Source organism: Phaethon aethereus, assembly GCF_964289735.1.
Source record: "Phaethon aethereus genome assembly, chromosome: 18".
In the NCBI taxonomy this organism is placed as follows: domain Eukaryota; kingdom Metazoa; phylum Chordata; class Aves; order Phaethontiformes; family Phaethontidae; genus Phaethon; species Phaethon aethereus.
In genome coordinates, this window is record NC_138594.1 from 4002425 (window position 1) to 4146603 (window position 144179).

A 144179-nucleotide genomic window follows, 5' to 3' on the forward strand; every position below is an offset into this window, starting at 1 on the left:
GTCACTGAATAGAACAAAGAAATTATCCTGGGTCAGATAAAGATGCCGAAATTATTAATAAATTAATATTTTCTCCTTCTTTGAAATAAAGAGCCAAGAGGATCCCTCCATCAGTCTGGTCAGAACAACCTTTCTGACAGAAACTAGCAATTGATTTAGTTAAAGTCTCCCGTCGGATGGTGGGTAGAGCTGATTAAAGCTGTGCATGCACTATTAATAGGAGCAGGATGCCTTTCTGTCATTATTATTAATTATGCTGCTGTGATTACTATCTGTTCACCCATCCACCCATCCTCCCTTCTATAATCCCAGCACCGGCCAAGTATGTATGAATACAAATTCTTATTCTTTTTGTTCCCAGTTTTCCAGGGGAGGGGCGGGAGGGGGGGAAGACAGAGCGAAAAACTTAATTTACAGGATTTCTTATTAGTATGTGTAAGAGTGCGAGTGTGTCTGTGTGAGAAAGTGAGCGAGTGGGTGGTGAGAGATGAGTGGGTGTGACGCATGTGGGAGCATTCGCCTGTGAAAAATGCACAAAGGGAAAGTTAAGCCAAAGAAAGAGACTTTGCGTTTCATGTCGAACCCACCGGATGCCCGCACCGTCCTCCCTTCCGCAGGAGCAGTCCCACGGATGGGGCCTGACCCCCTGGGAACCCCTCTCCCACGCTCACAAGCACGTCGCTACCTGGGAGCCAGGTTCTGAACTCTCAGCCACTGGCCCCAAGACAGTCAGAAATTTTCCTTCACCAAATAATTAGACTGTGATAAGAGGAAACAAATGGGCCCTCGGAGCAGTGAGGACTGCAATAAGAGATGAATTATTAGTCCAAGATGGAAATCTCTTTTGATAAATGACTGGCCCCAAGGAAGGATTCAGCAAAACACAACAACGTCCTTGTTGTGACACAAGGAAGAGGAAGGAACAACCTTATAAGGGGCAACAAAGCCTCCGTGCTACCACCTTGACCAATTGATTAATCAAGTGTATCCCACGACATCAGTATGTTTCCCTCTTTGCATTAGTTACAGCATCTAAATGTGGAGGACAGCGATGACGTGTTCAGTTCAGGACCCGTTTTGAAACCGCGGCTGAGGCTCCCCTGACAAATACCACCATCAGGAAAGAGGGCAGAGCAAAGCCTGCCGATACATCCCAAGGAGCAGTGTCAAAAGCCAGTCGATCCACACAGCACTTCAAAGCTAACACAAACCAGCACAGAGCCACAGCGGTCTGGGAACAAAAAAAGAAGAGAGAGAACCTGGTTTTCCCCTTTCTCCCCTTCTGCGAGGAGCCTGGCTCGGCCGGGTGGGGCGATGCCTCGTACTCCAAGTGAAAGAACTGCCATTTATTAATACTGGCCCAATTCCTGGTATTTTTAAAGCCTAGTTCAGAGGGGGAAAAAATATCCATTGGCGTCACTGAAAATAAACCTGACATGAGGCACTGGGCAAGGCATTGAAGTCAGCAGGCTTTAACGTCACAGCTTCTCCTGGGCTTTGATGGTGGGGGTTCAGTATGTCTAACTCCAAGCAAGGTAAGAGAAGGACCTCAAGACCTCTGTGGAGTAGTACCCAGCCACGAGCAATGACACTACTGGAGTTTCCAAGTCCCTATAGCCTGGAATGCAGTTATCTCTGGGGACTGGTAATTGGGGCCTCTGGTACCACTATTTTTAGTGGGAGTTTTAAGTAGAAACAGTTAGCAGAAACATACATTATATATAGATATATGTATGCAATGTATACATATATACTTTAAAAAAATCTGACACAAATGGCTTGAGCTGGAATTGCTAAACATATTTCTCTCTTTGTCCTCCCCCAGAAACTGCTACCAAAACATACCTCTCCATCTAATGAGATTAGGAAGGTACCATGCTAGATCTTTATTAGTTAAAGCTGACCATAGTGCAAAACTTGGCCTGAATTGTAAATGAGCTGACTGCTAGAATAAGGAGTGCAGCCAGCAAGCAGATTTATTCCAAATGGGTCTCTGCTGTTTGCCTTGGGGAATATGCTTCCTTCCCTTTAACTCCCTGAAAACTGGTAGCCGAAGTTCAGCTCTCCTTACGCTCCCCGAAGCCGGCGGTACCACCGCTTCTTGCTCACGCTGGCCTTATGCAGGCTTAATTCCACTGGCTGCGGTGATTTACATGGCTACAAGGTAAGGGAGAAACAAATTTAATTGCTCTGGAGGCTCACAGTGGCATTTAGCACCGAGGACATTTATATATGGCAGTTCCTGCCTTCTCTACTTCACTTGACTGGCAGCTTGAAGAGACCAAAATATCAAATATAGTGGAGCCCTGGAAGTTGATATCAGCAGTATTTATTTTTACAGTCATCTTCTGCCCTCACACAAGTCCGTTTGGCTCCCAACGTTTTTTCTTTTGTAAAAATGGGGGCAGGGAGGAACAAGTGAAAAAGATAACTTCTATTATAAAATGAATGATGCTGGCCTTACCCTCACATGTAGTGGTGGATAGGAAATCTTCCACAAGATCTGCACATTCCTTTCCTAGGTCACGCCCAGAACCTCCTTTTAAAGGTCTCAGGAGGACCAGCACATGCCTTGGGGGAAGGAACAGAGGCCAAACCATGGCCATGTATGAGCGTTTCACTGCAAACAAGTTTCTTGCTTTGGAGTAGAAATGGGAAGCATACGCAGAACAGATCTGGTTTCCATCAGCCCGTTATTTATAGCATTGGTTTCACACCATGGATTATACACACTCATGCTTGTTCTTTCAGGCTCTCAGTGCTCTGCCCCACTTCCTTCTCACCTGAGCAATGAATCTCTGCGTTTTACCCTGCTATGATCAGGCTGTTCATGTCTCATTTGGTTGTGCATTCACTAAATATGCTCCACAGAGCCTGGCTGCTCAGGAAATGAGAATTTGCAAGCAGAGTATCTCCAAAACATCCTTCTGAGCCTTGGGCTAAGGTGGTGAAGATAGGCTAGTTTATCAGCAGTGCACAAGTGAGAGATCTCCTGGAGTCTTTGCTTCACAGGCCCCAAAGGACTAACTAGCTCTCTACAGTTGGATCAATTGAAAACACCTTTGGCACAGAGGAAAGTATGGTCTCGTGAAACAGCAAGTTACTCTGCTCAGCTGCTGCACTCTAATGGCTGCATGGTGGCAAAGACTTGATATGACGTCCCACCTTGGCCAACTCACCAGAGACTGCACCAAAGACCTCCCACGCTACCATCTCATCTTAAACAGCAGAGCTCTCTAGCTGGGCCTGAAACAAGCTCCAACCCAGCACAGTTCACAAGGAAATCTGCAGCCCATCCGCTTGCTGATTACTCATAGAGAGAGGAGTGAGGGTGGTAGGTCCCATCTGGTACGCCTGGAGTCATCCAACGTTGTTCTAAGTAGTGAGGTTAAACAATGGCTGTTTGGTCTCTGCTGTCGATAGAATGAGATTTGTCGTCCATAATAAAACTCCTGGCACATGATCAGTCACTGTATGTAAACCCAAATTACGCTAAGGAAAGCCAGGATACTGTCAAACAGCTCTAAAACGTCATTAAAACAGAGGGCATCCACAGTCAACATATTCTGAAGAGCCATGAGAAAGCTGATGGCATTCTTCAGGTTTGCCTCAGGTAGACATGAGGGTGGAGAACATGGCTGATAGCTGTCCTTGGAAGTTCCCTGCCAACATCTGCATCACAACACAAAGACTGAGGCAATTTCCAAGATACCCAGGACCAAACAACAGAAAATGACACAACACTGTCCCCTGAGGCCACAATAATCAGCATCAACAACCTAACCCTGCTATATTTTACTGGCAAAGCAGGCCATGGTCTACATCACAAGCATGGCATCTTCCCCCAAACCCGCAGAAGTAAAATTAACAGTAGACTAGATAGTCTCCTTTGGAGACATGAGCTTGCCAAGCTGTCCTCCAGTAGGACCTCACAGCCATACCAGGAGCTCCACAGCTGCTGCAGAGGGAAGCAGAACAGGCATGTTATGCCAGAATCACCTCCTGGGCAATTACAGCTTAGTGAGTGTTGACTTAGTTGCCAGAAAAACACATAATCACCTTGACTAAGCAAGATGTACTCAGGAGACTAAATGATAGGTTTGGTCTACTACTAAAGTTAGGGAAGTTGGATCTTACACCCTTCTCCTGGAATCTGAGGGCTTGATTCAGGTGCCTAAACACAGATACCTGCATCTAGTGCCACTGCAGATGTGGCAGATCTGCCAGTTCCACACAGATGACTCAAATGGCATGATGTACTTATCGGGCAACTGAGTGGTATCTGCGTAGGAATTCAGGAGGAACTGCAACTACAGGTTGAGGGCTGTGGGGTGGAGGGGAGCTGCTCACACTGAGATACTTAAGGTACTTAATAATTTAGCTTATCAAAAAGAAGAGGAAGAAGTACCTTATTAACAATAAAGAGCACTTACTAAAGAGGAGATCTCTTATAGCAGAACTCTCTTTAATCTAACAGACAAAGCCATACCAACATCCAATGGCTGGAAGCCAAAATTAGACAAATTTGAACTGCAAGGAAGATGCCAGTTTGTAATTGAAAGAGTAATGAGCCATTGGAATTACTCACCCCGGGCTGTGATGGATTCTCCGCCATCTGAGTGGATGCTGTTCTAAAAAGTGCCACATTGCAGGCACATATTTCTGTGTTTGGGAATTATTGGTAAAGGCTTTCCAGCTTGCATGAGTTGTTTGTGCTCTAAAAAGCAAACAAAAGAAGTATTATGCTGCTCAGTTAAAGACAGAGAAGGGAGGTATAGTGAGTTTAAGCCGACAGAGTGTGACAGTACTAGGAACAGGATTCAGGTCACCCAAACAGTATCATTTCCCAGCCACTCTTCCACTCTCCAGAGCAGCTGACAGCCCCAAAGCAGCCTGCATTCTCCTGACAGCACCCTCAGCTAGGTGACATCAGGCTCAGCAAGTGAACTCAAGAGTCACAAGGCCAGGTCCAGATGAGAGACAGGGAACGGATGATATTAGCCAAGCACTCCTACTGGGAACACTTCCAAAGCGGTTCCTTACAAGAAGCCTGAGAAGAACAGGATATCCAGGTGAAGCACGGCTTTGCTGAGCTTTCTGCATTTCCAGTGAGAGCTGTCCCCAGCGCCAGTCTGCCAGGACTCAGCGCTCTCCATGCCTTTGTCCAACACAACTGTGCCCACAGAGCCCTTGAGCATCCACCCATGTACTGTGGGTGGGTGCTCTACACATGACCTGCTCTCTCTCCTTCTCTTCCCAAGGAGCATTCCCACCTCTTGCATACGATACAGGACAAAGTACACACGATAGGTATATATTCATCTTATTTCCAGCAGGCGGGAAAAAGAGAAAACCACAGGGGAAACGGTCACCTGCCAAGACACCTCCATGCTGGACCCATTGTATGGGAACGCCTGCTGCCAGTCATCATGGAAGAGCAATAAGCACTCAGGCTCAGATACTCCCTCACTGAGAAAGTCTATTTTGCTGACTTCAAGAGTATGTAATAAAAATTAGCAGGAAGGGTAAATAGAGGTCAAAGTGCTGAAGGCTAGACTGACTCACTGTTGGGCCCTGGGAAAGAGGTAAACCCCAGAACTGGGTGAATATAATGATTACTTTGCTTCTCCGGTAAATAATTCCAGGTCGCCCTCACAAAAACACACAGAGATCAATTCACCCCACTCGAAATAAAAACAAGTTTTAAAGATGCTTAGATATCAAATAAAATATTTCACCAACTTTGTCTAGTTTCATTTGGGGGTTGTAAAAAAGGCTTTAGAGAACTTAAATGTGGGTAAATTTCTAAGACACCTGTTTTGAAATAACCAAGAGAAGTATGCCAGCTTGCAAATGTCAAAATAAAACCTTTTGAGTTAGAACCATTACAGATAGTCTTTCTTGGCTGAAAAGATGTAATAAATTTGTGGACAGTTTTTATAAAACCCCTGTAGATGCATTGGTAAGATTTCACATAGACCATAACCAGGAAGGACTCTGCAACACACCGGCTTGGAACAGCCCAAACAGAGAAACTCTGTTCCTCCTCCTTTCCCCAGTCTTTGCCTGCAAACACATCACTACAGTTAACACACAAAACACCATTCATTATAGTCAGGATCCAGGAGCACAAAGTTAGCTCTTACACTGAGGCTGGGATCAAAAAGTAACAAAAATCTTAAAAAGCAAGGATGAAATATTGAGCCCTCTGAAAATTCAAACAGAAAGAAATGTTACTGTTTCTCAGGGAAATGTGAAAAATATTACAAAAGTATCTATAGCTTTATTCATTTGAATTTATTCATTCACATCCAGTGAGGGTGCTCCAGATTTACACATGGTATCACAGAATCATTAAGGTTCGAAAAGACCTTTAAGATCATCAAGTCCAACCATCAACCTGACACCACCATACCCCTTAAACCGTGTCCCAAAGTGCCACGTCTACACGTTTTTTGAACACTTGCAGTGATGATGACTCCACCACCTCCCTGGGCAGCCTGTTCCAACGCTTGACCACTCTCTCCGTAAAGAAATTTTTCCTAATATCACAGAATCACTAGGTTGGAAAGGACCTTCAAGATCATCAAGTCCAACCATTAATCCAGCGCCACCATATTCCCTAAACCATGTCCCGAAGCGCCACATCCACACGTTTTTTGAACACTTCCAGAGATGGCGACTCCACCACGTCCCTGGGCAGCCTGTTCCAATGCCTGACCACTCTCTCAGTGAAGAAATTTTTCCTAATATCCAATCTAAACCTCCCCTGGCGCAACTTGAGGCCATTTCCTCTCATCCTATCACTAGTTACTTGGGAGAAGAGATCAACACTCACTTCACCACAACCGTGGTAGGGTGACTTGGGGCAAAATTCAGCCCTTAGTGATGACATTTTGGGTTCACACCACAGTCTACCCAACTGCCTGGGCTCAAAGTAGCCAACACTGCTATATGAACAATGAACAACATTCAGCCTCTTTCTGCCTTGTGTTATGGGCAAGAGGTTTTTATGGGGCTCCTGAACATCTACAGGGCTCCTAGAAGTGCTCCATGATCTCAGTAAGGTTATCAGGAATAGTTACGATTACAAATAAACAGCTTCTTAATGACTCAGAAGCTACTGGAAATGTCCAGATCTTCAATGAGAAATTATATAGCTAAGAATTACCCAAGCTGTTGTGGACATGAGAGGGATTGTTATTACAGTAATACCATTTTTCAGGTGGGAACCTAACCACAGAGAGACTGAAACAACCCATGCAAAGGCACACAGGATGTCAATACATCCTGAGAAAGAGAAAAAATCAAAACAGATTTGGCCAAGGCCAGCCCAGTGGCTTGCTCTTCCTTGTGATGGTCGATGGAAAATTTCAGCAGGTGACACAGGGAAGAAAAATTGGGCTGGATAAGCCTGAGAAGTGGAACAGAGGCTGAACTTCAGGGAGAACCTCCAGCCTGCAAGTCTGGTTCAACAGACTCCTCAAGGAATCACCTCACTTAAGGCATTTTCCTTGGACTGGGTGAAACCCCACAACATACACCCTGTGCAACCCTTTGCATGGGGTGGCAGATGGGCCCCATCAGTTCATGGGCTGAGCAGGTATTTTCCATGTGTCACTACAATGCTTTGGTGTTTCTGCAGTGCAAATGCATCACCCTCAACCAAATTAACTAAGTTTATGCTGTAGCCTTTAGCTTTTTCAGCCCTGTGGGCCTGGCCCAGCTGGAGAAGCTATGGTCCTCCTTAGCAGAAGGACTGCCACAGGACCTTCTGTGGGCTTTTTTATGTCACTTTGCAAAAACAGTTGGTTTCATGAGTACTTGCAAGAAGCCAGAGGCCCTATGTCTTTTCTGGCAAGGCTTCTTTGCTAAAGAGAGCAGGGAGACTACTGGGAACTGCCTCCTGAACAGGAACAATCTGGGATTCAGACAGGAACAAAATTAATCGAGAGGTAATAATCACTGGTGTGTGCATCCTTCCTGCTTCTGAGCTTCCAGGCTTTCTGAAATGACTGCCCAGGTTTGGATCAGCTCAGGGACTTCAGGAGGCTGAACACACACAGCTACAGATATCCCTTCCCTGGGAGCAGCGAGTACAACACTTGCCTGAACCCCAGGAAAAGCAGGACGGATGAGAAATTCTTTCCTCAGAACGGGAAATACAGCAGTCAGGATACTGAGAGGGTGGTCTGCCTGTTAGTTCGGGAGACAGAATTCAAACTGAAAGCTCCATGTGGAGCAAATTAGCAGAAACTAATTCTAATCCGTCCCACACTGGCACAGAGGCACGCCAGCCCTGCTTAAAATTGCACCTCCCTTCAGATCTAGGCTGCCCCTTGTCCTACGTGGAGAGAAAAAAGGACGGGGAGAGGCTGCATCGAAATCTGCGTGCAGATGGTCCATATTATTGAACCTCTGTGGAGTATCAGCCACTTGCCCCTGTGCCCCATGATAAATCACGGTCTCCTTCGACGTTCTCGGGGAAGAGCAACGCTCTCCCAGACTCTGATTGGGTTGAAAGTCTGACTAGTTAAGGAGATGTAAATACTGAGCCCCTATCATCCTGTAATTGTCATCATCATCCTGTTTAGGAAACTACTCACATCTTTGAGCAGTTACTCCATGTCTCCTCCACCCCAGGAGAAGGTCTGGAGCCCATTTCCGGCAGCCGGCAGAGAGCTGCTTTTCTTTAGTTGACACAAACAGAGTTTGTCAGCTTGTGCATCCTTGGTTTCTGCTTGGTTTAAAGTTGCTGCAGAGTCCTTGGGAGCAGCTTAGCAGCTGGAAACAGAGAACTCGCAACCCTCACCACAAAGGTGCCCATTCAGCAGCCGCCGGTCCCCCGGGTCCTGCCCAACAAGAGCATCCTCTGTGCGGTGGCCTTCGGGACGGCGTCCTCGGTACCCGCCTGAGAGGGGGGAAGTGACACTTCCAGTGGCTCTCATGGAAGGCAGAGCCAAAACGTGCGCATTCACTTTCTTCTGCAGACAGAAAACTGAAGAAACACCCTGCCGGGCCAAAATAAATACATTTGGCATCTTTCCTGCGTCTGCACCGGCACGTTCATCGCACTGAAACTGAAAACAGGCCTGAACCTTATTTACACTAAAGCCTCTTTCCATCACTTTGGCAGTAGGAAGGGGTTTAGTCTTGGTACATATTATATTTTCTTTTCAACATGTGTAAATGAGGATCAAGCTTTTAGGTTGCTTAAAATAGATGTAAATGACCCTTTATGCTGTCAGAACGGTGTCGAGAGGCCTTCCTGCAATAAAAAAAATCAGCCCCATTATGCTTTCATATCATGCTCCATTCATTTAGTTTTAGTTTCCCAAACTTGGGCAATTCCCCTTGACCTTGGCAATACGTGCTGAGATTTTACGCAATTGGAACTAAAACCAGGGGCAGAAGAAGGTGTGTGAGCTCAGATAGAAACACATCAAAATCTTCAATCTAAACTGGACTTGAAGACCCACCTGAAGACTCCCCATCCTGAATGGGCTCTAGGCCATCTGTGATAGGTTTGTTCTTTCTATTAGTTGTTTCAGACCCTTTTTTTTTTTTAAACTTTGTATATTCCAGTTCTCTTTACAAAACCATGAAAAGGAGAAAAAGAGAGGCAGAGAGAAAATAATAAGACATGCTGGGCTGCCATCAGGGTTTTGCTGCCTCACAGATGGACTTGCCATGCCTCCTGCTCAGGCCCAGGGGAAGCCACCTCCACGTAGCCCTGCCCAAGCCGCTAGCTTTGCTCAGTTGCCAGTTTGCTCTGTGCACATCGGAGACCCTGATGAGAAGGGAACTCTACTATTAAATGCATTACTTTTCTGTGAAGAGAGACTCTCTGAGCACTGACCACACAGGCAGACAAACAAATGGCTGTAGGAGCTACCCAAGTTTTTGGTGGTTGAGGTCAGTGATGTGATCCCATCCCTTCTGTCTGTTTAATGTGGAACAGATCCATCAGCCAGCAAGAGCTGACCAAGGAGTGGGCTGAGTCCAGACAACCTGGCAGCCCAAGGGAAGGTCTCTCTGGCTAAGGCAGCCCATGTCCTTCGGCTCAGTCTTGAAGAAAGTGTCTCCAGGTACCTTGGATGCAGACAGCCTTGCTTTTCCACCTTCCTGTCACTCTGTATGGCAAGTAAATTACTAGAGCCCTTAAAAAAAAAAGGTGATATATTTCCACATCGGTGTCGTTCACCCATGAGTAAGCTCTAGAGCCAGGAAGGGGTTGGCTGTTACCCTGATTAATTACTGCCGGTGCTCCTTGCTACCCAAACTCCCCTTTCAGCTCCTACCCGTGGTGTGGACTACTGAAAGAGAAGGGCTTTCATTCCACCTTCTGGCCTATTAAATCCAGATCCCATCCACACTACTGCAGCCCCAACCTCTCTCGCTCTGCCAAATAAGGTGGGCTCATAAACTGCACCGTTCCTTTGGAGCCACCACCGTATGCAGAGACATCCTGACAGGTCATCCATACTATCCGCCCCTAAGAGCCGGAGCAAGTGATACTCAACCCAACTGCAAAATAAGTTACTGGAATATGCTGAAGCTGTGTCAGCACAGCCCATCCCCTGAGCCACTCTGCGGGCACTGCCTGGCCCAGCACGGCAGCAAGGCCTCAGGATAACCCAGCTGAAAGGCAGAACATTTACAGTAACTATCATTTTCTTTTCCTTTCAGAAGAATGCCCAAGGGATTGTCAACACTTTCCTTACCCCCACCTCCTCTTTTCCTCCGTAAAATAACCCTCTCTCCTGCTTCGCCAGCTGAATGCTACTTCACGGCTTTTTTCCAGGAGCAATTGCAATTGGAAACACCCAGACAAATCTTATCCAAGAGTTTATGAGGAACAGCTCAGGGGCACCCTGAAAACTGCAGTGTGCTACCTAGAGTGCTGCAGATTATTATTACTTCTCTAATCTCAGTATAGTTCTGGGTAAGGTTTTAATTGGGCATTGTATTTCAAAGCCAGGGAGTAGGATCTATGCAAAGCACTGGATAGTTTCTGCATTAATTGACCATCAAATCCTTCCCCTTTGCATCTGCATTCTATTATTAGAGAACGTAAAGCAGTTTATAGGGCTTTTAACCTCTTCATGCAAACACTCTGTGGAAGTTATGCTGCTGCAGGGATCATATTAGCTTTATAGACTTCATTTCTAATCCAAGGAGAAGGGAAAAATTGAGACGAGACAGAGCAAATGAATGACTTTTGATGGTATAATTTCAGCTGGTGTAAATCAGCACAACTCCATTAACTTTGGTAGAGTTATGCTGATTTATGCCAGCAAAAGATCAGACATTTGATCTGCAGTGAGGTCCTTGTTCCCAAAAGACCAAAATGGTACCAGACAAATCTTCACAGACAGCTTATCAGCTTTCTCAGCTACATTCCTCCCTGCTGGATGGAAAAGCCCTGATTAACCGCCCTGATTAGATCTGGCAAACCGGGTACCATGGCATGCATGCACACTGTGCGCTCAGTCACTTGGAGGAAAATCACCGTCCAGCAAGTCACTTTGGTGACCTCTGTGACCACCAGCGCCTGTCCCCAGGGCTCCCACAAGTGTCAGAGAAAAGGCAGAACCATGCTGTGGACTGGGAGCCTAAGCTGAGTCTTGCAGTCTCTAGCTAAATGCTGAGCTCTACTTTCTTCAGTGTCGTCAGACTCCTCAGGGACTAAGCATCATTCCCAGGTCAAGAGAACCAAGATGGAAGGAGGCCAAACTGTCATGGATTCCTATGTGCAAGGGAGACGTGGAAGTCAGGTGTTATCACCAAGGCAGGAAAACAAGCATCAAGAAGTATTGTGGTGGCCTGGGCTAACAGACCCTCCCTTGCATAGGGTGCTGGTTCTAAGCAGCACCAGACCAAGCCTGTGGATGTTGTGGGACCTGCAGCAACTTACCCCGATGGCTCAACTCTGCTGGGTAGCCACAGATTCCACTCAAAGTAACCTGTGTGCTCAGTATCTCAGCCTGTTTCACGATGAGAGCCAACATCCACCTTTTCCACTCAACCTAAGATCAGAAGGATGACCAAACTGTCACACCCACAGTCCACTTAGCTCATCATCCTGTCTCCAACCCAAAGAACAGCAGATGCCGAGGAAAAACAACATCAGCATCTACAGTACTTCACCTTCTTAAGAGCTGGATTCCCCTAAGAGAGCAGTTTGACACTTTCAGACCTCCATAATTTTGCAGGAAGAGCAGGAAGCAAGCCCTGGTCCCCTCCTAACCACGGCAGGACAGAATGGGCAGTAGTGTGCTGTCTCCTTCAGAAGAGTCATCTGAAGGGACAAGATGAAATCTCTCCTTACAAAACCAGACAAGACAAAGCACTGTCTTATCTCCTAGCTCTGTACGGCAGGATGAGAAGGAAAACTCACCACCTCTCTTGCCGCCTTTGCCTGTTTTCTTCACGCAATTGTTCCACTACCCCACAGCAGGTGGGATTCCAATTTTGCAAATCCCTACCCTATTTCTTGTTTCACAGTAACCCCAAATGTCACTAGACAGAGCCCAGGATGGTGATTATGAGTATGCAAACAACGGTGTAAGGGCCAGTATAATTATCTCGTTCCTAAGCACTCAACGATGCTTCCAAGTATCTTGTATTTAAGTTACTTGGTAAGGTCCTGAATGTCTGGCTCTCAGGCACTATGGTTTTATTGCTACAGAATGAGCCAGAAACCATTCAAAAGCTTTAAAAGGTCTTTTTAAATAGTCAGAATGAATTTACAGTGTTGGCTGCCTGGCAAATGCAATAGGCATTTCAAGTGGAAAGGAACAGTCCTTTATTGCATCTGCTGTTGGCATTTAAGGCACCCCGATCGCTAACAATTCCTCAGCTCTAATGCTCAGCATCCTGCAGGCTGCTGGCTGGGCAAAACCAAGGGGAGCGACAGACTGAGAAGAAAGGGTCTAGGTGAAAGCAAAGCCTGGGTTTTGAGTTAGTTGGAAATTTTCATTACAATTCATCAGAAAATGACCATTTTTCAAAACTTTAAAGTGCCATAGAAATGCCTTGGTTTCAATCACCTGCTAGTGAAACATAAGCTGGGCTTCACAAGCAAACTCCTCTCAGCTCTGCTGGCCTGGAGCGTGTCTCACCTGCCTGTGTGCCACCTCACCGCAGGTGTCCAGGACTTTCTAGAAACCAGGGCTTCTAACTACTGCTCTGGACTTGACTTGTGAATAGTGTTGGTGTCCTTGAGTAACACTGCCAAGGAGACGAGGCTGACACAGACCTTAAACCAAGTGCAACCCTCCCTCCACCCAAGTTCATGGCTTTTGACACCCCATCTCAGCCACTTCTTGACACCACCATCAGTAACCCAGCTGGTGGCAAGCCGCTTAGCCTCAAGCAGCATGGGAGAGCGGAGGAACAGCAGATGCCTTTCTAATGGTCTAAAATGCCCAGAATAATTTGCCATTTCTTGTGACTGGGACAGATTAGTGGAACACAAGAGAGGTTCCTAACACAGGAGCAAGATGTTCCTAAGGCCAGTTTACGTCTGGGGTTAAAAAGCCATTGGAGGAGCAGCTGTTGCATGTGTGGAGAAATGAACATACAGCTCTGGGGACTACAAAATTCTCCTGCTCCAAATTCTCCAAATTCTCCTGCTCCATCTCAGCCAAGAATGAAGCCCAACGGCACCCCTCGTTGTTCCCATGTTCCCACTCCCCTGCCCTGCATCCACCAGTGTTCCTTCACCCACACCTGTGGGGTCATCTGTCCCAAGCCTAAAACAGGTCTCTTCCTTCTCATGTGCCTGTGCAATACCCCAGCCTTCTCAGTTTGGGCTCCAAAATCCCTCTGCATGACGGAGGCACAGCAAAGTGCAATTACATGGGGAATCTTCCATCACTTTCTACTCCTCTTGGCCCTTTTCTCTATGAGCAAATGTGAGGCAGAGGCTGATGTACACCCCCTTTGCAGGACCTGGCTCCAACCTCCCATCTCAGGTTAGATACTTCCTGACTTCGTCGGTTACTGGTGTTCTGGGGCCTTTATATCCCCATTCTGGGCAAAAGAAGGGCCCACCAAAATTGTATCTCTTCACCACCAGCTGGTAAAGACTGCTTGGGAAAAATGTATAAATGTCAGAGCCAACTCCCCTGTCCTTCCTTGGCATAACTTCTAGAAAATGCAAGTTTCCTCAGGACACTGAAGGAAGGCAAAGATGATGATAATCAGGAAAACATTTTAGAAAGGCTAAATAGAATAAATTCAAGGTATTATTATTAATGATGGCAATTACAGTACTAGAAAGCTCAGTGGTTTTTCATACAGGACTGAAAAAGGAAAAGGAACAAAACCAAGCAGCCTCTACAAGAATGCAAGACAAGCAGTAACAAGCTGTGGACACCAAGCAAGATCAGTCTCAGATGAACCAAGCCAAATCCTCTGCTTGAGTAAACCAGCATGGGTCCCCTAGAGTTCAGGGGCTGGGGGAGAACCAAGACTACCTCCCTCTGGCCTGGTCAGAGGATATTAAAGCTGAGCTTTCCAAAGACCTTTCGGGAAGTCAGCTCAAAGTCACTGCAATTAAATGAGCCAAGGAATTCCCCCGAGGTTGTGCAAGAATTTCTGCTTGTTCTGCTGAGCTGCTGTCCCAAGAGTCACCAAACAAGTGTCACCCACCTATCACACCCCGACGTGCGTTTGCACTTTCCTAAGCACCGTCAGGCCATCAGCTTGGGACGTTTCCTGAGGATCGTGTAAAGGCCGTTAGGCTGACCAGTCATTAATTCTCAGGAAGCACCCAGCGCCTCACTGGTAATTACTTAAATAAACTTCCCTTTCATGGCGTCTGAGCCAAGGCCTTTCTTTCTGACACGTCCCAATAAAGTCTTATTTAAGGTAAGATAACATGAGGGTTATGCACACGAGCTGTGCTGCACCTGACTAAACACTGAGCCCATCGGCAATGGCCGGATGGCTCGAGCAGGATTTCAGCGCCTCGCTCTCCTCTCCTCCATGGCCAGCGCAGCCCCTTCCAGCTCGCAGCGAAACAGCCCGTGTACGATTTCCCCTTATATATGCAGCATATATCCTTCATGCAAATCTGTCTCATAAATCACTGCATCCCAGGTGCAGCACGGAGTAATTTGCTAGGAAAATAGTGTTCGAACCGAAGGACCCAGTATACCACAGTGGTCTTTATGAGGGGTGATATCCAGGATAGGGGTGACTTGGAAACCTGTCAGCCTCTGAAAATGATTCATCCTGCCTGACCTTAAATCTTGGATCCTGACTATCGCAGATGGAGCCGCCTTTGCATGCAGGAAGCGTCAGTCACAGCCGTGTTCATATCCCCTCCCTGCCTGTGGCTACAGGGCTCCAGGGGCACGCGAGAACCCCCGGCTTGAGAACCTGGGGACTGGGTTATGAACTGCCCCAAAAAAACCACGAGTTTTCAGAAACACCAACCCAAAGCGTCAGTTAGCACTGTACACAGAGCCAGCCCCAGCGTTCTGCTTTCTGCGACATCACTAAAACCTGCAAGCCCGTGTTTATCTCACCTGCATGATTTTGAGAAAGATCTTATTGGTCTCAGTGATTTACGCTTCTATCAGCTGAGATCCTGGTCCCCAAACTACAAAAATTTCTTAGATTTTAAGACTTCTGTTCTGTCAAGGGATCATTTTATCTCTGATACAGAATTCTACCCAGATATCTCAGTGTGCTGCAGTTAATCCAACAATAACCCAAGCATCTCTAGTTCTCATATGTTCCCAAACAACTTATTCTTATTTACAGATGTCAGGAATATGCTTTGCCAACCAGACCTTCGGCCCGCTTCCATTTAGACCCATGAGATACTGTAGAGTTGCTTGCAAGCATAGAACGCATTTTTCAGAGACGGCAGCATTAAGTTACCAAAGTAAAGATCCATTTAAATCAAAAGTTTAATAACTTTGCTGTGGCAAGAGAAAATCTCAGGGTATCAGAGAGTCAAGGTAAGAATACTGTACTTAGCCGACAAGACGGACAAGCAGTCAGAAACAAAAGCCTTTCTACAGCTCTGACAAAGAAACAATAAACTCAAGCTCCTGTAGAGCTTAGTTTAAACTGAAAGGATAGAAAAAGGAGACAAAATACGGAATTAAGGTATTTCCCCTCTATTGATATTAACTACAGTAATAGGGTGCAATATAATGGCATAAGAAATCCTAACATTCATGAGAAAAAATAAACTAGAAAGACACACAGGTTGGGAATTTTCAGCAACATTCTAGAAACAGACGTTTTAGAGCATTTAGACCACATCACAGGTATTCAAGACTTTATCCACATTCACCACAGCCAGTGCTAGCTGTCGGGCAACAGCAGCAGACATCAGGAGCCCAGAGTAGTTCTTGGTGGTCTCTGGCCCCACAGTGCTGGAGCTTAGTGCTGCCCACACGTATTTATAACCCTGAGGCCAGAGAGGTGGTTGAACAGGATCGATCAGGAGCAGGGACAAACGGCAACATGGGACAGCTCAGACACGACCAGCTGCCTTACTAGCAAGCAGCCCTCCTGCAGACAGCCGAAGGACGGTGACTCGATTCCTCCCAAGCAGCTCGTGGTTGGCATGTGCTGCCAGACAAGAGGACTTCTATTCCTCGGCATGGTCATTACTGCACCTCTCAATCCTATGGGCCAGTTGATGTCCACCAGACACCACTGCCGGTGCTAGCATTCCCCACAGACGTCCTGGTGCGCTCCCAGCTTGCCTGTTAGGTCTAGACAGACACACGAATGTCCAGCCCAGAGGCAGTCCAGGAGGGAGCAGACTTGTCCAAACACACACCGGGGACAAGGCTCCCTCCTATTCACCAAAATACTTTGACCCCTGCCCTCCTGGAATGAAACCAGCCCCTCAAAGCTACCAGCGTGAGGAACAGAAAATTGCAAATGACTTGAAGTGGGATGGAAAACTCCGAGTTCGACGATCACAAGCTGAGGCCACTAATCTTCTTGTCATGGGAGCAAACTCACCCGGCAGAAGGGAATTCCTGCCTTTGACTGGACTAATTAAAGGCATCGAACTCTGTACCCGTTATGGCTTGATGTGCCTTAATCCGATGTGACATTCGACATACGCGAGGAACGCAGACGCACACATACGGTTCTCATTGCTTAAAGGGGTTTGGCATCTGCGGGGGTGTACCAGCTGCAGCACGCTTCCTCCGCTCGCCCTGCTGGGGTGAGCTGTGTGGGGTGGCAAAGTGGGGGATAATTACTCGTCCCGCCTCAGAGCCACTAACGGCCCTGGGTGGCTAGACACTCTGCAGAAGGGCCCATTTAGGGGAGAGGAGTGTGGTCCAACTCAACACTGAAAGGTCATGTGAGAAGGTGGGGATGGGACTAGGATGGGACTGCCCGTGTCTCTCCCATCAGGTTCCCGTGCAACAGGAACCACCAGTTGCTGTGCCTTGGGAGTGCAGAATATTTCCAAGCGTGATGGTACACAAGATTGTAAAGGTCTCAAATTAGAGAGGATTTAAAATGCAAGATGAACCACCTGGGTATTTGGATGGAAAGATCTGAATCATGGATATTGCTTGTGTTCCTCACCTCCTGTCCAGGACTGGCCTCTTGAAGTCCAGGGATATGTTGTCATATTTGACCAAGCTCAGCAGAATCCTGAACCAGCCTTGGGAAGAAAACTTGCTTTAGACACTGATGGGAAGGAGACAAACCCCCTCATACTTCAAAGCCCAAAGCCCCCTTCTCCACAGAGCACTGCAGTGTAGGCAGCAGTGCGGTATGGCCAGCTAGGCACAGGGCCATGCTTTGCAGCCCTCTCCCCGGACCAGCTGGGCACTCACACCACGCTGATGCCGCAGTGATGCCGCAGCGCTGGAAGCGGCACGGGAGGACAGTCGGTGGCAGACAAGCTGTGATGTTTGTGCCATGCTCCCTGAAGACCTGGGTTGAGACACAGGCCCTTGAAAAACAATGAAGCTTTCTCAATACCACTGCAAGAAATCAACTTCCTTCCTCAATTATTGTTTTTTCTGTAAAAGATTAGAGTCCCATACCACTATTACTTGCACTGTCAACTAAAAGTGTTGGTCTGCTAGGCTGTACGGTGGCAGGCGGTGCGTTTACATCTGAAGGTCCCAAGTTCATTTCCAGTTAATGATCCATAAGAGGGACTGCAGCACTTCTCCTAGGAAGATTGCTTGGAAGCAACTGATAGACCGCTTAGGCTAGGGTAGAAACAAAGCACTGAAAAATTGTCATGAGTTATAAATCAGGTAAAGTCAGCCATGCTCTATAAGGAACAGTAACGTTTGAACGTTTGGTGCACACTAGTACCAATAGCCCGTCAGTAAAAGCTCCTTCAGAGTTAAAAAAAAAAAAAAAAAAGACGGTGATTTCAGTATGGCTGAAGTGCAGAACATGTTCAAATTCATATTTAATAAAGCAATTATTGTTTATTATTGAAGTACCAATTGATTATTAAAAACACATTTATTGAGGCTGGACCACAAGGTAACAGATATGTACCTCTGGCATAGTTGTGAAACCTCAGTAAATAGCGATTATTAGAAACAGATTTATTGAGGCCTAACGATACCATAAGATGCATATCAGTTACAGAGCTCTTAAAACCTGATCAGTATGTTCTTAAGCCATTTTTACTGAGGGTTTATAGCTCAGCAGTAGGGCTACATGTCTTCATTTAGGGTCGTTAAGCCACATGGAATATCATCTTAATGCTCATGTGATACTTAATTAAGGCAGTGTTTGCAGGGAAAGGACTACATCAACCAAGGAGAACCAGGAACACACACAATCATTTTCCTGCTTCCAACATCACAGATCAGAGCTGCTATCTGACCTGTTGTCGAACCTTTTCATTAATCTTTGAACGCCTGTTTCGGTGGAGCTTGTGGACCATGGGGTGATCTGAGGATACGACCACGCGACTCGCAGAGCCGCGTCCATCCCAGTGCCCAACACCACGAGCAGAGCGTGTCCTCCTGCCCTCAGCCACGCAGCTCAAACCTCCGCCAGGCTTTGACCAACTTGCACTCAACCAGCCCCGGTGCTCCCTGAGGGCCTTCGCCGAGTCTCCCCATGTCAGCCCTGTTGTTATAAGTTGACTGCAATCAAAACTGCAATGACATGACATTGGATGGAGGCCAAATCCTGCCCGGGAGGAGAGAGCTGAGCACAGTGACACGCATGCCGGCCACAGACCATGAGTGCACCAGGCAGAAGGTATCCCAGATGTGCAGTCCTTTCTCATTCACAGAGAACAAATCCCCTCCCGTCGCTCCCTTCTCAAACGCTTAGAGACTTGCCCAGTAAAGCCACCCTTCCTCCCGTCCTTCCCTGCCAGCCCCCACGGCACCTGCTCCTGCTGCCAGATCTGATGCCTCTGTCCCACACACATGGGGTACCAGGCGACAGCACAGGCCCTGGAGACTCCCCAGCACCGACCAAGCCTTTCCCGTGTCTCGGGATGAAGACAGGAGACCATCTCCCCCGAGACACAGCCAGCATAACAAAGAGGCAGTGTGGAAACTACAGCCGGAGTGGAGGCAGCGATTTCGCCCAGATCACGCAGAACGGCTGGGGCAAAGCCCGAGGGAGAAGAGGGGTCTGCTCCTTTTCTTTCGCCATGCCTTAAGACCTCCCAGCCTCCCCACCAGAGGAGGAGGGGAGAACGGAGCCCAGATTACCGAAGAACTCCCCCAGCTCCAGTCTCCTCTGTTCAAATTTATATATTCCACTACAGGTGACATCATGATTGCTGGAGTCTGACAGGTGATGCTGTAAAATGCATGAAACCATAAAAATTTCAACAGCAGCAAGCTCCATTGCCGCTACATCTGACAGCACTTAGCTGCCCAGCTAACACAAATATTATAAAAGCACTCGGGAAAGAAATCCAACCTGCCTGACCTCAGTTTTGGACTAATAAACAGTACAGCATGACCAGATTTCACCCACATATAATAAACAGACAGCTTTTAAAGAAACCAAAGCAGGGTGTTCGTAGGTGTAAAGGACTCAGGAAAGAGAAGAGTTAAAAGTGGGCAAAATCATTGCAGAACACAGAGGGCTCGCTCCCAGCCCACTCTGCTTTCCGCCACTCCATCTCTCTATGAGGAGATCTGTCTTAGGAACTGCACAGCTATAGCTGCAAAAAGCTGCTCGCCGGTGTCACGCAGCCAGACCGGGGTGGGTAATCGCCTAAACCGTGTCAGAGCACCTGATGCTCATTTCTGCCCTCTCCACAGGGACAGAGTAAGAAATCTTGTCTCCGAAAGTTGGACAGTAAGTGAATCCAAGAGAATTATTGCCCTTTCTTTCATCACCCTCAGCACTAAATTTTAAAAGGCCAAGGATCTGCTTTCTATTTCTCTCTGCTGTGAGGCCCCTCTGGTCTCCCCCGAGGAGAGCACCTTGCCTCGGCTCCATGGGAAGCGCTCTCTGAAGGAGGCGAAGGAGGGCGGCAGCCTCCCAAAACCACCGAGGTGAGCCCACAGATGGGGGCCGATGGCTCCAGCCAGGGCAGGGATTTTCAGACCAGACAAGCTCAAATGGATCTTCAGATTCTCCAGGGAGAACTGGTTCCCGTGGGCCACTTTGGGATTAGTCAGATAGACGGATGTGCAGGAGGAGCTTGTCACCTTCCAACGGGCCGCCCCGAAAGCTTTCCAGGCAGTGGGGACCTTTGGGAACCAACGCTTAGTCACCCCTTACAGACCCTCTGGATAACCCACAGGGTCCAATTTCCAACCCACCCTGCACCCACGCACCAGCCGCTGCCACCCCCAATATAGCTCAGCCCAGGGACTGTCCCAGCACCCAGGGCCACAGCAGTCTGTGCCCAGGAAACAAAGGGGCACCCAACCCATTTGGCATCTGTGCCAACAAGTGCACCTGGAATCTGATCGGCTGTGAGATAGTAGTGACAGTCTATTGAGACAGGCAAAGCAACAGAAGTTACTATAAATACACATATAGCTCATTAAATCCCCCTTTATTCAAACGATGGGAGAGCTGTCTGAGCTGGCGTGCTCTCAGGGATGCGAACACAGGAGGGGGGTGAGTGGAGGCACCGATGGGGCCGCCCTGCTCTGGAGCTGTGTCGCCAGGCAAAACAAACATCATCCTCCAAATCGCATTATTATCCACACAGCTACAGCAATCGGTAACAATGGTCAGCCTACTACATACGGCTTTTGATATTAAAGAGAGACATATTTAAATGTCATTTTTTCAACCAAAGATAAAACCATACTTGCAAAATTCTATACAGTATTTTTAATCCTGGGTTTCACCAAGCACTTCTGTGGAAAGCATATGATCATTTTTTCACAAAATCATCACTGTTTTTTCACCATTGCAGATCTCCTTTTTCTCTTGAACTAACTAGTGATAGATCCAGCAGATTATTAAAACAATTTTTAGTTACTCAAAAAAATATGCATAAGGAAAAAAAATGAAAAATGCATTCACTGGAACGAGTTTAAATCTTTTTCACATAAATGGCTCCCTATTTTGCAGTCAGATTTATCAAAATTGACATCAACTGACGGAAATGTGCTGGCTACAGGCAGTGACTGAAAGCACCTGATACAGACCAATACAGGACAGCAATTCCTCAGTGAGGAACATCAGCCCTTACCATACCAGGGGACAGGACAAACTGCTACCAGGTAGGACGTCACCTTTCCTACTCGGGTTCTTCTAAGTCTCCAGTCCACCAGCCAGGTCCAGCTACAAACACCCCAAATCACATATTTTTACAAATACAGACACTGAAATGGTTTAAGTGTGGTCTTTGCAGTCACCTGCATGCAGAGCCAGAAGGACATTGAGGGACCTAATTTCAGCTAAAATAAGGTGGATGTGCTGATGCCCATGGGAAGTTTCCCGCCTAATCCCTCCCTGGATCACATGCCATACCTCCCTGTTGCTTCTGCACTGCAAAACGCGGTGGAAAATGCTAACGGCACTTCCCCGAGCTGCATCACTTCCAACTTGGGTTGCGCAAGGGCTCAGCCACTCTCATTAAAACAAAGCCATTACCAGGGAACGAGCTCTCCCCAGCTAGCACCGGAGAGCTGCTCTGGATCAAGCGCTCCCATCTCCTGCTGCTGCCAACTTCTCTGGATAATTTCCTGACAGGGACACCAGCCTAAAGGGAGCAGGAGCAGCTGCCCCAAGCTCCCTACGGACCCTTACGGAGCTGCTGGAGTCCCAGTTAATTCCTATCAAGCCAGGAGATGGCACTCCGCAACACGCAGAATAAACGCCTGGGCTTTGCACGCCCCAAAAACCTCCCATTAGTGCCTGCCAAGCAGTTTCTTCCACCCATCAGCATCTACCTGAGCCATCAGCTGTAGCCGGGGAGGCGACATCCAGCAGCGACGGGGACGCAGCAGCGACGGGGACGGAGCAGCGCTGCCCTACGCCTGCAGCGGGCCCGAGGCACTGCCTGGCTCCCGTCCGCTCCACTTTGCAACCTTAGGGTTGCAAATCCCCTTCTTTTTTTATGGAATAGGCAAAAAAGTAATAATAACTGATCATAAAAAAATCAAAATCGTTTACCTTTCAGGAGGCAACTCAGCACAGGCTATTACAGCATAATTTGGTACATCATAAAGTTTCCTATTAGAACAGAAAACAGGGCTGCTGGCATGAGCTGCCAATTGGAAATAAAATAGTAGTGGGGTCATGATCATTAGCACCTCTTTTTCTGTTAGATTTGCCTTCCATCGGGGTGGGAAAAGCAGGGAGATTGAGATGCAGGTGAAAGCAGATGAGACAGGTCTGGAAGACGAACAGAAGGCAGCTCTTTATGTTTACGAAAGGTCTCTTCTTGCACTTACTGCATTTACAATAGAGAGCCCCACAGAGTGATGGTAGATGCAGGATGAGTCCCCGGACCACGGCAGGCTGTCCAGTCTCCCAAGGCACAGGACAGCACAGCAACAGCAGCAGAAGAGCAGCTCAGAAGAGCAGCAGCTCATTTGCGCTACTTGGGAACACAGCACATGTTCGGGGGGGGGGGGGGGGGGGGCGCGGGGAAGAATTACTGAAATTGAGATAAAAACAGGCTAGAATGAGAGCAAGCTGGCCTGTTACTGTGACCGGCCACTGTTGTAAATAATGGCCCCAAAGTGCTGGCATTCACATGCATTTCTCAGCACATTTCCTTTTGCTGTTGGCAATCTTTGACATGGATCCTGTGCCTCTTATGCTTCTCCAGTTACTGGTTAAATTGAGGTGCATGCAAAGCGTCCAACAAAACCCAGTCTCCTGCCAGCTGCATTACAATTGCCAGAAACAATGTCCCTGGGTTTGTCTTGTGCATGGCACACCAAAACACAGCCCCACATCACGTCGATGAAGTGACATGACCAAGAGCACCAAGGAGAGCAGTGGCAGAGGCAGGGATGATATCTGGGCTCTTGAGATTGCGTTTCTTAGAGCATCCTGAGTTGTCCTGAAACTATCATCCCAGTCCATAGGGACAGTGGCCTAAGAGGAAGGCTGAAGCATTTTGCTTCAGGAAAGCGGCAGCAGAGCTGAAAGCAGCATAAATGATGGTTTTATTTCTGTGAAGGAGGAAAAAAGCCTCTTCCCTCTGTTAGGAGTTTCATTACGCTGATGCACGCTGACAGTGTGCTTCCCCGGGTGACTGCCTGGTGAGATGGAGGGATCAGCTCACCTCCACACTGCAGCACAGTGATGGGTCCCCATCACATAAACCACAGACGCTATAAAAGAAACTGGTCCATGGAGATCAGAGGGCATCAGCTTCGAGTTTGGGGCATAGAGGACATGAAGGGCCGTGGAGCCCAGGTCACGCACCAAGAGTAGACAACAACGACATGATCTGTTTGTTAATATTCATCCCATGGTTCCCATAAAAACCCTCATGCCCTCGCAAGAGTTTTGTCCTACTGCATTATTCCTCGCAATTTATTAAGACAAATTGTTCCTGCACCACAGTTGGAAAGTAACTGAAACCAGCAGCGCTGTCTCCATCTCGTGGGGGAACTGAAACCCAGCCAACACTGTCACTGCTCGCTAAACAGATCTGTGGTCTCGCTACCTCCCCACTTCTTCCCTCGGATTTTGGGCGGTTTGCCTCTCAGTTGCTTGCGACGTCCAACTCCCTCCTGTCCCAGCATTGCAATCATCCTTGCAACCATCTCACACCTTCGCACTCCACTGCTGCGGGGACGGCCACCCGCGGCAGGGCAATGCCACGGCCGGGAGGAAGCCACCCAAAGCTGCCCGTGGGAAGCCTCTTTTGCCAGCAATAGCAGCACCTGCACGAGGAGCCCTGCTACAGCCATACCCACGGGTCTCCTCCAGCCTTGAAAACCCCCAACAGACCTCACACAACCTTTGTGCCTCTTCAGTGGAGAGCACACGTAGCGCTTCTCCAGCGGAAAGAGGGAGCGGGCACGCACGCAGGGGAAGCAGCACGGCTCCTGGCATTCATAGAGCTGCTGGCTCACTTGGCTTTCATTTCCCTTTACCTCTCAATAGAAAATAAGTGAAAGTTGGGTTCCCTGCCCAAGGATAATGTGTCTCGCATGGGCATCGCCTCCTCCATCCCCTGGCACTCTGCAAACCGGCACCTTGCAGGGGCATCCCGACACTCGCGACTGCTCAGACACGGGAAACACAAGCTGAGCTCTCATCCTGGCACACACTCAGCGTTTCCAGCGAGCAAAGCACCGTGAAAATGAGCAAGTTGCACAGTGAGATTTTGGGCAGCTTCCTGGCAGAATAATGTGGAGATTCATTGACAAGGACTTCTGCGGCCCCACAGCTACGCTGCTCCAACCAGGACGTGTGAAAATCCACCTCACGACAACAATCCACATGGCCCAAAGGCTGAAAAGCCCCAGGTTCCCATCACATCTGCTCTCCCCTGCCTTTGCAAACCCCGTTAGATGATCACGAGAGCAATGTAGTGGGAAGCGTTATACAAAACTGCTCATCTTGTGGCCATGGCAGCCAAAGGGCTGGGCTGTGCGTGCTCCTCCAGCACACACACACACGGCTCTGCAAGCCGAAAGCAGATCCACTCCCCAAATACCAGCTGGATGTGACACTCAGATGGGCCGATCTGTTGATACTAAAGCCAGAAAGGTCAGCGCAGAGGTTGAGCACTGAGGTGAGTGTTTGATTAAACCGGGTTGGGGAGGGTTTTTCAGGGATCTGTTGGGGATGGAAGTGAAAGCTTTATGGAGTGCTGGCGGGTGCTCCTGACAGCGCTGGAGACACAGATTTAGCACGGGCTGCAGCAGCGTTCTTCCCTTGCCATCGGATTTCCAAGCTCCAAAGGCGTTGGGGTGACTGGTGAAGCTTCGCTACATAACATAAACTTCGCTCTCTACCTGCAAGGGGGTTGTGGCGAGGTGGGTGTTGGTCTCTTCTCCCAAGTAACCAGCGATAGGACGAGAGAAAATGCCCTCAATTTGCGACAGGGAAGGTTTAGATTGGATATGAGAAAAAATTTCTTTACTGAGAGAGTGGTCAAGCGTTGGAACAGACTGCCCAGGGAGGTGGTGGAGTCGTCATCGCTGCAAGTGTTCAAAAAACGTGTGGATGTGGCACTTCGGGACATGGTTTAGGGGGCATGGTGGTGTCGGGTTGATGGTTGGACTTGATGATCCTAAAGGCCTTTTCCAACCTTAATGATTCTGTGATTCTGTGATAACATTTTTGGGTTTATGTTCCGTTTTACCACAACGAGCCTTGAATCTTGTTCCACGCAATGGGCTGCTCACAGTCATTCTTAACATCTTCCTAAAATATTTTGCTATCCATCAATTCACCCTCACTTGTACAGATTTGATAGCCCTTAACAGAGTTATTAGCCAATAGCAGGTACTCCATGATGCAACTTTCAGTCATAGTCATCTTTTACGACCAGGACTCATTCCTTAAACCTTTTCTTTTCCTTCTATCTTACTTTGATTTTGGCTTTTCTTATTAATTAAATGGCAACTTTCAATAGCCTAAGATTGAATTATAAGGCTTGTTTAGAGCAAGCAGAAGGATCAGAGCAAAGTGTGGAAGCTATATATGTAATATATACGTATACTTAAGATACAGAACTTTGCTTCCAGACGTTTGGAACAAATTAAATAGAGGATCAAATTAACTAGAGATTGAATTAAGTGGAAAGCATCTCATTACCTAAAAGACGGAAACATGTGTCATTTTAAAACAGCTAAAAATAAAGCAAGAATGGGTCGAAATGAAAAGCAGGAACCTTGCAAATGTCAGCCAAATTTGGGCTCTGTTGAGCCTTCCAAATGTGAAGGCTGTAAATAAGGTGGGTTTTGCTGCATAGTGGGAGCTGCTGGGAAATGATGGGCTTGGAAAACAGATGTTGCAAAAAGGAGCTGCTACACATCGCATTTCATACATTGGCAACCAAAGAAACGTGAGCAGGGTGAAAGGCGTCTTCTCCATGGACCACAGCTTAGCAGGAAGGGCTTGGGATGCCCAGGACACCTACAGGCAGGCACCCTGGGCTTTGGATCCATTACTTGGTTGAAAATCCAGAGTAACTCCACTTACTCTGTCAAGTGAATGAAGAGTTCACTGTCTGTCAATGTCTTTGATTTGCTCTTGCTGCTCACTGCCCAGAGTTATTCAATCAGATTGAATTTCAAGTATTCCACAAAGAGGACCAAGCCTGGTGATAGAAATGTACCTTTTTAACTCAAAATTAAGACAACTTGTTGCTGTCTCAATTCAGCACCTTTATTCAAGGGCTCACTCTTCTGTTTTCCAGACACTTCATTTCCCTTGAAATAGATGTGAAAACCAGAGAGCGCACTCAGATCTAGCCTTTTGCTTTACCGTGAAAGAATCAAGATCATCTCACATGCTTCTCCCCTCCTGTGATACTGATGCTCACCTTCCTTCCTGCTCATCCGGACCTTACAAATTCCAGTCACTTCTTTTCCTGACACAACATTTCACTTAGCGATGCATCAGACAGAAATTGTACTGAGCTGCCACAGATTGCAGGAAATCAGTTTTTCACTCCACCAAACTCCAGTCCCAAATTCAGGATGAGGAATAAGGCCTTAGCCCTTTCCTATCTAACATCGTATTTTTTCCTTGTGTTCCTTTCATATATCACATTTTGACAAATACAAGTGGAACTTTTCCAAGATAAATAACGTTATCTTTGCAGAACCCTATGGCACCCCATGGCAACTCATTATTTTTCAATTAAATTTACTGTTCATTGGCAGTTGCTCTGCTTTAATTTTCTGCCATTTGTTTACTGAAGAACGAAATGCATAACACAAAGCCCTATAAAAGTCAGACTAAGTTAATTAAATGTGAAACTAGGAAACCCTAGCCTTGCCTCCAGAGCAATTTTATCATGAGATCTCCTTAAAAATGTCACTTTTTGCAGGAATTTGTTTAGACATATGCAACCACTATTAATTAAATGCGCGGCCCCTTCACAACTCTCTCCAAAAGACACTTAAATGGTATTTTGTAACCACTGATTGTAGAAACAAAAGTTCAACAAGATTCACAAAGCCAGATGAAGAAAATATTTTTCAGTCAGACCAATATTTTTAGACTCCTTACATGTTTTTGAGTTATTTCGGCTGAATGTAGGATATCCAAGTACCAGTTCGGAAGCAATGCACCATATTACTTTCCTTCTATTGTCAAGAAGACCCGATTTCATTCCTGGATAGGACCACGGCTTTGATCGACTGCAAAGCTGCCAGGTATGTAGGCTTTTATCAGGCATTTTACATACTAACAAAAATACTCTGATGAGGGTCCGCCACTAGCTGCACACCACATGGATCAAGAAATGACTGCACAATAGATGTCAAAAATTAATCAAGACTTAAACCTTGGCTGATGACGTTCCTAGACAATGTCAGAAATAATTTTTAACCAACAGTATTCAATATTTGCACACCCCTCTCCTTCTGAGCTAGACAGCCCAGATAAATCACACCTTACAGGTACCTATTTCTCTGCATGGGTGATAGAGACCTTGATATCTTCTCAGGTATGAATGTCTACACTGCAAACCACTGTATCTGTTTGGGTGAAGTCCATCCTCACAGTTTCAGAGTGGGGTGTCTAACACAAACCCACCACCCAGACACCTCTGCCGACCATGGAAACGAGGTATGTAAAATAGGTGAGATGAATCACTGCTTGGAAGTGCCAATTTCCCACCACTGTTGGTAGCAACAGCCTATACAATTTCCTTAGGTAAGTCAACAAATTTTAGGTTGAAAGCTGGAGACAACTTATTCCAACCTAAAAGTAGAATTTGACAGAATTCGGCATGTCAGAAATAGCTTTCCAGTGCTAAAAGATTCCCAGCGCAGACTTTGAAACTCCAGATTTATTTCTAAAACCATCAATCGTTCTGAAGAGGAAAGGAAACGAGCAATCTTTTCTGAGACACACAAATTGGAAACAACACGAATAATTAACAAAGGACTATGATAAAAGCCTCCATTTAGGTACCCAAAAGCTAGTTTGAGCAAAACTGAAGCCAAGGCTTCAATATTTTGTTGGGAAGAATTACTTCAAAAGGGAGATGTACTGATTGCACCTATAAAGGTTCGTCCCAGTTCTTATTGCAGGAATTAGCAACCCAGACTCTAGCTCAACGGGAAGAAGGTTTGTCCCAGTAGGAGCAACACACAGAGGTCTGGCCAGAGCACATCGCACGCATCAGAGTGCGCGCTTGATCTCTCTGCTACTGATCTCCTGGGAGGCAAAGAGTGACGGCAGCACCTTGAGTCAGGTGCAAGCGAAAGGCAGTGTGACGGTGTTGAGGTGAGCCTTACATCTTGTGCAAGGTGAGAGAAGCACAGTGTCAGCAGCTAATAAGTTTATAACGGGGTTTCTTCCTCAAGCCAAATGCAGCCCAGATTTATAACTCCCCCATACTACTCTGAACTTTCCGACACTCCTCCTGAAACATTTCATTATTGCTCAATTACTGTCATGTTCTCTTAAGGACCTGGAGGGGGGAGAAGGTCTCCATTTGGAGACCAGATGCCATTTCCACAGATACTCACACAACCGCGCTGCGCAATAAATAATCCATTCACCCTTCAGAAATGGGCTTTGAGGATATGATAAGTTAAAGGAAAAAAGTGAAAACTGTGACGTGTTCTATGTGTAATGGAAACTAACCAGAAACTAAGATCTTAAATTGGTGGCGGGGCACCTTTGGCATGTAGCAGGGCCAGGCTGTCTGTCTGGCTTGGAGATAACAAAAGTAGAAATTCTCCACAGCCTCAGCACAGCACTAATGACGGTCACGTTGAAAGACACCAAACATCAGGGCTGTCAACCCACCATCAGGAGACGTGCCCAAAACAGGCCTGTAGCAACAACTGGCAGCAGCTTGTTCCAGGCACTCGTGGTGGGCTGGCCCCAGAGTGGGAATGACGCACCACACAGGAGGTTAACAGCGAGAGCAGGAACCTGAGCCCACTCTCCAGGACACACTTGCCATCGCCACACAAGCAGGCACTCAGCACTCACCTAAGCTGAGCTCTGGAAGTTAAGAAACCAGGATATTTTCCAGATCTAAAAGTGGGTTTGACCTCTTGTTCATAAGGTCTGGGTAGACTGGACTTCAGGCATTACAGCCCACTCCAGCATTGGATGTCTTAAATTCAGTACCCTTAACAAGGAGACACAGGGCTCATAGATCCTACCGGGCTTAAACCCCACCCTTGAGCTAGGTCTGTGTCTTAGGATTTGTGAATCAACTGACGGCTCTCCTGCATTCACTGGACAGACACTTCCACGGCACATTATCATCCAAAACGTTCTTTCTGCTTTGATACTTGTAACAAGTCTCTGTTTGTACATATGGAAACCACATTATATATTCCAGATGGAAATTCATACTCTACTTCAGGGAAGGAAACGAGAGCTATTTCATACTAGATGCATAATTTGTTGTGTGAATATGAAATACGTGACTGCCTCACATGTTACGTTGTGAGCTAATCATAAAAAAATATAATGAAAAAGGTCCCATCTGTCTCTAAATCTTATAATCCAACTGTTCTCAGCTAAGTCCAGCTCTGCCAGTACCTGGTATACACACAGCGAGGAGAGTTTTCTGTGCCAGGGAAATACCGAACACCAGAAAGCCACGTACAAAGCTGCAGCTAAAGTTTCATCTAAGGCAGTGAGAAAACATCCTGAAGAGAATAGAGACCTTATGACACCTCTTCAGCTGACTGAAGTCATCCCCCAACTCTTCAAATTGTTCTTGACCTGCCTTTTTATCCAGGCTACCTTGTAATTATCTTCTTAACATAATTTCCCCACAGTTCCCTGAAGAGCCTTAATGGGATCACTGGGAAGGATCCAGCTGCACATTAGGAAACATGGGGGCAAAGCGCTGTCCCTGAAAGACGATGGGCGTACTGCCACTTATGCCGGCGAGGCTGTGATTTCAAAGCGGAGCTTGCTGGCTGCAGAAGCAGCTCTGCCATGCTACGCCAGTGGCTCTGTGGCAAACGGCAGTAGGTGGGTCTGACATGCTCTGCCGCTTCTGTCGTGGTCTCATTTACCTGCAACCAAATTCCTGAGCCTGACCTTAGAGTTCTACTGCGGTATCAGCAAAGGAGCTCCTCCCCTGGCGCCGAAGGGGCCGTTTGTGGAGATCTGCTCCCCAGGAAATAGCAGTATTTGTCTGTTCCTTTGTACTTCGCTTTCACTGTGTTACTGCAACTGCTTCTGCTTGCTTACCTCAAAAAATAAAACAGATATGAAACGGCAGCAGGAGGTGTTCCCTAGTTACCAGGACTGTTAGGACATTTTCATCTAAAGGTGCCAAAAAGAAGCCCCAACTCTCAGCTGGCAGCTCACCGCAATTTTTCATGCTTTCAGCCTTCCATATTAACCATTTTGGCTTGTTAGATGGTTTTGGGTCTGGTTTGGACCTAACGATGGGCAAGGGACATAAATGGGATGGCTACGGGCTCTCCAATACTTAATGTCTATCACACGGTTGCCTGACCTTTCAACAAACACAGTGGCTTCCACTCCTCTCCATTAACTACATCCCTTCTCCTCTCTAAGGGGACCATTTCTACCCCTTCATCCCTTTCTGCAGCCTCTGAGATGCTGTGCTACGGCCACAGCAGCATGGCTACGCTCAGCCAGTCATGGAGGATTTGCATCCCTCTTGGGGCTGGATGGGGACAGTGGCAAGGTGAAGGAGATCTGTCACTCGTGAAGGATGGTGGCACTCCACAGCTGCATCACTGAATCTCCATGCCCAGGACCCATGGATTTCAATGTCAGATGGTGCAGCTCACTTTAAAGGGCTCTTTTTTAACCTCAAAGAAAGTGTTTTCAAACAAGAGCCCTTTTATTGTTATGCCAGTTTCAAGCCATGCTGAAGTTCTTAAACATCTGGGCCTGGGCCATTGCCTTTTAAACTTAACCGGTCCATCAGCAGTTGCATTCCAGTAGTATGAGTTGTGTCTGTCTCTCCCCAGGCCTGCACTCCATTTCCCCTTCAAAATAGGCTTATTTACCATCACCCCCTTACGTCTCTCTTCCTATCTTTCACATGAAGTCTGGCAGAAATGGTGTGGCAGAGGCTCTCTCCCCTGAGGGCTCCTCCTCAGACGGAGGAAACACACGGAGGGCATTAGCAGGGAATTTGTTAAATATGGCTCTTAGGGGAACATGGGAAGCAGACCTTGTTATTTAGGTGGGCAAAACAAACATGACCAAAAGAAAGAAAAAAAAACCAAAAAAGCCGTAACTACCAAGCGATCCCCTGCAGCCCTTACCAGATGAACCCAAACGGAAAATTCCCTCTTGACACCAGGTTTGGAGACTGACTGCAACAGTCGGGCATCAAAGAGAACGTGATGCCACCAGAAGGTGTGAAGTGAGCTGCTTGACCCATGCCCTGCTGCAGGCTCCAGGGCTGCAGAGACCTGGAAGAGCTCCCCCAACCCACCAGAAACCATTCCTTCCTCATCTCAAAGGTGAACAGCAGCAGACAGGGAACACAGAATTTACATAAATATGGTACAAATAAAGAGTGATCTGATGTCTTTTCAAACCCATTGGAGATACCAACCCTAGGAAATCTGCTGTTTTGTCATACAATCCCTTCCATAAATTTATCAGACTTCGTCTTAAAGCAATCTCCCCAACCAATCCAAGCGTACCTCAGCACTTTTAATTACACTAGAATTCCTACTGATGGGGATGTCCACAGTATTTCTCAGGTTCTTTCCAGTTTCCATGCCTCCAAGCTGTAGATCCCAACTGTCCCCACCAAACAGCAGGCAATTCCCTCAGCTCTCCCTTCAACCAGAGAGGGAGAAAAGGCAGCTACCAAAGCAGTGAGACCACTAAAACCCAGATCATCCTCTGGTCATTCCTCTCTCTCTCTCTCTCTCTCCACTGTTGAGGGCAATGACACTCTACCTTAGATGCCACAGTAAGTCCCCAAGTTTAATGGGATGAATCTTTGCCATCCTACAAGTTTAACCCACTTACAGGATTACACAAAAGCAGTTGCCCAAATTACGATCATTTTGCTGGCTTGAATCCATTTAACTAAGCAATGTAGATCACTGTAACCTAATCTATTCTCCTTGGGATTTATCACCCCATCACCTTTGTCCAACCTGTATTTTACCGGCACTTACACCATCCCTTTAGAAGGTTCCAAATTAACAGTTACTTTAAAGTTTGATTCAGAGCCTACTGCAGTCAATTAAAGACTTAAATATCCTTCAACAGGTTTTAGATCTGATCCTTTAGGACCTTTTTTAGTTAAAAACCATGTAAATATTTTAATCAAGAGGTCATGCAGTAATGAATTAAAAATTACCCTGTAAGTTTCTTGGCCAACCAGACCACATGGACGTGTTTCTGACAGATTTGTCTTCCATCATACCAGTGACTGACACCCATTAATTCTGCCATCTCTGTTGAGAGAAAGGAAAATTAGCAATGATGTTAATTTACACCTCTCACAGCTCCAAGCCCATTGCCTTGTGCTTCTTGTGCCTCCTTGCTGGGAAATCTCCCCAGACTGGCATGCGTCTGCTTACTGTTGACAGCAAAAATAGTGTAAGAAAATACCCAGAACAACATGTAACATGGAAAGGAAGGGGAAAGGGGTGGTGGTGAAGGTGCAGGACTGGCCTGGTGTGTCACACACCTTTGGGAAACTGGTCAACTCTGGTCTTCAGCTTGCTTTAGTTCAGTTTTTGAGATGCACAAGAGGACAGCTGCTGCTTTCTGTGTGTTTTCCAAGTCTCACCCTGATTGCACCAGTGCTCAGCTAGAGCCCTGGTTGCTTTCACCAACAAAGTGAAAGCAGCAGCAGCATTTGTTCAGGTGGGCTTTAACTCTGGCTCTGTCACCCTTCCTCTTGACTTGGTTGTAAATCCCTCCTGGATCCTTTTTAACTCAAGAGGTAGGCAGAGAGAAGAATCCCTCCAGTTAATGGACTTGAGTTAAAATAAAGCACCTCATTCAAGAGCAGCTGTTTGCTCTGGGAGGCAAAACTGACTTTTACAAACAGCAGACAACAGTCCTGGGGATTTTGGGTGACTGCCGCAATGTTTTCTAGCTGGATGGTAAATTGCCAGGTAACCACTGCCACTGTCTTGACACAGCGCTTGAGGTTCTTCCCCTTTCCCCTGGGGACCATAAGCCAAGATCCTACTAGAGAAACAAATGATTTATCATAGCAGGGGTGCCTCATTAAGATTTATTACCCTTGTGATATCCCAGAAAAACTTCTTCCAGGAGTCATCTAATATACCAGAATTAACAAGACAGCCCCTCAGATGGAACCATGCTATCCAAATCCCTTTATGCTGACCTGCAGCCCAGAAACACGATGACAGCCACAGCAGCTGCCCGACATTAACAAATATCTGCAGCTTTTAACAAGAATCAGGCACAGAGCCATTCCAAGCCCCAGCTATAAAACTGATGAACTGAGAGGAATATCACAAAGAGAAAAAACACAGCATCATACCATAGCTATTTGATTGTGATATATGTCCCATTCCACCTTGCCTTATCATAGCTAAACCTTTCAGGAGAAAAACAGTACACACACACTGTATAGAAATGGTTTTTGGTCCTGGATGTGTAGCTCTGCTGCCTCATACGTCTGGAATGGGGGCTGTAGACAGTCGTGCCACACAAAGCCAACACTTGCTGCCACCAAGAAAGCACATATGCGACTGTTTGGTGCACTGCTGGCACCTGCTTGGCCACACAGCACTGCCCACACTCCCAAGTTTCACTACAGCCTTGAAATGCGTGCAGTATAAACCCTGGCATCGATTCCCCCAAGAGCATCGCTGCCTTGGCTGCGCTGAGGTCTTCATCAGCAGTCATAAGCAGACTTCAACGCAGACAGCTGGGAGAGAGCAAAGATGATACCTGGCACAGAGCTGACAACCAGATCATTTTGCCAGTTTTAAGAATCAGACTTTTCACTATTTGGTTTCCAAGTGACATTTTTGTTTGCTTGTCTAAAAGCCAATCAAGTTTTAAAGAAAAATGGTTGAACATACAAGTCAAAAATAACCCCAAAATGAAGCAAAATATTGGGGTAAAACAAAACAATTAAGTTGTCCTAATATTATTTTGTTTTCCAGGACAAAAAAAAGGCAGCAACTGTTCTGTTTGTCATGATCACTCTTTCTTTACTTCATGATTTCTGATTTGGCCAGCCACACCACAGATCTGTATTTCCCACACCTATCCCCTAACGTGTTGGAGACAGGCCAAATGTGTCTGCTTAGAGCATCAACCCGAAGTGCTCTGAATTGACCTTGTGACAGGTAACCAGCTCTCTCCATTTAAGGGGTGTAGACCCAGCCCTCTGCATTGCAATTAAAATAACTTTAAAAAGGTGCAGAGCCCAGAGCAGCTACTGCCTTTCAGTGATGAAATAACTGTTTTTGCAGTGAGCTCAGTAACACAAGGGAAAGCTGCCCGATATGTGGAAAGATCCAGGACACCGTTTTTCAGTTTGTTTTTCACATCAGTGTGTAATGTTATCCAGCTCACATACGGCTGAACTAGACCATCCTTTCCAGGAAGATACTAAGGTTCAAGGTGAAGCATCCAAGCTAGAATGAATTTTCCCCTTTCCTTGGTCAGCTGCTCCACTGCGTAACTACTGTGTTGCTCCACAGTTGTCTTATTTCCAACCTAACTTCAACCTCCATCCCCTGGATCTTCTTATATCTGTTACACATCAGAAATCTTCTCCTGGTGCAGGGAATTACCTACCATGATCCCTTTGCCTCCAAACTTTCTTTTCAGCAAGCCAAACAGACTGAGTTCTCAAGCCTGCCTTTCATTCCAGAGCTTGGCTCACGCCATCACAGTTGAGGTATCCTCCAACACATATCCAAAAAGAGAACAAATGCCATCATGCCATTTGTAAGGTCATAAACTTTGTGCTTTGCCAATGACCATTACCCAGTGAAACTGCCCCAGCTGCAAACACTGACCTGCCAGAAATTGGGTTTGTCAGAAGGGAGGGAATCACAGGCTCCGGAGCTCCTCAAAGGCTTTCATGAGCAGCCAGTTGCAGACATTTCCTCATGTCAGTTATCCATCAGCTCACAAATATCTGGCAATCTCAGCTCGGTTTGTGAACTTTGAAGTCTGTTCTTTGCCATGGTGCTGTGCAACATCCGTGAGAGTTGTGTGTGGTGTTTGAGATGGTTTCACTCAAAATGGCACCTGTCAATTGAAGAAGACAATTCTCCAAACAAATGGCTCATTCTTTCAGCACTTGCATGGGAGAGGTCCAAGAAAAGGTCTTCATCAGCAAAACTCTCTCTGGGTACCATTGACAGCCAGAGCTTCCAGTCAAGGCATGCTGAGGTGAAAGTCCAAGGAATGCCATTCCTTCTTGGAGCCGATTCCTCCACTGTCAAATTGCCTTCCAAAGAAAACACATGAAAATCAATGCCCTTAAAAATAACAAGCCCTGAAAAAACACGCTCTGCAAACAGAGATGGTCAAACGAAAGTTGTTCAGGAGGGAACCTCCAGCTGCCAGGCTGCCTCTTACAATATTCACGCACAGTTTTTCCCCAGTGAGATATTGCTGAGCTTGCTGGAGCCAGTGGGCTGCTGCTCTGTTCGCTCAGGCAGTGCCACAGAAGTGTGGAGCAGGCTGCGCCTCGCCATATTTGCTCAGCCCACAGAAAGGCAAATCTGTCCATCGACTCACACAGTCACTCTGCAGAAAGCACATCCCGATGCGGAGGGGATAATTTAATAATAATAATTTCCCCACGGGCTGTGCTGGTGGTCTCCCAAACCAGGCTTTGCTGTCTCAGCAGCAGCTGTAATTATGGAGCCCAAGGAAGCAGATAAACAAGGAGTTGAACGATTTTGTGAGTGAATTTAGGGCTTGTGATAACAAAGACAGAAAAGCACTGCAGCTGAGCAGGGCATGGGGAAACACTGTAGTTTTTCATCTAGTTTAACTAAGGCAACCCAGCAGGAAGCTGCTGAATCAGCCCTGATGCCGCGCACAGCCAAAGCAGCAAGCAGCCACCCTCGGCAGAGCTCCAGCGATTCCCCCGGGACCCCATCCCGCTCTGCTGACACCCCTGCAACCCCCCCGGGACAGCAGCACCGATTTTGGCCTGAGCCACCAATAAACCCCAGCACTAAGGGCAACCACTCAGAGCATGGTCATGGTCCCGAGACCTGAACCTTACACCTCGGGCTTCCTGTATAGCATGCCCTCTAGCCAAACCATCTCCCTCCCAACCTACAGCAACCTTCCAGCCTGGCCCTGACCTTCACGTGTGCAGACTGCACCCTACAGTGAACCATGGCTCAGGTACGTGTCGGGAGCTGCAGGGATGATTAATGCTTTAAACAGAGACACAGTCCAGCCGTTAAAAGAAACTATTAAGGGAAACGGTGGATTATCCACCACATGGTCTCTTCGGACCAAGAGTGGAAGAGATGTTTTAGACAGAAATGAGTTTGTGGGCTCAGCTGTGAGGTTAATGGACAAAATTTTATAGACTGCTATTCAGGTCAGGCTAGCTAGGGCCTTAGATGTTTCCAGCACTCATATGTCCGTGTCTCTGAACAAATGGATGAGGGAATAAGAGAGTCTCTTCCAGGCCACTCTACTCCTAAATTCAATTATGGGGAAGTTGGGGAAAATTTAAAACACAGTAGCATTTTCTCCTGTTTGACACAGAGGGAAGCCAGTACTGACCTCTATATTCAACACCCTGTATCACATTTCAGCGCTTTCTGGATCAGGTTACCAGCACTGGCCTTCCAGTCCCATTCATGCCACTGCAAAGAATAAAATGTCCATCAAGTGCATCTTCACTCCGAGCAATGGCGTGAGCCCAGGCTGTCCTCAGACGGCCTAGGCTATCCTCAGAAGTCCCAGCATGACCGAAGGAAATACTGGCAGTGGAAAGGGGTTATGTTGGTGTAAGCAAATATCTGCTCCTTGAGCCAACGAAGTCCTGTGGGGGCTACACTCTGGGCAGGCAGCAGCAGCTTCATCCGCTCTCCTTGCTCTCACTCAATCGTCAGCGGCACTGCCGTTCCTGCAGCGACAACGGAAAGCGCATGATGCTGCAGCTGGTGACCTGCGAAGAATCGACATCTTCCTACACCATCGTCTGGGCGCCGAGAGCTCCTGTTTCAGCAACATTTCTCCGATGCCTGTGAAGTAATTAGTGATAGCTCTTACCACTGTCCTCTAATGGAAGATGGCCTCATTAATTACATTACACTGAGTCAGCTTAGTATGCTCAGAGATAATAAAAACACTATTAGCCCTTCTTCCAAAATAAGCAGCAAACTCACATTTTACAGACACTTAGACAAAGATCCTGCAATAAAAATACGACATCTTGTGTTTAAATATTTTCCATCACATCTTAGACTATCTGAATCTCTAAATGTTTCCTACAAGCATCAGTTCACCCACTCCTGAACTGCCTGCACCAGACAAAGCACTATGTGGTATTTTAGGGTATCCAGCAGAAATAGCTGAATGGATCTCGTTAAGAGGATGGAATGACCCTGCTTAGACTTTAATGAAGCACTGGTATTAATACATACCTGCATCACCTTAAAAGCATCAAGAGCCCTTAACAGTATTACCATACTTCACAGTATGACCTCTCCTGCCCCCACCCAAGGTCACTGGTACAATACTCGTTCCGTGGAGGATCCTCCTCTGCTGGCTCATCAACTCCATCTAAATGAATGTGGCTGTTAATATTGACTAATCTACATATTGTTCGTGATGTTAATGCCTTTCACTTATGAACCCCACTGTTTCCCAACGCCTCTGCTGTATAACACAATACATTTACACCCTAAACACGCAAGTGAGCCTGTTCAAGACTTCACAATATTCGCTGCGCTTAACATAGAACATCCACAGGCCCAGGTTCGTCCACTCTTACCTTAAATATATGAAAGAACATAACTTAGGAGAGTTATCCCTATGGTTGTTAGAGAAAGGCAGAAGGGTTGAATCACCTTCCAGAGGCACCTCTCGTTCTTTGCTGATTTTTTAGGGAGCCTGCAGTAACTAGGTGTGGGAACTATCCCATGGGAACTACTACATGGTAAGAAAGAGGTCATAACTTCTTTAAGGGAGGAAAAAAATGGGTATATTTGGGAAAATAAAAAATGTTTCTACTTAAACATTTCAAGTCATCTTCAAAATGCTAAAGTTTTCCTTCCTAAATACATTTGTTTCAAAAAATCATCGGCATTTAATTTTTAAAGAGGGATTTTAATGGTTTCAGAGCATGCAGCTGAAGCAAAATGAATCAAACTAAATGTTTAGGGTATTTTATTTATTTTGCTGAATAATCTTCCTCTTAGTGTAATCAGAAAGAAATTAAGAAACATCTTTTAGTTTAACACCCAAAAGTAAAAAATCAATTATTCAGAGTTCTAGATCTGAGCTCTTTTGAAAAATCTACCTTTTTGATATGCTTGAGATCATTTAAAGATATTAATATAGCTATGTGCACCAAATTAAAGGGAGTATCAAAATATTAGATGCAAAGTAAAGGCTTTAAAACAAATCTCCATAAAAATCAGTGGAAACATTTAACAATTATTTATATTTCCAATAAAACAGATGACTTTTCAATTAAAATGGAGATACAATCTTTCTTAAAGGTAATGAAAATGCAAATACTCAGTACTAGGTAAATTAGGGTGCAAAACCACATATATACAGAAAATAGGTCATGTTGCACTGAGTGAAGGAGGGAGGGAAAAGTGGAAAATTAAAGGCAAAAGGCAAATTGAACTCAAGTTCTTATTTCTCAACAGCATCCTTTTAAAAAAAAAAAAAATCCTTTAAGTTTTCTCTCCAACACTGAATCAACAAGGAAAAGGGCAATGGGATCCAACCTCCCTTTAATAACACATCAGCAGATTTTCCTTTGGAGGGAAAAACATTTTGTAAGAGGAAAGACAAATAATCCTAACTAGATTAATAAATTTGTTAACAGAGAGTGCTGAAAAAGGAAGTACTGCAAATCAGGACAGATCCTCTGCTTTTATTTTAGCACTTTTTTTTTTTTTTTTTTTTTTAAAGAAATGCATAAAATAATATTTGGAATACCACAGGGTGTTAGGGACAAGAGAGCCTACTCTGAGCTGCCAAGAGGAGCTCAGCCCCGCTGGGCAGCTGAGAACGAAACACTGAAGAGGCAGAGACGTGGTGGGGAGAAAACCCATTCTCCCCCTTTCATTCTTGTTTTCACTCCTGTCTCAGAGGTTACCAGTTTATTTAATTAACCAAGTGGTGCCTCCCAGGACTGTGAGGCTGATCCTGCTCTCAGTTGTCCTACAGGAGAAGAGTTTCCATGATATTTCCATGGTATTGAAGCCACAGTGTGTTGGTCCAAGTCCTGGGTGTCTGGCAGGGATGGGACCAAGATGAAACATCTCATCAAGGTTATCAGGTTTCAGGTAACCTGGACTGGAGAAGCAAAAATATTAGGGAGGGAAAAGCACAGGTCAAAAACGGGCATTGCTGTCAGATATACTAGATATCCTTAACTCAGTCCTTGGGGTAATGCACGCTGGAGCCCCCAGCCACACACAGTTTCTCCATGTGAATAGGGCACATTATTGCTCTGTACCTTGTGACATCGCTCCAGCAACAAGTTGAGCAAGGTGACAGTCAAGACTTCCCTTGCAGTCAAAAATTCCCACTACACATGAAGAGCTGGACTATTCCTCTGTGACAGATTCACTTCTCAGAGAGGGCTTTTGCCTCCAGCCAAGTCCATCCTGAAATACTCCAGAAGTGAGAGGAAGAGGAGAATCAAACCCTCCAAGTTCAAGGAAAAAGACTTAGCCCCTGACATGACAGAGTTATTCTCTCTGAACCAGGCATAAAACTCCAAGGGACAAAGTTACAAGTTACATCCTGGTCCCAAAAAAAGCTAATCTTGCCCTGATCTGGAGGCAGGATCACCCTTGCCTTGACATCCCCTTTTCCCTAATCTTCTCATTCATTTTGTACCCTTGCTCATCTCATGCTTTTAAAACAAAAAAATACCCAAAAAAACAAAATGCAGAAATGAATTCTTGCTAAAATTATTTTCATGATTACTGTGTAAATAATAATCCAGTAAAATGAGTGATACAAACCTCCTTTAATGACCCATTCACCAGGTTTCTGCCCTTGCCTTTCAGACCTCAGCAACAGCAGCATAGCGTTTTGTCTTCTACCCATCAATTGATACTTAAATAATGCATAAAACTGTCTTATTAAATGCATGTTGAATATTTATTTGGAAGCTCATCATAAGTTGAAAGATAACCTTCATTTTCAATTCCCTTTGGGATAATCAGCTAATTGGCTATCAGCAGAAGCTCAGCCTCTTCAGTCTGCTGCTAGTTAGTGTTAGAGCCCCTTCTAAACAATGCCTTCAACACGCACCGAGAGGCTCAGGCCCTCGTGCTGCTTTGTCCAACCCGAGCTAATCCACGAGATGGACATAAAAGGAAAGATAATAAAAGTGGTTGCAGTCACCCACTTCTTCAGTCTCATTTGCGCTTTTGGATTTGGGCCAGACACAGCCAGGAAAAAGCCAACCACGTCCTTGAGATAACTGCTTCAACAAAATCCTGGCAGCTGTGGCTTTCACATACTCAAGAGCTACACCGGACCTCCCGGCAGCGGTGCAGCAAGATTTCAGGCTTGCTTGTTCCTAATATACTTTGCATTAAAGCATCTTACGATAAATTTAGTTCTTAGAATTGCACGCCTGTGATACAGTCTGGACCGTATACGACTCCGACCAGCAGAGTTGTTTCCCATTCATCACAATCAGGTAGTTGTTAATTAAGTCAGTTAAGTAATCATGCCGCAAAGGCAGAAACCAACTGTACTTGCTGTTGAAGAATCCTCTCTCCTCTTTTAAGAGCATACTGGCTAGGTTTCGGAGGGTTGCTCCAGACCCCACCATGTAACAGCTCAACATTGGAAGGTTGTTGGTAAATTGTGATTTATTCTGTGCTGCTGACTTTTTTTTTTATTTTCTTCATAAAGAAACACAACTGTATCAATGAATTAGGGAGAGGGAGGTGTATTATATCAACCTGGTAAAAAAATATGAAGGACTGGTCAAATGAGGGGCCAGCCCAGACATCTCATTTCTGAAAGCATTACATAAAGAGCCTGCTGATGGCACAGGAGCCACCAAACCCTTTCGTAGACGGGCAGTTGCCAGTGTTTGACATGTTCTGCAGTACAAGACCTGACAAATCAGCACATGGAAGAAATTTACCCGTGCCCAGAGCTCGTCGGGTCTTTGGCAGCTGCTGCAAATAGCTGCACAGGGAGCAAACAGAAGCACTTGTGTGTAACACTGTCTTCCAGGCTTGTCAAATTCACTTTCAGAGGAAATTCAGTCAAACAACGCTTGTACGGCAAACGCCTACTAATTTTCATACATTTGATTATTGCAAGCCGATGTTGCTCCCCTCCTCCTCCCACCGCTGTTCACTGAGAAGAGCTCCACCAGTACACGGCAAGGCATCCCGCAGGATATAAGAATCGTGCTGCTTAGCATGAACCGCATCTACCTTTGCGCTCGGGGAAATATTTTCAAATCACATCCCTTTTCTCCCCGAACACCTGCATCAGTTTCAGTTGGATACTTCTTACCTGGGGTCAGCAAGCAAATGCAGAAAGAGCTCCAGAACCTCCTAATAAATGTAGCCTCATATTTTCAGCAGCTATGAGTTTCCTCCTGCGTAGAAAGCAATAGTGCATTTGAAAATCCCAGTACGCGTTCCCCAGACTTACCAAGTTGTAAAGCACAGCATGAATTTTCTAAGAATCTAAAGTGACAAACGGGTTTGTGTTTTAAAACTATTTGATAACCAGATCCTGTAAGAAAGATCTGTGGCATTTTTGTCCAAATTAAGTCTAATAATGACAAATGAGAGGCTTTACACACTTCTGGAATGAGACCTGAGCAGCGCACAGAGCAGCCTGTCCCGAAATCAAACCTCGCGGCATGACACGTGGAGGAGAAAAATCAACACACAGGGTAACTGACCACAGACACAGCCTGGAAGGAAAAAAGGACACGTGAAACAGAGAAAAATAGGTACTTTAAGGGCCAATATCTGCTTATGCTAGGCAGGTACCTTAGGAGGCGAGGAATCACGTGGAGGGCTGGTCTCTGTCCGCAGGCAGCTGGGGCCCATTTGTTCACCTGGTGGCAACTATGTTTAGGCAGAAGAGTCTCACCCTGGTGAATGAGAAAAGATCCTTTCAGCCCTCAGCAGCTAACTCTCAATCCGCTCTCCACATTTCATTTCACAGCAAGATTCCCCCATCCCAATTAAAAGGCTGTTTCTTTTGCCAATCCACACGTGCCCAGCAGAGACAGGGCTGCCCAGTGATGAGGTGAGGGGTCTGTGTGTGTCCGGCCGCTGGGACCCAAACCAGAGCGATTCACATGAAGGGAGAGGAGCTGCCTCTCTCCGCACAGCAGCTCTTCCCTCCTCCTAGCCACAAGGACACAGGCATCCAGCGAGATGGATAAACCATGCCACGGAGCCAAAGGTCCCTTCTTACCTCTCTGCATGAATGAAAAAGGGCTCTCACTGGAACCTTAAATATTTTCACAATCCATCATCTATATATTAAGATCCAACATGTGTGGGCGACAGAGCAACTATGGTTTTTCTAAGAAAGCTGACATTCTACATCTGGCTGTCTCCCATGAATAAGCGATGAAGAAATGCAAGCGTCTCCAAGGTGCATCCGACAGTCGAGTCAGGCTCCTCCATCGTGTTAATCGGGTCTCTGCCGCATCCACGGCCGGGAAAGTGCAGGTTCTCTAGGCTTGCCGGGATTCGGACTGGAAATACTGCACACAAAGAAGTCCTTAGTATCCAGATGTTCTGAATTTTCTGTATATTTAGAAAAAATAAAGTGACTCTCTGAGAAGAGTTAATGATATTGGATTTGGAGTGTGTGCAGGGAACTAGACAAACTGAAATGAGTGGTGGATCTTTCACCAGTGTTTTACAACGCAGAGAGAGAATAAAAAGGTGTGGCAATTATTTTGTGGGATATTTAACTCCTCCAACTAATTTCGCATGAAACTAGCTTTAGATTTCATTCCCCGCTTCTTTTCTGTTTTATTTTTTCAAGTCTTCCCCATCTTCTCTTCTCTCTTAGAAAAAGGAGGGAAAATGAGAAATTCATAACTCACCCTTCCCCATACTTTAATTTTTTTCAAACTGCTCTGTCAATCCATAATCAACCTCTTCTCAAGGTAGGCCCCAGGTAGTCTTTGACATGTTTTAAAAACTCAATGCCTATAGTAAGGTTCCTAATTCCATACTTCCAGCACCAAAAGCGTGAGCTGGTTTTAAAATATCCTGAGCACGCAGCAGCTCCCAATAAATTTCACACCCCTGCAAAAGTCCTGTTGTCGGGAACTGTTTTCATCCTTTCATTTGCAGGTTGCCTTCATTACTTCCTTCCCTTGGGTCACGAAAAGGCTGTTAGTGACATCTCCCATTTACCAGGTGCAGTAGTATAAACTCAGAGTAACTCCACTAAACTTAATGTGCTTAACGTAGATACTCTGGATTTGTGTTGCTGCAAATGAGATCAGAATTTGTCCCAGCCACAGGAGCCAGAAGGAGGTCAAATGCTTTATATACATTACCTCCCCTTCCGCATGCTAACGATGTGCAATTTCAAACGCTTTTCCCCAGACACTGCAGTTCCAGGAATGGCACGAAGAGCACTAAAAGGATACAAGGCAGACTTCACTAGCGGAGCAGGCGTACGGCCGCTGAAGCTACCAGCCTGACTGCAGCAAACCTTATTTTTGTGAGTTACGAGAGGGGAAAGGTTTGGCAGTATCCAAAAGATATCAAACCCACCCTTGCTGGTGCCACTATCATAGAAAGGCTTGGGTTGGAAGGGACCATTAAAGGCCATCTAGTCCAACCCCCTGCAGTGAGCAGGGACATCTTTCAGAGCAGGTTGTTCAGAGCCCCGACCAACCTGACTGTTGGATGTTCCAGAGATGAGGCATCTACCACCTCTCTGGGCTATCCCACTTACCGACCACTGTAATGCCTTTCCCCATTCCCAGAAAACCCGTGCCAGACACTCCAGCAGTCAGAAGCCACGTTGGCCATGAGCACCTTCCACCAGCCAAGGACCCAAGAATGGCGAGAAGTCTGTGGCAGCACACGCGCCTGGTGGGACACACTCCCCTCCCCGGGGCACTGCCTTCAATCCCAACTGCTGCTCTGGCTTTTGCTTTGCTTAAAGTGGACAAACGCCTTGCCTGATTTTCGGTTCAGCCATGTCCTGCCATCTGTTCATGGTTTTCCTGAGGTTACCTGTGCAGCTCGAGCATTTGAACATGGGCTGAAGCACATGTGGTTTTAAGCTGGATGTTAATTAGAAACATTTAGTGCGTCAAACCTATGATTAATGCACAGAGTTTCAACTGAAAGGAACCAGAGTCCCACAGATCCACTCTCTTTCCCTACTACTGCAAGACTTTAAAAAAAAGCTTTTCCCCCTCCAAAGCAAAACAAGGTCAGAGGCTTGGCCAGTGTAAAGCAGCCCATTTATATTGCATGCAATGAAGGCTATTTGCTCCATCTTGAAATTTGGCCTGAAAACTGTAAGACTACATTAAAAATAATACAAAAAATGTCACAATACAATTCTGCTTTGCTTTCTTATTAACAAATATAGCTGCAAAGCATGATTAAGGATGCTCATCATTCCCATTGTAATTATGACGTATTATTTGTAATACCATTTTAAATTTGCCTCTCAGTAATCCACTGAAGAAAATATGATTTCTGTTCACTTCTGTCCTGGTTTCAGCCAGGATAGAGTTAGTTTTCTTCATAGAAGCTAGTGTAAGGCTATGTTTTGGATTTGGGATGAGAAAATGTTGGTAACGTGCTGAAGTTCTGAGTTGCTGTTAAGTAGTCAAGGATAGTCCAGCTTCTCGTGCTGGCCTGCCAGCAAGAAGGCTGGGGGTGCATGGGAAGCTGGGATGTTGTTATGTTTTTGGTATCAGAATAATACAGAACTGCTTTGTTTTGACCAGTGGAACAGACCTAGGCTTCATGTGGCAAAAAAGATTGCAGTGACTGCAAAAAAAGAAAAAAAAAAAAAAAAAAAAGGGCAAGAGACAAGGAAATATTTTGGAATTCGTCAGGTTCAATATTAATTTCATGGTTTGCTTTTTTTTTTTTTAAAAAAAAGCACAGACCATTTAGCAGATGAAAGCTTCCTCTCACCTCTACTGTTCTGAACTTCCAGGGCTTCACCAAAATGCGCAAGGAGTTTCTTCAGGTCAATTTTGGGACAGCTTTGCTTTGTCAGTGAACTGCAGAGCTCCAGATCTCAGAGGTCCAAACTAAATATGTTTTGAATTTTGCCATATATCTGGCTTATTACATTCCTGATAAAGAGTCCCAAGATACTACTGTCAGTGAACTATGGAGTGTTTCTCAGGAGCAGCATAAACATCCGATAGCACATCCTTTACCCAGGCTATTCACCTCTTACCATTGAAGGCTTGACAATATCCTGATAGGGTATCTGAAAAAATAGTGGGTGACCATGAAATGAAAGGCAATCACATCTACATTTACACAAGGCAGCGACTTAAATTCTGGCCTATTCTAACCATAAATTTTCTTAATATCCTTTAAAACTTGTTATTTTGATGTAATTGCCTATGAATATTTGCAATACACTATCAAGTTTTAAAGCTGCTGAATGCTTCTCACCCTCACTTGTTTACACAACTTTGCCAAACTTTAATGATTTGAGATGAGATTTTACAGGTGAACAATCTGCCTCCAGCAATATTTTCTCTTTAATTTATATCTAAAGTGACCTGCCCCTTTCTGGGATGAGGACAGAAGAAAAAACAACATTCTTTAGCTAAGTTAAACAGTTCAAGCAACTTTTTCCTTAAAAACTCCTCACTGCCTTTCCCACTTTAGAGCATGCATTTTATTGGGAGTGTCCCTGCGGTTGTCCTTGAGAAAATGTGGGCAATTTACAAGCTTTTGTAAAGTCAGAGTTTGCACAAGCTCAGAAAAATTCACATTTGCAGAAACCTCAATCCATTCGGGGCACGTTCTAGCCCGGAGCACAGAGCTGAGTTGGCCTTTGCCCAGCTCCGGCGACCGCTGCAGACCAGAGCAGGTTGGGGGGCTGGAGGAGGGTGGATGGGGTCTCCTGTTAGAAGTCATTTGTTCTTAACTCACTGTCCCTCAGTAGAGCATTAAAAAAAAAAAAAAAAAAAAAATCTTTGTATCCAGCTACCATAGGACAGCTGAGGAGGAAACATTAGAGAGGTTTTTGTGAACAGGTCCTACTCTGAATGGCACCAAGATCAGGCAGGAGCAAATTCAGTGGTGTGCGTTGCCGTTTGGACACATGGAGAAAAGGTGCTTAGTCCTTATAAATAAACCCAGATCAAAATAATCCTCCTTGCTGATGCTAATGAGAAAACCCAGGGCATGGTGTCCATTGAGCTGGAACGAGGACCCACAGCGTGAAGCTCCCAGGCGCAGCACGCCCAAGCACAGGTCTCCAAAAGCCATTTGTGATGTCCCCGTTTCGAGAGACCCGCCTGCGACGTTTCGAGCCGGGAGCAAGAGCTTCAAGTCAGGCGAGGCCAGGCACTTCCCAAAAGTCAGTCCCACTGACTGTATCAGGAGTTTGGCACTAAAAAAAAGTCAGAGCGCCTGGCTCGGAAATATACAGTTCAGCATAGCCAAAAAGAACAGACCAACCCATTAAACCTTCTACAAACAGCGCTGCAAGCGCCTTTATGTTCTCTGAACCTTCGGCAACCTTGAGCAAGCATTCAATTCAGGCTGGTTTCTAGAAGCTGGCAAAATTGTGGGGCCTCCTTTCTGCTTTAAGCTGGCTCGTTTCTCCAACTGCGCATGGACTTTGAAGGACTTCTGACGGTATCTGAGACTATGGTCACTAAAAATAAAGCAGGCAACAGGAGCCAATGGACTGCAAAAGGCAAGCTGTTTCTAGGTTGTGAGCAAAGGTACTGAAGCATTTTTCCTTTCTTCCTTCGCCCTCCTTCTGCTTATTCCTTCCTCAATTCCCTCTTTTCTTAACCCAAATCCCTTAATCTCAGTGCTGATAATTGTAATCACTCTAATATGTCGCCATCTGAGCAGCTCAGAAATGTCCATCTTGGGCCAGTCCCTCTCGTGGTGAGGAAGAATAAATATGAAAAGCACATGGACTCCTCCAGAATTTTAATTTAAAACAAATAGGGAGTCAAGTGAGAATTAATCACATTTCCACTGAAGGATGGTTTTGTTTGGGGGTTTCTGAATCCACATTGCTTTTTAATCAAAGAAGGAAAATGACGACGGGGCTGGCAGTTGGAAGAGCTGATGGAGATGGACTGGATTTTCTCCAGACTCTACTGTTCTGACCCATGACCAGAGTTGTGGTTAATGTATCAGAGAGATGATTCCCTCCTTTGGCTGCTGGTTTTTGGCAAAAAAATCCAAAGATCTTAGGGGGTCAGCACAGAAATACACTGCACAGCAAGTACCTCTTCCAGGGAGAAATGGCACACGACGAGGCAGGCTGACTACACTGCAGGGCAAAAGACGACAGTGAGAGCAGTGGCTGTGGTGTGTGAACTTCCCCAATGCAGAAGAAAACTATTTTACAAGCAGCAGAGTGATGATGGGCCTTGGGGAGAGCTGATGAGCTCATTAACATTTGCAGTGGGTCAAAACTCTGGAGTCTTCGAGAAGGATGTTGGAATGGGAATTAGAAAGCAGTGATTGCAATCTGAATTTGTACTACTCAGGTACACAGGACATTGCCTTTCCAGTCATGTACCCGATTAGAGATTGTAATTTTTAATTAACTTCTTTAGCAGTTCTTGACGGACCATAAATTTCTCTAACAAGACAACCCACTTACACAGGCCAGGCTTCTTTCAACATTGCAAATGTTCAGGGCTGGCTCCCTTTGCCTGTCTCCACAGTGGTGGCTCTTAGTCCATCAACCTCTCCACAGTGGCGGCTCTTAGTCCACCAACCACAGAACAGGTGAGAAAAGTTTAACTAGAAATGTCAGACCCGCAAGTGAATCTCGACGATGATACAGCCGATTTTCTTTCGGGTCAGTATATCAAGCCAGGAAAGGAGGCATCCATGATATCTCACAAGACCAGGAGCGGGCTGCCGTACATCAGAGCACCCTCGCCTCCCCTCACAGGCTCTTCCGCACATCTACTGCCAACAGCGGTGGGGGCATCTAGACCCGAGCTACAGCACGCGTGAAAGCAAGAAGCAGACCCGAGTACAAACACATGCTCTAATCTGAAAGTCCAAAGCATAAGAAAATCTCTAGCATAGGATGAGAATACGGTGACCCACTCCAACTACAAGGTGACCTGTTTTTGACCAGTTCTGATCCTCCAAGTCCCCATGCAGCCACACTGTGAAATCCACTTGAAACATCAGAGGGAGATCGTACATCAAACTAAAATAAATTCTTCTACACACCCGGACCCCTTATGGGCCAACAAAAGGCTCTCGCTTTCTCTGCTACACCCATTTCACTACCCTTTGGCTCAGCAGCTCAACTACTTCATGGAAATCAAGCATGCGTTTGATTCCCCTGAAAAGCCAAATTGTGATGCCTGAATTTATTTTATTCTATTTTCTTAAGCTCCAATAGAAAAATAGGTTTATAGATATAAATAAAAAAATAACAACCTGCCATTTAAATCCTGTTCAGGCAATTAGCTCAGTGCCTAGCTCTGTGCTAATGCGATCGCCTTTCTTTGTTTGTTCCTATTTATACTGCTCTTTAAAGTTCATTAAAATCACTGCTGCTATCTCACACAGAACAACTGTTCAAAACATCAGTGTCACGCAGTTGGGAAATTTATGCTTTGAAGTTCCCTCCTTGATTCATTTTTATCAGGTTTTTTCCCTCCTTTTCTTTTTCTTCTTTCTTTTTCTATTTTTTTTCCTTAATGACTAAACCAGTTTTATGCTCTTCACAGTTATTCCAAAATCTGTTCCTCCTGACATAGAGCTGATACATCATTCCTCACTCATAACCCGTTTTCTCATTTTCATCATTCCTCTCCCCGCTTGCTTTGGCTCTCTGCTAAGTCCATCACAGCTTTGTTTTTATATCCTCATCGCTGCATTTTATAGCCCAGTAAAACCTAGAAAGCTGCCTCAGAAAACACACATGCCAGCCCTTTGATGTTTGTGTGGCAGCTTGCTGGAACGTGTCAGCACTCGCGCAGAGACAAAGCCCCACCAACCCGCCGGCTGCTGGACTCAGCCCTGCCAGACACGGGGCTGCAGGCAGAGGAGCAAAAGCAGGGACGATAAAAGGGGAACAGGTGAACGCTCTCCTCTCCAACCCCCATCGAGATAAATTGCCTTCTTTCTGCAGCTTTTCCAAATGGGCTCGCCCCAGTCCCCCACACCACCATGAACTGCTGCTGCTTTTCCAGTATGAAAAGCTGGGGACAGAAGAGGCGTCTGTCCCAGGGGATCGCTGTGAAAATGCTTCTTGCCTTTGCTTTGAGCTTGCTGCTCCCCTGCATGCTGCCCAAAGGCAACAGGTAGCATCTGCAGATGGGGACCATTGCTCAGCGACAAAGGACAGCCGGTGCAGATCCTTGGCAATGGCCGAGTCAGACGCAGGAGCAGGTGGAGGATGCTTGTAAAAATAATGGCAATTTGGTGGTGAGCTGGCCGAAGAAGGCAGGCGGCCAGCTTCACTTTTCTGCACCCTGAGAATTGCACTGGAAAGTTCTGCAGCGTCACACTTTTCCTGTCCAGGAGGCAACGTCCTGCCCCTCTCCACCACGCCTGCAGAAAACCACGGGACAGTATCTCCAATGGCACCTACAGATTGTCTCCCCTGTGGCCAAGCACAACATTTCCAGCTGCCATAAATCCATCCTAACAGAGGCAAAGGGAGCCCAGCCCAATCACAAACCTTGCCTCAGCTTGGAGCAGGGTCCCCCCGTGCCAGACCTGGGACAGAGAGGTGCTGCCCCAAACGCTGTGCTGCCCAAGCAGACAACTCTGTGCAAGCAGGAAGAGCACTGCAGGGGAGCGACTGATCTAGGGTCCAAAAATAGACCAGTTTTAATGAACATCAAAAAAAAGCGTTACTTTCAGACCAGTGCAGTATCTGCCAGGTAACACCACCTCTCCTGGGTACCGGCACAAACCCCAGCTTGCAAAGGATTGGGAGGAGAAATGTGGATCGATCCTGGATGTGTCCATCAGTAAAGTCCATATCACTGACTATCACCCACTTTAACCAGCAGCCTGCTTTCTTCTGCTGGTCTTCAACAGATTTTGGATTAGACATGGAGGATTATAAAGACCCAGTTACCTGTATGATTTTTCAGAAACAGATTTGTAGATCATTTTAGTTGCATATATTCAAATTTCATTTTGAATAAAACAGTTAAAAATACTGTTCAAGCCAAATACAGGTTATATCACTGCCTAATTTTGTACCTATGCCCTTTAGAAAGTGATATTTCCCTCTTACCCAGAAGAACGGGAGAAACTTACATGCTGAGAATGAGCAGAAGACCTCTGTCAGGAGCCAGAATGGGTTTTCAGCGTGCAGTAATTAACGAGTGCTGTAGACCATCACTTAATATGATACAAAGAGCACTGCCAAATCTCAGGATTATATCTGGAGCTTTACTCTCAAGTCCCCTGCATCTGGAAACATGTGATTCTAAGAAAATCTCAGCTCTATTTTTTTTTAAATGCTCTTCTAAATTTTACGGCTTCAGAGGAAAGCTCAAAAACATGAATAGTAAAGGCTATCAAAAGCAGAACAAAGAGTTCAACATTAATGTTGGGGTTTTTTTAAACTTTTTCTTCTAAGCCATCTCTTCAGTTGAGGGCCTGGTTCATGGTATTTTGGCCACCAGCAGCTGGTGGTGCTCAATCTGTCATAGTAAATAATGGATGCTGTGAGCCATCCCTTAGCAGTTTTCAAAACAGTTCTGTCTCCCAGACAAGAAGGGTCAGTCGATGGCTGGGACACCAACGTGTTAGCACCTTGCACAGAGGAGACACCACACCATCTCTTCTAGGACTTTTGAAAGAGGAAAACATTTTTCTCTCCACTAAAACACAAGTAATACAAGCTGTGAGGTTATCTCATTTGCCTTAGCCGAACGCAGCAGCGTTAAACGGTTCCTAGTTCCTGGTTTCAATCCGCAGCTCTTTCACAGGTTGTCCACCACAAATCAAATGAGAATTTGAAGGACAAACCTCCCTTTCTGGCAAGCCAAGCAAACCCTGCCCAGCGCCTGCATGGGCAAACACGTAACAGCGACGCCATGCTCAGCTCTCCCCACAGATCGCCATCGTCTTATTCCTCTGATGACAGCTCGGGAGCAGGAGAGAAATCTAATTTCTCAGCATCAGATTTACGGCTGAAGCGGGCCTATCTGACAAGGGAAGACATTGTGCTTATTCAAGCTGATCAAGAACCTGAGAGCAATTTCTATGGAAAAAAGGTCTGCTTTAATAGACAGATATTGAAAACGAACTCACAAATCGCTTAGGGCTTCAGATGAACAAAACGCAAGAAGGATTTGATTTTCATCTGCTTTCCTTTCTTCTTTCCCTAAACCTGTACTGGTCTCAACAGGGATGTGGTGCCTAAGTAGTCACTAAGCACCCACAAGGCTCTGCACAGACCTCCGTGCCCCTCATTTTCACACAACGGGGAAGTTGACAACAACCATCCACGGTTTGATCTAGCTTGCACACCCTCCAGGGAACGGCAAGGGTCTCCAACACCATGCCCAGTATAAACTCAATGCCATCTATTCCACTGCTACTACAACACATCGCCAGAGCAAGAAGGCAGCAGGTACATCTCCAGGAGCCTGCCGTTGGCAGCCCCCATCTTACAAGCGTCAGAGGCCGAGGGCATTCAGAAAACCCTACAGCACCTGGTGTGTTAAGCTCCAAGCTCGCCCCCAGCACAGCGCACTAAGGGTTAACATCAGAGTGCAAAAAATGCACTATCAATTTAGTCTGTTTCCTACAAGGCTAATTCATTTGCTTTTTTGACATATTCTCCACAAGGGTCTTGAACATAAGCCTAAAGTAGGGCGTGGATGGAGACCAAGTGCATGCGCAGGGTTTTATGGGGTGAAGGGCCGTGAGTGGGCACCCAGCCCCCTAATAACTCTGGAGAGAAATTCTGGGTTGAAATGCCTGAGCCAGGCTTGACCTGCAATAGGATAGAGAGGTTTCTGCTCTGGTTATTGTCATCTTGGGTTTGGGTCCTAAATGTTTACCTCTCTGGTTGGAAGCCCAAGGTTCAGACTCCCCAGTGGTGCAGGTGCTGATGGACATACGGAGAATTTCCAGAGAGCACTGGAATCCTGGCTGCAGCGCAGCCCTCTGATTTACTGAGCTGTGCAATGGATAGGGACAGATCCTACCCCATCCCGGGCGTTACCCCTTTCTAGCCTCCGATAACGCTGTGTCTCACTAGAGGCACTGCTCTCCAAACACATGGACAAAACCCAAACTAACAGCACTGCCATCAGAGGTCTTCAGCTGCAAAAGCTGATCCCAATTCCCTGCCACCTCCTACACTCCACTAACTGCTGCAGGGTGAAGTTTGTTCTATGCTAGCTCCACACCTATGCTGTCCCCTGGCAATGATCAGCAACTCAACACAAGGTGTCCTTTGGTGGCCATTCACAGGCTCTCCCATCTCCTTCAAGCTCTTCTGAAGGTCTCCCTCAGCAGCATTGCTCTCTTACAAGCCCATGCTCCAGGGCACAGAGGGTTGCACCCAGTAGCAACGCTCTACAAACCAGGACTTTGGGGTTGCCCCATCACACAGGTTAGACCCATCCAGGCCATCAGCCCAGGAGTCTTTGGTAAGGAGCCTGCAGGTGACCTATGCAATGGAAAACGAGTAACCGGAGCTAACACAGCAGTCATATCTCTGAGAATAATCACGCACTGAGCTCCTACCAGGTTGTTTATAAAGCCAAAGCAGGCAGTAGTCCAGATGGAGCCACACGGGAACAGCGCAGGAATGAGTGCACAAGGCCCCTCGCTTGCACAGGCAGGACATAAAACAGCAACATGGAATTTATTCCACTCTATACTGGACTGGAGCTTCTCCTCCCTCTGCTCAGTGGATTAGCAGCCACTAACAATGCCTCTCACGGCAATTCTCAGTTTTGTTTCCAAAAAATGTATTCTGTTTGTAATTTCTCATACCTGTTAATGTCTCCCGGATGTCCTCAGCTGCTCCAGAGCAAGGGTCAGGCTGAGCCACGTGCCGCAAGGCTCTGAGTCTTTTTTCACCTTGCTGCCTGCCTGTCATCCCTGCTGCTGCTCACGGAGGCAATACAAAGACAACGGACAGGTTTTGGATGCTCAGCTCTAGTGCTTCTTTTTGTGGGAAGGAAAATCAGTGGGAATTTTAAGAGCACGTTGAATGCAAGCTCAGATGGTAAGTCAGTGTCTGCTTGTCCAGCGGACTCGCGTGTGGCTACAGCCCTGCCTCAGGCATTTACGAAGGCCCCAACTGCTTGTCTTTGCAGCTTGAAAGACCTTTCAAAGTCACTTTTGCAATCTCATGCATGCTTCCAGAGTCCATACACTCCTCCCTCCCAGCCTAAAACTTCAACAACCCTTTTAAACAAGACAACCAGCCAAGTAGCACCCTGAAGCAACCCTACAAAATCTAACAAGCCCTTGCACTCAGCAACGACAGAGCATGGGAAAGCGGCAGGATACGGACACACGGGAAGGGATCACCAGCAGTTGCTGCAAAGAAAGACACTCCGTTTCCAGCACAGAAAGGTTTCCTATGCACATAAACAAACCCCAAGGCCGTGTCTTTTTGGTCATGCTGATAACAATTTCCTTGGCTCCTGAGCACTCTCTCAGTAGACACGGTACCTTTTCTGTAAGAAACTTGCCCCACCTTGTACTTTAGGCTGCTCCTCAGCCGCGGACGCGAAGTGACAGAAATGATGAAGCCACACGGCCATGTGGCTTCCAACAGCAAAAACCCACACTCTGATGCAGAGCATGGATCTAGGCTTCTTATGGCAGTCTGGAGTATAAGAGCCTCCAAATGCTACTTATAAAAGGAACATGACGAACGGCTTTTCAATGCGTTTCTCCTATTTTCCCCCCTCCCTTTCCCTTTTTTCATTCCAAAGGGTGAATGACTTCCGCTCCGGTAGAAAAAGGGAGAGAAGTACACCAAGAATTATTTACTTATTGCTTCCCTTTTTTCATTGGATTTTCCTCCCTTTAGGACTTGGCCCTGGCTGGTTTCCCAAGCAAGAACTAAGAGAGCCGACGGTTCATCCATCTCTATTTAAATTACTTTTGTACTGCATTGAACAATTGCGCCTCCATTTTACTCCAGGGCTAAAGGTGACTGACTTAAAGGTGATTATCTTTTGTTAATAGCCTACATTACTGAGCAAGATCTCAGAATTACCTTTGTAATCCTTCCCCACACTTTAATGTTGCTATTATTATTAATATTGCTCTTTAAAACATATTTTTCTCCTGTCATGTGGAGGCAGCGACTGCTGCTTCTCACAGGGATGGTGAAAAAGCTGCCTGATATTATCAAGCAGGAAGAATCCAGTGCATCACATCACTTTTTTCCATAAAGGTGCTGGGAGTTCCGAGTCCAGCTGTGAACAAGAGGCATTTGATTAAATTGATACAGGGTGGCTGAAGCCAGGCTCCCACAGTCAATATGGGCACCACAGATTTGGAAGGATATTTAACCAGTTTGTGTGATTTAGATTATATGTTTTATCTTTTAAATAAACCCATTTCTAGCCTTGGGGCTTGGTGGGCAGAGCCTGCCTTGCACTGGTAGCCTTTCTTTCCCCAGCTCCAAACTGGGATACCATCCCAAATCCAGCAGACACAAGTTCAACTTCAGAGGCAGCATCAGTGACTTCAAGTTTTTTCATCCTTCTCAGGATTTAGTGGAGCTCAAACACCGCTTCAGGAAGGTCTTTAACCAAGACAGCTCACACAGCACTCCTGAAATACTCCATCAGGAAATCCCAGCACACCATAAATAATCAGTATTAGGCTTATATTTTTCATGGCCAAGATTTTCCGCAGTTTCTGCTCTAACAAATCACGTTTGTCAAGCTTTCCCCACATTGTCTGCTGAACACTGAGCACCAGCATTGTTTGATGGGCGTTGGCTGAGCGCTCAGAGGACAGGCTCTGGAAGGACTCTATACAGCTTGAATATACAGTATTTCACACATGCACTCTGCGTGTTGCTTCCAGTGTCTTCTATCTGTTCTTTCTTCTCTTCCTCCTGTATGTATATTACTGTTTGCCACCTCCAATACAGACGAAACTTGCTGATGGCTTGTGGGGAAATGTATAATTTGGTTCAAGCCAGGCTAGCACCTCCTACCATCATCACCATTGCAGTCAGGTATGTAATGTGCAAATTCAGCAATATATTGCAGGCAAAGGGTAAATGTCTTACTCTTAAAGATAAAATGTTATGAACTTTTAATGCTAAATATTGTTATTAAACAGGTAAACATCCAGAGGTGAAGAGAAGAAATACCTTTCCCTACTGAGCTTTAAACTGTGAGGTGCGTAACAAATGATGTATTTCTTTCACATAAAGTGCATATCAAAATGCCGTTATTAAGCTCAAAACATCGGGCGTTCAAAGGAAAGAGCCATGCCATCTCAACTAATCCCACAGTATTTTTCCTGCCACATTTGGTGCCAGCTGCTTGCCTACATGACCCCAGAAGTTCACCACAGCCTCGGAGCCTGTTCTCCACTCGCCAGCAGCCAGCTCCCACAAGCTCACCTCTTTTGCTAGAATCCCTGCTAAATTACCTTGGTATGCAAGGTGAGCAAGACCTGTTTTGTTAAAGACCTCAAAATAGCACGTTCGGTACAAATTCAAGGCCGCATCTTCACACTGGCACCAGATGTAGTGCGTACACAACTGGAATATGACGGCAAAGAGAAGCGAGCCAGGAACCGTCACCCATCAAACCCCATGGCAAGTTCCTCGACCAAGCCCTTTTCTGTGCAGAACAGCCAAATTAACGGTAGCCCTCCTGCAGAGGCAGCTAGCCGGCTCTCCGCGGGCAAGCAACAGCTGCCGAAAGGCAGGAGAGCCGGGAGGGACCGTATCTCGCTGCCCTCCAGGTGCTCGTGCTCCAGTGCTGTTCGGAGGAGGATCCAGACCCACCTTCCCGTGCAACCAGAAACCCGCTGCTTTGTCCAGGTCAGGCTGGGAGATCAGACTGTGTGGGGCTACCAAAGTCACCTGGAAATTGAGTTTCACTCCCTGCTCGAGCTCGGATCTGGGCTGGAAGCTAAACTCGTGTGTGAGAAATACAACAGGCCAGATCCAGGACGCAAATCGCCGCCCCAGGGGTGCAGTCTGGTTCTGCCATCTCCCCTTCAGCCTTTCTTCCACTGCACAAGAGGCCAGCCCGAGTTTCTGCCAAAAAAAGTCCCCGTAAGCAGCAGCTCTAACAGCAAAGGAGCCGAAAGCAGCAGGGAAAGGCCCCCAGCCTGCAGAGAGCAAATACAGCAGCACTTTGCAGCACAAAATCACCCAATTTCTGGAGAGCAGCACGTCCCCAGGGGAAGGGAGGGCCACGCTTCAGGCTGGAAGCGCCTTACGCAGCTATTTAACAACTCGTCGTCTGTCATGACGTACAGCTTTACACAAAACCAGAACTGCCTAACTGGCTGCGCACCCATGGCCACAGCCACCAGCAAATAAATGCCCATGGCTGATGGCCTTACTGCTATGCAGAAATTCCACCCTGGGACTGAATACAAAATATTTAAGGTTAATCATTGCACTTGTCATATGATTAAATCCAGTCAGCATTTGGCCACTCATCTTGTCATGCCCGTTTAGATTAAAATCATCCAGGCTTGCCCTGCCCATAGCACCTTATCATTCAGAGGACGCTCAGGTGGTTAAAGTGCTGGTATATATCTCAGGTCTGAAAATAACCTTTCAAAGAGCTTCCATTGTGAAACTTGCATTTTTGTGTCTACAATCAGTCCAGAGCATTATCCAGGATGGTTCTTTAGCTGTCCCAAAACAACAAGCTGGGCCACAGAGCTTGTAACAAAGCCCCATTTCTCATATTGGTTTTCAAGTACAGTTAAGGAAGTCAAGGGAAATGGTCTGAGCAGCAAGAGGGCAGAAAAAGATACGAGAAAAAAAATTTTTTTTGACATTGAGATGTCTCTGAGAAAACAGTGCTCTGCTTCTGAGAATAAAAAGCTTACTAGTCAGAACAGTCCTTCCCCAAAGCAGGAATTTTCCAGTGTTGCCATAAAAATGAAAGCCATAAAAAAGGACTTTCAATTCCAAAACATACACATTTTCAACTGAAAAGCTCTCAAATGTAAATAGTTTTGTTCAGCCGTGATGTTCTGTCTTTGAGTTACCGATAAAGCACGGATGCTTTGAGAAAATAGTAGATACATTCCACAGAAATTTGTATTTAATTAAAATACTTATTTTTTTCCTCTTTCATTTTATTTTTAAATCAAAGAGAAGTTCTGGCAGGAAGTTACAACAGGCTTAGCTGTGCTTAGGACTTCTGAATGTGGCCAGGACTTACTTAACTTCACCTCTGAACGACATCTGTCCTTTGGCTTTGACAGGACATTGCCCTGAACCAGAGCTGAGACAAGGGGGTTTTTGACCCACAAAAAAACCTAGTAGTCCCAGGTTTGGTGCCCAAATATATTACTAATGACAGGAAATCATCAAGAAGTTCACTAATTCGGTTCAGCATCTACAGTTTGATAACTTGTCTAAAGCTGCAAGATTTGGAAAACAAGACTGAGAATCCCCCAAAGCCAGGCCCTCCAGAAATATTCTTTATGTCTTTCTCTGAAGCATGCAGAAAAACCACAAGAATAGCCTTTCCTCAAGGTATTTTGAAACCTCAGCTCCTAGTTGGATTGGATAAGGGCAGAGGCAAGCGGAAATGAAAATCATCTGGGGAAATGTTCACAAGGCTGCTTAAGACCTTGTGGAAGCCTCTGTCTGGATTTGGATGAAAGATGGAGACGAGGGCAGCTTCAGGGAACAAAGGAGATTAGAGGCAAAGAGGCTGTTTGGATTTTAGCAGGAAATTTCAGCAATCTTGAATTTCAGAATGGTTGAGAAAGGTGAAATTAGACCAGACACTGTCCCACCAGCAGCTGTGATGATCTGAACTGGAAAAAGCTCTAATGGTACCTGAATTTAGGGGTGGATGAAGAATGAGACTCAGATTTGTTCTTCAGTTTCACATCTAGTCTTTAATCCTCAGCACCGTGAACATGTTCTTGTCTGCCTACTTTCAAACTGTACAAGTGAGCAAAGTTCACTCTGAACGGGGTGAAAAAGGAGATTTGAGCCTTTTCCCTTTCAAAAAAAACCCTTCAAATGACAGCACGCATGCAAATTACATATAAAGGAGGCCTGACTTACCTAATCAACCCCTTCCCTGGCACCAGAAAGCTGTTGCCCAATATCCACATGGTGTTTCCAGGGTGTCTGGAAACTCGTCTCTATGCTACTTATGGGTACCAACAGCACCCCCCAGGCTTCTAGGGCCTCGTGCTTGACTTACCAGCAGCCTGCTGGCTGAAGATAACATGAACCATTAGCCAAACATACAGCAAATGTTATGATTTACAGAGTTGAGCTGGGGCAAAAGTGCCTGTGCAGGTGGGGAGGAAGCAGTCTGAGAAGGGGGGTTCCTTCCTCAGCTCTTTCCATCTGGTAAAAGGCTGCGGAAGTCATTCGACGCTGGGCGGAGCAAGCAAGGAAGGACCCCATGTCATCGGGAACAGCCGTGGCTTTGTACGGCTCGCCGTGATTTTCTCCACAGCTGAACCATGAACTCCCAAGAGGAACCTCACCAACTTTGGCTCAGTCACTTGCTCATGGGCAGTCACTGGTGGGAAGAGCTCTAGATCTTGCAGCTAACCTCAAAATACACATCTCCACTGCAGCAAGGATGGAGGACAAGCATCATTACTCATGTCTCCTAACGATGATGGGAGGCAATGCATTGCCCTCAGAAAGGCTGATAGGCCATCAGCTCCCATGGAACGATGCCAGTTTACACTGGGGCAGATCTAACTTTTCTCCTGCACAAGACAGAATAAAAAAATATTACAGCCTTGTTCATAAATCACTGTCAGCCTGTGACGAGGGTTGTCCAAGCTACAAGGAGATTAATTGCTCACGTCATGAATCCCTCTCCAGTCTCCTCCCTGCCTGCTCCAGAAGTTGGAGGATCTGGAAACTATAATCCAACAAATGTGGCTTTTCTTTTCCTTTAACCTGATGGGATTCCAGATGGATCAGCTGCAAAAACACTTCAAACCCATACACAATCTTTTAGAAAATCAGAAAAGGGCCGCAGGGCTCCCTGGGCGAACAAGTGCCTAATTATGCAGGCAAAGATGTCATGCAATGCTATCACCAACTAACTGTTACGTGGCAGATGCCCCTCACAAATCACTCCTGCTGCTTATTTTTATATTTTTCTCTGTCTAGTCATCACATGCAGCCTAAAACAGATCAGCGTGTAAAAAACCTCACGGCTCTGGAGCAGTGCTGAGAAGGACTCTCCTCGTCAGGGCAGGAACTCACAGTGGAAATGGAAAAAATACTGGAGAGAACATCAATAGCAAAATCAGCCCACTGATTATTGGTTTTAAATTACTTAGAATACACCTTAACATTTCACCTGTGTATAATACCACAGCTCCTTTTACTGCTCTCCAGAAGACAGGTAACCTGCAGTGAACTGCATCTGCAACTGTCTTAAGACAATCAGTAAGGACTAGAAAATGGATGCAACTCAATGCATCTCAGTAAGAGAGAGAGAATCCGATGTGGTTCAGTCTGAGCCCAGGTGTATGCAACAAAGCTTTGGGTACAAACTAAGGTAGGAATTTAAACTGAAGATTGTCTGGAAGATGTGTATCGGTGGTACTACAGGCATACTAACCCATACACAGTGCCACAGTCACGCCTCAGCATGAAATACATCAGCTCCCAGACCAGAGCTGCCTTGCACCTTGTAACACACACTGGCCTGGCTGCAGCCACTCTAAAACACTCATGGAGCATTTAAGGATATAAGGATGAAATTTTTCACCATGAGGGTGGTGAAATCCTGTCCTGGGTTGCCCAGAGAGGTGGTAGATGCCCCATCCCTGGGAACATCCCAGGTCAGGTTGGACGGGGCTCTGAGCAACCGGATCAAGTTGAAGATGTCCCTGCTCATGGCAGGGGGGGTGGACTGGATGGCCTTTGAAGGTCCCTTCCAACCCAACCCATTCTGTGATTCTATTTAGCCTGTGAACTTTTCAGGACAGATGTCTCTCTGCTACCTGCACGCACAGCATGAAGCACAATGGGTCTCTCCTCCTGCCTGGAAACATTACACAGGTAATGCCACAGCAGAATTTATTACCAGCTCAAGCTTTCCCATTCTCAGACGTCACTGCATTTTTCTAAGCTTTCAGCCTTTCCCGAGGCAGCAGGTCAGTGTGGTTCAGTGCTTTCCTTGCTGTTGATCTCCTCATCTGCTGCAAACACAAGAACTCTCCTCCTCCCACCTCCACGCTTACCGGAGCCTCCGCCAGCCTCATTCTCTGCAACCTGAGCCCTTTCTACAGGCCGTCAGCTCAGCCTTGACTGTTCTCAGTAGGAACCACATAGGCTCCATTAATCTTCTTTTCTCCAAGTCTCCTGTTTTCCGCCCAGCCTCCCGCCCAGCGCTCGAGCATCCTGTCTTCCAGGTCGCTCCTGGGCTGCATCCAGGCCAGCCTCGCGCTCACATCCTGACTTCTTTCCGCCACACACATCTGACACCATTTATTAGGCAACACTATTTACTAAGCCGCAATGTGCTGGGCTGCACCGTATCTCTCTTCCTAATCAGATATAATTCTACGAACAATCTAGATGAGATCATATATAGAGGAAATGACACTTCTTGCCTCTACTGAGGACCAAATAGCAGCATTGTATGGAGAAGTGCCACAAGACGTTTGATACGGTTGTATTTTCAGCCATTCTCTCCCTTCCCAAATCAAAACATTAAGAGGGGGGTTTCTCAGTAACTTTGGCTATACAATGTCTGCTAGGCTGCAGCTAGAAACATCTTCTCGTGAAACCAAAGCTTTGAAACGCCCAGGTACAGACCTGCATGATTGGCTTGAACACTCATATCAGCTGCATTGGCATCATTCACTGTCCTCCTGGCAAACAGAGGAGACGGCAACAACTTCTCTCCACTCGGGAATGAGACTTCAGCTCCTACAAGGCCCCAGGTTTGTGAACGGTGCTTCACAGCTCCCCTGCATTTTCCACAGCCACGCAAAACTGCAGCAGGCAGGCAGACAGAACAGCAAACCCAACAGAAAATGTGATCCTCTCCGGGGGAAATTTCAACTTTTCAGCCAGAAAGAGCAAACCGTGTCCCAGAGTGCTTTGAACTTAATGAGGCATGTTATTTTTAGCTTTTATAGATGAAAACGTCATTAAAAGCAAACATATTTCTGGGGCGGGGAAAAAAAAAAAGCTAAATTCCCCGCAGTTTGGACTCTTTCAAAGGCCACCTCTACTTTCAACAGACGATGGTGGGTTATAATAAAGATAAACACATTGGGCACTTTTCTCCTTTTCACACAGGGCACTGCAGTGCTGCTTCCAAATAGATAACAGTATAATTTCCTTCCATTTAAAAATCCATTTGTTACTACCCTGTAACTGAGAACCTGGTCTTCTCCTGCCAGAACGACCATCCGAAGTCTGGCTGAAGTGGCAGCACATGGAAACCTAACACAAGGCAGATGGCTCTGTACCTAGTCAGGCACAATAATAATCAGTCAAAATCCATACTTATAAATTGAACTAAATGGAAAGCTCTGTATGGGCAAAGAAATTAGTTCATTTTGGGGTTAGTTTTATTTGTCTTAAGGGCTACTGGCACAGAGGATAAGTAGGAGGCTAACCTGAAATGAATCTTGCTAGAAAGCTTTCATCCCAGTGAAAACATCCACAAGCAAAGTAGTTTGGAGAAAATGATCATCTGGTGCCTGGATTTGAATTATAACAGCACAAAGTTAGGCTCTGACTCCATCTCTGGGCATTCAGGCACTCTGCACCAGAAACACTTGCAATTCAAAGATGCAGTTTTTCAGTGCCAGTAGAAATCAGACTTCTTTTAATACAGGACCTAAAGCTCCGTTCTGGGAGCCGCGTTGTGAACATTTTTGCTCAAATCCTCCTCCATCTGATAATCTTCCACCACTCTTCAAGAAGTATCTGCCAAAGTAGCAATATAATGACTTTATCCACGTGGATCTTGCCACCTCCTCGCTCTCCCCAGCCCCTCGTAGTGGTAAATGTGGCTCCTTAGAACGCACAGTGCGAGGAATGTGGAATTTTCTCCAGGAAAAACACATCCATCTCCCAGGTCAGGGAAATGTGACTCAGTTGTAACATTAACAAAGCCTCTCTTGGACAGATGTGAACAGGGACATAATCAACATTCTTCACTAGGTCTAATCTGCTGCTGCACTGGTGACGATCCCAGAATCCATCCGAGCAACATCACTACAGTGCCTCCAAAGAGGTGTAGCTGGAGGAGGGTGAGAGGCTCTAACTCTGCTTTACAAACCTTTCACTACAGAGGCAAACGCCCATGCCGAAACTCTACGTTTCCAAAAGCTTCCAGATACCGCTGCCCCTCAGCACCCACATCACTGGGGTCACAGGGGTATCATTCAGGGTTTGATTTACCAAAGGATTAAAGTTATAAACCAAGCACACATTGCACTCGCAGATGTTTACAGGGAGGACTCCATGATCTGTTTTCTGTTTGCACCCTTTCCTGATGAGCAATCTGTAACCACATCTGTGCTATCACCCTGGCAGCTGGAGGACACAGCAAGAGCCAAAGCATAGGTGGGAAAAGAGCAAAAGACTTGGATAAGAGAATACCCAGGAGCTGGCAGCATCTTCTACCTGCATGTGGGGCAGGGAGGACCATCCTGTGGCAAGAAGTGCCTCTGGGACACTCGGCCACCAGTCAACCAGTAACCAGAACAAGATGCTCAGTTCCTGGACTCTCCAGGATCCAAACAGGATAAGACAAATGGGAGGGCTGGAAGGAGCAGCAATTTAAAAATTGGGTATTAAATACAGCACCTGTACCTATGTGTGCTTAAGGAGCATGGAAGACCTCAGGACACTGTTGGCTTTCTTCTGAAAAAAGACATGCAATGAAGTCTTGCTCAATAGTAGCTCAGGAAAATATAATTTCTGACATGGGTGGGCTCCAAACCAGAGCTTTAACACTATTGACTTTAATTTCTGCCTCTCTGGAGTAGGTCTTGATGGATTTATTCTAAGCACCAGGTTAGATTCCCAAATGGTGCCAACCAGCTTTTTGTGGAGGCCGGTGGAGCTCTGCCAATCTACACTAACCGTGTATTTACAAGGATTTTCAATAGGTAGAATTCAGAGATTTTGAGAGGTCCAGATTATAAAAAGTAGCACTAAACCAGGAGGGTGAAAAAGGAGGTGATGGGCAGACAGATTTCAAGAGACCATTCACGAGCCTTTGCTTTAGAAGAACATGGGCCACAGCCAGAACAAAACACACACACATATGGCCTCACAGCCTAATTCCAGAAGATCACAGAATGAAGTGATATCTACTTTATCACTGTCATAAATAGATGAAAACCCTGCAAATGCTTGAAGGGACAACCCTCCCTGATGTTAAGACGGAAACTGCCCTCAACTTCTACCCACTTCGGCTCAGGTTTAAAAAAAAAAAAAAGGGAGGTGGGGCATTTTTTTAAAAGTACTGAGGTAAGGAACAAATAGGTTGTCAGTTGAAGCAACTTTGCATCTGTAGGTTAGGTGGGCAGCTGTGAAAAATCCCTTCTCTCCCCAGTATGCTACCAGGCAGCCAGTAAAGAGCCCCAGAGCACCCAGCCATTCCCCTGCTATAACTCAAGTCCTTTTACAAACCGTCACCTCCACCTCAGCAAAGGGAGAACCAAGCTCTGCTCTTGGGCAGCCTTTTTTGTCCATACAAATACAAGACAAGAAATTTCAGTCCATAGCTACCTTGCTACATAGATGTAATCAGTAGACAGTCCAACACTCCTCAGTCCGCTTTCAGTGCGGATTAACTCACAAATTCTGTCTCTGAGCATCCCAGCACGTACCAAGCTTTACTCCAAGCAGAAGTGAGATCAGCGTTTGCTCTATGTGTTTTTCCAGATGAGGGTGTTGGAGGGGGCTTTGAGGTGGGGGGGGCGGGATTTGAAGGGTGGCATTCTTTTTAAAAAGGGGTCAACAATAGGTCAACAATACATGAAAATAGGTCATGTCATCTTAGTTGGGAAATCATGAATCTGGGGCTGTCCCCATCCCGGTAACACAGCAAGGATCTTTGTTCCAAGCATTAGGCAAAAGCCAGCACCGTTAGCCAAAATAACTTTTCAAGCAAACTCTCATTGAATAAATCTTTTACACTGAAGGGAACATTTTTCAGTACTCTGTTTTTTAACACCATTAACTTTAACTGTCAAGCCTGACAAGTATGGAAAACTGTTTTCTTACAAAAGTTAACATAAAAAACATTTTCCACTAAAAGGAGTTTTGCTCAATACACATTAGCTCTCCATTTTGCCACTTAACTCTAATGGCTATTTTTCTCCATTCCAAATCTTTTTTTCTCTCCAAGATCTAGACTTTAAAGAGTCTGAGTAGACAGATGTTAACACTTGTTTATAGAAGTTCTGTAACATGGATGTATTGTAATGAACTAATTATTTTTAAGAGAAGGACCTGGGAATAACCATGACCCGTTAATCACATTCATTCACATGCTCCTGTTCTTTTTCCCTACTGTTTCCAAGTGTCTAGGTGAATTCTTGAAAATACTCAGGAATCTAAAAGTACTTTGGGACTTTCAGAGCCAAATCACGACATGAATTAACAGCGGCATGAGGCAGAAAGGGAAAAGGAGTGCTGTTCCATGAGGACATCAGCTTACCAGTGGGGATATGCTGGCTCAGCAACCTGCAAGCACATCTCAGGAGGGGTTCATCTCTCCTTACTTTACCTTCTGAACATTGCAGCTAGTCTCAGGTGTCTCCTTAGTCAGTGGAAAGCATCAGTACCTCCTGGTGACAGGGGACAAATCTGCGCTGCACAGACTGATGTTAACTGCCAGGGTGGGTGTGCTGTGGGAGCCTCTGCTGCTCCCAGCACACTGCAGCAATGGGCTAGGTTACAAAAGGATAAAGCCTGAAGTGATTTAAGACATGTGACTAAAAAGACATGATTTTAAAATGTCCACACTAGTGGGATTTGCATTGATTTGCCTCTGTACGTTTCTAAACAGAGTTAAGTGGCTGCACAAATGGTCCAGAGATGTCCCCTAAAACGAGCTCCCAGGAGATGCAGCGATGAGAGGAGCCCATCGAGCCACTTGTCTGCATGGATGCGCTTCTCATCTCCAAGCAGGTGAGGGAATCAATATGAAGCTAAGTGAATTAATCTGTATCTGGAACACTTTAATAAATAACAAGGTTTTCAGAAAATTCAGTCCCCGGTTCATTGGTTCTTCTGGAAATCCTCATCTAAGCTGGTAAGAAACAAATAAAACTTCCAATTCACTTCTACATCAGCCTATTTTTGTGAAACCACCTCTTGTGTTACACTGCAACACACAGGCAGGTGAGCTAGTAGCACACATTGTGTCAGGTTTAATTAATTAATCAATGACCAAACTAGACAAGACCACGGTGATTTTTACTTCTGACCCCATGGATACCCCAAGCCATAAGACTTCCCAGAACTGATTCCTTCTAGAACTAGAGAAAATATTTTAGGAAAAGAAAAACATGTAAAAATTTCCAATGAAATGGAAAGCTTCATGTTTCTTGGTGTGCTGTTGTTAATTACTCTCACTGCTGAAAATGTGTTTTATGTCTAGTCTGAGTTCATCTACCTTCAGTATCCCTCTACTGGTTTTTACTACATGTTTGCTTGCTGGACTGAAGTCAGCCTTTTTATTGTATTTATGTTTCTCTCCACCAGAGTGTTCAAGCCTCCCCATCACCTTCCTCTTTATTACACAATGCAAACTGTCTCCTTCAGTCTCCGGTGGGTAGATGTACTTTCCAATCATTTAACAATTCTTAAAACCTTTTTCTCAATTCTCTCCAACTGTTAGTAACAACATCTTCTTTGAACTACCAAAGTCACAACTGGAAACTGCAGGAGGGGCACATTCCTTCTTGTCTTAAATATTCTTCTTTTTATACACCCAAAGATGATGTTTCCCTTCCTTGCCACACTCCCATGTAGGGGTCCATACTTGGCTGATGGTCCCCATGGCTTCACACACCTTTTTCAGAGTCGACAGTTCCCATGATACGGCCCAACTCTACATGGGTCCTATTAAAACACGTTGCTTGTTTTCATCCAGGTTACTAATGGGATTTAAATCATTCTGCACTGGTGATCTGTCTTATTTCAGTTATCTCTTCTTCAGATTTTGACCTCATCACAAAGATAGATTCATGATAACCCCAGGACTCCATTAGAAGCATGTCTACTCACTGATGAATTCCCTTTTAAAACTGGAGACTACAGCAGTTTCTTATCCATTTCAGAGGTGCCTAATTGGTTTTCTATCATTCCAGTCTTGTGTAAGTTACTCACAGCCAAGGCAATACTTTCACAGGACCACATGGTGATTCAGGCTGGAAAGGACCTGGGGAGGTCACCTAGTCCAACCTGCTCCTCAAAGCAGGGTCAGCCATAAGACCAGACCAGGATCTACAGGCCTTTCCAGAATATTATCACATCAGTACTATTACATTTATCAACACAACTTGAAATCTTCCTAGAAAAAAAAATCTAATTAGACAAGAACCATATTCTATAAGCCTGTGTTGATTGACACTACTTACATTAATCCCTTTAATTCTTTACTAATTACATGCCCTATCAGCAATTCCATTATTTTGTCTAGGATTAATGTCAGGCAGAAAAATCCGTAGTTATGTGAGCCACCTTGTTTATCCCTTAGAAAGTAATGGCACAAAACTAAACTTCTTCCACATAGCTGTACTTGCTGGTATTTATTATCTTTAATTAGGAGCTGCTATACAATAGTCTTTCAATATAAAAGGTGTTTTATTGTTAAAGGACACAATCACACAATCTCCCTTTTCCCTGTAAGAAACAGAACTATTTATCGAACTCTTCAAAATTCTGTACAATATTACTAACACTATCATTTTCATGTAGCACTGATCTATTGTAAACATAATTATATCACTCAAGAAAGAGCTGCATCTCTATGGGGATTTCATTTTGAAAGCCATATGTTGAAGCCTTGTGCTGCAAATACTAAAAATGTGCTCGGAATTCCTAAAATTATACTTGAAGATATCCAGACACAAAAACAATTGCATCTAACATAGAAGAAATTCTATATTCGGCCTCATTTTTACAGATCAAGGAGAACTGATGACAGAATGTAAAAATATAGTAGCAGCTTAGGTACAAGAGACTGATTTGATTACATTTGTTATGTGCAAATAGAATAAAGTCCAAACGAGTAATGTATCTACTTGATGATTTAAAATGCCAGCTTAACAAAGCTGAAAATAATTACAAAGCAAAACAATTGGGAAAAAGAATTCGAGCAAGAATCTGTGAATGATAATTGGGAACTGTTCAAGACCATTTTACTGCCTACGCAGAGGAACCACAATCCCACGGAAAAAAAAGGAAGTCTGTGCTGGGTAAAAGCTGCTCTGGCTTGGAGGGTGTCCTGCTTTCAGCCAGGATAGAGCTGGTTTTCTTCACAGAAGCCAGTGTGAGACTATGTTTTGGATCTGGGATGAGAAACTGTTGATTATGTGCTGATGTTTTGGGTTGTTGCTGAGCAGTCAAGGACAGTCCAGCTTCTCGTGCTGGCCTGCCAGCAAGCAGCCTGGGGGTGCACGGGGAGCTGGGAGGGGACACAGCCAGGATAGCTGACCCAGGCTGGCCAAAGAGATATTCCCTACCATACGACGTCATGCCCAGTACATAAACTGGAGTTGGCCGGGGGGCAGAAATCGCTGCTCGGGGTCGGGCTGTCGATCACTGGGTGGTGAGCAATCGCTGTATTGGGCATCACTTGTTCTTGTACATTCCTTTGTTGGTATTATCATTGTTGTTTCCTTCTTTCTTTCTGCCCTATTAAACCGTGTTTATCTCAACCCATGAGGTTTTTTTCCTAATTCTCTCCCCCGTCCCACTGTGGGAGGGGGAGTGAGTGAGCGGCTGCGTGGTGCTTAGTTGCCGGCTGGGGCTAAACCACAACAGAGGGCAAGTGAAAGCCAAATCATAAAGTAATAAATAAATGGGAAATTCTTCCCCATGGAAGACAAGAAACATTAATGGCAACAAATGTAAGTCAGCAGCAAGGAATTCCACAAAACTGATAAGGGATGTCATGCATGGATTGAAGGAAAATAAAGATACTGGGGACAAAAGAGGAAATGAAGGTTTTGTGTTCTGTGTACAGAAGGTCAAAGATTCAGATCAGAAAGCACACTGCAACAGGCAACGCAAGTGAAACCTTCCACTGGCACGCTCAGTTCTGCTGTTGCTGGATCAGGTAGCCCCAGCAAGCCTCTCCCATGCTGGAGTCACCCCTGTCCATGACACAAGACATGATCTAAAAAAACACAAAATGAGTGGCAAGTTGCCCCAAATGGGGTTGAAGGCCATGCGTTTCCTCAGCTGGCCACTCTCCTGGGCTGTAGCGGCATGGAGAAGGCAACAGGCTGGCAGGAACAGGACCATAAGTATAGGCAGAACTGAAGGAGGAGTGAGCCATCACAGGATGCTCTTCCAGACAGGCCACCTGCAGTGGCTATATTGTTAGCAGCAGGACACTGGAGTAGGGTCTTGCCCAGCCAAAGACTGTTAGACAGTCTTCTAGACTTTTTAACTCTTCTAGAGTTAAAAAACACCATCACCGTCTTCAGCTCTTTCCAGATAACCTTTGACCTACGTCTGCACAACTTCTGGATAACAGCACACAAGTCACTGCATCAGCATTGTGCTGTGCTATGTTTGTCCATCCAACCCATCACCAGAAAAAAAAGGACCAAGAACAAGTGCCATGGAGCTAGTCCAAGGCTTCCAAACAGCAGCATATAGAGCCAGCAGAGCCATTCCCAAAACAGTCATTGCAGGCAGCAAACACTTCATAGCAGGCAGCATGTGAATGGTCCAAAGCCTCCCCGACCACCACATCTGCCAGGTTTCTCCTGCCCAAATACCAAAGTACGTGATGATGAGATCTCAATATTGAGTATGTTGTGTGGCAGCAAAGACCTCTTTGAGAATAAAGGTAGTGACGAATGCCAGGAGTCAGACAACAGTCCTAGAGAGACCCAGAAGGTCCAAAGGTCCAACACAAAACATTTAACTGCATGTCTGCATTCAGTGTCTCACATCACATGGGGAGGCTGAGCCTGCTCACAGCTAGTGAGGTCAGGACAAAACTTTCTGGGGCAGGTTGTCCCACTACTGCTGTCCTGAGGTGTTTCCTGCCTTGCTGATGGCACAGAACACACTGGCTTAACCAAACTCTAAAGACTCGTCCAACAACAGTACCATCAAAAAAAAAAAAAAAAAAAGAAAAAGAAAAAAAAAGAGAGGACCCATGGTCCTAGTGAAGCAGCCCCAAATGCTATGTTAATCCTTGTCAGCTGCTCCCCCAAGGCTAAGGGTGCTTTCTGAGTACTGCAATAAGCATATGCTACACAACAAAACAGTCATTAGGCTGCTCAGATTTGTATGACTGAGCCTAGAGAGGTCATGCAAAGACTTTCCTGTACGTTCTCCTTCCAACCCAGAAGACACAGGATGATCTGCTTTAACTCTGTGAAACAGGAGACACACAACCAGCTCTTCCACAAAAGCATGCCAGCTGCTCTCCATAGACACAGCAAATAACTCATGCATGGGTGAGGAGATGCTCCTGTGGCAATGACTTCTTTGCAAAGCAAGGTTTTCAAGGGAAGGCCCTTAAGGGTTAAATTCCCTCCCTGTCTCCTCCTCTTCACCACCCACCTCCCTCCTCCCCACTCCAGCAAAAGATCCTTGTGAAAGAATCTGCATTCGATATGCACCAAGAGAGACTCTGGTCTGGGCTTTTTAATAAAGAGCAATTCCTTTGCTTTCTCAGGTGTCCCTTAAAAATCAAGCTCTGATGTTTCTGCTGCACTATTACCATGGTCTGTAGATGTCTTCAGACTCAGAAAAGCCATTTGCTCTGCAGGTATGCTTTGCCCCTGCAGTGTCGAACAGTTTCTCTCTGTTAAGAAAAGCCCCTCTAGAGAAATTGGTACTTGGAGCCAATTAATGGACCTCTTCCACCTTCTGTCTTGCCAGTTTTTCTTGGCAACAGCATCCAATCCCCGTGGCTGAGACACCGGTCGTTACAATGTGCCATTAAAAAGTGAAACTGGGGAAATAGCGCGCGTAACCTCAGCAAAAAGGAGGTGCCTGAAACATTGCTGGCCTTAATTTCTTCTAACCTGTGCACCATTCTTAACGATGCACTTCATGATTCAGCTTTTGCGGCGCCAGTAATTAACTCCAGAGAGGATAAGAGCTGCATGGCACAGAGATAAATTTAACTTTAAAGATGAGCAAAATCCCCATAATTAGAAGCAGGGGAGAAAGGTGTTCCTGGAACCACAAGGAAATGGGGAGTGAATACCTGGGTCCCAAAGGTGCAACTGCTCAGCAACACCTCTGGCCACGGGGCCAGCTCTAGATAACCACATAAACCTTGGACTTTAACAACCACCTGAGATCTGGGCTCAACTATTCTGTACAGCCCGAAGTGGAGGTTCAAGCTCTTCAGCGTCTTGGCCAAAATCCCCACAGACCTCTCTGGGCTGAGAAGAAACGACTGCATTAAACTCTCCAAATTACTGCCTTAGAAAATCCCCCCTATTTCTCCGAACAGATGGAATGAAGGGGGAAGGGGGGTGGAATTTAGGACCAGATTAAGTTTTTAAATGCAGGGCTTGGAATCAAAAGATCGTGTTTGGGTACAGATTCACAGATTCTTCTCTCTCAGATACGATAGACTGCATTGTCCAGGTCACAAAATTGCAATTTTAAAAATAAAAATTTAAAGAAAAAAATCTGTACCGAGCCCCATTTGAGCTACACAGTGTTTCTGAGGAAGACACGCATTCTTGATTTGAAGAGATCAAACCATGGAGAATCCATCACATACCCCAGTAAACTCTTCCAGGGGTTAATTACTCTCACTGTTAAAAATTTGTACCTTATTTTCAGTTTGAATTTTTCTGGCTTCAGTTTCCAGCCATTGGACCTTGTCATGCCTTTGAGTGCTCAATTAAAGAACGCTAAAGCATCAGATACCATTTCCATCTGTCAGTGCTTAAACACAGGAATCTCAGTAGCTGGTTCTCATGAGGTTTTTGGCAGGATCTGAATTACCAACAGTAACTTTTGTCTGTCTTCAGATCTGACTTGGGAGCCAAGTCAAAAGGGTGAATGTAATTAATTTTTAATAATTCACAATTCTTGACAGAGCTGGGCAATAAATAGATCTGGTTGGAAAAACTCTAATGAATCTCGTTTTTATCAGAATTCACTATTTTCTCCACAGTGAAACGTTTCACGCTCAGCATCTCTCAGCGAGCCAGCCGCGTGATGCGGCTGTGACAGTACAGGGTCTTGGCAAAAGGAGACTGCAAGTTGCACTGGGAGCTGGATTGCAACCGAAACAACCATCCCTACCGAGAGACCAGAGGAAATGAACCTGAACACACCCCAAACAGCTCTGAACACATCCCATGGGAGCATTGGAGGGATTTCCTCCTCCCATCTCCCTCCGCTATGGAGCAAATCAAGTTTTTGACAAGCAACTGGCAAAAATAATCTACATGTTCAAATGAGTATCGAGTGATATCGCACCCCAGGACAGGCACCCTTGGTAACTGCCTCATTCCTAATCAGTATCTGCCCAACTGAAGATATGGTGATGCTTCCACTAACAGCACTTTCCCTCTCTCGAGTCACAAGCGGCTTTTAGACAACAAAACACGGTGTCGAAGGAGACCTGGACAAGACTCATGAATTCAAGCTGCCTGAATCTGAACGGATGGAGCAGTCAATGACTGCTTCCAAGTGAACTTTAGATGGATGGGTGGGAAAATGAGGACTTGTGATGGAACCAGACTTGCAATCTCATTTCTGGAGCTACTGCCACGTCTCCTGCATGCAAGATGTTACTTCATTGCTACTCTGACACACGGCTCACGAGCCAGCTATCAGGATGAACTATGCTTCCTGCAGAAGGGCACTTGCCTGCTTGAGGCAACAGTGCCATGTTCTGCCATTGAATTAATTTGCCATGTGACAAGCAGACAGCGTACTCGAATACGCCTGGAGCCCAGTGATTTTGGCTTGCTTTCACAAAGGATATCGCCTCTATGCATGCAGCCTCTATCCATGCAGCCTCCATCATGATTAGGGAAAAAAGGAACCGACTTTGTCTCCTAGACAAATATTTATTTGCTGGCCTATCAGCAAAGGGTCACTCTGGGATTTTATTGCTACAGCTTAAACTATTACTTTCCCCATTGCTTTTCTTATTCAGTTCAAAACCACAAGATATTACCACAAAGATCCAAACTCACAGGTGAGACTATATGCAAGACCTTACAGCAAAGAGCCGTATGGACTTGGATAAATATTGCAACAAATCCTCAAGGTCTGTCTGATTCAGCTACAGACACTTTTTGTCACAGTAAGCATTCAGCGAAGGAAAACAGGTTACAAAGGTCTGTTCCCTCCTACAAAGCACTAAATGCTCACCTGAGGAAGGCTGACTCCCATGCCTGACACCTGCTTCTATAAAGCCAGATCCAAAATGTTGCAGGGAAGAGGCTTGGGCAGAACTGAGCAGCATTTCGGTGGATGGTACTATTCATTAAGAGTCTGATGCAAAACCAGAGACACCCGCAAATGGAAAAGACCTCACAGGTCCCCCCCGCCTTTCCTCTGGCCACCACAGGATTGTTCCCAAACCTTCAGCTGCCCACAATAGCTTAAAATGCCCTCGAGCGGGGAAACCCACCCCACCAAAGGCAGTTCTGTAACCGAGGGAACACGAATGCCCCTTTCCCCGGCTCACCTCCGGGACAGCCCAAACCACCTTTGCCCGCTGCACACTGGTACCTCTCCCAAAGTCAGATTTTCCAAGCCCGCAGGCAAGAAATCAGTCAGCAGGAGGTCGGGCTCATTTCTCACATTCTTCAGGTCATCTTTCCCAAAGATTCCTGTTACTGAACCTATTTTCGACCCCGTAACCTTGGCCAACTTAATCTTCCTATTATCAGGAGGAAATAGTGATAGTTTTTATTGTATCTACCTGTCTCAGATTTATTGTACCCAGATGGATGACTCTGGGCTGTGTTTTCTATTAAGCAGTATCTTTATTTTATCACATCAGTAAGAGAGGTATGCAGGTCCTGAAGGCTGTTCAGCTCAACCATCAGACACATAATATTTTTCTTTGCTAAAGAAAACTGCAGGAGTTACTAAGGCCCTAAATTAGCAAAACTCGTAAGTATAAACATGGCTTTAAAATGCATGCTTAATTCCCATTTACATCATGGGAAATTACAGCTTAATTCCAGCAGGCACCTATTTTCTATAGATACATTTATAAACACAGAATTACATGTTAGCTGCAAAAGTACACCTCAAAGCACGTGCTTGAATATATTGCTGAATCAAAGCTCAAACACCCTCCATACCAACCCTGCAGCAAAACGCGATAGCGTTATTGGAAATACTATTAGCGGTGACCAAATCTTAATAAAATGCAGTTTTAATGCTAGGAAATGTCCCGTGTTATCTAACCTAATCAAAAACCAGTGGCTGCTAAATGACAAGACCTGCATTTGATCTCGCCTTTATATGGCAAATGCGGGAGCACAAGCTCATAAACAAGTGAGGAAACACATTTAACCAACAACCCACAACTTACTTTCAACAAGCTTACCAATGTCAGCACATGCGATAAAATTAGCCTGTTGGAGTCTGCGATTTTGGCATGATTATCTGCTAATTACATGCTGTAAGCTGAGAGGGGTGGGCTTAGCAGCTCGCCGGGGGCTGCTGGCTGCTTGTCTTCCCACAAAACTTGCTCACAAGGCATCTAAAAATAACTTTATAGGCAAATCTTCTTCTGAACAGAGAGGCAGGGCAAAACAAAAGAGCGCAGACAGCTTAACCTCTTCATGCCCAAATATCCACACTTGCAGCCAGGTTTCCAACATCCACGTCAGCAGAATTGAATCCTTTGGCTCCTTTTCATCAAGGACCCAAGGCCTAAACCCTGTTCTTTTTTTCATTTCCTCCAAATTCAGCTTTCTACGTCTTCACCTCTGCCCTGTGCTTTTAGTATCTAGCACATGACCATTCCCCTGTTCCACAAGTTGGATGCTTTCAATCCCACATGGAGCTTTTGGGCTCTGCTACAACATACCTGCTATAACCGAGAACAACCTGGTTTATAACCGAGAACAACCTGGTTTCACGCACAGGGACGACAGGTCTCTGTCTCTTCAAGCCCTGTGACCAACAGCGCAGGTGACATGCTTGTGCAGATAATACAAGTGGAGATTTACCCAGCAGCTTTCCCGCATCCGATCTTCTCTGCCCTGCTTTCATTTCCCCAGCAGCAGCTGCTGATTTCCACCCAACTCTGATTTTATGCAGAGGACATAGTCATCCCAGTTCTTTTCAAAGGATGCAAGTTATCTGTGTCCTAGAGCATGTGTGGGAAAACACGACGATGTTCATTGTCACAGGCAGATGACAACTGCCTGATGATTTTCAGTAGTTATTTTGACTGAGAAAAGCTATCAAAAGAGTGAAATAAGTTAAGTGGATGAAACACAAGCAAAATTTTATCCATTAAGCAATTCCATTAGGTTACAGACCAAAGGGGGTTATTGATTCAAGGAGCACAGCAGGAGTGACTAAATACTCATGAGCATCAAAGACCCTCTGCAGTCAATTACTGCTCACAGTCGGTAACTGGCGCTTCACGTTAGGATAGGATGTGTTTTTCCAACGTCAGTGCTTTGGTGAAAAACTGTGCTGTTGGTGCTAAATATGATAAAGCATATATAAGGACTACAGACAGGGGATCATACAGGGAATATTTAAGCTTCTCAAACTAATTATACCGCTCATAATAAGCAAACCAGAAGAACAGAAACTCAAAAACAGACTGCACACAAGACTGGCTCTTACGTGAAGGCTGAACTCGTACTTTTTAAACACAAAATTCAAGAGATCGAGCTTATCCACTTCTTGGATAAATCGGTCCTGTTTTTCATTAGAAGTTCATCTCCATATTCAATCTGATGAACTTTTACATTAGACGAAAGGCAACGAACAACATAGCAACTGTTACGGTTGCCGCCTCCCTAAGACAGCAGATGGGCAGGTGGGTGACATCCACAAAAAACAGGCAGCTAAAAGCATAATTACAATGAGTAACAAAATGGCAACTTCCAAAAAATAAAGGCAAGCTCCTATGAGCAGCAGCAGAGAAGCAGTGCTGGAGGCGAACACTATAGCAAAACCTCATTCATGATCCTAAACTTTCCAAATGACTTTATATTGCCATGCAGACAAGGTATATTTTTTTAAAGGCTTAATTTTTAGAGGTTGCTGAAAAGGAGATGAAGACACTCACATCTCGTACCCCTCCTCTGTCTTTCATTCAGAATGAAAACATGAGCCAGGCCTATTGCGTACTAAACTTAAAAACAACCACACTTGCAAGTCTCCTGATGCTTGCTGCTTTCTGCTTACACAAGAGGCTAAGCTTGTTTCCCCAGACGAAACTCAGTATCTGCTGAGGGAAATGCAGAATACTGCTGGCAGAAGGGAGGCATTCTGCATGACTGTTTCTCTTCTGCATTAATCCCCGCTCCCTGTATAGCTCCTATGTGGATAGAACTAAATTATTTTTAAAGCTAGTTTTTCTTCCAGTAGTATCACCACTGTTTTCCACTAGAAGCAAATGCACATAAACACAAGTTCAAGCTGATTTAACAAATCCCCCTGTTCTCCGATCCTATTGTCCCTTGGCAGGGCTGGCTAACATCAACTTTCACGAGTCAGAAGAAGCCACCCCCTCCCCACAGTGCGGGATGCACCAGGAGCTTTGGCTTCAAAGCCTGTGTTTTATATTCTTTTTAAGTCTCAAATGCTAAAAATGAATTGGGGAACTAGGACAGCTGCTGGAGGCTGTTGCGAGGTGGTAATTTTGCAGGGTTTAGGAAGCCAGGCACTCTGCCTTTTACAGAAAACACTGTATTCCCTAGAGACATTTAAAAATAATAGGATAGGATATAGTTCTAGTATTAGCTCATGTAAATTGTTTTTCTTCACCCTTTTTTTATTCTGTTGGTTGAGCAAAGGATTAAACGTATCAGCATGTGGAAATCATGCAGACAAACCCTCAATAATCCATTTTCACTCAACCCGCATATCATCAAGCCCTCAGTCTGAGAGCTCTGAGACCGAAATGGGTGGATACTCTGTGACCTGAACTGATGGCAACATAAAATGTCCCAAAAAAAGGAGCCAGCTTCCGCATTTTATTCTCTGAATGATACTTAGATTATCAATATTGGATTCTTTCCTAGCGAGCTTTGGGGTTTGTGGCAGAGGCTATGGTGTGGTGTGTGCGGACAGTCCATGTGTGCACCCATGCAAAGACAGTCCCTGCCCTCCTGAACACCTTCACGCTGCAGATAGGCACATGCAGCTCTGCACACGCTTTTGTGCGGGTGAGCAGGGGCACAACTCATGCTATCACTTACACACCTCTTGCATGGCTGCACGTAACACGTGTCTGCCACAGGAGGCTGAACAGGAGTTAATTTTCTGTGCAAACATCTTACTGGAAAAGGAAAATCCTTGGTGTGTACAGTCGAGCTGCACTTTCAACTTCACCGCCCACAGCCTTGCCGAGCTGCCTCCTTCCACCCTGCCTGTGGGGTCCCAGCAGACACAATTCCCGTTCCGTACCCAAGAGGCGAGAGAGGACAGGCTGGCCCCAGCACCACCTCCTCACTGCCGGGCGTTTTGCTGTTAGAGCAAGCAGCACTGCAGGTTTTGTAGTGGTCATCATCTAACAACTCTCCTAGGGCACAAAAAATGTCAAGTCGTGGGGGTATTGACACAATCCATTTTCTGCTCAGTGGAGAGTTGTGAGAGTGCTGAATCACAGACACAACACATTAGAAAAAAACATGTTTTGTTGAGACCAAAATGTTTAATCTGAATGCTTGATCTGAACCAGCCTGGGTTTAACTGAAGATTTGCCACAATCTAGGCAGGATTCCCACATTCTTCCAGAAGCTCTAGGTTTGGAGCACAGCTATCCAGCAGTATACCATGGGCTGGATGCTTTCCATGCCCTTAGCTCTGAGTAAGACCCCCCAAAGCAATAGGCCAAGGACTTGTCCAAGCCCAGGACACCACCAGTCACGCTCTGGAGCTTTCAAGGCTGCCCATGAAGCAGGCAGCCCTGCAGCTGTGCCTCTGCTAAGAGCAGCTTGAGAGCTCAGACTGCCAGACAAAGTCACTGAAACCAAATTTGTCACAGACACCGCTACTACTATCAAAAAGGTCACTCTCCCTGAGAGCCTCCAAGCTCCGAGATTAGTTTTGAGTCATAAAGGCTTTGACCGTATGTGCAGAATAGATCAAACTTGGATTGAAACCACAATGTTTAAGGAACTCCATAAACACTCTTCCCACAGGAGCTGGGTGATCATCAAGGAGACAACTTGTACAGTCCTTCTTTAACCTCCTAACATGGTGTTTGCTCCCAACGGGTTTGATACTACACCTTTCCATGGAAGCACATGCTTTCCTGCCACAACCTGACTGTGTACAATGTGCACAACACATCCCATCATCACCAAAGCATTCCTCATCTGCATGTGTTTCAGAAGTCTGCAACATGCCAAATCAGTTGTTCATCTGTTGGCAATTCCACAACATGTAGAGCATGGACTGCACTTCATTTTCTTCACTACATCACTCGCTTATCAACATCCAAAGTCCCTCTTCCCTCAAAACAAGTGTTTTGTTTTATTAAAAAAGACCAAGCCAACATATTGAGGTTCCACAGAACAATTCAACACATTTACAAATGTATACTTTCATTAATCAATACTTACTCATGGACAAAATGAAGGAGCAGCCTTCTGGGCACATATGTTTAACGTCAATTCATGACTACAAGCTAAATATACCTCCCATGGCTCCAAAAACCTCAAACAAAGAGCTCCTGTTCACTTGAGATGCACAGCCAGGGTCACGTAAAGGTTATGAGTTATCCCTATCTCAAGGTTACTTACACAGTACATAAACTCCAGGATCAAGTTGCAGAGTCTGCAGCAATTGCTCACTCAAAGTCAATCACCTTCAGTGGAGACCAAGTACAAGTAGAGGCCTTTGGGTCTGCCAGGCTTCAAGGAGTGAGCTTGGCTGTTTTACCAGCTTTCTGTCTCCAGGGAGCATCCTTAGATGTCAGGGCTTCTACTGCCAGCCCTGTGAACCAGATCTGAAACAACACGACTGTTACAATTTTTTGATATATTTTGGAGTGACTTCAAATTCAACAGTGCAGGAGAAGGGAGGTGAGGTCAAGAAGAGAGTTGTGAGAGGGCCCTGTGAAGGTCTGACTGCCTAGACGTGAAACAAGCTGCTATTTCACTTTGAGATGCATCTCCGCCCAAAGGTGCTGGAGGGCACCAGGACCACAGCTCACAGGACTTCTCTGTGGTGGGCTGTCATCTCATTTAAAAATGAGCAAGGAACAAAGTCTGCTCAGCTTATCCTCCACCCCAAAGGCTCAGTGGGTAAAGAACATAGTCTTACCAGAAGAACAGCCAGGAAAACCAAGAGCCCAAATTCTCCATGATTTTCACCTGTACTAAAAAAAGTCTTTAGCCTAAAAAGATACATAGCCTAATAATCAGGAAGGATAACGGGATAAAAGACCTGAGCCACCATTATGCCTTAAATCTGTGCGCTGAGGCAAATGCTGAGACTTCAACTCGTGAGTACAGTTTTCAAACACAAGGTTTCCCTCTTAGGATCTCACTTGCTTCAAAAGGCATGATTGCGCTGCCCAGATTCACAGTCTGAGCATCTGACTGGGCCGATTGATATTTTGAAGATGATGATCAGCCTTCACATTTAAAAAAATAACTGCTCACTCCCTCACCAGAGAGCAAAGCACGCGTTTGGAAGAAGCCCTGTTCCCTTCCTGCTGAGGACTTCTCTTAGCAGCACTAAGTCCTGACGAATTTCTAGCCTGTCTCACAGGAGACTTTCAAGGCTCGGGTCCATATTATTTGCAAAGTACTTTAAAACCATTTTATGAAAGCTTTCTAGAAATGCAAAGTATTATTACTGTATTACCTTTCCTAAGCTTTCGCCCAGACCGCAGGGCGCTCTGCTTCTCACATGCGCACGTCAGAGCGCAAATTCTTTTCTCCTTTACTAAATTGCTTTAACTTTCTTGCTTGAAAAAACACTCATCAGCTTTCACGTGGTTGTAGGAACTGCCCAACAATACCTCTGCTGCCACAGGTGGCCTGAAGCTCCCCCGGCTGCCCCCAATGCCGGGGAGCAGAGCAGGCAAGCAGCTCCTGCTAACGCAGCGTTTCATCCCACGGCAGAACACAAAAGTGCCGAGCCCCTGTGCCAAACGCTCCACCTGCCGAAACGCTTCGTGCCCCTGGTGTGAGCGGCGCTTCCCCGGCAAAGGGGAAGGAGCTACCGCAGGGCGGGGATCAGCTGGTGCTTCCGCCTGCCCCATGTAGTGCATTTCCCTTTTATTCTTTCCCCCTCCTACAACGGTAGGTGGGAAAACAGAAGAGCAATTTTGCATCGACATCAGAAGCCATCAATCATCCTCTAGAAACAGCTGAATAATAGAACAAAGAAGAGAAAGAGAGAGAGAGAAAAGGGTTGGGGCGGGTCCTTGGGTATGGAAATGCCTGTCCTCTTGAAATACACTGTAAATTAGTCTGAGACGAGGGAATTTGGAGCCAGCAGGGTCCCCAAAGCTCGCTTAATATCAACTCCAGAAACATTACGCTAATGTATTTTTAAATATGATTTACAGGATGCTCCGAGAGCATCGAGTAGATGGAGGAAAATGAAGAGCTGGCCTGGCATGAGTAATGTGCTTCAGGGACGTAGCCGCTGCCTCCCTGCTTGCAGGACGCAACGCTGGGTGGGAAAGAAAAGCATTTAAAGTGCAGCACAGCCTGGAGGTGGGCAGCCACCCCCTGCACTTTGGAAATACCTCTGAAAGTACCCCATTTCCTTTGCAAGTCAGAGCAGTGGGGACTTAGGCACATGCTTCCCATCACCAAAAGCAATTTGAATATTAGAAACCTGCACCCCATAGAGTTTAAATGGCTTGGACCCCCTAACTCCATGGGACAAAGTCCCAAACCTCTTCTGGGCTGCATGAGGCTGAACAACAGCCATTTGTCTGCAACGATGCTGTTGTCCAGGTGCCTCTGTGCTCCCTGAAGAAAACAGCTTCTCCCCAGGACATGTCCTCCTAAGTATATTAAACAACTCTATTAGGATGAATGTCAGTTCAAATGGGGAAGACGAGGCCCATCCACAGGGACCCTTCGGTTGTACAGACTCCTTTGAAAACGCCTCTGCGATGGGCTGTGCTCCACTCATCGGAAAGGAGGAGAAATCACCTCCCAACAGCAAAAGCTGCTCCTTCTATCAGCATTAGCAGAGATTTTTGCACAGAGAGCAAACAAGCTGCTCCCCACGATAACAGTCCAACCAACTGTGATATAGGATTTGTCAGCAGAGCAGTGCGGAGTGAGGGCATCCAGCCCGCTGTCCCCCCATGCGAAGGACAAACAGATGGCTCCAGTTGCAGAGGGACAGCTTCAGCAAAGCACTTAAGCATACGCTTAAGTTTCAGCATGTTAGGAACTGTCCCCTAGCCAAGAAAGCACTTACACCTGGAAAGCAAAGGAGACTGGCAAGGGATTGGAATTAAGCATGATTTGGTGAACTTGGCTGTGACACTGTCATTCCAGTAATTTTCACCTGCCTAGACTTCTTTTTTTAATAGCTCATTTTTAATTAAAATGTCCTTCAAGAAAGAAAATAAATACTTGCTCAGCTTAATGCTGTGTTTCTCATCTTGGTCAATTAGAGTATAGCTGAATAAAACAAACACAAATAACTCCACTGTAACAATCTCCTATAGCATCATCACGTGATTCTGACAATGTATTTCAAATTATTAACACCCATTGCAGCTCTATTCATCATCATCTTCAGTGTCAAGACACTTCAAGAGGCAAGTAAGCTTTTAATGAGCTCTCAGACCAAAACAGGAAAAGAAAAATATATTCAGCACGTACTACTTTAATGATCACCTAATTCATTTTATTGTATCTGCTGTTATGTTTTATGAATTAGGCAGAAAGATCAGAGACACTAGAAAAACACTCAGGTACACAATATTCAAAATAAGACAAACAGCATTTATATATATGGTATATATACACACACATGGATTTTATATAACTTTGCATCTTCACACTGGCATTCGTTTTTCCCTGTAAGCCCATGATGTTCGCACTGCACAAGTCGCTATGTAATTATGGATTTGTCATATTGATTTAAACTCCTACAGCCCACGGGTCTGCCTGCTCGCCTTTGTGTTTTATACCAACACAAAGAAAACAGCTCAGAAAGGTGGTTCGTTGGCCCCGGAGTATTAATGAGTTGTTCCTTACGGGCTCTGCCTCTCTCCCTCACTGACCCTGGCTCACACCCCCTGAGCTGAAATGATTTCCATCTGTCAGCTGCGCAGGGGACAAGAGGTGCTGGACGTTTCACAAATGCAAGTGACCCCTCTAACCCTCTCGGTGCAAGTACTTAGAACTTGCTCTCACTTTTTATTTATCCTGCAGACATATCCCATGAATAAAGGGGAACAATTTCCTTTCCGCAGCAATGACTACCTTTAGTTCAGTGGATATTCCCTGCAGATGTCTGTTGCAGGGTTTAAGAAGTGATCAGTGATTTCTCAAGTGTCCTTCTGGAGATCCTGCAAAGAGCCTGGAGCTGCAGTGTGACACCATATTGGCCTCTTCGTACCACCACAGCTCAGGAATTCATCACAGGGAATAAAACAAAGAGACAAAGTCTTAGCTTGACACACATCTGAATTAAAATCTTCCCTTCATAAGAAAAAAACACAACAACAAAAAACTTGATGGACAAGGGGTATAAAAGAGGGCAGATTTAGACTAGATGGAAGAAATGTTTCCCAGGGAGGGTGGTGAAGCCCTGGCCCAGCTCGTCCAGAGAGGTGGTAGATGACCCATCCCTGGGAACATCCCAGGTCAGGCTGGACGGGGCTCTGAGCAACATGATCTAGTTGAAGATGTCCCTGCTCACTGCAGGGGGCTTGGACTAGACGGCCTTGAAAGCTCCCTTCCAACCCAAACTGTTCTGTGACTCTATGATTCTGTGCTGAGGATGGATGTGTTGTGTTACACACCATACGTGTGCCGGGAGGGAGCTGGGTGGAAGGGCTGGGTGGAAGGGCAGGGAGCAGACCAGAGGTGCCCAAGCTGCAAGCAGCACTAGCCTGAAAAGGTGATTCCCCGTGCCGGGAAACCTGCCCCTGCGTCCTCACAACTTGTGGAAAGCAAAAGCAGAGGAACAGACATGCCCGAGCTCCCTCTGGAGGGACCTTCCTCAATAAATGACTTTCTGTGACTCCTGAAAGACTACAGTCAAATTTGTAGTGCCAAATACTCACACAGGCTCCCTGCAACTTCGGCCACGCACACTCGGCATCACCCTGGCCATCATGTGGAGAGCCATGTGTAATCTCTTTCTAGGCATTAGCAGGGGTAATGCAAAACATCTGTAGCTTGTTTTGAAGCTCTCCCAGCTGCACACAGGGGTTAATGCTTGTGTGGTGATGGGAAGGGGGGACAGGGACCCCGAGCCCACTGCCACCCTGCGAAGTCTCAGAAGTAGCTACCGAGGGAGAGCGCTCCTCTGGAGAGAAACACGGCTGTTTGCACACACAGTGATTTACAGCTCCAGGCTGCCCCAGAGCACCCTCCCCCTGACTTCAAGCACTCACTCCTGTACCCTGTCTCCGCCCAGCACTCCTCATTCACGCTCTGCTACTTCAATAACTGTTCCAGTCATTTTGGTGCAACCTAAAGCTGACAAAATGAATACGTGCAGTTGAAGAACACTTCCATTTTGGAGTGCAACGCATGAGCGCGCCCAGCCCTGGGCAGTACCCCCGGTAGCTACTGATTCAAGCACAAGCCTCGGGCTGTGGCCCTTACCTTCTAAGCTGCTCGTTTTAGGGTTAAAATCATGGCAACCGCAACCTGCACTTCAGAAAGCCTTTGGCCAAACAGTCTCCAAAGCACAGTCATCTTAGTTGGCTCAGTCCTTCATCATAACACCACATGCTAAAGACCTGAGTATTCAGAGCAAGCAGATGAACACAGCAGCCAAGAAAACCCACAAAGTCCACCTCCATCACTTCATAAAACAGACTACTGTTTACCATTACCTCTTTAAGAGAGCTTATCCTTCCAGCTTTAATATGAATTTCCCAATTAGAAAAACTGGTGGACAATTTCATTAACAAATGCTTCTTCGTGTCACTGAAGAACTTGTTGACCATCAGCTGGAGTCCCTCCAAGGCAGATTGTGCCGATTCTCCTGCAGACAGGATTCTCCCTGAGTGCTCCCTGATGTCAGTTTATAGATAAATGACACTTTCTCTCGTCCCAAGTACCAAACTCCTGTCACCACAAATTGAGCCCAATTCTTCCGTTACTATGTAAGCCACATATATCTGTCATACGCTTCTCCAATGGCCTGGACTTAACAGCAAGCATCCCTTCATCTTTATTTTCCAAAAGCCAACTCCAACCATCTCCTTACAAAGCTTCAACTGGCTTGTTTCTTTCCTACCAAGCACTATAATTCCCTCAAAATTCAGTCTGGCACTTTCATAAATGCAATTATGCTCTTCTTACCAGGAAGACTCTGCTCACCACTACACTTTGTTGATCTTTCAGGCCTAAAAGTCCACTGCAAAGTGCTTTATGTGGGTCTTTAACTGTGCCCTGCTGCAGTATTTTGCCATGAGAGACTGACTGAGAGGTTTCCCACTGCTGTCCATTTGTTCTGTTTTACTAGGTGCCTTTCCACAGCTCTCAGATTCCTTACTGCAAATATTCTCTCCTCCAACTGAAAACAGTAAAAGATCAATAAAAATAGGAACTTTGCTGAGGGTGCAGGAACCAAACATCACCTGAAATACCCCTGAAATAATGGGTACATCCAGCTGTCCCTACCCAAAATGGAGATCAGACAGGGCCATCAGCTGGTTAGAGGAAATTGTGTACACCACTTTGAACATGAACCCTGGGAAAGCACCAAGGAAAATCAGCAGAACTGCTCGAAGTGATCTGTGATCATGGTATTACTCTCAGATGAAAATTTTGTAAAGCCATACTGATGCCTGGAAATCAGCCAGCCATTTCAACAAAAGGAATCTGTTCAAGAGAAGGGGCACGTGAAGTATTGTAACTATCACAGCATCCCTCTGATGGTCAAGCGTGGCATGGCGTAATTCAAGACCCGTGAAGTAAATGATGGAAGCAGAACTAATGCCACCATCAGCTAGTTCCTGAGATGGAAAAGGCACCTATGGGGAAATTAAACACATCCTTCATGTCACTGAAAAAATAAGAGTTTCAGCAGCCATTGGTTGTGCATTTCACAAGCTGCTCAAAATATCCAATACATCCCTCTCGGCCATCAGATAAAGGAACTCCAGAGCTTCTCACCAAATTCATTGTGATTTTCTTATTGTAAATAGAAACCACCACCATAAACAGCAGCAGTGAACAAGTGGTTTTTGCACTGGGTAGAAGTGACACAGACGTCCTGCCACCAGGCTTCTGCAGCATGTACATCGCATTTATCCTACAACAACCCTGGCTAAAGCGGGAGCAGCTGGAAATTGCACTGGCAGACACCAATTAACCTGTACCATACATGACAGTGACAGACATAGCTCATTGCTACAACCCTCAGAAATACCAGAGTTAGTGTAAAATAAAAATAAGGCTATCAACGAGTATGGGCTACCTTCAAGCATGGTGAAACAGTGTGTGTCATGTGGATGCAAGCTGTCAATCTACTAAAGGAACTGATGACTTAGATTACATAGGACCACAGATACCAGACCAAAGAGGCAGTTCCCAAAAAGCCCAGAGATCACTAGGAATAGCTTCCTTGGCCATGGCCTCCCTCCTGAAAGCATGGAAGAACTGTGAAGTCTCTAAATATTTAAGGGTTTGATGAAAAGCTTAATTTTTCCCATAGCAATTTATGGATATGAATCATGGGGAAAGAATGCTGCTGACAGGGAGAAAAAACTGAAGTCTTAGTGATGTGGTACTGACATATCTTTTAGATTGAAAGGAAGATGAATGCTGATGCTAGAAATATTAGTGGAGAACAAGCAGACTCTGCTGTCAGAAATCAATAGATACAGACTTATGTACTTTGGTCACATCACACACAGAGATGAAAATAAACCTCAAGAAAGTAATTACGGAAGGGAAAGTGGAAGATCATTGCAGAAGAAAACAAGCAGGAGATGGAGAGGACCGTTGCTTCAAGGTGGGCTGTCGACCCTGGAGCTGGTGGGAGGTCACGGTGGCAGCTAAACGCCGCTGCCACAGTGTCACCCACACATCCAAAAAGGATTGTGCTTTGCTCAGGTACCACAGTACAGCGATGAGACAACTGGGAAAAAGAAGACAGAAGGGAGAGTAGAGAGAGCAAACAAACAAGGTGAAAGGAGGAAAGGTGCAGTGTGCTCTGTATCCACTTAGAGCAGGATTTTTGGGCCTGATCTCATGCAAATTTGTTCTTTGACCCTTTTCAGAGGTCTGTCATAACCCCTTCCTTTCTATAGCTTTGCAAGAGAGAAGGGGAGAAAACAAAGATTTTATTTGGTAAGAGTGGCCCTTCCCCACACCCCTCCTATCCTCCCATCACCACCATGCGCTGATGCCACATACACAAGGGGATCACTAGACAAGCTCAGTGCACAGGAAGGACTGACTGGACTATGTAGGATGCCCAAACCTGGTCTGGCCTTCAAAGAAAGTCTTTGAGAGTCTTTACCCAATGCACAGTCAGGGCAGCACCAACACACCCAGTCATGCTCCAGGAGCTTTGCGCTCCAGAAGCTGGAAAGAAAAAGCTAGGACAAGCCTTCATCTGAAATACGATTGCTAGAGGGAGCAAGTTTTATGTGCACGTGTGTCTGTATGCATATGCATGTCTGTATGTGTGCAGACACACGGGACACGTACGACCAGTGTGTGCACACACTTGTGACAATGGAGTGACACACGGCACCCAAAGGTCTCATCACTGCGAACAAATGCCATCTGCTTTTCTTGCCCATGGGCCTTGCAGCACCATCACAGGTCTCTTCACCTTCATTTGAACCCGTCCCTGCTTTTGCCCAGTTCAGTGGCCACTGCTCTCCTCTGCGCAGGGCCACCCCAAGGATGGCGCTCTGCATTTGTATCACAAAATTTTGTATCACAAAATCACACCTGCATAAAAGGCAGCAGCTCCTCATAAATTTAGAGATAAAATCTCTGACACATTTTTTAAACTGTCATTTAAAAGCACGGTCGAAAGCAGAAGTGGCAGAGATAGGCACCTCATTCATCCAAGCCAACTGCCACTTTCAGGAGGTGCTGGTTGGAAAGCAGAAGGAGCTCATGAACCCCAACAGCATTTCCAGATCTCTGCCACTTCGAGACTCCTACTAGGACCAGGTTTCTGGGAAACTCCAAGTACCTGCTTGCCTAAAATTCACCCTCTTTGGGAGCTCTCACACACCAAAATATTTTTACAAGAATCCAAATCCATTCCATGACAAAGGAAAATAAGAAGCAATTCGTAAGACTGAGAGTGTCTATTAGAAGAGGAACATACTGCAGACTGAGCTGGTCCCAGAGCTGATGTACCTCAAGCAGGGCATGATTGCTGGAGCTCCCGTGATCTGCCTGTGGGAAGTTGAAGATTATTGGTAAGAGACTGTATCTGAAATACATTTTTTTATATGAACTACTCATACCAGACAAGTCCGAAGAAGTTGACTGTAAAATTCATGTAGTCAAGGTCTATTTTGCTCTTTCCAAATACTTAAGGATTAGCTTTGCAAGTACCAAGAAGAATGGTTCTATCCACTGGTGTTTTCTCACAGCTGAGCCTTAACATTCTTCTTCTGCATCAAAATCCAAAGAAAACTGTCTCTCTTGGGCTGCTGATTGGTTCTGCATGCTGTTTTGCCCATGAAAACCACCCTAAAATGGTACTCAAAATCTAATCAGTTGGGAGACAAAGCTTCAGATTTCACTGGGATTTATTCCAATTTCCTCTGTTTATGTGTGTGCAAATAACACCAGTTTCTTAAATTAAGAAAATAATTCAAGATAAGACTGATCCCTCTCCCAAGGCAGCAGGGTCAGGGAGGGAACGCCTCTTTCCACTGGGCCTTTGATCTTTGCTGTTTGACCTTACTTTTGGCAACCTTGGGAGGTCAGGGAAATTGTTTTCAGAGCTCTGCAGCCTATTGATTTCTTTACAAGGGAAGGGACATTGGCATTGTCATGGTAATGGCAGACCCCTGAAGGCTTGTTAGGTACACCACCCCTCTCCAAAAGACATGCGCCATGGAGGGTGTGCCTGACTTCTTTGGAGGCCAACAATCTGCCAGTCAGTTCCACCCCATGAAAGCTAAGGTGAACGTGGGGAGACCTCACCACCTGTATTATAATCTGCAGCTGTATTGAAATTTTCCTGGCAGAGCTGAAATTTTAATGTTTAATTTACTTGAACTAATGGGTCACAAAATTCCCATCTACACTGAAAATTCTAATGAACCTTTGGATGGACAGAGAGACCTCCAAGCTTTGATCCTTTTCATTGCTGTATTTTAAAACAAGCAGTTCCTTAAGAAGGTTAAGGAAGCAATAATAAAGAATTTTTAGTGTGTGTACATGATCATTCCATACTGATACACTTCAGCTTTAATAATATTGTATTAAATTTTATTGTAACCTTGCTGACATTTACTGCGAGGGAAAGTGCGTAAGCTTAACAGCCTTATAAAATACAGCCCAGTAATGTACCTATAAAGCATAATATTTCTATACCAATGATGAGCTATTGCAATTGCATCCAATTTAGTGGCTCATTATTAACGAGCGCAATCACCTTCTCAGTCACATGCTCTGAAACACAGCATAGTATATTGATGCCATTTCACATTTTACAAGGCAGCTGCTCCAATTTTGCTCAGCGGTACAATGATCTGACAGTGAAAATTCTCTTCTCATTATGAATTAGCTCTAAAACGCACCTGATGATAAAGAGGTAAGTCCTCATGCACAACACCAGGGCTCTAGTATATTCAAAGGAGGGAAATTAGTTTACACTAGCTGAGATCAAGCCCATTAAAGCTGACTTGCCTCCTTCAACTCCTGTAGATAGCCTTTCACTAAGAAGTGATACTGTTTAGTAAAACTTTGATGGAATAAACAATTATTGAAGTCCTTTTATGACTCAACAAAATTGGGTCTCCATATAACCTGTACAAGTGTCCACAGGCTATTCCAAAAGCCCTTCACCTTTGGAGTCCAGGTTCCTGAGAGACTTTTAGGAATCCCACTTGGTGCCCAGCTGCACCATTAAGTACCTAAGTATCCTGGTAAATCTGAGCTCAGTGGTGCGTGTGTGAAAAGCTGATTTGGTACCAAAAATTGGACTTTGGTGGAATTTAAGCATCTCCTTTCACAAAGCACATCTGAAAGTGTCTGCATCCACAACCACTTATTCCTAGAAGCCCTTAAAACTCTCAAGTAACCTCTCTGTGGCCTCTTCATTTCCCAATAGAAGTTCCCAGGCTTTCCCAGACATCCCCATTCTGGAGGGCCAAAGACCTGCTGGGATCCAGCGACCTGGCAAAGAAATAGCTAAACTGTCCTTATAATCCCAAAAGAGGTCTCCTAAGAAAGACCTCTGGACCCTTCCCAAATGCACCAACGACAAGGTGATGCTTGAAGTAAGAACAGCATTTCCTGTTAAAGAGAAGGACAAGGATACAAATTTCAGCACAAGCAACAGGCTCAGTTGCCACCTCAAATGAACATAACTTGTCTTTTCCTCACCCTTTACTCAACATCACTTTCAAAGCTTAGCTCAACACAATGTTTTCACTGTCACAGCTGCAGACTAGCATCATTCAGAGACCAAATCCTGGTGTTTCTTGAAGGGCACAACTTTAAAACAGGCAGAAAGGGAATTCATCCACACTTGAAAACACCTATGAGCTTTATGACCATGGATTCCACATATCCTTCAGCTGCACTGAAATGAGGCACAACAAAAAGTTGATGGTGCAAGACCCTACAAGATGCAATGGGTGCCCTTGGCATGACCCAAAGTTCAGGATGTCTGAGGACATCTAGCACATGACCAAAACCCAATGCAATGAAGTCCTCAAGAGCAGCTGGGGATTTTCTGAGCTGTCAAGGTGACACAGCCTCAAAGCAATCGGTGCTGCTCAGCAGGATGAGGCAAACACAGCTGGTACCCGGAGGAGATTAACTCAAGGAGTCATCTTGGCTGGAAGACAGGGAAAGATTTTGAGACACTGTATGTGGGGTAAAGAAAATAAGTAGTTCATTTTCTTAGAGCATTAAGCTGTAATGGCTGTCAAGGGGGATTACTGATATTGTTATGCCAGTGTCAGCACATGTTGTAGGAACAGCTACATTTTGAATTTCCATACTTGCTTAATTTAATGTTCGGATAATCTGGCAAATGAAACAGGAGCCTCAAAGACTCTTTTTTCCCCCTCTTCCTTTAAAAAAAAATCATTCTATTAAGGATGTTAAATTCTTGGGAGCAAGAGCTGGCATACATGGAGGGCACATACTAATCTCATTTATGCTGAGATTTGCTTTCTGTTAAGCAACAGAAAAACAGCTAATCAAGCATAATTCAATAATACATCATCTGCAGATGCAAAGACTCAGAAGACTGGTATGGAGCTTTGCCTATTTACATGAACTAATGATCTAGGCCAGGTGCATTTAATTGCACATGGGGTGTGGGTGCACACCTAAATAACTCCTCCAATGGCTCCTCCCCAGCTTTGGGCTAGCTGAAATCTGGGACAGCTTCCAGCATACGACTGAACAGCCTCCATGCTCCTCTACATGTGTCATCATTCTGTAGCAGCCAAGACAATCCACTTCCCTGGATAGAGAGTACTGGCCCGGCTGCCACAATCCCTATTGCCCAGAATTGCCAGAGGCACAGCCCATTGCTTGAGGATAATGTCAGGTGGAAGCTTAGATCAGCTGGTGACACTGCCATGACACTGCATCACATCAGTCATATCCTGCAAAATCTGTGTCACACTACAGCACATTTCCAGACATCCTCAGAATAACCTTACACTGCTCGCAGAAAACCATAGACGGAAAAACGCGATCTGCTCAGACAGTATGTTGCCACAGCGGGATCAGCATGGTCTTCCCTATTTCCATGCTCACAGCTGCCACACGGCAGGAGCTCAGGACCCATTCATTTATGACAGGAGTCACGCCATAAGAAAAAAAAGCTCCCTGTGTCAACAGCCCAGCCTACCTGCCACAGCAACCCTGCAAACAGAGTAACACGTTTGGCTCCCACATGCCCTGTAGCTGCTACCAATACTGTAGAGTCTCAGCTCTGCCACTGCTGATACAAGGGCAGCATTTCACATCGATGACAAATCTTGCATCGCGTTAGACTTATCAGAGCTGTCTGGAGGAAAGCAACTTTGTTTTGTGGAGGATTTCAATACTCCTTTGCTTTGTTTCATTCAGAGTCAACCCAAAATTTAAGGTGTTTGAAACTCCCTACATAAATAATAAAGAGACATGTCCCAGGGAGAGCGGCTGGGGGCTGGAGCCATGGTCTCATGGAGCCCTAGGCTCCTCATCAGAGATGCTGTGCCAAGGACCAACAAAGAGGTTCCTTCAAACCTCTGAAATCAGAAACATCCTCACTAAACAGACTATTTGGCAAACTGGCAAATTCCAGACCCTCAATGTTTTTTCAGTGTTACTATTCTGCAACTTCATAGATCATAATGTCATACAGTAGAATAAAAACCTCATATTTCAGACTACCTTAAAAGAAACCAGGTACCGCTCTTGCCAGTGCTTCCTCTGGCCAATGTCTGATACATAAGAAAAGGCCAGTTTGGGAGGTTGGAGGGTTTGAGGTGCAAAAATTACCAATAATAATGGACGGACTAGCAGCGAGATGGCACTATGCATGAGGACGCGTAGACAGACACACAGACCAATACATATATAAACAAGAGAGACCAAAAGAACTACTTCTTTGTTCTCCGTCCCCTGTTTTGTCGTTAAGACTCTGTGCTAATTTCTGTAGAATTACTACAGCACATTTGTAAACACACATGAAATGCAGACAGCTCTCTGCAATCACTGCTGTCTTGGGCTATTAAGTATAATATTTAGCTCAGCCAGATGCCGCCAGAAGTTCGCCAAGCCAATAAAACAAGCTCAATCACATATTTTCGAAAACAAGAACATGAAGCCATTTTGAAAGAGTTTACGTATATGTTTGTGTATTTGTTTCCTTCCATCTGGCAAATTCCTTCCCAAGACAGAGGGCTGAAGCCCAAGGGAGGAAGTTTTTGTATTCAGTCACTTCTCAGCAGCGCCCTCCTGAAACAGGATTGCCATCAGGCCCTCTCAGCTAGAGCACATGCACGCACTGCTTCTAACATGATAGAAGATTAGAGAAGATGCTGTTGCTTTTGACAGCACGCAAGGGAAAACAGGACCCTCTGCTGAGTGCAAACCTCAAGGGTAGCTGGTTCCAGCATACCATGGAGGCAGCTCTGCAGGTTTTCGTGGTGCTAAAACCCCAACATCCAGCCACAGCATGTTTCAAGCCTCTCTCTACCCTTAAGGCCAATTGAAGGTGCTCTTCAGAGCAAGCGTATCACCACAGGCTCTGGACCCACAAATACACCTGCACACAGGTACCCTTCCAGACCCAAACGTCTCAGTAAGATGCCTTTATGGGGTAGAGTCATCACAAGTGCAGAGCTTGAGGCAGGGTATGTCAGAAAGGCATCACGAGGTGTGATCTTCTCCCTGCATTGGTTTTGAGGCTCAGGACATCTTTGGCCCTGTGCTGTTGCTTTGTATGTTGAACTGAGCTTGCACGGTCAGTTATCCCACTGCAAAACAGGGCAGGAACAGGAACGAAAAAGACACCAAATTATTAAATCTCTCAAACTACAGCCGTAGAGTATATTTAATTACGTACTGATGCAGAAAGTACTGGAAAGACCACAAACCTGGAAAATCACAGAGGCACCCAAGAACAGCTACACCAGGAACAGCCAGACTGGCTGACGGCCAGGGCACAGTCCAGCCCATGTATCAGCTCCAGTCATGGCCATCATCAATACAGACAGCAAAAAAGTCACAGGACGGAGGTGTGAAGCAATCACCCTTTCAAGGAAAACGGTCCTTAGCCCCGAGCCCATCACTTGCTGACATTACCTGCCCCCTCCAGCACTCCCACCCCAGCACTGAGCACAGTGATGCTCATCACCTGCACAACTCTAGTCAGGATTTTTTCCTCATATCTCACCTATAGGAAGCTTTAGCTAGTTCCACAAGCCTTTCATGAAAATATTTTACAGTTCAACCACCTTCGAGTGGCACAAGCCCCTGCTGCAGCCACATGTGCCTTCAGCGTGCACTGAAGTGCCCCGTGTCCCACACAAGGTCCTGAGGGGAGGTGTTGTCTTTACCCTGCGCGCTAGACCCTGCCTGGTACAGCACCCGAGGTCCCTTGTGTTGTTACAATACAATAATAGGAGTAACACTCCTAACAAAACAAATAAAAAGTCTAGTGACAGCAGATGCAAACAAGTCCAGATGAGTGGCTTTACAGGTAAGACAACCCTAAATAAAATCACAACTTTGTCTCATCTAGAGACCTTCCTCTCTGCTTCACGTGGCCACATAGCCCAGTGGCTCCAATATCCAAGAACAAAACCAACTGAACGGGCAAAACACAAAGCTGTAGGCAGAGGGGCAGCACACAGCTCACACCAAACACCTGCCCGCACCCTCCACAGCTCCCCCTCACCCCAGCCCGGTTGCTTCCTCGATCCGCTGATTCCGTCCCACGCGAAGGATGCAGCGGAACGCACTCCTTCCCGGGGCTGCGAGCGCGCGGCCGGGGAGCCGCAGCGCCGTGTCCCACGGCCAGCCATTGTGCAGAGGAGCATCAGGGGTGGACCTGGCCAGGGGCCAGCGCCGCGTACACGTGCTCCTCTCCCAAACTAACCAGAGATTTGGTTGCTAGGTCTCAAGTTTATCCACAAGGCTGTTAAGTCTGAGATGCTTGGCCCTGCCCAGAGCCAGAACACATGTTTGTGGGATATACAAACTGCTTGAAATAGAGGCCACAGAGGACCCATTAGAAATTCAATATTAGCTTTGTACAATTGCTAATAATTAGCTACAGCTCTTTTCTCCATCACAGCAGCTGGTGACATGAAAGTGATTAAGTTTCTAATGAATAGATTAAGGTTACTGAATATATTAAATAACAACGTTTTTAATCAACTGTTTATTGATTCCAGCAAGACAGTTCTGACGGCAAAAAAACCACTGGGTAGCAGCAGAATTTATTTATGGGCTAGTGTTCTACATCAGAAATAATTAAAAATAGATTATTTTTCACCAAATCTAGAGCTTTTTTTTCTTTGATGCAGCCCAATATGGATTAAATTAACTGCAAATAATAAATTAAGGGAGAATTGAAAGCTAAATTCAGAGTGGAGAGGTGCTCACAGCTCAGCAGTCAATCTTTGTTTTCAGTTGTTGTGGCAAAACCAGACACATATTTATTGTCTGGTTTTAGCCAGGAGAGACAAAAGGCTGGACAACTTCGGCAAGCGGTTTCTGAGACACCATCCCTGTTGTGCAGCCTCATGGGAAGGATCCATAAGGACCCCATCCCAAAAACCATTTGGGGATAGGATGGTGTCAACTAACCAGAAGGCAAACTTTTATTCCCACAAGCTCCTTTATACAGGAGGAACCAAAAGTGTTTTGCACCAAGGTGTAGTACACAGCTATTAACAGCACAGGCCTTCCGAGGGTTGCGAGGGTCCGCACCCCAGTGCCGCAGCCTGTGCCCAGCACCGCAGGGAGCCACGTGCCTCTGGCTGGGAGAGGGGAGGGGAGGTCTCAGCTACTGCCGGGGCAGGGTCTTCTCTGAGCAGGGTCCCTTTAGGACACCCACAGTGCAGCACCTCCCCATCCCTGTGACCCCCCATGCCACATGCAGCTGGAGAGTGGGGCTGGGGCCCCGCAGCACTTGAGGTGCAGGGTAAGGGCTGCAAGGTGGGTCTCTGGAGTGCCCACTACTGCCCCATCACTCATCCCATTAACTAGTGTTTATATGTGTTTTCTAGCCTGCTATGCCCCTCCTTTCTCAGTTCACTGGGTGCTACTGGGAGCAGGGCAAGTGTGCTCACAGAGCACTCCTCCTCCTCTGGGAAGTTCCTGCAGACATAAGCAACAGTCTGGAGCCCTGACCCCCCTTTTCAGATTAAGACAACAGTCCCACCTCATAGCCTGGTGCTCAGGTTATAGCCAACAAACCCCCATGGAAAAACAGAGGTTTTCTGCTTGGCTGCATCCCTCACCCTCACTGGGTGTCAGGGGCTGCGCGTTGCAAAGCAAAGGATCAGCCAAGGGGTCATTCTCACAGCTGGAGAGGCTTCTCTGATCAGCAACAACAGCTCCGCGCTAAAATGCTGCGAACCTGCTAGTGACATCTCATGTCCCAGCACTTGTAAATGAAGCTAAGAAACAATTTCTCTCTGCTCATCAATCTCCAAGGCCAACCAGAAGACAAGCCGCACATTTCACATTCTCTTTAAGCCATTTCCATTTCTGCTCCTGTCAGGTTCTGAGGACCACAACTGCATCCCTTTATGCAATAGGATCCAGGATGTTCTGCGGTTTTAATTACCCACAGTGGAAACCAGCCGGAGGAAAAAGAAGAAATGTTTAGGAGCACTAACTTTTTCCACGGCTCCAAAGGGCCGAACAACTTTCTGCCAGTATATATAGCTACCTAGGGGTCTATTATTTTATTAAGGGGTATTTGAAGTGCTCCATGACATAAACAGATGCATAATATATAAATACAGTGCGTATGCATAAGGACCCATTTATAGAGCAAATCTTTCTAGCCCTGATAGTTTATAATGTAGAGGACCTTTAGTCTGGCATTTAGTCAAGCCAAATGCTGCATGTGCTCTTTAAATCAATGTAATGCAGAGAAGACATTTTTCTTCAGAGCCTCAATGGAAGCAGGATTCCATGAAAGGTTTTGCTCTCAAAATGGCAGCTGTTTGAAGCTGCTGTATGGGTTTGGGTCAGTATAAGCAGTGCCTGTAAAAAAAGGTCTTGGTATGAAGAGGGCTGTTGAGGTAATGGAAGGGCCATGATAAATCAGATTATTATGTTTGTCCATGGTGGGCTGTAGGGTTACCACTGTTGCACACGCAATGTGGGTTGGCATACAGACACGGAGCATGCGAAGACAGGTTGGATCTACGTGACTTTCACAAGCAACACAACCATGCCACGGGAATGCTGCAATCCCCTCTTCCCTCCTGTTTTGTGTGTCCATCTGCTGCTAAGTCTTCTTTCCCTCAAGAAAGCTAGCAGACAGAGAAAAATAAAAACCAGATTGCTGACAATTACCTACTAGGCTTTCCTTGCACTAGTTTTAAGATCAGGCACCGAGATGAGATCTGTAATATTAGTATCTATATATGATACCAACACTGCAATTACACATTTATGCCATGTAACGTGACAGGTAACCACATATTTAGTCCTAGACAGATGCAAAGATCATCTACATCCCAAAGTCCAAATTGGGATCAGCAGCACTGTGAAATAAATGAAGGTGCCTTCGAGGCATCCTTTTTCATCACAGCATCAGCCTTTTTTTTTTCCTCTCTCAATCCCAGAGGCAAACCAGCTGAATGGCACCACAGTGAAAGCACTAGCAGAAGCAGTATTTCATTTGTGTTTCCATCCCAACCTCTGAAAGTTAGTCTTTTTTGTGACAAAATTAAGAATGCTTCTTCAGAGTTACTATCTCTATTGCCTGCATTTCCCCCAGTGTGTAGAAAATGTCACAGGTAAAGAAATATATCTTCATAGACTTTAAATATATTTTTAACTTGCTCCTATGCTGAACTGCCCAGAGGAAAGCCAGGCTCACAGGCTTTCAACATGGGAGATAAATTGTCCAAGCACAGAAACAGCAGCTAAAATTCAAAGGGGATACGGAACATGGTCAAGGGCAGTGAAAAAGGGAGCCTGGGCTCTCCTGTGGTTGCATCCCAAAGTCCCTTCTCCTCCAAGCCTCACAAGACCAGATAACAAGATCCCTGACATTCTCAAGAGACATGTCAACCAAAATAGCATCATTCAGTCCCAGGCTTTTCATCTAAAGCACATTGCGTGGGGAAAATCTTTGCCTTTGAGTCACACTGGTCATCTTGAAAACACACCTGCACACACCCTGCTCACTCAGCACTGCGGTTTGAGAGCTGGGAGGCAGCACAGCAGGCTGAGGAAAGCCACATGCCCCCAGGCACTCAGTTTACCAGCCGCTCCTGCAGAAATCCTCTCCGCCCCTTCTTATCATCTGCAAACTCATGCTCCAAGCTTAGTTTATCTTCTGCTAGAGTGGCTGGTATCCAGAACATGCCAGGAGGAGCATACAGCTTCTTGAGCTAAGCAGCCATCTGGAGGAGCCTTGTTTCCAAGAGGTGGCTGGAAAATCAGAAGTGTTAAGCGCCAGGAGAAGGGTGTGGAGACTGCACACCCAAGTCTGGAGAGAGTCCCCAGCATGTTCAAGTAAGACCCACTGTGCTGGCGGATGACTAAACCTTCCTATTAAGTCCCTAAACTGCTAGGTGTATGGGTACTGTACCACAGGAGATGGTTTGCGTCCTGACATGAGGGCACATGAGCTATGGATTCAGTCTCTGAGGTTGTGGGATCACTCGTAGAGGCCACTGAGCATCCAGTTGAGCTCAGCAGGTCTATGTTAGATGTCAAAGGTACACCACAGGAATCATCATGAAATTCCTGTCTAAGTCATTAGCCCCTCTTCCTTTCTTTCACTGCTCCCATTTGATGGGTCCCTGGAAAGCGCAAGGTCAAAGATGAATGAAGTAGTACATACTTTCAGGGAGACACTGCAGAGAGGTTGCATGGCAGAAAGACCATGAAGACCAAATCCATCCTGTGTGTTTTCACCATCTGGAGCAGCATTCACTCAAAATACACTCCTTGCAGGGATTACCCCATCACCTTCAAGCTCAAGTTATAATTTATAAAGCTGAAACTACAGGAAAATACAGTGCCAAAGCTCTTCAGAGAAGGCAAGCATCACTGAATTGCCGTAGGATAACCACCCACTCTGCTGTTTCCTCCCCTCTCTGCAGTAACTGCAAGTTACTAGACATGCATCCACAGGCACATCCCACCACCGATCCACCTGGGTGCCCCTCCTCCCTCCAAGGAGATGCGATTTCACAGAGCCACAGAGGGGTGCTCAAGGCTGCCCTTATCGCACCTCATCTGCACAAATTCCAAAGAGCCTCTGGGAATTCGAGATTTCTAGGCATTTCCCATCTCACATTTCCTACTGGAAATCCCTCAGCTGGTGAGATGCTGTAATAGGTACCATTTAGCAAGCTAATGAAATCCATATGTAATTGTCAGAAAGATAATTGACACATTAGGACTCAGATTTGCATTTGGCCTTTTGCAGTTTACATCTCCTGGCACAGCAGCTGCAGGGATGGCAAACGTGTAGCATTAAACAGAGCTGCATGCATGCGATTTTTTCTCCCCAGATTAAAAGTTCTACCTGCCTAAAAGGCTGGTTTAACGTGGCACAAAAGGAGGCCACTCATCCCTCCTCCCTTGATGATATTACACTGCTTTGTGTCTTCATTTCTGGAAAATTTCCACTAAGAAAATGCTTGCAAGGAGCGTGCTACCAAGATGCTGTACTACTACATGGAGATGAGTTAAACTGAAGTGAGGGTGGACAGGCAGACTGACACACCAACTCGACTGTTCAAGTCATCACTGAACGCAGCCTGCCCTACCTGCTGTTTGGTTAGCCTTGGGTAAACAGCACAGAGTTGGACCTCAAACTTTAACATTTATAAAGTTGGGTGGAGGTAGACCCCCTTCTTCCTTATAATTTCCACCTGCAACTTAAGTTTTGACTATCTTAAATACTTTTCTCACCTGCAAAATTTGTCACTTCACCATACACTTTGGCTGTGGGGGACTCCATGGTGAACTTCCTCCACCAGGAAAACAGACCATTTATTTGTATCCTTTAGCCAGATACAAACCCACGGAAGGACATGCCTTCATCTCCTACCATAACTCAGCATAAGAGCCTTTGATGAGAAAACTCAACAAAAGCTTTTTGGAAATCCAAGTATACTCTGCAGTCTGCATCGAGCTCATGGTGGAAAATGGCCAAAAATGCAAATTCTATGCAAACATCTAAAGTACATTTTCCATAGGTTGCACATGAATGTCCCTTGGTAGAGAGAAAGCCAAACCTACCACATGGATCTTTACATCCAAGGCTCTTGCTTGGTTCAGGCCAAGGTACGACTTTAAAAGGAGATCCTCTGATTTTCTGTGGAAGCTTCGCAATGTGTGAATACGTATCCAGACAACCACAACACTTTTGGGCTAGGATACCATCTGGAAATCATTACGAAGCACAGACTTGCTCATGGGATTTCATGCACTTTCCGCCCAACATGGGAACAGCCTGTTCCTCATTGTTCGGCTGCTTCTGTTCCTCGCCATATCCACTATAGGACAGGAGAGACAGAGCAAGTGTCTCCATGCTGTGAGCTGCCTTTTTCTTCCTGCCCTTTTAAATCATTCCTTTGTCCCCAGTTTCCAGTACAGTAAATCTCCCCTTTGGCATTTTGCAAGGATCTTCCCTCCTGCTGGCGTAGAGCGATGCTCCACACTTGAGCTTGCCCAGCCCACCGGGACTAGGGCAGTTGGCAAAGCTCTTAGCTGAGGCCTGAAACCAACTGGAACAGGCAGTTTAGGTTTTTCAGGTCTTTACTTTTTTTTCTTTTAAACATATTTTGCTAAGAACAGAAAAAAGCAGGAATAGCACAGAGTATAAACTTCTTTCCTTTTCTAATTAATTTCACAAACTAAACAGGGTCCATAGCTTTCCTGAGCTACCTCAGGGACCCTCTGGAGTGTCTCATATGTTCATATTTCAATGTTCTTTCTGTCTGCATTTTATGCATTCTTCCTCCAAAAATTTTGAACTCCCTCTCCCCTCTCTTTCCTGCTTTTAGTGGGATTTTTACAGGCATATAGAGGCTTCAGATAAAACATGAAGAGCTCAATTCTCCATTGCTATGTAGTTTTTGCAGTCACTTCCACTACTGAAAAGCAAAATAAAATGTCACTAAGAACATTTCTGATTTATACTCGCTTTCTGCTAAAGGAGACCAAAAAAATGCTACTCTGCTGCATATTCTGACCAGTTCTCCTGATTCAATCATACATCTCAAGGGTGGAGAAGAAGCAGGTAATACATGTTCAAACAGCTTTGATAGCTATCAGAAGACCTCCCAGTCTTGCATTGCAGAAGGAAAGTCTGACAAAGCAAGAACATCTGGATGTAGCCAGAGCAGTTTGTGCATATTTACTGAACAAGCTTATTTACCATCTAATTGTTTCCAAGCAGTTTCATCATGTTCTTAATGTTGTGTCAAGAGCAAAGGCAGAGCACTCAACATGTTTAATGACAGACTTAAAGGCCCAGTACAAAGAGTCACGCGATGGTATGAGAAATAATGCTGCTCTCTAAAAGTTTCAGCCAAGCAGAAAATACCAAAGAACTTTCTGTAAACGGGTATATGAGTAAGAAGCTTGAATATGGAGGCAGCAAATGCCCTGAAAGCTGAAGGTTGATAAAAACCAGCCAAAATATGTTTTTAAGAACTTCAACTGAACTCATGATTGTTTTCATGAAGGAGGGCACAACTCATGCCATACACAATGGTGGAAGCAACTGCTCAGCCCCATATGCCATGCAGCTGTAGCCCACTTGAGGCCAGGATGGGCTGATGGATTGACTGATGGATGGATAGTGGGGCTGCTGAGCTGCTGGTCCTGGAGCAAACACCCCAAACTTGCTAAAATTAGCAACACTTCCACATTTTTTCATTGACAGCTGATGTGTTGCAAAGGAAGGAGGAAAAAAAAAACCCAAACTTTTTTTTTTATTGCCTCTTGAATGTCAGCTGGCATACCCTGCCTTGGGATAATGTACCCTAATTATATAGCTAGCGTTCCAAACACACTCGTCAAGTCTGCCGCATGTGGCATTTACAGTTGCAGTAATAATACAACAGACAGCCAAGCAGCATAGCATAAGCACACCTCTGACCTGCAAGTGACCCACTAATTAGTGTATGCACAAGGGTAACGAATGGAGCACTTCATACAGGGAGGCGTGTTAGCAGCATGAACTCCAACCTCAGTAAACTGGGAAATCTATGCCAGGAGGTGTTTACACATTCATTAGTGGCGTTGGCAAAACAAAACACAACAGAAAAGCCCCTTCCTGTTAATATTATGCTCAGAATAAAATGAGAGGTCTCTTTTCTGCACGCAACAATTACTGCAGAGGTTGAATTGTAACTATGGAATTAGGCGCTGTATTTAGAAACTGCAGGCAATTAGCTCCCAGTTGGCCCTGGATGCTGTGCCAAAGTTCGTCTACCATCACTACCAAGTCACAAATTCCTTGTTTTAGCCTTTGGTTGGTAGTAAAATGGTTCTGGATGCTCAAGATTACAACTGGATTAGCACTTCCAGAGAGCTGGAAGCATTTGGACCTGGGTTCGGAGGGCACATCTGGCCCAACACAAGGGTGCAAGACTTGAACAGCCCCAAGCTCACCACTGGGGCAAGCAGAGCTGTGCTGCTTGCCACAGGGTTGGCTGGAGCATCCCCCAGACCCAGGAGGCTGCATTTCCAACCCTCTCCTCCCAGAAGCAGAATTATACCACAATAATCCAGAAAAGGGGCACATCTGACTTCTCCTCAGTGCTGATGGATAGAGACAGCTAGGACTTAGGGTCAACCCAAGCCACCAAACCAGGAGCTTTGGTGTAAATGGGGTCAGATTTCCCCATTCGCCTGTCAGATGCTAATATCAGGACGGAAAGGGAAGGTTGCTGTTGTCTCCAGTCAGATATATCAAAGCAGCTCCCAGCTCTGTAGTTGTAGTGGCAAATCGATAGCGGGGTTATTACTGCAAACTGCTGATCCCAGTCTCCATCACACAATGACATGGCCATGTCCCAAAATGTACTCAATCCTCAGTTAAACCTCCTAAGACATGATCTAGACCTGACAAGAAACACAACAGGCAAAAATTGCAGAGAAACTGGTGGGAGCACAGGCATCCCAGGCAGGAGCCAGGGTTGTGCAATCACAGCAGTGCACATGGGTGATGGACGGAGCATGAGCAGTTTGTTATTAAAAACAGCTATTTTTGTCAAAAGGGTAATTTTGGTGGGAAAGCCCTTTTTTGACAGAACACCAAAAATCTGGAAGCTATTTTTATAATTTCTTTTTAAAGAAGAATAATCTAAACATTTCCAGCTCAATCAGAACAACCCCACTGGGCTCTAAGGATCTCCCATTTGGGAAAGGGAGTGTTAGCTCCGTTGACAAAACTGATAATCTTTAAGCTCTGCTAATGTTTTTCCAACAGAAATGAGACATATCTTGGGCAGCCCATCATTCCCAGAGCCACCTCAGCACTACTGGAGTGACACAACCCAGCTAGGGATGACTGCCACATGTCCCCTCCTTGGAAGCACCAGCTAAAACTTGTACCCTTCATCACTCCCACAGCAGAGATGCAGAGGACCCAGAAAGGAGAATTTCACATCACATCTCCCGCTCAGGAATCCTCTCTTCTCTGGACAACACCAGCTTCTCAGGGGAGAGAAAAAGAAAAGTCAAATTTTCCTGGCAAACTCGTGGGCTCTATCCGATAAGTAGATCTCTCTCTTGCTGTCAAAGTAAGGAAAAACTTCCCATATTTGCATCCTGCGTTAAGGGACGTGAAGAGCAGAGTACTGTATTTCAGACAGGTATTTTTCAGCTACATTTGGGAGCAAAGATTTCCTTTGAACCTTAGTCCAAGCTGGGATTTTCAGCAAAGCGGCTCCCTCCAAGTTATTTGCGGTGAACATAATTCCCCTCCAGCTAATGCCCACATGGGAAGCAGCCCCCCCGAATGGGCCCACTCCTGGAGGGAACAGTCCACGAGGGAGTTTCCACATCATCCCCAGCCCAGCTAAGCAGTGTGAAAAGCCAAAATAAAAGCAATGGTGGGAATTTGTTTAGTAGCAAAGAAAACGAGTAGCCAGAGACTGAGAAAAGAGAAGTCAGAACAGTGGAGAAGGAGGTGTGACTGCCAGCATCAGAGGGATCGGGGCAGAGAAATCCCAACACAGTTTGCTCTACCCCAACTTCGAACAAGGATAACACAGCAGGGTGGTTTTCCCTGGAAAGGTTGGAGTTCAGCTGCCAGTAACTGTGGCTTATTCACTCCAGTCCAGCCTAGCAGGCACAAAGCAGCCTCTAAAGGAAAAAAAAAAAAAAAAAAAGAGCTTTTTCCCCCCCCCCATCGGAAAATGAGGGGATTTTTGCACTAATCCCTAAACAAACACATTTAATGCCATTAAACTCTCGCTGGCATTACTGAAACATATCATTCTCATGCTGCTGCATGCAGAGCACAGGCTTGATTTCAGAGAGCTGAGCTCCTGTGATCCCACTGCACTCACAACCTGACTCCAGTGCAAAAAATTACTCCTTTGTCACTGTTCACTAGGACTAGGAGGAAAGTGGTGAGTCAACTTTAGAGAAATGGATAGTTTGGAAGATTTTATGGCCCAATATCTATAATAAATTTCAAAGAGCCAGTACAAATCTCAGAACAAACCAGTTCACTCTCCTTTCTCTTTTTGTTCTACACCTTCTCTCCTTTATCCTCTAGTTTGCCTCTACTTTTCGGTAAGAATTGACAATTAGCACAGCTCAGAAAGAAGCATCTCTTGCCTTGCAGAGCAATAGGGTAAGGGAATCAAAGGGAAAAGAAAGATGACAGCTGGGCAGGGTATTACCCAGCTCCTGACACACCAATGCAAAATATTTTCTCCCTCCCACCTTAAAATTGGAGAAGACACAAAAAAACCCAGACATCTACAAAGTTGCCTGAGCCAGCATCAACTGAATTGAGCAGCTGTCAATACTTTTTTTTAACTGAAACCAAAATAGTTTGTTTCTTCTTTCTCCTTTTTTTATAAATAAGGAGACAGTTTAAGCTGGGTCTTGTTTTATTGCAGATTACTGAAAATTCTAAAGTAACGCAGCATTTGTATGAAAAAAGGTCATTGCTGGAGATAGCAGTATTTAATTCTGTAACATTATAAAAGTCAAATTATCCCTTAAAATTATCGCTTTCTCATTAAGGACTATTGGAAAAACTGGATTTCTCAAGACTTAACATTTCCCAGACATTCCTGACCAGCTCCTTTCTGGGTTACATGGATAGACATGATTATGTGGTTAGGAATTCAAATCACCGATATGATGAGTTGGACAGGGGTGGCTCAGCTCCAGCATGTATTCAGAGTCTGCTACCACCCGATTGCTCTGTGGCCTTAGGGCAAGATGAGCTCTGCAGATGCTCATCCTTTGCCCATCACTGTGGTAGGTCTTTTCCAGGCTCCAGGTGAACCAGATAATACTCACAGCAATAAATACTTGCAAAAAAACAGTTTTGGAAAAGGTCTAAAAAACACATTTTTTTCTGGGCTTAATGCAATGCCTCCGCACAAGAGGCATCTCCCACCCCAACTCTTCCCTTTGCACCTTTCTCTGAAGCAACATGGCCACCCTAAGACACCAGTATGGATCCCTTTGGGCAATTCCTGTCTTCTCATGAAGCCTTATGGGATGACCCATGCAGTGTAACTAGCCCTCCATGGAAGCGGCAGTAAGGACAGAATCAGCCTGGTTCATGAAAGCTGCACGCATCTCACAGCCTCCTCCTGCTGCACTCTTCTTCCTCATAAGGTACCACCTCCAGCTGCTCAGCAGCCACTCTGCCCTCCCCAATTTCAACAGTACAACCAGCATACGGGGAAGACACTCTCTGGGGAGTAGCAGCTGGAGAGCTGCCCAGTGGAAAAGGACATGGGGGTGCTGGTTGACAGCCAGCTGAACATGAGCCGGCAGTATGCCCAGGTGGCCAAGAAGGCCAACAGCGTCCTGGCCTGTATCAGGAATAGTGTGGCCAGCAGGAGTAGGGCAGGGATCGTGCCCCTGTACTTGGCACTGGTGAGGCTGCACCTTGAATCCTGTGTTCAGTTTTGGGCCCCTCACTACAAGGACATTGAGGTGCTGGAGCGTGTCCAGAGAAGGGCAACGGAGCTGGCAAGGGGTTTGGAGCACAAGTCTGATGAGGAGCGGCTGAGGGAACTGGGAGTGTTCAGTCTGGAGAAGAGGAGGCTGAGGGGAGACCTCATCGCGCTCTACAACTACCTGAAAGGGGGTTGTGGTGAGGTGGATGTTGGTCTCTTCTCCCAAGTAACCATCAATAAGACAAGAGGAAATGGCCTCAAGTTGCACCAGGGAAGGTTTAGGCTGGGTATTAGGAAAAATTTCTTCACTGAGAGAGTGGTCAAGCATTGGGCACAGGCTGCCCAGGGAGGTGGAGTCACCATCACTGGAGGTGTCCAAAAAACATGTAGATGTGGCACTTCAGGACATGGTTTAGTAGGCATGGTGGTGATGGTTGATGGTTGGACTTGATCTTAAAGGTCTTTTCCCACCTTAATGATTCTGTCATTCTATAAACAACAATTCTTTTCTGGTCAGACTTGCTTTGACTGGGACAGGTTAGGAAACAACTACCAAAGCAATTTGCTGGTGGACTTGGAGAGGACGGACAAACAGCTGGAAAAAATAACCACTGTAGCAAGCACAGCTGCAGGCTGAGGACAAGTCCCCAGGCTTATAAATAGCCCTCTGGTTTAGCACATAGACACTCTAAGGAAATGAGATAGATTCTGGCTGCATCTTCTCACCCAGCAACTGTTTGCTGCTCTGCCTCGGGCTCCCACACAGGGACTCTCAACGACCGCAGAAGACACCAGCACCTTACTGTCCTCAGCTCCTCCTACCCCAGCAGCTCTAAGCACAGACCAATTGCTATAGCACAATAATACACCCACCTCCAACACACACAGCTGCCATGGAGGCTATGGCATCACTGTAATACTTCTGCCGTTTACTTGAACAAAATAAAGCTGCAACCATCCCTTTAAAAGAGGAAGAAATTGGCTTTGTAGAACTGTAATGATGATGAGGAGTTTAAGTGTAACCGCAAATATAAAACTTTAAAACTCTCATAAACAGATTTGAAAGGGAGCCAGAGGAACTGGTGCAAATGTGAGCTACTCCAGTACAAAGTAATAACAAAGACAACTATAAACTTGGGCAAGAAGGAAGAAGGAGAATCAGCAAAGTTTCTTTTTTGTGTGTGCAGGAATAAGCTTGAAAACAGGACATTTTATAAGCAGAACAAGATTGGTTTACTTTATTTTTTTGCACTCCTAGTTAATTGGTGAGCACAGCCAGAATGCAGACACATGCCAAATGCAGATGTGTCAGCCCAAAGAGGTTCTTCAGATGGCCCCACGCCAGGTAGACATTTGACTGAAAAGCCCACCTAATTTTAGTGGGCTGAAGTCTGGAAAAGTGATTAACTACAGAAAGGCCAGTGTATTGCTTTGTACCTGGGGAATGCTGGAGCAAAGCAGAGGCTCTCAGGCCCTAATTAAAAAACTGCCTTTTCACTCGACGGAAAGCCAGAGTGCTGTGAAACGAAGGAAGCTGGTGCTTTTCCAACAGGGCTCATAAAGCTGTCAATAAGTTGAGAAAGTGGCCTTGACGGTGTGAAAAGCCATCTCCAAGAAAAAAAATCTTTGCTGTTCAATAAGGCCTAACAAATCATCTAGGATCACATAAATGGCAAATTTAACTGCAAATTAGTAGTGTTTATGAAATCTAGACAGTTAGCCATCTAGCAAAGACAAAAATCAAAAGTAAGTAATTATGAAATCAGATTCGATGGATTTTTTTCATCAACCTGGGCCTTTCTGTTGTTGTTCAAGACAGCAGGGGATTGTCCTTCAGGAAGCAAAATGTTCCTTTTGGGAGCATGATGCCAACAGCAAACATGCCGCCAGCATGGCATGCTGCAGGCAGATGCAGGCACAATACCGTCCACAGGATCCCACCATGGTAACCAACCTCTGGCAGGATACAGTTTTTCCGGGCTTCCTGCAGATTGACCGTTCAGTACAGACCTGGTTTCCAGATGTAGCCCTTGCAGCTGTGAGAGAAGTACATCACCTTATCTTTACAGACTCCAGAGCTTCCAGAGGACTAAAATGGCTACTTCTCTTCATAAAATTAATGGCGTGCTTTTTATGGGTTTCAGCTACAGCTGGGAGCCTGATCCTGCTTAGAAGGGACTGTTAATACAATTACCAGGCTGGTTTTACACTGTAAATTCTCAGTTGTTTTCTTTGCACTGTTTAGGAGTTTCTCATTTAGACATGCCCTGGAAATCAGGTAGAGTTGTTACCGCAGCTGTACTGAAGGTTATACTGGCACTTGCTTCATAAAAAACGTATTTTCAACGTTTATAATGGCAATAAAAGTTTTCCCTTCTTGATGAAACCTGGCATTGACGCTTCAGCAGAGCTCCGGAGAACATTTTTTGGAAAATTTTGAAGAAAACACACACACCCCCCATGCAGTTTTCAGGCCCAGAGGCTTTAGAAAGCAGACAGGACTCAGGGTCTGTAAATGAGGTGGGGGCCATCTCTACAGCATCTGCAGCATGGTAGGAGTTACCCTCCAAACTACATACAAGCTCAAAAGGAACTTGAATCTCTCATCCTCCATTAGGAAGTGGTACCACATTAATTGCAGGCTGATAACCTCCTGATGTAAATACAGTTTAAAATGTTTATTTTTAGGTATTTCATATGAGTAGAGTTATCTCCTTATGGGGGAAATAAGCTGTACCAGTGTAAGTCCTTACACTACTATAATTATGCCAACACAGTTCTGAAGATGCAGTTATAAAAAAAATCATGGTTTTATCCAGTGTGACATATCAAATATTAGCCAGATTTAATCAAATGAGCAATGAAGGGGGAGAGAGGAAGCACAGCTCAATTTCAGCATATTTATTTACCACTAGAAAAGCAGTCAGGAAACAATTTTCCCTTCCCAGAAGAGTTTGAGATTCCCACACAAAAATCAAATGAAGAGTTAGTGTCAAAAATCTTCAGGTGCTGAAAGACAGGAAGGACAGGGGAAACTTTGCTGAATGAATTAAAAAAAGGGATGATGTTTTGGTTTGGTTTTATCTTTTTGTGATTTGTTTTTAGGCAAGATATAAGTTTCAGCCAAAACCAGATTTTTTAAATCTATTTCAGAAAAATGTTGACTCAGGACATTTAGGAAAATAAGCAAACACGGCAGAAGAGAAGTCTTTGCAAGGATAAAACCTGGTTAAAACCTGGTTAAAAGGAAACTGGGAATGGTCAGATCTTGCAAGGGAGGAAGGTCAGCATGGAAGCCCTGGAGAGATCTGTGCAATTAAAAAGGCACATTCGTAAGTGACCTGGAAAAGGGCATGAGCAGTGAGGTGGGGAAGTTTGCTGACAATACTAATTTTGAGAGCCTCGTGATGAACTACAAAACAATTTTATGATACAGTGACAGGTAATAAAATGGCAGATGAAATTCAATGCAGATAAATGTAAAGGGACTCGCCCGGGAAAATATACAATCTAAACTTCCTATATAAAATGATGGGCTCTAAGCTGACCATAACCACACAGGAACAATACTTTGGGGTTGTCACAGACCAACCTGTGAAACATCAGCTCATTGCTCAACTGCAATTAAAAATATCCATCATTAGAAGTTATTAGGAGTGAAGAACAAGCCAGCAAATACCATTATGTCACTGTATAAATCTGTGCTTCACCTGCAGCCTGATCATCACATGCAGTTGTTGTTCCCTCAACTCAAAAAGGATATTGTGGCATTGCAAAAGACAACAAGGCTGTTCAGAGATAACTACAGCTCCCAAATGTAAGGGTCAAGCAAGCTAGGATGCTCCAGCCTAGAAGAGAGTTGACTCTCAGAAGGAAAGGACAAAAGTCTATGAAACCACAAGTGACATGGAGAGGTGGACATTGTTCACTCCCTTTTCTAATACAAGAATTCAAAAAGACCAAATGACTCTGTTAGGAGCCAGTCTCCAATTCAGTGAAGCAGAGGACTCTCTACCCTAAATATATTAGCTCTCACTGCCAAAGGAGATTGTGGATGTTCTCTTGGTTCAGGAAAAAAAAAAAAAATGAGACAACTACATGGAAGAAGAGTCCACTAAATGCTACTGAAGACACAAAATCACATTTATCACAGGATAAATGGACACAGGACAACACCCGAATTGAAAACTCTTGAAAAATTTGAGTGCTGGGAGAAGTTATCACATATGCCTGCCCTGTTATTGCCCTTCCCAATGCCTGCACTTATGGCCACTGCTGCAAGTCTTGTATTAGGCAAGCTGTGGCCATCACCTACCCCTGCATGGTCATTCTTAGCCTCTTTTCCCCTACTTTGAAACTCGTTACTTCCAAACTAAAAATTGTCAAAAATTGCCCTCTCACAGAGGCAGTTTTGGTCTCAAACAACATTTTATAAGGGAGGAAAAAAGGTCCAGTGGAAACCAAGTCCCATACAGTGTGGTAGCCTTGCTTAGAGTGACCCACAGCAAGGCACCCACCACCAGCAGCACTGTGATCTCCCACTGCTTCCCCACCGGCAACATCACAGGATGGGACTTGTATCCAGGATCAGCAGGCAAGAAACAATCCCTTGCACCATTACCTTTCTTTTTTTTAAAACCAGTTATGGAGCAGATAGGAATTTCCCAGATACTAAAATTTCTACAACATTTTAAACTTCAGGGCAAAGATTGGCATAACAGATCTATAATCACCAACATTGTGTCAGTTTGCATTGCATCAAATTCTGTCCAGGACATCAACACCTAACGGTGGTGAAGAACAGCTGGACAGCCAACCTTCAACGCTGGTTTTAAGGAGCTACTGCTGAGCAAGACATCAGAAAGTGTATGGCACTCTGTATGGCAACAAGCAAGAGCTATCTCTGGTCCTTCCTTTCTTTACTTTTTTCTAACATTTTTTTCTTTAGTGTGATTTTCCTTCATTTACCTCAGTCAATCTCTTCTCATTTGCAGACCAAAGCCAATTCTGCAGGGATTCATTAGCATTGTTGTTATTTTCACAGGACAGCGTAAAAAGGATCCAAATTTATAAGCTTTGGGGTTTAAATTAGAGTATGACAGCATTTGACAGCACTGACACAGAATGAGGAACAAGGTGGGTATGATCTCCAAGGCTTATGAGAGACATTCTTTTCCTATAGACTGCGATCTAGTTCATTTTGCTGGCTGTGTTGAAACAGCAGCAACTGGACCTCTGATCATTCACTGAATGAACTTTTTTCCTGTATCAAAACCCAGTGTCTCTTGATAAATTTATAAGCTTTGGGGTTTAAATTAGAGTATGACAGCATTTGACAGCACTGACACAGAATGAGGAACAAGGTGGGTATGATCTCCAAGGCTTATGAGAGACATTCTTTTCCTATAGACTGCGATCTAACTATAACTAGTAGAACAGAAGATTGGGACCTTTCCATTCTCTGTTTCAGTTCATTTTATCCCTTAGAAATGAGTAAAAGAAGTGTCTGGTTTGCACAGGCAGTGCCACAATGGAAAGAAAGGTCTTTGTAGGTCAGGCCTGAGGCTGGCTGTGTTGAAACAGCAGCAACTGGACCTCTGATCATTCACTGAATGAACTTTTTTCCTGTATCAAAACCCAGCATCAGTCTGAGTTTCACTATGCCCAAAAGTCCTTCTCCAATGCGTTCTTCATTTGGCTGATCTGGCTTCCTGTACTGCACTAAATTTAGCCCCGGGCCACGCTCTGGTATAGTTCACATCTCATCACCCCGATGATGTTAATTCAGGCATCCTGTTAGCCACATCTGTCAGCTCTCTTGTGATAAGCATATTTCTGATCATTGCAGTTACCCTTTATCCACGGCCAAGAAAATGCCTCCAGCAACATCTCCAGCAAGCCTGGCCCATAGTTTTTTTTGTGTAGTGGTTGATAATCAAACAAGGGACAGTTCAGGGCTGGAAGAGACCAGAGTGGCATTGCAGAACCTGTCTGCAGAGCAGAGTGACCACCTTGGCCATAACTATATGTATTATAGTTCATTTTTAGAAAAAACAGACATCTCGCCTCTGAAGCTTTCCAGCAGTAACAAGTATCTGTGCTACCTTCCCATCACTCCCGGCAACAGCCCCAGGTACCTGCAGCCTAGACAAACAGAAGATGTTGAAGATGCATTTATGTGTTACCAGAGGCAGGAGCAGACATCCTCTGTCCCTCTGGGGAGCAGAGTACGAGGCAGCCTTGCACACTGACATCGCTCTTTCTGCCTCCTCACGGGGAAGGTTCAGGGCACATCAGGACATTCCTCTGCAGATCTGAAAGCAGATCTTCCAGGGCTGCTGTCTCTCTCCCAGGAACAGATTCTTGACCTGACCTTACCTTATGGCAGAGACCACCGCTGTGAAATAAAATATGACTTTTGTAGTTGTGTTTTTATGATCTATGAAATCACCCAGACCTCTTGGGTAAATAAATTCTGGATATGAAGCTGACTTTTTAGCTTATAGCGTATCAGTAAAGCCTTAAGGTTTTTCATTAAGCTTAAATAACATCTAAAAAGCCCTGTTTTCCAGTCTTTCTTAAAAATCCCAAGGAGATAAAGCTTTACGGTAAATTTTGCTTCAAATATCAACCAGAGATACAAGTTCAGTAAGTGCAATATCTTAACTGCAGAATATCAGGGGCAAGCAGTGCTATTGACACAAAGTTTCTGTAACATTATTTCACTGTGCTGCCTATGTTGCCTCTTAAATACTAAGATAGTCTTAGAGAGATGGTTTCACAGCTCCAACTGATTTCAATGACCATGCAAATAAGGAACTAACAGCCTAGGCCCAGAGAAAAACGCCGAATTTCATTTCTGAGTCCTCTTCTGTCAGTCACCAAAGCCCTACTGGCATGACCAAAGCCCAACTTGGCATCACATGAGCACAAACAGGGCCACAAACAGCACCACAAGTGGACTAGTAACATGGAGAGGAAGGACAAGGGTACAATTTAGATGAAGCAGTCATCCAAAGAAGAATGCTTTCAGTCAAAAGAAAAAGCAATGTCTCAATCCCATCACTTCTGACAGAATATTCCAGGATATCAGAAGTTGAGAAATTGAAATCCAAAGAAACCTGCAATTAAACTACAGAACCTACTAACGCAAGAAGTTCTTCAGCCTAGAGACTCAGCATGGATCAAGACAATATTTGATAATACTTATTAATATTTTTTTTAAATCACATAAGAATACTAGAGGAGATATCAAACCCTGTTACCACCTGGCCTTAATTTCTCAGGAAGCATAAGGCACAATCCAGTCCCAGAGGCAGGACACAAAACTGTATAGGTCTGAGTGGTCCAATCTGACCAATTGGTGTCATGAAGTTTTCAAGAAATATTTGAGTATTGAACTTTAGTAACAGGCAAGACCAGAAAGAACATTCCATAACCGAGGGACAAAAACTTCAAACATACTCTCCACACCAATTCCTAGCACCTCTTCCCTATCTCCAACAAATGGATAACATTACTGAGAGAGCAAAAAAGTCCAGCTGCTGCCAATTATAACCCAGCATATCCATATGTTCCAAAAAAAAAAAATTGTCATTAAATACCTCACTGGTAAAAATCATAACTTCCCTGAAATCAATGCCCATTTGCCACTGCCCAGAAGTGAACTGAGCTGTATTTTGGTGTGGTTGGATTATGGTAGGTGTTGTTCCTACGCTCCTCAAGCACTTTGCAATTCAAACCCATTGACATGGAACAGAAAGTCTCTTATTGACTTCCCTTGTGCCTCAATCAGCTTTTGCATCTCCACCTCAGATGGAAGGGGACAGGGGGCAAATCCTTTCCCCTTCTTACATGAGCCACTTGGTTCACATAAAAGCCACGTAAGACTACAAAGGACTGATTAGTAGGGAAAAGCAGAGGAGGAAGAATAACAGCAACATCTTTATTAGGAGACTAGAGGCAAGGAGGTCTCGGGATTGTCTGGAATGCACCCAGACCTTGCAGGATCCATCTATCTTTCAGTATGATGTAACCAAACACACCCATATGCCAGCTGGTTTATGTAAAGCCTCTCCTATTGCCCTCCAGCCATTTCTCCAGCCCCAGTATGATACTTTCCCTGCTCGCTGAGCTCACTTCCCCTTGTAAGAAGGATTTTTGATGAAGTGGAGCAATGGTAACCACATGGGCTTATTCACTCTCGCCCAAGTCATCTGCTCCAGCAGGCTTGTGCTCAGGGGATGCAGGATTTCACACATCAGCTCATAAGGACCCAGCAGTTCAGAAAAATAATACACACCCGGGATGGAGTGCACCTTGCTGCCTGCATCATTGTGTTTAACTTTTTTCTTTTGGAAAAAGATCTTTGTAGTCAATTTTCCTTCTGTTTTCATTTGTTGACTCAGCTGCACTCACAGCCTGAGGTGATGGATCTGGCTTGGCAGGGCCCTCATTCATGCAGTTCAGTTGCTGGTAACAGCTGGGATCACTGTGAGTCTGAGGGTCTTCGGTATATAGGTTCCGGTTTAAGCAGAAGAGAAAAAAAATCTCCCCAGACTGGAGGCCAAAAACATCTCAGACATGTAACATAGCCATGTTTGGGATCTCCACTTTTCCTCCACTCATCTGTCCTTTAAGGCAAAGAAGGTAAGCCAGGAGATGGTTGGTAGCCTAACCAGACCTAGCAATGTGGAGCTGGGGATCATAGAATCACAGAAGAGTTTGGGTTGAAAAGGACCTTTAAAGGCCATCTAGTCCAACCCCCCGGCTACGAGCAGGGACATCTTCAACTAGAGCAGGTTGCTCAGAGCTCCATCCAACCTGACCTTGAATGTTTCCAGGGATGGGGCATCTACCACCTCTCTGGGCAACCTGGGACAGGGTTTCACCACCCTCACTGTGAAAAATTTCTTCCTTACATCTAGTCTAAGTCTACTCTCTTTTCGTTTAAAACCATTACCCCTTGTCCTATCGCTACAGGCCCCCAAGTCCTTCCCAGCAGGGCTGCTCTCAATCCCTTCATCCCCCAGCCTGTATTAATACCAGAGAGTTACCCCAACTCAGGTGCAGGACACTGCACTTGGCCTTGTTGAACCTCATGAGGTTCACACAGGCCTATTCCTCGAGCTTGTCCAGGTCCCTCTGGATGGCATCCCATCCCTCAGGCAGGTTAGCTGCACCAGGATTAAAGAACAATTTGTTATTAGTTAACAGGTAACCTGCTGTCATCTGCCTGATCAATGACATATCCTGGACATTATTCTAACCATACCTTATTGTCACCTTCTATTTTTGAGACACACCCTCCCTCACAATAAAACTTGACTGATATTGGACTGAAAGTGTGTGAAAATATCCTCAGTACAGTCCTTAGTTGCAAACTATTTCTATCGTGATCCATTGGAGTGTCCATTCTATTTCTAAGCTGCCTACAACATCGTGGGCATTTTTATGGGATGGGCCACTAGTCGAGGTTATATTCAGGAAAGACACTGTCACAGCCTTAATTTAAGAAGGGCTGCAAATTCCAGGAATATTTTCTGCACCAAGATGCTCCTGCTAGTCACCTCACAAAGGAGCCACTTGGGCCATAACTGTGCCGCAGCAACCAAAACCAGTAGGCTGAAAACAAGGACAAATGTTCTAGAAGGTACCCGACATCCCCTCATTAAGTGTCTTCTCAGGGCCTGATGATATCCTTGACATCGGGAAGAAATGCTGACAAATGATACTTTCCAATACGTACACCATTAATGTATGGCTGGTGTAACTCTCCCTGAGTCACTTCTGTTCAGGCACCTTTCACCATGTGCAAAGAGCTCTGCAGGTGGGATACACACAATTTATGGGTACAGAATAATTATTTATTGGTTAATACCCCCAGTAGATTTCTAGGATTTACATGGTACTAGGTTAAGTATTAACACACCCAGTGAGTTTCTGCTAGCCAAGCAATCAGTCAGGTAGGGATGTGTTAGCCTTCTTCCAATAGGCTGATTTTCAATCTCCATAGCTGTCGTCTTCCATTTTTCTACATTTTTCCTTACAGTTTTGTAACTTTTCATGTCAACAGTTTCCCTCTGGAATCCTCAAATCATTATCCCAACAATTACCCTCTGTTTTCCCTTTTTCTACCTTGCACGCCTTTAGCTGACGTACTTTCTCACAGCTCAGAAACAATTTTCTCAGCAAAACTAAGCCAAGATCACACAGCTGTGCTGCACCAAACTAGGCCTTGGGTCTGAGAGAGCTGAACTCCTGGGCTGCAGGTTACACTGGGTCATCTTGGCAACCCAGGGCTCATTTTTCTGGCTTACAGAGATCTCTGCTGACTTCAAGGGTTTACATTCTTACACTGTCCAATCTTACATTGTCATTTGAACACTCTGAAGTGTGAGCAGCCAGGACAAAGCCCCAGGGTCCAGGCCAAGGCTGCTAAATCACAGTGTGCATGTGTCCTCCAGCATGTGAGGGAGAGCCTGCCAAAGACTCAGCTGCCAGACCTGCAAGTGCTGCATGTACTGTACTGCATGGGATGGGTTACATCAGCACACACCATGTCTCACCACCACTCCACACCACTAACGAAACATTACCAAAATGAAAAATAATCATTATTTCCTCAAGGCTTTAATGTGTTGAGTGGGGAAGGATGTGTTGTTGGCATCGTTGAACAGCAACCACTGAACATCCGTGAAGTCAGCAGCTGCTGCCAGAATGCATTTCTTTCAAGGAAAAAGGCAAAAAGAAAAGAGGGTCTGAGGTCTCAGTGCTCTGTCCTTCAAAACAACAGCTGAGAACTCACCCCCAGGAGTACTATACTGAGCCTCACTACACCACGAAGGCCATAATTGCATCTGCATAGGAAATTACTTGCCTAGTTGAGGGCCAGGGGATACCCATCCCAAAACAGAATGGGCCTGAGCCAGGAACAAGCATCATTTTCACATCTAGCCAAGTGGCAAGATCTAGACGAAGTATGGGGAGAGTGGATTCCTGGGAAAACACTGATGGAAATGAAATGAGTTTGGAAAACTCTAACCCTTCCTGTCAAAGAGGAACTTTTGCCAAAAGTGTCTTCACCCTTTCCACAATGAAAAAAAAAAAAATGAGATTTTGCAAAAGCAAGCTAACATGTCTCAGCAAAATTTTAGTTCAACACAACCAACCTTGTACTGAGAAGCAGTTTTAATGGACGGTTCTCAGTCAGCCCTGTCTAACCATTTAAAACATCTGACAGAACATATTATAAGAGCAGTGGCTGGATGAAACTAACTTTCCTCCTTCTCTCCCAAGCACCAACAGAACCAGCACAAAATAAACTCCATCACCATTTCTCATTTTATCCCCTAGATTAGTCAAACAATTAAGTGTAAGTACCAGTCATTGTGGCTTCAATCTTCATCACCTGTGAACTAGTCCATGAGTTTTTGTGAGCCAATCCATGACTTCATTACTCAAAGCTGCGCACCCCAGAGCTGGAATGAATCATTTTCATCCAGTGGACCGTTCACTCCAGAGTGTTTGCTCTTCATTACCCATGTGTGAGGCTGCTTGAACAAGTCACACAATACCATTTCTACTGCCTCACTGTATAACAAACTTTCCAAAGACAGAAGGGAGGGAATGACCCTTCTGTTCATGCAGAAGTGCTCTTGTCCTTTCAGAGGACAACAAGAACAAACAGCCAACTCCCAAACAAGGCATACATATAGGCAAGCATTCTTATGGCTGCTTGAATGGTCACAGATAATTAGGAGGATCAGCCCTAGGCAAGACAACTGATGTCACTACTGAAAGAGAGATGCAGTCATAGACCTTGCCTTGTGACAGTGAGAAATTCACCTACAGACAACAAAAAAAGAATGTCTAAAGAGCCCAGGGCATCCAATACAGAATACCAGGCTGAATGGACTCCAACACTACCATAATAACGTCCCACAAATTCAGCTTAGATTATCATTAACAACAGGTTATCATCCCAGATGCTTAACTATTAGACAGTATGTTTAACTGAACAAGTCTTTTATTTCCCTGCTGCAATGCAAACACCATCCTTTGGGCTCGTCCCACTGCAAGGATTTCTGTGGCTCCTGGCACACATACTGTGTTTGTCATCAGTGGCTATCTCCTACTGCATTTTCTGTCCTTGGAAAGGTTCATATTCAGCAGCTTTCAGGTAGTGAAAGCTGTATCCCCATCCACATAGAAGTATTCATGATTGGAAGCTTGCCGTTAAAATGTCGCTCGTAGGGTCCTACAGCAGAGCTGGAAGGAAGCTGGGCCAGAAACTGGACCGTAACTCATGGGAACAATGAGTCATTTGAGATTAAACCAGCAGTCAGTATTTGACAAATTAACCTTCTCAGAGAAAAGTAAGTTTCTAATACACCTGCTCTAGATGAGAGTGTCAAGATTTAAATAGGCACCAGATTTGCATAATACCCTTAAGATAAGCAGCACTACACCAAAGCCCTGCAATGCATGAAGGATTTATTTCATGTCTTATACATTTCTGTATTCCAGAAAAGGCCATTCATCATTGTGCCAATACTTCAGAGATTTCACTGAAAGCTCCAACAACTCTAGATTATCTGGGAATTATATATTTTTCCCCAGTGAATAATCGTTCCCAGAAGCCTGCTAGGAAAAAAGTCCCATTTTCATCATGTAGGCTAATGACACTGCAAGAGATGACATTCACTTTTAATGACTGCCCAAAGACATTGAAGCCTCTCTTTTTGATCAGTTGAATGGAGCTGTTCATTACTGTTTAATTTCCAGCTCTTAGATACGCACTCAACATCTTACAGACAGATCTTCATCAATGCCTTGGTTATATAGGGCCTCTACAAAAATTCCAAGACTTATTCCACTATCACTGATGAGATTTCTCCTGTTTCAGGGACCATAAGAAGGGATATCCCCATTCCTGTGGCCTTTACATTCAGCCTCCTACACATGGTTCCTATCCACACTGCCAGCGGTACACACAGAACTTGTGTGCCTGAGACCCCACACCAACATAGCCACATCCTGGAAAACCCAAATTAGTCCTTTCCTGAATGCAGGAAAGTCCTGAAAACTCACTATTGCCTTCGTTGGCAGTCAAGCTGCCTGACAAGGACAGAAGCACATCCAGCAGTTGGCAGCTGGACAGTGGCAATGGATTTAACGCAAGTATGACTATTTTGTTGATCACTACAATGTCAGAAGAATCTGGGAAAGCCAACACCAGCTCAAAGCTCGTGGACAGGTGGGATATTAAGAGAAGTAGAGGCTTGTATCCTAGTGGTTTGAGGGCTTAACTCAGTTAGGCTCCCCTTGAGACTTCCAGGCTCAGATACGAGATGATGTTAGGACTGACATATCGATCAATTCAGAAGCTACATGAAATTCGTCCCATCTGGAAAGAACTCTGCATGCAATACCTCACCTTTGGTATTCTGTGAATAACCTTTAAGCCTCCAGCCTCTGCTTTGGTACGCATGTGGTTTAATTCAATCACTTTTCCTTAAGTAGGAAAGTGATTTTTCAGGGTGCAAGGATCATATCAGGCAGTGATATTCAGAGTGCAAAAACCTTTTGATAAGGAAAAGGAGGTTACTGTAGATCAAAAAAACCCTGTAACATCATTGGAAGTTATTGCTGTGTTATTCGTTTGCTCCAAATCTTCCGCTGCCTCTTGCAAAGAGGCCCTTGGAAAAGACTATTAGAGAAAGCACGCTTATACTTCAAAGGGATGCTGTCAGGAATGCACAAATCAGTACAAGTGTGCACAAATCTCAATAATATGATCACTCTTCCTTGTAATATCTGTTAACAGTTGAAAACACCTTTGAAGACTAGTAACAAAATACACACAGTCACTCAAAGGAGGATGCCAGTGCAGGGAATGGAATTACTTTGTGGGCTTCCTTGCTCTGCTGTTTTCAGCCCAAGTGCTAAAGGCAACCTTGCTAATGTGGATCTTAGGACCTTACTGCAAGATCACAGGTCTGCCTGTGCCACCCAACCCAACGATTTCTGAGGCCAGTGGCCTGTTTCACCCAGATCCAAAAGCAGTGCAGAGCTTTCAAAAGCATCACATATGTGAAGATACCTGCTGAAAGACCACATGAACCAGGCTGTAGCATAAGCCCAACCTTTACTAGGCACCAAGGAATGCCAATGAAAAATGTTTTGGATACTCCCAACTATAGGAAATATTTCCTGTAGTAGGCACCAAAGAACCCAATCCCAAGCCCTCGTTCTGCAGGAAAGGAGCATTCTGCTGCCTACAAGCTGGGGTTTTTTCCCCTATTGCTTTTCTGTATGCTGACACAGAGAAGACATGGCTAAAAAGCTTTGCCAACAACAGGTCCAGATGAACAATAGGACCACCACCCAGAACCTTGTCTGCTCTGGTCCATTATTCATCCCCAGCTGCCCTGGAGAGCTGCATTAGTCCCTGCCTCCCACATTAGCTGTAACCAGCCCTGCACTACTCCTTCCTCATGACACAGAGGATCAGAGGGGCATAAACCTCTGGTGAAGTCTGTTTGCTGAAAAACACTGTACCGAGTTCATCAAAACTGTTCACAAATCTGAGCCAAATTCAGAGAGCTGTTACCTCCCTCTCCCAAAACAGTAATCAAGGAAGAGCAGCATTTTACATAGTCACCTTCTACATGGAAGCTGCCTGGTTTTGTCACAAGCGGTGATGTCGCTGAAAACACACAGAGATGGAGCAAACTGATCCAAGTCAGAGCAGCCTACAGCCAGGCACAGGACAGACACCAGCTCTGCTGTCCCCCAGCCCCATACCCCAAGCTGGATGACTTCAGCTCCTCTCACCACACCCACTGTTGCAGAGATCCAAGCTGGGCTTGTTAGGACAGCTGCACACTGGTTTACAGTAGGAAGACTCTTTGGTAGAGCAACAATTAGAAGTATAATCATTTTTTAAATGAAAACTGATCCAACCTGACAGGGATGCCAGCACAGACTGACAACCCCAGAGGTGAGGGCTTGCTTGAGAGATTTCTGGAATTTCCTGCTTCTGGACCAATTAGAAATAGTACAAGATCATAATGATATGTCCCAATGACAACAGGCCATGTCACTCATCATTTTGCTTTTGGCCTGAAACTTGGAATTATAGACAGAATAATGGGAAGAAGCAGCTTTTTTTGCACTTCCAAGGCTTTCTCAAAGACTCTTCAGGGAGATAGGAGTATTGTTCTTCCATCTGTATTCTTTCACCAAGCTGATCTTTATAGACCCTCACCTGGCAAGTTACGTATGTTTCTGGAACATGTTCTCAGGAATTTGAGTAAGGGATATTAGAGTTATAAACAAGAACATCCACACTGCCTGGCAGACAGTGTATTCACTGTGTTCAAAGGAGAGTAAGTCACAGACGTTTCAGAACGTCTCACAAAAAAAGGAAAATTCAAGGGCACATTGATCCATATGGATTAGGTATTTCTCACTTAAAATTTCTGGGTATCTTGTAATCTTTCATACATTGACACCATCAGTAGCCCTGGGAAACAGGGAAGAAGTGTTATCTCTGGTGTTCTGATGGAGGAACCAAGAGAAGAATAACATGGGCTCAAAACAAACCAAGATCCAAACTCTTGATGGATACCTTCACACTGGGCAATGGTTCCTCTCTGAGTTGTACTGAAACTTAATGAGTACTAAATCTGTCATTGCCTTAGTTTCCAAGCTGGAAGAGGAAGTTCATGCTGACTAAGCTGCCATTCGCCACCTATTCGATACTGAACATTGCAGACAGTTTCCAACTCTGACAACATTGTGGTTCCTACTGCTGTACTATCCAAGCAAGGATAGGTCCCATGTGTTTGGTACTGTACATTCATGTTACAAAAGGCTGTTCTTACAATTAGGGAAGCAATGAAAAATTTAAGCTGGAAGGAACCCCTGAAGGTATCCAGTCAAAGCCCAGGCAGGGCTGTCTCCAAAGCTAGACTATGCTGCTCAGAGCACTGTCCTGTCGAGTATTGAAAACCTTTGAAAGACAGGTTTTACAGCCTCTGAGACCCTGTTGCATTGCTGCATCACCCTCCTTGAGCTGAAATTCTTATTTAGCTTCACTATTATGTTTCAAACCACTGGTGGCCAACCTCTACCATGGCAGGCTGCCTTCCTCCCATCCACAAGCATAGCCACCCTGTACCCACCCATACGACTGAAGCCTTCTGGGCAGCCTTTCCCTTCAGGGCTGACCATCTCTCCTTCCCCCCAGCCCCAGCAACTCTCCATTTTACACAACAGGCCCACATCTAGCCTTACGGTGGGGCACAGGGATGACGCCCACAGGAAAGGCAGCTAAGAACTGGCTGAGGCCAGCCAGTATCATTCATACAGCCCACTCCTAGCCTGCATCTGAGCGGCCCTCAGGAAAGCAAGCGGCTGAGAACGGGCTCCAGGCCAGGTGGATTGTCCTGGCAAGCCAGATGCAGCTCATGGGCCAGATACTGGGCAGCCCAGCTTGAGACCATTAAACAGCAAAATCTCATCACAGTTTATGGCCCTATCCAGGCTCACATGCAAGTCCTGTATCCCAAGCTCCTGACCCAAAATGTCGGCAGCACATTTTCAAAATCTGGACTCAAGCCCAGAGCAGAATTTTCCAGCTCTGGCCATCTCATTTCACTGGTGCTTTTGCATTTCTGTTGTCAATATCATTTTAGGTAATAATATGTTTCAAGTCAATTCACTGTCTGGCCTTCATGCACATACAAAGTCTGACAGGCAAATAAAGAAAAGGAACATATATTTGATAGATTTAAAAGCTGTTTCCATTTGGATTTCCTTTTAATGGAAACATTCTGTTGGTTTTGGGTTTTGTGGAAGTTGGGGGGTGCTGGATTTTTTAAATAGAATATAATTCAGGGTCCAAATTTGACTTAGTGGGGGCCTGTCAATCCCTTGAAATACTGCCTCAGAAAACTGCAATCAAAAAAGTGTTTCGAAACAATAGGACACACACTAAAGTGGATAGGGGAGATTGTTGAAATGGGCTCCAGCTCATTGTCTGGCTTTTTACAAATTCTGCATGATCTTTATATAAGAATGCTTTTAAAATGCAAAGTAAAGTAAAAGAAAACACAGAAGCTTCATATGCAGATGTCATATGTTTCATGAATAACCCAAAAATAGTTGCTATCTAGGACTCGAGAACAGCACTACCTACCTGGACTAGAAGTTCAAATCCATGAGCACAGGGCAACCAAAGTTTTGCTGCTCCGGAGGCCAGAGCCAAAATCCCCCAGCAACAGCCTGCTACAGAGAAACACTCGGGAAGGTCTCGTGCCACTTAGCTACACACACCTAGCCTTAATGTTAGCTGCACATCAGACGAATACATAAGTTAACAGAAGCAAACTTCTCAGGATCCAGAGACCAACAAATTAATGCAAGGAAAGACTCCAAATTCCACCATGCCAGAAGATTTCCAAATCTGCCCCAAGTTTGTGTTGTTATTTGATTATAGTGACATCTAAAGGTCATCATATTAACTGTGTTAAACTTCCTGGCATGATTCTTTCTGCTTTTTCCCTTATCTGACCTCCTCTCTAAAAAAAATTTAAAAAAAAAAAAATAATCAATGAACATTTGCTACATTAAGAATAATGTATTACCAGTTTTCCATTTAAGACCTTTCACCTGTTTGTTTTTTAAATAAATAAAAGACATGGAAACAATAAAAAGAAGTCTAAGTCTGTTGGTACAAATATATCCAAAGGACCTAAAAGGTAATATAAGGTCTATCATACATCAAAATAGTGGACCTGATCCTAGATTTACCTCTGTTACACCACTGGCTTCTAAGTTGAATACCTGGAGTTTCTTCGATACAAGGAATAATGAGTCTGGCCCATAAATCACACCTTTCAGCTGTAAATTTGCCTGTTACAACAATTCCTGAAGTCTGGAATTGTTTGTCTCACAAAACAGCTAGACCAGCATACTTCAAGAGGTCCAAAAAGTTCTCTGTACATCATACCCTCAGGAGCCAAACCGTGATGAAGATCCCTCCATGCCAGACAGTTTACAAACATTTCCACAAAGCTGCTGGAGTATCAGGTAAGGAGCTGTGCTGGGATCCCATCCTGGTCAGAAAATAGATGTCTTCACAAGTATGATGGCTAGCACAGACACAGCTCACTGGAGAACTTCAGACCAAACACTGCAAACCGAAGTCTTAAGAGCTAAACCTCCCTCCATGTCATGGGAGTAAAACGTGGATGATGCCCTGTCCTCACTGGGGTTTACACATGTATTTGTTACCAGCCATGAATAATTACCCTCCTTAGCAAGAATCAAGCTCTGCCCTAAGCAGGGGATATAGAGAGGGCAGACACGGCACAAGAGGGGACACAGATTTGTCCACACAAGCTGAAATCCCATTTCACATCCAGGAGACAGGCCCTGGAGCACCATGCCAATCTCACTTGATGCCCTACTCAGTATTATCAACCTGTAGGGAAAAAAATGGGATATCAAAGAACATTTACCTAAACCAGCCATCACACAGGCAGAGATTAGCCAAGCTTTGTGCACATATGCTGACTGGTATCACGCATCCATCAGCTCAGAGCAGCAGCAGCAGCCCCAACCTGGATGGCTGAGCTGGGACACCCCAGTGCCCATGATGGGTACAAAGCAGCTCCGCAATCAACTAGAGCCACAACAACTTGTACTGGTGTGGCCAGGAACCAGCTCTCCAGAGAGGGAGGCAAGTCACTGCCTCATCTTGGTCAGCTCAGTGTCCTTCCACAAGCAAACAACATGGAAAATCAGGCAAATCCCTGAGGACACTTCAAAAAGAAAGGCAGGTCGCAAAAAACAGTTAAACAGAGGGCAAACTTACTCACATATAATGTCTCCAAAGGGAGACATCCAAATGAAACAAGCTGTTCACTCAGCCTTGACCCTCCCGCTGCTCGACAGAAGGAAAACAACCCCCTGAGTTTCCCTTCTACAGCAAAAGTAGGGCCAAGAGCTCAAAGCCATGAAGCCCAGAAGTCCCAGCCTCTGCCCACAAGTGCTTTGAACCTGTACTATTATTATTTATAATCCTGCACACGTGGACACAAAGAAGCCATCAACCTCCCAGAGCCAGCCCCCTTGAGAGGATAAGCATCCCACACTCGAAGGGTAAACACCAGCTCTTCAGCCCTCACAAACCAGGCTGCTGTAAGCAGACTGGCAGTGAATTAGTCACTAATCGGATTAGGATAAATTGCTTTAAACTGACATTCAGGAGTGAAAGGCCCCCACTGCCTCCACGGGGCCAGAGCCCAGGGCTTTGAGTGAACCTGACCACTGCAGCTTGATGCCCAAAGCATGAGGTATTTGCCTTATTCCAGCCAGCAGTTTTATCACCTTAATCATGGATGAAATAACGTATTTTGGGGGCTGAGGAAGGGGAGGGATTGGGGTTAACCAGGCAGAGCAAGGATGCTGCTCTCTCTCATAGGCATGGCTGGGGAAAATGCCCACAGTATTGAGGTGGCAGAAGGTTGAGGGGTCTGAGGACAGCCAGGGGTGAGCAGCAGCAAGGATGCCCTCAGCCCTGAAGCGCACGTGTTGGAGGGGGCAGAGCAAGGCAGGGTCAGCGGCAAACATGGTAGGACCTTGTAGATGTTCAGCAACATCCGAAAGCAGACATCAGACCATGCAAACCCAAGCAGAGATCCCCAAAGGACTGCACATCTTGCTGCCAGGCTGTCTGAACAGCTGCCTCAGCCCCCTTGAACTTCGCTTCACACACACACAATTTGAGAGCAAAGCCTGAGTTCCTACAGATCTGTTTTCCCCTGTATATTCTCTGATGCTTATTAAAGCCTGAACACACATCACATTTCCTCCCCACAGCTGCATCTTTCCACCAGCCCATCACCTGCTTTGGTCAAAGCATTTGATGGAGGGAGCAAGGTCCCAGTGCTGTTGCAATCGGCCTGCGGTTCAAAGGCTATTTTAGAGGGCTGTAAATAGATAGCAGCAGACTTGCAAACACACAACTATAACCTTTGTTTCTTTAGGGGACAAAACAAAAAGAACAGCAAAAGATGAAAGCAGAGAGCACAGGTGCTCTGCCCCCAGTTACACTCAAACCCACCATCAGTCCAGCACCAATCCTGGAGAATTAAAGCCTCAAAGGTGCAAAAATGTAATTGGGTATTGATTGTAACTTCACCATAAACTCCAAGACCAGAGCAGAGAGGCTGCCACAGGACAGATACCTGTTGCTCCCCCCAAGCCATCAGCCAAATAGTTACAAGCAAACAACAAGCAAAAACAACACATCCTTTTTATAAATAAATGCTGAACCTGCAGAGATTGTACACTTCACAGCCCTAGTCCTGAAGCAGTTCAGTCATTGGTCACCAGGCAAAATGTTTTGTGAGGATCACTGGCATTGTTGCTTAACGCCCACAGGATTGGGCTCCAGCTGTTTTGACTTCCCCAGCAGACTGATGTCAGTGGTACGCTAAAACAAGGGCTTGAGTTGCTTTCCTCACCGCAACCTCCCTTCGCAGAATTAGAAGGTTTATTTGTTCTAAGATAAAGTATGGTGATGCATTAAAGATGCCCCCATTGTCCCTCTTAGATCAGCTTGACATCTGGTTCAAAAATGTTATGAAACACCCTCTGAACCTGCTATGGAATTGGATATTATGATATTTCACCAAGACATGGTTCGAGTGAACTTTCACCTCCAAGTGAAAGTTTGAGTGTTGAAAGTGAAAACAGACCATTCAGAGCCTTTCACTGGGACAGACCTTTCAGTGACACTGGATGTAGGGAAATAATTGCAGATGGTATTGTTGTGGGGGAAATATCACCTGCCATGAAATCTCACCCTGAGCGAACATTCAGTTGTTATAAGATCATATCGTTGCGCTGCTTCGTGGTAACACATTCAGGCTGCAGACTTGAGCAAGGTCATTCCACAGGAAACCCGCACACAACAACAGGGTTTTGTTCATGATGGTTAATGATACTAGAACAGAGCGTGGAAAAAAAAGAAAGCCTATCAAAATATTTTTGCTACAGATACAGCAGCCTTCAATGAAAGGGATTGCTTTTTTCATATCCTTTTACATGAAGAAATTTCATGTTTCCAGTGGAGAAACAAAAGTAGCAGAAATGTGATGTTCAGTGAAAATGAGGGGGGCTTTTTAACAAAAAAATGAAAAACTTGGTATATAATTAATAAAAAAGAACGCTTGTCATCTTTGTTGAATTTTCTCACACATAACGACCCAGCAATTTCTATGTTCCTTGCAAAAACAGTTCTCAAAGCCCCCAGCTGATACAAGATTTCTACCTCTTCTGTAGAAAGGAATCCAGAAAGTATGTTTTATCCACATAGATGTGTTACAACAGAAGAGCGATGCTTATGAAAACCACACAGGTCCGAGCTCCACAACCAGCTGCCTTTGCAGACTTTGTAGCTCTGAGAAGAAATTTTCACATAACTACAAGCCAAACCCTCCTTCCCCTCAGGTAAGGAAGCAGCTTGACATGGGAAAATCAATATGGGGGAAAATTAGAACCAGGCCTTCTCCTAAGCCTTGCTTCTGCTACTTGTGCATTTACAAGTCCTATTTTCATAACCCAAAAAGTTTGAAGCCACCTGGTTTCCAGGTGCCGAAAGTAGAAACCTTGGGACAGAGCCATTTGTGAAAGACACCGTGAGCGGCATCCCCTGCCAGAGCTCACCGCCCTGGGATCTGGCACACGCTGCGGGGGCTGAGCAGCCTCTCCTCCTGAGACATGCTCATGGCTGGAAGAACAGATACACCAGCAGTTATCTGAGCTGCTTTGTCAGCAGGGACCGAGACCCATGCTGGAGAGCAAGAAGATGCCGGGGATATTTTGGCAAGAGCCTGGAGAAGGAACAGAGAAAACTTGTAGTCCACAGTGAGTGCAAAATAGAGGGTACCATAAGGGTCATCCATGATCAAAGCCACTGCATGCAAACTCCACTTTGGACTGAGATGAGCACAAAAGCAGCAAAGAGTCTGTCCAAGTCCTTGCCTCCATAACCACTACATCTTCATTCAAATTTCTTTTTTTGATTAAAAAAAAAAATTAACAGCCTAACTAATAATACCCCCAAAAAAAGAAACTCTTAAAATGTTTTACAACCTGTTAACAGCTAAAGAAACAGCCCAAAACAATGTCTCCACAAATGCAGACGACTGTGCTTTTAATTAAGATTCACAACTTTTTTTATTGAAGTCGGTGAACTATAATGAGTTCATTCATTCACAGGAGTCAGCTCAACCTGTGCTGCCTCCATCATCTAACCTCCCCGGGATAATAACGACACTGTTCACACCTCAGCGCCTTCCGCCGCACAACATCATGCGGCCCTGCGGTGAAGGGGGGGTGAAGCCCTGGATGAGCCTGCAGTGGAGCTAAGCAACATGGGGAAACATTTTTGTGACTTCAGCATCATCCCTAAGTTTGAGTCTGAGAAACCTTGCTCTACATGGAAGTGTGAGAAATACCAAACTGCCCCCAAAGGGGTTGTAACATGGGATAACAAACCCTCCAACAGCCCACGTCTGGATCTGTGAAATGAGCAGGCACCCAGGGCACATCCCTCAGGGACAGCAGCACACACGAAAATGATGGGAAAGCTGAAAAAGTGCCCCTCCCTCTCTCTCACCCTCACTGGGGAGCCATTAAACGCCTCTTGCTATTGCTTTTTTAATTTGGGGGTGAGTTTAACGGCCACAGGGGGAGACCGCTGGACAAAGGCACCTTCCTGACATCCCATCAGTCCTCGCTCCAGTGTCTCAGCTCATCCACACCAACTCCCTGCCCCTCTGAAGCCTCTCAGGGTCCTCACGTGGTTCTAGGAGATAACACACCTTCAGATGAGCCCAGAAACAGAGACAAACAATTGCTGACATGATATAGATGCTAAACAAGAAGACGGAGAACAACAGTGTTAACATGGGGCTTACACATGAACCTCCTAAACTGATGATGGTCTCAGGTCCTCTGAACACTGTCTGCAAATTCAACCTATCAGTTGCTGAGATCAGAGGCTCCTCAATCCCTGCAAGCCCTTTCCAGGACTAAAACATGATTAAGTTGATGCACATTGACCTCTGCAGTCACATGTCATTGGCTTTATAGGGATGGGTATCTCTCTCAATGTAGTGCGGTTGCAGCCATATGGCCTAACGATACAAGGAAGCAATAGCTCTGCAGGAGGGTGTGCAGGCATGAAAGCTTGTCTGTGTTTTCCAGCTACATCAGGTGGACAAATAAAAGCATTACCTGTGCCTCCAGCCAGAGCCTGGTCTGACCCAGTAAGTCAGGAGTCTTCTTCCTGCCTGCTGCCTTCTCCGTCTTCTCCCAATAGTGGCTGGAAAGCATCTTTGTACATGGCGGTGTTCATCCAGAAGGAAAGAGTTTCAAATAGGAAGAGATACTGGACTTTTCCACAGCCAAAACCCCAAAGAGAGTCTGTGTATGAAATGTCCTGAGACGCCTTGAAAAAGCCAGCATTTACAGGAGCACGTTTCACAGACAGAGTCCTGATTAAGACTGAAAGCTTCTAGAGTTTAAACACATGAGCAATAGAGCCTGAATTAAAACTTCATAGGTAAGGCTGTAATGGACCCAAAAATTCCCCTGAGCTCAGCCAAGAGTGGGATCTGCAGCACAAAACAGCTTTAGAGCTGCATTTCTGCATCAGAGCAACAGTCAATCTGGGGGTAACCTACTGCTCCATGTCCAGTATTCACAAAGGTCAAATATTTGAAGGCAGCTGAAAAGGTTCCCGAAATGCCACCCGAAAAGCTGCAAATCCCTCTATTTCTAACCAGAGCAAGAGGGGACTAACAGCCACAAGAGATACACAAAACCTGGGCAAGTCCTGAGGGCAAGAGCTGCTTGTAGGACATGGGAGCCTGTGTCATCACAGCAAAGTTGGTGAGCCCTCATCCTCAGAAAAGCCAGCACCATGGCATCAGGATTATATTGCACTTCATCAGAACTAAACCACTTGGATAGGGAGGAGGAGAAAGGAAAAAAACCTCAGTGCCTGACCTTCTTGCAGGTGCGATTTGTGCCTAGAACGCCAAGCAAGAGGCACATGGGTTTGCTGTGTTACATAGCCAAGGCAAACAAGACACAGCAAGGTCCAATTCTGGCCCCCTCAGGATCCATAAACCAGCCTCTGGGAGCTGTGGGGGGCACGTTAGTCCTAATAGTGTCTTGTTTAACTTGGCTCTTCAAACTGCAAAGCTTTTGCTGTCTTGGCTAGAGTCACCAATCTCACACCTTGGTAGGACTTACCTCTTTTCTTGGATCGGCAATTAAAAAATCCCTTATGTTGATACATGTTAAATGTTTTTGATCAAAACCCACTTATTTTTATAAGAAATAGTTAGGATGACATGCTGAGAACCTCTGCCCAATGCATCAGGGAGAAGCATGGTTTACTCAGAGAGAGATCTTCCCTTTCATATTCCTTTAAAGTTTCACTGATTGCCACCACCTTTTTCTGGATTTTCCCCTCCTAAGTAGCAGCAGAACAGAGACTTACACCCAGCAGAGGTGATATACACCACTCTGCAAACACAGGTGTAAGTCCTAAGTAGCCTCATTCCTCACTGCAGCCACTGATACACAAAGTGTGACAAGGAGAGCCTGCCTGAGGAAGGAGCATCCAACACCCACATTGGGCTAGTCCAGTGATTTCCTTGACCTGCAAAAAGTGCAAAATTGGTATTTTTTCATGCAGCCATAACCTTACACCAGACGCACTGTGTGTGGTCCCATGTTGAACCCAAGAGAATAAGCCCCACAGAAGAACTCCTTTGCCTTTGCTTGCCACCAATCACATCAACAAGCCCATGGACACTGAAGCCTCAAGACCAGACAGCCTCCACAGCAGCCTAGAAGCTCTGTGAAAGTACATGAAGCTCCTGGCACTGGCTATCTTCCAGATCAGCCTCTCCCTCTGCCTTCCCTCCACATTTCTTACTTTGACCCAGTGGAGAACACAACTGTGTTCATGCACACAGAACTGATCGAAGCTTGAGAAACAGAGGATGAAGTGTTTTATTGTCAAGCTTCCAAAAAAACTTGAGGGATTTGTTAGTTTGGTAGAGAGATGAAGAAAACCGAGGTGGAAAAAAACAGACTGAGTTCAGTCCTTCCTCTGACAAACTTAATGTTAAAACCATGATATTCAAAGAGAAGTTCACTTCATGGCAACTTCTGGGCTGGGGCAGGATGGCTCTTGCTAGCCCACCTCCAGCTCTGCTCATTCTAGAAAGGACTCAGGTGTTACAGCCCTGCCCTGATGGGCTGGCTGAAGTGCTCAGAAGCAGGCAGGGGCTAGGAATCTTTCAGCAAGGAATCTTTCAGCATGGCACCTCATCTACATTTTAGTCTATTACTGACAAAGTTAAAGCTGATTTTAAAGCCTTGAGGTCTACCACTCCCCTTCTCTCAGCCCCTTCATGGCTGTGTAACTCTACTTCCCCCTCACCTGCAGGTTACCCAACCAAATCACATCCCACCTGCCCAGGCGAGCTCCTTCACCCATCTCTCTCCTCTTTCTACAGGAGCTAACCCTCCCAGTCTTCCCCAATTTACCTTTACAATTATACTCAACACCCACCTGTTTTACAAGACAGGAATTGGGGATAACTGCTCCCTTTCATTCCTATAGTGAAAGAAACAGTCACCTGCTTGGTTTGTGGTGCACTGCATGCAGAGGCAGTTCAAAAATGCCCTGGTTTTCCCTAAGAAATAAGAAACAACAAAAAACACACCACAAAAACCACCATCTGCTTGGTTCATTGCAGGTTCCTACCTATCTGCTCAAAACTTTCAGCCATGCCAACTCTCAAGCGTCTTCCTCTGGTGTGTGTGTCTTGGATTATCATTTCACAAGGTAATTCACTGCCTTTTTTCTCTTCTAGTTCCCACCTCCTTTTCTTATTTCTATTCTGTGTTTCCAGCACCTTTTGATCAGTTAGTACACTCAGCACAAGAAATGGCAACTGGATAAATCAGCAGCACACCTTGTCCAGTTACTCCCCATTATAACCACATCCAGATGCCTCACTGGAAGTTGCAAGAAAGTCCATTTGGGATAGTTATCAAATTTAAGACAGATCCATTCCACTCCCCCTGTTCATCAAGTTGTAATATTTCCCCTTTTAGCATCAAATACGTATGTCATTTGCAATACACATAGCCCTCATCCCAAAATAGCAGGGGAAATGCAGAGTTGGACATTTACAGTATCTACAGACTAGACCAGACATGACTCAAAGCTGGGGCCAACACACAAGAAAAGCTGTGGCATGAGAGAATGCAAGACCTTATCCACATAAAATAACCCTGTTCCTAATCTTTTCCAGTATCCAGATTTCTCTGGACCTGTTCCACTGGGATTTTTTTTTTCTTTTAAAGTCTGCAAGCAGAACTACATGTGGGATTCCCAAATCTTATGACCACTGTGTACCATGACATTAGTGCTTCCTTATGACTGCTGGTGACAGCCTGCATGCTGCATTTCTGATTACATTGGTGTCTTGAAAGCATCTGCGATTGATTTACACAGTTCCTTCACTTCTGCCATTGACAGCCAGTGAATCTCCAATTTACAGCAAAAATTCCTGCTCTTAATCCATAAATTCATCACCTTGTGCTTAAATGTCAAACCACTTCTATTGTTCCACTTCTCCAATCCTCCTCCTCTGTTGATGCCTCCCAACAGCACATCAGCATGTTCCTTTTCTCCACAAGAACTTCACTAATAGAAATATTTAATAAAAATCAGCCATAAAACCCACTTCACAAGACTCCACAACTTTTGTCCTCACAGCTCTCCTATCAATAAAATCTGTCACATGTCCTTTAAGTAGCTCCCTTTAGACCAACTTTAAAATCTTGCCTTAATCCCTATTTTCTGTGGCTAAACCAGTAATTTCCTATGTGGCACAATAACAAATACTTGGACAACCATGGATTTTGGGGGGGGGGGGGTTATTATTTCTGCCTTTTTCTAGATAGAAGGAAGATAGTTTAGCTTACAAGGGTGTCATATTTAGCCAATCCAATGCACACAAATTGAAGCTACATCCCATCCCACTTTCCCTACCCCTATTTCTTTAATAATCTTTTCTCCAAGATTCATTGCAAAGCTTCTCCTGGTATTCAGATCAAATGCGAAGGTCTATAGTTACCCATTGCTGCTAAGTCTTTTGTTACAGTGACTATAAAAACACAATTAAAGCTGGATTATGGTACACTTATGCAGAACACTATCTTAATCCACAAATGGTTCTATGGAAGCCACATTTGGAGTCAGATCCTAGCTGGTGCAAATAAGAAAACTGGAATCAAGCCCAGAGGAGATTAATACAACAGCACCTCACTAATTCACGTTAAAGGCGAGGAAACCACATTGAATATTTCAGACTAAAAGGAGTAAGAGAAGTACAAATAAATGCATCACAAAATACCCTCCTTTTCAAATCACAAGTAGCTATCTCTGAGCAAACACCATGGTGCGCTGAAATGAGAGAGGCATGCTATATATAGCTAATGAAATCTTGCTAACATTAGACATGGCTACAGCATCTGTTACTAAATCTTTTCTGAGGAGTGTAGATAGACCACCAGGTTTCTAGAGAGCTTATAAGAAAAGCGATTTATTGAAGTGAAGCTTTGTCAGCTTCTATTGTACATAAATACAACATTAAATTGAGGCTTCATATTTACTGCTGTGTCATCTCAGCAGGCAATTATGACCAGTGCCTGAGGCCAGATCCTCAGGTGATGTAAAACACTAGAGCACCAGTGATTTCACTGACTGTCTTTATTACTCTTCTGAAAATTTTCAATCAACAAAGGAAATTATGTCCAAGGCACAGCTGTGAGGCTCAGACCTGCTCTCATGAATTCAATCTGCATCCATAGGATGGCCTGTTAGAAGCGATTTTCACCTTAGAAAACACTTCAGCAACTTCCACACACTAAGTGTCAAACCCAGAGACCTAGTTTGCAGGAGCACCTCACCACACATGCCCCACACACTCGCTGCCCATGAGCTAAAGCAAAGCTCTGTATGTGCAGCACAAAATACCCTGCAGCAGGGTTGTAACCCTCTACCAGAAAATGTGACAGCTGTAGGTCCTCCAGGCCCAGCACGCAGGGAAAACAGAGAAAGGCTGGTTGTGTTTCCCCACAACCAGCGGGGATCTGCTGATTCGGTGCTATTGTCACTTTGCTCTCCACATGCCACCGAGGACCTCACTCAAATATTAACCTTGGCCTCTGTTCAAGACTAAACCCCTGCCCACCCCAGGCAGGCTCAGCCATTCACTTTGTTTGGGTTCATTTCCCATGGGAGTTTACTGCTCCAGCAGGCAAACAGAGGGCAAAGCATCTTCCTCCCAAGGAGGACCTCTGCCAGCTCTGCACCCTGCAGTGACAGCCAGGCCCTGCACGCAACAGGCGCTGCCCCACTCTGACACCCAAGTACCCGGACACCTTCACTGCACACCTGCACCCCCCTCAAATCTGTAAACCCATCTCACAACATTAGGAGAGGATGAAGGAAGAGGAAAGTAAGGTGAGAGAAAACAGAGGTCCCCAGGGATGGATGCCCTCTTGTCTCTAATGAGTAGCACGCACTGTTGAACAGTGTAGTATCCTGTGAGATCTGATTACTGTACTCCACCCTCTTTTCCTTTCTCCACGAGGCAGGGGTAACAGCAGCACAAGGGCGAACAGAGATCACTGGCAGGCTCTCTGGAAGCATTAGTGTTTGGCCTGCAAACCCCAGAGGTCACAGGGCCAGCAGGAAGGAGCTCGCCTTAACATGATTAAGTTGCTGGCTCTGGGCTGAGCACATTCAAGCAGCCTCCCTGCCAGGTGGGAACATTTGACACCCTCCTGCTGCTTAGACCCACTGCTGGCCAAACTGAGCCATCAGCACTGCTAAGTGGGAGGAAGAGCAGCCACGGGCTCACATGGCAGAAGTAAGATCTTCAGTGGCAACACCGCAGGGGGAAGAGATTGCAGGGATGGAGCTGACTTGCTGCTGCTGCTGCACATGGGGCTTTGGGACAGACTCTCCACCCTGCAGCTCCCAGGCGTCCTAGCCAGGCTAACTCAGGCCACAGGAGTCACACAGCAGTGCTGGTTAGGCAGCCCTGATGTGAAATCCCACTGCACAATACAGCAGCATTCCTTCCAGCACCCCTCCGCAGCTCCAGCCTGCCCCAGTAGATGCCCCACTCGCCCCAGGTCTCTGGTATGGCCTCACACTGTCCCATGCAGGAACAGCATTAATGCCTGTGGTGTTCAAGGATCCTCAATCCTTGCTCAGCTTCCCAGTCCTCAAAGGACCCCAGCAACTATTTCTGCCATGATAAAGCACTCAGACATCAAAGTTTCCAGCGACAAGCATAAGTAAGAGTGCCCAGGTCTGAAAGTCAAGCACAAAACCCACCTACAAAGAGTTTTCATATAACAAGTCTCCTCCAGAGAAAACCTTAAAGCCAGTGATCTACCCTGTAGCTGTAGGGCTTCAATACCCATGGGAACAAGTCAGCTACAGCCCTACTCCAAGTCCCTCACCACTGGTGCAAACCCACACCAAGAGGTCGGCCCAGGAGAACAGCCAAGGTGCAGGGAAGAGCCCTCCCCAGCACTGCAGCAACAGCGCAGACACTACATCATCCCAAGACACGATGCTCTGCGTTTTCATCCTTCTGGGGACAGAAAAGGAGGCTGTACAATGATGCAGAGCAGAGCGGGAGACCTGGGGACTTAGGACCTCAGACTACCTCAGCACAAAGCAGCACAAGTGATTTCTCAGCAGGAATCAGCCAGTCCCTCCTACTGCAAAAGGACTATCTTTGTGCAGCTAAGAGCATTAAGTCAAACTGAGCACAGCGTTCATTTCCGAGGCTGCTTCTTGCCTTACAAAGCCTTATAAAAGAGAAGCAAGAAATCCAAGGCTACAGGTAGGCTGTTGCATCCACTCAGGCACAAAGCCAGCTTAAATGCAGGAGGCCCACAGCAACATATCTAGTCCCTGACAATACCTGCTAGGCACCCTAGCTATCTTTCATCATCATGGGGTTGAGCGATAACAGTCAGTAACTTCCTGGCATCCTGGAGAATATCCATCTGCACTTTGCTTTCTAGCAACTTATAAAATTTCTGCCTCACAGGACCCCGTCCATTCCTTGTGCCGGTTCTCCCTTCAATTTCACACTTAATTAAGTCTCTGGATCAAGTCTCAGGATGGATTGCTCACTAGACCAGCAGCCAGAATTGATGTTATATCTAAATGATGGGGCCTGAGGAAAAAAAGCAACAGTGATAACAAGAGAGGGAGGGAGAAGAGGGAAAGCTGATTTTATTTCAGGGTTAAAAGCTTAATCTTCTACTAAAACGGTATCACATGAGAGAGAAAGAGTCTCTTATCCATGTGATACTGCTGACCCAGTCTTGGTTTAGAAGCTGTAATATCATTCCAAGAGAAAATTATGTGGGCAAGTAACTTTCTTCAGAAACAATTAAAGCAAAACAGGACTCTGAGAAGACAGCACAGGATGGAAAAGGGCGGCTGAGCAGTGCTCATTTGTGAAGGAGACATGCTGAGCCTCTGATCAGGAACAGTGTATAACCAGACATCAGTAACGGGAGAGCCTACAAGGGCTCAGTGTGATGAAGTGCTCAAAAGCTTGGGTGTTGCCTCTGAACTTTCTTCAAACTCCTTGATTTAGGCTGAACAGGGCTGCAAACCTCATGAGCTAAGCACTTCTCAGGAGATTTCTGGAAGTTCCTTTTCTTCTTGGAAGTATCACAAGAGGATTTAGTTTTATTGCTGCTATTTGGCATTTCAATTTCCAGTATGGTCAAACCCAGGAAGGCCAAAGCAATGAAAGAGCAAAGCTAACAACATTTTTTGAGCATTGTAAAAAACCTGAATTCAGGTTCATACTAATAGTGTTTCAGGTCAGTCTTATTCTGGGCTTATACAAGCAGCTCTTCATAGTAAGAATAAAGATTAAGTCCTCTCTTAATAGCAATTCAGCCAAATAATAAATCTTCCAACTTATCTCAAAGACCCTGGTAGCTTGTTGACGGGTAAGGAAACAAGAAAGGACTTTGCTGACTGTATATACAAACTTGTATGTATGCAGTATCTCTCTGGGACAATTTAACATCAGGCCATTATTTATGGAACAAAGTACTACAACGGCTGACTGAAGAAGTTCCTGCACTAACAAGTCACACCCCCCTCTCTGCATTTCATTTGTTCAGCTCCCCTCTAACATGTAGATATCATAGACGGGATAACACACACTAGGTGCTGCAAACACTAATCACCATCCACAACACATCACTTGCTTTTTCATCCTTTGTGACTGTTTTCTTCATGTATCGAAGCATCACAAGAGTGACTTTAAGAGTCCTTTCGCATAAAAGGTTTGCTGCTTTGACACATGGCCAGAGCACATTCCTGGCCTCAAAATAAGGCTACAGACTCTGGTACTAGCCACCTGTCCAGAAAAGTTAAAAAGTCTTATTCATTAAAAGTAATGAGGTGGATTTAAGCTAGCCACCTGCCCTAGAGCTATAAAGGGGCTTTTGGTTTGGTATTTCTGAATTAACAAGCAGAGAAAGAGAGGACATATTGGAAACAGTTAGTGATAAATGTGGCCCTTCAAACAGGTTTTGGTATCAAGCCTCTGCCATGGCAACTACAGGATCAGATAGAAAAAGATATTTGTCCATCTTTAGCCACACAGAGAGGTGATACCTCAGCATACATGAAGGGTTAAGCCATGACCTTCTCAATGCAGCCACCATGAGGTACACCTCCCATCCCATGAACTACCTGGTACACAAAAATCTAACACTGTCAGAGCACAGCAGACTTCCAATACCACAATGATGTAAAGTGTTGACAGCAAAGCGCCTACCCAAGCCCAAAAATTTACAGTATCTGGGAGGGCTGGAAAAGGCTGTGAAAACTTATTCATAACTACTGTAGGAATTAAAGGTTCATTTTCTTAGTTTTGAAGCAAATAGTGACAAAGAATATTTAACACCTAAAGCACACTTATCAGAACCCACTGGTTCAGTGCAAATTCTGTTGATTCCAGGCAATCTTATTCCACTCTTCACTAAACCAAGGTGAAAGATGTGATGGACTGAGGTGATCAGAATGACACAAACCTGTCCCCAAACTGGGGAAGATTAAGATTCCTTGCAGTTCCCATATGAAGACAAGTAGGCAGGATTAGGAGCCCCCAGCACAGATTACACCCAGGGGATGGTTCTAGCACCAAGCTATTATCCAGAAGTGCTCTGATCCAGTAACACCAGTTACTTACACAACAGCTGAAGAACACAACATGAACTGCACACAGTCCCTGTGTTAGCAACACAGCATTCTGACTGGAAACTGTGGATAAACCCAGGTAATAATTCACCACAAAGCCACTACAACTGTTCGCAAGAGGCCCAAGTATGGCCTCACATTACCAATCAGTCAGGTGCAAACACACATCAATTAGTACCACACAGGCCAGATCCCAAAGCTACAGCAAGCATTTGATGCTGCCTGAGAGTTGCCTACAATACGCTTCACTTTAACTGCACTAACATATACAGGGAGCTGTATGCTTATTATCTTATTTGCTTGCCTGTTTCTAGAGGAAGGGGGAGGCTTCCCTGCAAGCCATCGCCTTTGCCTTGACATTTGGCTTTTGTGAAAGCCATTTTGGATTGAGCCTCGAACAATGATTCTCACGGTGATGCTTGCTCTTTTGTCTCCTTGGACACACTGGCAAATTCACTTCAACCTAAGGCATGAATTTAGCAGGGTATGAAGGGAGCAGTTAGTGCAGGGAGACAGCTGGAGATGGAAAGCATGTGGTGTGCTGCAGTTTTTAATTGTTTCTGCTGTCAGAAAACAACCCAAGTACAGTAGCTCATAATATTTCCTGCACATAAAATCCCAATCATTGCCTGCATGGGATCCATCTATTGGCAAAGCAAAGACTTTCTCAAACTCTTAATTAGCTTGAAAGTAAGTATTCACAGGATTTTGTCTTGTCCCACCTGCCTGCATGTAAAGCTTTCACTCAGCCACTCTGTTCTTTGTTCCCATCAGGAATTCACACCTCATACCAATCTGCCCTTAGAAAAGAAACATTTCTAAGATCCCAAATAAGCTTTTTTGGTTTTAGACTGTAACACTTTGCACTGCCATAGCAATTCTAACCAGAAGATAAGAACATCTACTTCACACTCTACAGAGCGTTTCACATTTTTGGTGTAAATTACTGCAAGGACACCTGCCTACACCCTTGAGTATATACACCTCTCTCGCTTCAGTATGAACCTAAATTTAAGAACATGCAAATAAACTATCCACATTTTCTGAAAAACTTGGACCCAGTGCAGACAGCTAAATATTGTAGCGACAAGCTTGCCCCAGCTGTGGAAGAGAGGATTCAATTCCCTCTGGTGGAGAAGTGGCTAGAACAGACCTCCCTGAACTCTGCCAACTCTGGGTGTGAAGGAAACATGCCTCAGACACAGAAAAGGAAGGGTGAATCTATGGGGAGGTTAAAAGCAAGTCATGAGCACCTATTTTCAAAAGGCAGATGTGGGCTGGGAACCCTACACAGGGCCCACCTAACCGCAGGGCTCAGTCCCACCCAGGGGACCAGAAGCACTGACTCCATATATCTGATATCTAATTCTTCTTGTTCCAGGCACCACTCGGAAGTGAAAACTCCTGATGGGCAAGCCCTTCAGCTGCAAAGCCCACAGCTAAAGCCCAGCATGGCTTATTGTCTTACACAGGCTCATTTCAATCCCAGGATGTGCAGGAAGTTGTTGTGAAACCAAGAGCAGAATCAAACACACGAATGTACAATGGTGCAAACCTGCCCAAACACAAGCAAAATTCAGGCTGGAAGTGAGAGCTGAGACACAGGACTAAGAAACCCCAGGCGGGTATTGCCATTCAGTGTACATGAGCAGGAGCAGCAGCACTAGAGGCAGGAATCTGCACTGAACTTAAACCCAACAGAAGATTACTGATGTCGCATTGGGTATATTATTCCAGTTGCTACTTCAAGAAACAAAAACCTGAGAAAAGCAAAGTATACACAGAAGAATCAATCACAGCCACAAATCCAAGCACTTGAACTTATAACCAGCTGCTTTGTGTTTATAAATCAGGCAGGAAGAAGTAAAATCTTTGAAGATTTTCACAGAAAATGTTATTATGGGTTCAAAAAAAGACAAAGCAAAGTGTTGCTAGAATTGAACTTTTTGAACATATCCTGATGCAAAGGATGACAGAAATCTTTCAGTTTTCATGATTTTACCCAGCCAGCCATTTCACAGAACTGGTACAGGGGCATATAGAAGGTGGCCTGTGAGCCCAGAGAAATGAACCATCAAGGGAAGGTTTGAAGAAGGACTCTTCTTAGCACAGACTGGGAAACAGCCTCTTTTTTTCTAGGAAAGACATATCTTTTCAATTCATGATTAAAAACAGTATCTCACAGTAGGACTAATGGACATTTACATCAGTGGTGTCTTCTCTTCAAATATTTGCTCCTGTTACTAAATATATTTGAATGCAAGAAACCCACTCATTATCTTGCCCACCACCTCCCAGGGACAAAGGCAGTGCCATGCCCAACCAGAGTTGCAGGAGGGACCAACTGGGACCATGAGTGCTCGAGGTTGGGAAAGCACCAGTATCATGGGAGACTCCCTCCCTGGGCAGGCAATAGCACAAGACTGACAGCACTGCACAGGGAGATGCTCATTCAACGTGATAACTACGACTCTGCTGTGTCAAATCCTCTACCTCCTGGTGAGGCTCCTCCTGTTCTCCAGAGAGACCTCTTCCCTGCTGATGGCAATAAAGCTAACAAGGAAATCTATTCCATATTTCAAAATACATTCACTTCAGTCAAGTTTTTTCCCCAGCAAGAAAAAACAACGTCCTGGGGTTTGTTCCAACACCTTGAGAAGCAATTCAACTCCCCGTATTTTCATGCTAATAGACTTCTTTTTCTTCAAAAATGTTAATCTATTTAAAAGGTCACTTTTATTAAAAAAAATTCTTCATGAAAGGGTTCAGAGTGCCTTTAACGCTGGATTACATCACGTTTCCTCTGACATCTGAGTCACAAAATGCTCAGAGCAGGATTTCCAAGGCCTCCCTTTATTTTTTGTTCCCATGAATTCCACTCCCACTGCGATCAATAGGATTATTGCCACAGGCTTCAACAGGAGAAAGGCTGGCAAATGCTGAACACATTTGAAGGCCCTAACCTCAAAGTCAATATTTTCCAGTCAAGAAAATAGCACTTTGGTTATCAATGAGTATGTCAAACAAGAGGCCCATTATGAACAAAGCAGGCTGGTAAATGATCCCAAAAGAAAAAAGAAATAATACTATAATGTAACATGTTCCCTACAGCCTATGGCAGTTCGTTGTGATGAACTTGAGCTGGTTTAAGGTGCCTCTTAAGTGAATCAAGAATTAAAGTAGTATTTCTGAATATCTACAGAAGAAGGATGAAAAGGATGCCATAAGGCTGTCGTAGTCTCCTGCTTGTACCCCAAAGCAGGATCAATTCTGCCTATGTCTTTCCTGCTAGATGTTTCCCAAGCAACCATTAAACACCTTCACTTGTTCCATGCCTCTTCCAAATTCCTCCAGAGCTTTGCTACCTTCCTGGCTGGATACACCTCTCCTAACACCTGCTGGTTACAGCCCCTCCTTGTAATGCAAACCTCGGGTGACACAATTAAGAAGTCTTCCTGATCCTCTTTGCAATAGCTTTGACACTCAAAGTCTGTTCCTCCTGTCTCCTCTCAGTCTTCTCATCTCTAAATTAAAACACCAGAATTTCTTCTCTTTTATAGGTCATATTTTCCCAGGTTTTTCTAAGTGTTCACCTGCACGCCCTCCTGGAAGACCAGGCCTTTGCTGAATCGCGGACCATCAACCTTGCTTGGAAAAAAAAAAAAAACAAAAAACAAACACACAAACACTCCAGTGTTCAAAGCCAAACCCCTTACACCAACATTTCCCTTGATTTTCAGGTTCAGCTCAATCTTTGAGGTAAAACCTCTGCATGACCCCTCTTCCAGTAATCTCACTACCTTCTCCTTCGGTTTTGGCTGTAGCTAGGACACCTACTCTTTGAACTGTTTCAAATATGGGTCCGTCTAGAGCAGTACCTGCAGTTTCAGGATTTCATCTAAAATAGCAAGGACATTTCTGATGTAATTTCAACATTCCATATGATTGCATAGAACTTTTCAGTCAGTACAAAGCCAGCCAGGCCTGGAAGCATGCAGTAGCAGCAGGATCAGTGCTCCTGCAGCTTAAAGCCCAGTGCTGTATGCTGTTACTTAAATGGAAGATTCTTTCAGAGCAGTATTGAGGTTTAGGACTTATAACTGAAGAGCTCTAACCCTTTCTAGTAGAGGCCAATGGTGCATGTAAGAGTATTAAACTTGGTATACATTAAATCCTAAACATTTCCAAGTTGCAAGCAGAAATAGATGACAATCAAAGCCTGCAATTCAAATATGCTTACTTGAATGAGCTCAAATTCCAAGGTCTGATTTCAGCAGAACTCTCCTCCATATATCGTGAGCTCCAGATCTGGATTGAAGATACTAAATAGCAGTCTCATTCCTTATCTTTAGCCCATCTGAAGATCAAAGAGAATTGGAAACAAAAGCATTCCAAGGCACTGAAGTGATACATTTGTAATGAGTTTCTCCCATTATTCCACACAGTTGGGATTTTTCAGGTGGAAGAAAGGAGACTTTGGCAACCAGTTAAGAAGCAAGGATGGAAACACATTAATACTAACCGCCTTCCCTCTTCTCCTACTTTCTGCTCAACAAAACCACTGAACAGATCCATGAAATTACAGAAGATACAAATTCTTTATCCACAGTTTGCAGTTGTTGACATGCAAGACCCTTAATATGTAAATAAATTGGGCTGGGCATTTTTTTCTTGTCAAAGCAGCATTGCTCAGCAGATAAACAGCAACAATGCAGCCCGTGTGACGGCCCAAATAATTAGTTCCTGGAACCAGAGCATCTTCTTGAAGCACGTCTTCAAGTCTAACTCAGATGGGGAGCAAGAGGGAAGGGGCTGCTCCTCAGCTGTAGGCATGACAGTGACATGGCTGAGAAGAAAATTCAACTTCAAATCATCTGCCATTTTGAAAATGATGTTCCTTGATCATGCATTAGCGTCAAAGCAGATGATGAAGGATGAAGCAAGGAATGAATGAGCAAAAGAGAGCAGGGAGCAGGAGAGAGAGGAGAGGGAGAAACAAGGAGATTCTCCAGAGGCTTACGAGAATCGTGCCCGTGAAGAGACTGTGCACACAAGCCATCTCCTTCTCAAAGTCTGCATTTTGCCAAAAAATAAAAAGACCCTGATCCCTAGAAATGTTCCTGTCTGCTGGCTCCTAGAGATAAGGAAGTGATATTTCACAGTCTGACACTAATCATATTTGGGCATATTAAGTAAGGACAGTCCATGGGCTTTCTTTGCAGCATACATATTCCAAGTTCAAAGCGAGAGCTCGTTACTGTGCCTAAAAAATCCTCTTAACTCAGAAACAGGAGACAAAGAGGGAAAAGAAAAAAGAAAGGGAGGGAGGTGCTTGGCAGGGAGTGGGGGGGAGAATTGTCATTATCTTTTTATTGTTCTCCCTACCTAGCCCCATCAGTGACATCTGCTGCAATATTTTATGACGGGGGACACACAGAACACACAGGATGGCACTCCTCTTTTTTCCCTATCCATAAAAACAGAACAGGAGACCTGCCAAAACAATATTCCACGGCTGTTATTTACACATCCCAGACTTCGCTCCATCTAAAGGTACAAGAGCCACTGCGGAGCCAGCTCCTGGGGTGAAATCAGTGGAATTATCCCCATTGGAGACCCAGTCCTGTTTGCTCCTACACCAGGAAATTGCTCACCTGGCTCTGCTGCTCCCCGAGTAGAGGTCACTGTCTGCCTCTCTGGCCTTGGCTCCTCATTCCAGTCTGCTGCCCAAGGCAAAACGAAAACCAAACCCTTCACTAAAGCCTGAAACAGGTGGCCTCCTTTACAGGGACCTGGAGGCCAAAGCACAGCTAAAAGCAGACTGGGATGGAGAGCCAGAAGAAAACCTGTCCTAGTGTGGACCAGCACTTGGGTCCCTCCATAGCACAGCCCATCCCATAATTGGCCAAACCCTCAGCTTCTCCCCCAGGCTGCTTCATAGTTTCAGCTTTAGCTCACAGGATATGAAACCCACCAAAAAGAAAACACCTTTAACAACTCCAATTAGCAAAGGAAAGCTTTACCAAATGTAGCCCTCTCCAGAATAACTGAGGCCTTACCAAGCTCAGCCCATCAGTTTGTGCTGTATCTCAGTGACAGCCAAAG